The sequence below is a fragment of the Solea senegalensis genome, linkage group LG10 (assembly GCF_019176455.1).
Source record: "Solea senegalensis isolate Sse05_10M linkage group LG10, IFAPA_SoseM_1, whole genome shotgun sequence".
NCBI classification, from domain to species: domain Eukaryota; kingdom Metazoa; phylum Chordata; class Actinopteri; order Pleuronectiformes; family Soleidae; genus Solea; species Solea senegalensis.
In genome coordinates this window covers 23,094,661-23,195,819 of record NC_058030.1, presented here as the reverse complement: position 1 = coordinate 23,195,819, position 101,159 = coordinate 23,094,661, and the positions used below count along the sequence as shown (strand labels likewise).

Below are 101,159 nucleotides of genomic sequence, written 5' to 3'. Positions count from 1 at the left end.
CACCACACCCGCCTTCTAAGCCAAACCATTCTCACCGCTGAAATGTTATGAACAATTTGCAGCACATGCTTATTTTTAGAGGTTACATGAACTCATTGAGGGGGAAAAAAAGAAAAACATGGACCTCATCCGTGCTGTCTGTGTCTGAGTGGCTGATCACATGATGGAGGCACATCTGAAACCTCTGCGCCCCCTTCCATCTCTGTGTCCCACCTCTCTTCTCCTCAGGAGCCCCAGCTTTGGAGTAGCCATGGCATTTGGCCATTTGCCCGTGGTTGCCATGGCGAACTGCTCTTATCCCAACAAAGAGGCAAACCAATTTGGGCTTAACTCATATACTCACAATCTCTCCCTCTCCCTCTCTCTCTCTCTCTCTCTCCCATACACGCAGGAGGAGCGCGTCTCCTCCACATAAGGGTCTGCTTCTACAGGGACGCAGCCACTGAACTGTGAGTGCGCGCTAAATTCAAAGCTCCTCAACTTAAAAATACGATTTATTTATTTATTTTTTGTAAACCATGATTTAGAAGTTATTTAGTTTCAAACTAGTGAAAGTCTTAAAAGAATGTTCAGAAATGTGTTGGCTCTCAGCGCTGCGTCAGCGACCCAAATAGTCTGGGGACTTTCCACAGCAGCTGTTTACGCACAGCTGTCTTTGGTTTACTCGTAATGAGACTCCCGATGGCTGAAGGAGCAGCAAGACTCCGCTGTGTGTCGCCGTGGAAGTGACCGAGTGTATCCAGGTGGATCAGCGGCTGAAGACGTGTGCGTCTCATGACATGGAGTGACACAGCATCCCAATGGGTGGAACAGAGCGTCTGTGGTTATTAGCCAGTTTATGTCAGGTAAGAATGAGGCCTGCTCACATTTAACTCATCAACAGTTTGTGTGTCTGATACTTAATCAGTATGATAAAGTATCAGCCTATCCCTGTTGTACTTATTGATTGTGCATGTGTATGGCATTACAATTTAACACATTAGAATTAGAAAGGCTTGATTGTAATTGTGCAGGATATACAATAACAATGAGTGTGCTGCAGCTGAAACATGCAAGAGTTCAAGACAAAAAAGAGCAATCATAGGCGATAGAACCAGTCACAGGACAGGCAACATAAACAGGGTGCATCAGGAACTGTGGTGCAGTTTGTTTGTTCAGATAATGACATTTAGCAAACACACTCCTCACTTTATTTTCCATTACTCAGGTGGCAGCACTGACCTGTGAACAGCATTCAAATCCCGTTGAGGTTGAAATTGGGTTTCAGTCCTTTCCCTCCAGTCAAGATCCAGACAGCTTCACTGTCACCTGCAGGACTGCGAGTGACCATCTGGTAAGAACACAATGTCTCATAAAGGCAAGAGAATGTTTGGCTGAGCTTCATTTGCTTCATGTTTTTACAGGCTTTGACTGAGTTGTTCCTCTTCCACCTCTGCAGGTGTTTGTGGAGCCCATCGATCACTCGGCGTGCTCTCCTGATTGTAAGATGTCTCTGCAACTGGTTGAGGATCAAAGAGGATACAACGTGACCTTGACGTCCAGCAGGAATGATAGCACACTCGAGGCAAAGACGTTTGTCTTCAGTGAGTCTGTGAACACTGAGCACCAGGGACAGAGGGGCAGAAAACATTATTATGGTTATTGTTATAGTGATTATCATATAATATAAAAAATGTTTCAGAATTAGAATTGAATCCATTTAAGTAGTTTGTTTATCCATTTGCAGACTGGGTACATATTTATTGCATGTTTGTAGAACAAATAACCTGACGTCATCTTGAAAGAGGGTGGGTGAAGAAAAGCAAATCAAGAAAAGCTTGAGTGGGAGAAAAAAGGCCTTTTTTTCAGAAAGAAAGTTAGGCTATTCAAAAACTTTCCTTGATGCTTTATTGACCTTTTTTTGTCAGAAACATGCAAGTAGCATTTCAGTCAGTAGCTGTGTAGCTTTACAAAGCAGGCAGGCAGGATAACTGACAGTTAACATTGCTTCTACTCAGGGCTTCATGTAACAGCAGTCAGTCTGAACAAAAGGCTTTAATGCAACGGAAGTGTTTCCGCCCCAAATCTGACATGATCTGGATGCAAAGCACTGTACAAACAAGGAACAAGGAAACGCATAATGGCTAAAAGCCTTACATTTGAAGAAGCCACAGAACGTCCCAATGTCTTTTTATTTCACTATGTTGAAATAAACCTTCTGAACGTCATCCAGTACCAGAGAAGTGTCTACGCTATGAAACGCTGGTAAAACCTTTACTGCAAGTAACAGCTGATGTTTACGACGTCTTCTTCTCTGTTTTTTGGTGTAACGTAGTGCAACTACAGTCCTACATAGTCATACATATTACACGATAATGTCTCCTCTGTGTCTCCAGTCCCAGTCTCCCTATCTTCCCTTCATGTGCGCAGTACAACCACATCTGCTCTCCTGACATGGAAACTTGACAGACAGCAAATCTTGTCCACCTTGGTTCTACACAACACTCACACACAGTCTGTGACACACACCTTGAACCTGAAGCCCTCAGAGGCAGGAAAGTCCCAGTACACAGTGGGTGGTCTCCAGCCTGGCACGTGGTACAAGGTCAAAGTTGAGGTGACGACGTTGCTCAAAGGGTTTAATGTGATCCTGAAGCAGAGGCTAAGCATCAGAATGGAAACAGGTATTGTACACATGAGCATCATCATGATCATCAGGTAAACTCTGTTTGTCTCTGATGAGGATGTCTGTGTCCAGCTCAGTGTCCCTCGGCTTGGCTGGCAAATGGAAGGAGCTGCTACACAGTGAGAGGACGAGGGATGAGGTGGAGTGATGCTCAACACAGCTGCAAACAGCTGGCAGCTGGGAGTCGTTTGGCCGACCTGACAAACCCTGAGGATGTGCTGTTCGTATCGTCTCACCTGCTGAGCCACAACAACCTGCTGCTCTGGACTGGACTCAGTGACCAGCAGGTAGCTTTATTACATCATCAGACATTATGACACTGTGTATTTGCATGAGCATAAGAAACGATACATTTCTACTCTATATTTTTCTTTTTTTTCCCTTTTTAAAAAATATAATTACTATTATTTACTTTTCAGATTAATACGCATTTAGTCATTTGTAGAGGGATTTGCCAAAAACATGACTATGTATTAGATATTAACATAACAGCACTTTATGTCTTTACTATAGACCCTGTGGAGTCAGTAGATTCAGATTCAGCTCTGTGCAGAATAATGATGGAGGTTACACAGTATATTTCTGGATAACATTAATTCTTTACCAAAAAATATGAGTATGAAATAATATATGTATGTATATATGTATATATATATAAGTGAACTATAGGACAGTTGTGAAAATAAGCGATGTACTTGAAATCATAGTAATAAAACAACCACCATGGGCCATGTGATAAACGACTGCTGTACAGAAGAATAAATATAAGACACAATAAATAAAAATCATAAAAGCTCACACATGAAAATTAAACATTTGGCAATTGGCAATTGGAGACACATAACATCCTATTTCTTTTCAAAGCAGAACTGAGCCACTGAACCAAAACCACTTTTTTCATGTGTAAAATAATGCAACAATAAAAAATACAAAAAGCAAAAATCAAAAGTAATTTTCGCTTGATAAGAAGGATTTACTTACTTATTACTAAAAATTTGTTTTTACCAAAATGCTTGTTGCCACCCGCTGCCCGTCAGCTTTTACTTCATTTTCACCTTTGCCCATTTTGCCGGTCACCTACCCGACCTGGTGCAGGACTCTGCTCACCACGCTCCCTCCCTCCTCCCCTCCCTCACTCAGCCCTCAGCCCACTTCATTTTGCATTTTTTTGGCATTTTTAAAATCAGACATCGGTCAGCGTTAGCCTCAGAGAGGGGGTTTAGTTATCCTTTAATATGAATACAAATATGTTTGATTTTAGTGATTATACAGCAATGCTGCATACAGTATTTTGTAGTAATTTATTAAAAGAGATTTGGAATATTTTTAATGTCATTTATCAAATAAGGCCTAATAACTTTCCCTCATGTGTCACCCTACAGGAGGAGGGCAAACCTCTCTGGTCTGATGCTTCTTCATACAACCTGACAGACAACCAGAGGGGCTGTTTTGCTCTTCAGAGGAATGCGACAGGACCAGAATTCTTTCTCACTCCTTTCTTCTGTAACATTGACTTACCCTTCATCTGTCAATACCAAAGTAAATAATTTCTGCTTTACAGCCTCACAATAGAACCATCTCTAATTAGGGATGAGCTGATACAATACTCAGTATCAATATAAAATGAAGTAAAGTAAAAGTCAAATCTGATACAATCCAAACATCATATACATAATGTAGCATGCCATTTCTTCTCACAATTCTGATTACCAGTTCTTAAAATATCAGATGTTAAGATGATAAATTCAAATAATGACATGCTGTGACCTTTAACCCATGATAATGCTGAGTTTCAGGGTAAACCAATGCAAAATGCTAAATATTCAACTAATTAAAATGTTCTTTTCCCGTCTCTCACCCTCCAGTTGTTATGATGCTACTCTGCTTTTGTCCCCTGTGCACAGTCCCTCAAGTCCCGTCTTCATTCTCCTTTGACCTGGGTCAGGTGACAGAGCAACAGGTTGAGCTTCGCTGGAGTGACTTTTCACCCCTCAACACCCTTGAACACTCATTTGAGATATTCCTCCAGTACCAGATGGAGGCAGATGCAGAGTCAGTGAAGAGTGGAAGCAGGACGTCACCGGGCAACAGAGGAACAAAGAGTCTGGACAGTGGTAAAAGAATCGTCAAAGTCCCTATCTCCCTGTCCTCCAGAGGGGTCACTGTGGCAGGTTTGTCTCCAGGGAGCGTCTATTTCTTCACCCTGCAGGCCTCTCACCCCACAGGCTTCACCTGGAGCCTGGGACAGACACTGACTGCACACTCCAGTGAGTCTGCTCACACAATATTATACACAAAAAGACACACACTTCAAATGCTATCATATCCTCCTTATTTACAGGACCGCTGCCTCCTCGAAACATCACCGTCAGCTCTGTTACAGTCAGTCACATGACTGTTCACTGGACACTGTCACATGCACGACACACAGCTGCATGGACATTCGTCGTCCGCTGTGTGGACGTGTCTGCGAGGCAAGAGACGATCGTTGGAAGGATTAACATCTCCTGCTCATCGAAGACTGGTGGATCTCAGTCATGCAGCGCTGAGATCGGAGGACTGGCGTCTCACAGGAAGTACACAGTTGAAGTTTACACAGTTACTCAACATGGAATAGAGAGCTGTCGACAAACAGCTGTGACTGCACAGACCGGTAAGTTAGGAACAGGGAGTTTTTTATTATTTCATTATTTATTACCGTTGTTACAGCAGGAAAGACATTGACGATGTCTCAGTGTCCACAACACAAGAACCATGGGGTACAAGTGCAAGCAACTCAAATGTTTATTTTAAGGAATTCTCACAGAACGGGAAAACAAATGAGGATGAGGGTAGGACCGAGGGTTTCTCTCAGGCTATCACTAACCATGAAACAAACCAAAGAAAAATCCCTCACTGTCGTCGCTACAAAAAAGACATGATCTACTCCGTATCCTCTTACCACAAATGAACACTTTTAACAGTCATGAATCTCCAGTTACAGGAAGGATCTGAGAGAGAGAGTGGGAGAGTCCAGACGGCTCTTCTCATAATGTGTTCTGGCCGCTGATTGGCCAGAACAGAGGTGGTTTCAACCACAACAATCAACCAATAGGGTGTGCAGGTGAGGGAGAGAAAGAGTTCACACAATACTGGCTGTGTTTCTCAGTACAGTGGTCTTTAGACATCATTTTCTTCACTGTACTTTTTAATTTAATTTATAGCATGTCAAGCATTGTTATAGACTAGTATTGCTAACAGTGGCTCGCCTGAGCTATGATTGCTTTTCCGACTTCTCAACTGGAACACGGTGTACTCGTGTTTGACTCCGGATTTCTGACGTACTGCAGATGGAATGCAGCATTACATTCTCTCACACCCGACTTTTACGATGATTGCATCTACTGAGAACAGACAACAGAAGTGTGTTGATCAACTGAAATACATAAGTTGGAGATGGTTTTGAACATGAGTTAAGAAACTAAAATAACACAAACAGAATTGATAAAGATGCTCTCTGACACACTTGAACTGACTTAATAACATTGTGCTGTTGTTGTTCTTTAGCGGTGAGGCCCCCCAGTGCTGTGATGGTGATGAGCATGAGGGGAAATCTGACCATCTGCTGGACCAGTCCACTTGATGACCCACCGGATGGTTATTACATCACAGCCCCCTCGCTCATCGACCCCAGAGTTTCTTCACTGTGGATAAACCAGTCCAGTCCTAGTGCTGTCTGGATGAATCAGTCCATGTGTGTTGATTTGGGCACATTTACTCCAGGTCAGACTTACGAAGTGGGCCTGGTTGCAGTGATGGGAAAAGACAGGAGCCAGAGAACCAGTGTCTCACACACCACAGGTAAGAGACAAAACTAATTAACTAAGATTGGATTTGTGTCCCTAATGATACTTTGACTTGCGTCGTGTCCTGTCACTGATGCAGAGCCAGTGTTTTCCATGGTAACTGTGGTAACTGGACGCTAATCACTCAGAGTGAGTGTGAAATTGTACATGTGGCAACATGACCTGTTACCATGGCAGCATAGCACTGCCACAGGGGAAGAGAAATACATCTGAGCCATTTCTTGTTATAACAAGAAAATGTCTCGTTATGATGAGAAATCATTAGCTGAAGCCATGAGAAGGTCATCGGTAGCTTTGGTATTAGATCATTAACTAAGAGAGTTCTGGAGGAGAGGAACACGTTTAACTTACCTGGACCCTGAGAAACTTGAGAAAACAGTATGTTGTTTTTATTCAAAGTGTCGTCACATGGAATGAACTGTAACTGCTCACTTAATAATCGTAATATTAGTTATATCTGTCCTTGATGACGTTGTCTGTGTGTGTGTGTGTGTGTGTATGTATGTGTATGTGCGTGCGTGTGTGTGAGAGAGAATAGACCATTAATTTTTTTTGTAAATATTACAAAGGTTATGTTTAGGAATTTTTTTTTTGGGAAATTTTTGTTGTGAAGATAATCAAATAAAATTGTCAGTTAAACGATTTTAACAAACTTTTTTTCCTATTTGAGATGCTGATAATCGATATGGATATATTTATGATTTCCCCTCCGTCCAACTGTGTTTAGGGTTATTATTTTATTATTATTATTATTATTATTATTATTATTATTATTATTTTAATATTTAATATTGTTATTATTATTATCATTATTAGGGTGCATTTGGAAATGTGAAATTCACATAATTTTTCTCAGAAATATAACATGACAGTTTACATGTCGTGTAGCTGTGCAGAGCAACACCGGTTACTGTAGTATGGCAGCATCCAATCACAAAACCACAATCAAGAGATTACGACATGATATACATCCGTTTTTATTACTTATTTTCTTTTTTTATTTGCAGATCCATCACCGGTCAAAGTGGCAGTTCCTCTCTCAGTGGGTCCAAACTCTGTAAAGCTGTACATTCAGCATCCACAGCTGGGTCTGATTGATGGCGTGAAAGTGTGTGTGTGTCCTGGGGTTTGTGACACTGAGTGTGAAGGATCGTGTGGCTATTCATGTGACTGGTTCTCCCTCCCTGCTGGAGTTCACACTGTAACGCTGCAGGACCTCAGTCCAGGATCACAGTACCAGCTCAGGATTCACAGCTCCAGTAAAAATCACACTGGACCGCCTCAATACACAAGCCCCATCAGAACAAGTGAGTTTATAAACTCTAACATGTTACTAACATGTGTTCTCCCCATGTGTATGTTTCCCCCAGTCCAAAACCAGACCAGAGGTGAGAATGGTTGTCTGTCTGTGTATGTTGGCCCCGTGATGGACTGGTGACCTATGCCCTTACGCTGTTACTTTATTCAGTAGCTAATAATGTAACACATTGTTTGTTTGTTTGTTTGTTTTTTAATTCAGTAACCCCGTCTCCATTACCAAACGCTGCGTTACTCCGTTCCTTTTGGTGAGGTTTTACAACGGCACACAGTTATAAAGTTTAATTGAATTGAAAAACAAAGCACTTGTCACCCTCGAGCGTCCCACACGTAATCAAACACGCGCCATGAAGATGACTGGACAGGTCATGCCATGGCATGATGGCGAGCGAGAAGGGGAAGCTAAGTTTCTCCTCGTGGAGGTATTCACATTATTTTCAACTGGAGAGCAGAGGGAAAAACAACATTTGGGTAACTTGTAGACTGTGTCCCGGTTCAAAAATACTTTCTACGGCGAACAACAGCAACAGCAATCCGCTGAAGCACCTGGAGAAGCGGCATGCTTTGACAAAGTTAGCAGCTAAGGTAGCTAACGCAGCATCCGAGACCGAGAGTCACAGCAGCCCAAGCAGCAGCGGTTGGCGTTCGAAAAACGGACCCATAGCCAGGCACAACTTGATAAAACAACAGCACGGTATGTTTAATTGTTTATTTTGATCTCTTTGAGCAATATCAGGCTATTATTTCAAGTCCAAAGGCAACATTTTACAGATAAAAACACGTGTTTTCCCCCCTCAGATATGTAGTGGAAAACATCAGTACAGAACTGAAATGACAGCTAGAGGGGTAATCAATCAATCAACCTTTATTTAAATGGGAGCATTGGAAAAACGTTTTACAGTAACTAAAAATTGACTTCCTTAGTAACATTACTTTTTAGTTTGACTGAGTTACTTTTTTACAAAGTAACTAGTAACTGTAACTAGTTACTATTGTTCAGTAACTAGCACAACACTGGCCCTTACACAACCCGGAGTGGAACCTTAATTACTGTTACTGGTAAAACTTGTGTTTTTTCTACTATTTTATGTCATCACATATCTGCTTTGGAAAAGGTCTGTTACACCAGGTTTATTCACGATGTGCTTGATCCTCACATACTTATTATCATATGAGTTAAACACATTGATAGCTTTTAAGACCAACTTTCAGGTTCTGGAAAAGATTTAGTCAGTCTACCTATGGTAAGTGTGCACAGGTCTCACGTGCCTTCATATGGGCATACAGTATGCGTCCCTCTTTGGTTCGGTTTTGGAAATGTGTATTTCAGGCTATTTCAGAAAGCCTTCACTGTCACATTGAGCCATGTAACACATTTGTTCACACTTACACTTGCTGAAAGCAAGACTGAACATAATAGATTTTCTCCGAATACTGGTACGTCGAGCTGTCTTACTCAGGTGGAAGGATTATTCCCCTCCCTCTCACTCATCATGGACTCTATCAATGTAAAGAACATATGCTATACCACTCCAGTTCAGAAAGTGCACTTTATAATCTCTGCTGCCCATTTGTGACATTTTTAGAAACCCTTCAATAATCACTGAAAAGCTCATTTTCCTTTCTTTTCTTTCCTTATTTTCCTTTTCTTATATTCACATTTGATTGCTCAACTGACTGAGTTCATTTAAAGAAAGAATTGTGTTTTCTTCACTGCATGTGTCAGACAGTCCAGGTAAGACACCAAACACAATGGAATTACCTATAAATAAGAGGTGTCAGCATCATAATATTATATTCATTAAAATTGAATGACTGTATTGTGGCTCCATTAAGAGCAACTGTTACATATAAATCAATCATTTTTATACAGTGTGCATGACAGCAACAGCTGTAGTCAGTAAATGATGATTTATGGTGTTCTTATAGACATCTGTCTGTCTGTCTGCCTGTCTGTCTCTCATGACCTCCGTGTCACTGGGACACCATGAGGGACACATTCACTCCAGATGAACTGAATAGATTGTGTTTGTCAGCTGTGGCAAGTGAAGGTCACTGTGACTTCATGTGGTTTATCAGGGAGACCAGGAGGCTATTTCATTACTTTTCAATACAAGGATGAACCTGATTTGAATTAAAGTGTCACTTTGAACTTAAAACCAAAATCTATAAACCAGATCTGAAAAAGTAAACTCTCGATTTAATTAGGCATCATATCATAATCCTTAGTTGTGCTGGGTTTTTTTTTTATTTTTTTTTTATATCCTCTTCCATAGATCATTATTATTCTGTGAATGTTCAAAGGATAATTACAGTGTTGTGTGTGATTTCAGGTCTGTTGCCTCCCAGCAGAGTGAGGGAGGGTGTGGTGACAAATTCATCCATAGAGCTGCACTGGGATCATGCTCCTGGAACAGCCCACAGCTATGAAGTCATGTGCCTCAACTGTGACCATTCACACATGGTAAAAAAACAAATAATGATTAGAAAAACAAGCAGAGTGCCGCTGCTGTTGGCCCATAGACGCATGCATGTATAAAATTAAACAAACATAGTCCTCCAGTTGAAAACTTGATTCATTGTCATATCATGTCATGCTTTTTGTTGGTTTGTTTGTTTGTTGTTGTTTTTGGCTAACCGGTACTTCCATCCTACGACCATTTCTTATACACTCTATGACTGAGTCATTAAATATCAGTAAAAATGGTGCTCATCAAGGTTATAAGCAATAGGCTACTCAATATTCAGTAATATGTCTTTTTGATCTAAAGAGACAGTCCATCAAGTATAATTATATGTAAATATAAGCAGTCCTTAAAATGTAGCTAAACCCCTAAACCACTTGTGTGTATGTGTATGTAGTAATGTTATCACATTTTAGTGTAAAGTATAGAAATTACACATGCTGTGATAAAAATAGGAGCAAACACCTTCTACTGCATTCAAATGTGTCACTGGTCCACTCTTCTGTCACCCTGTCTCCCTCTTGTCCAATCAGTGCGAGGCTCTTGTTCCACACTGAATGCCTCAGCTATAGCTACATCATTTTTCTCTCCCCACCGCTCCACTGCTCACCGGGTGAGCGATCGAGAGGCTCGTCTCACTAAGCACCCCACACAGCTGAAGCCCAGTGTCAGATCTGACTCCCAGACCACGTCCCCTGCACCTCTCCCCACTCGCCCTCCCTCCTCTTCTCACTCCCACTCGCCTTTGAAGAGGAGTACAGTTACGCTTTAGAGGCTAAGACTTAGTTTTGTAACCTTTAGGATGGTTTTTCTTCATTAGATGCCTTTCTCTCGCTGTTTGGATTGCGTTTTCACTTGCATTTCTATTTTTAAGGAGCAGCTTAGTTGCACAAACTTTGCTGGAGTGTGTATCTAATTTCCCAGTGTACCTTTTAAAAATCTGGCTCACGTTTTTCCCTTGTACACAGCAATAACTAATGAATAGCAAGAGATAGCATTAATCAGCAGTTGCTTTATATTGATTCTCCTGGTGGCCAGTAGTTGAAATGTTTCCAGGTATCGTAATGAATGTTTGTGTGTATATTGTATTTAGTGTATAAGATATACTACTACCTACTTTGTGTGCTGCAGGTGCAGAAGGTGTTCAGCCAACACGCTGTGTTTTCCAGCCTCACTCCAGGCAAACTTTACCACTTTGCAGTGCGAACAGAGAAGGAGACATTCACAGACAGTTCCCCCATCACCATCAGCATCACTGCAGGTAATCATGCAAATGCACAGCACACAGCTCATTGATCTTCTGTAATAATTATAGGCGTGTATTGTTTTCTTCATGTGCCAGCTCCCAGCCCAGTGGAAGTGTCTCTCCTCAATAAATCCACATCATCTTTACATATTGGTTGGAGTATGGTGAGGGGAGTCGTGAGCGCACTCATCCTGTCAATCAAAAATACCACATCCAATCACCAGCTGATCATTGATCATCAGGAGCTCAGGTCAGGCAGCAAACAGAGTATGACGTTCAACTGTACCAAACAAAAAAATCATTGCAACATTGATGTTTTTAAATCTTCTGACTGCTGGAGCTGAATGTGTTCTCAGATCATACAGATTTAATGCTCTCACTCCTGGAAGCCGATATACAATAGATGTGATTTGTACCAGTGGGGAAAGGAAGAGTAAACCAGCTACGCTGATCCTCTATACAAGTGAGTTTAAGGCCCTGTTTAGACCTGGTACCTTACTACAGAATGTAAAGATAATGTATGTTATGAATTGGTGAAATACAAATACAATTGAATTAAATTTAATTACCTGACAAAAGCCCTTGTTGGACAAACCAGTGGATAATAACAATGAGGGTTATAAGACAGTATTCATCAGGATATCACATTATATCCATGTTCCACAGAATTTCAAATTAGAAAGACATTAAATTAAATATATTATCTAAAATGAACCTAAAAATACATTTTTGAGGATGCATTAAGGACCGTCTCAGACCTGGTGCCGTTCATGTCACTTAGGACAGCCGTTAAGATCAGGGCTGAACGAGTTCTGAGACATTTGTAGTGCCAATGCTGCACTAAATTCTGGTCAGTTACACAATATATGTCCACATGAGCAGAAATAATATTTTTAAACTGGGCACAACATAAATATAAACTCACAGTAAACACACACACACGCAAAAAAAAAACTTTTTTGAATTAATTTAAAACCTTTCCTGAGATGCTGCATCTGGGAAAGTGTGACCTCTCTTATTTCTATCCCCCCATGATACCTTGTGTTAATTAGACAGGTTAATTACCTGTCTGAAGCAGAATCAGCATTTTAAAAGACACTGCGAGACTGCTTTACTGCATATAACTATCACATTAGAACACTGCAGTGCAACAGTGGCTATGTTTTCATGGACACAAGTAATCTGAATAAAAGCCTGAACAACAATATGTCATGTAAATATGCCAGTCCAGAAACTGATCCAATACCGCCCATTCAGGAACAAACAAGAGGGCTGGTGTGTATTGAATGCGTTCATATAAACATTCCATCCAATAAAAGAATAACGAGGAGGACAATGAGACTGATAGTAGACACAGCGTATGTTTAGTACACAATCTTTTTCTGCTTCTACTTAGTCTAAATAGTCCATTCTGACTGAACGCTTGATGCATGTGTACGAACACCACAATCACATCATTTCATTTTGTGTCCATGGAAACGATGGAATTCCAAACAGTTTGCACATGCTGAATATACAATACAGTATAGCGAGTGTCTAGAGCCATGCAAAGAAATACATTTACTGTTTAAGTCCTACCTAATCACTGTTTGATTTACTGTGTATTATGGGATGGGGGCATGACCTGAGCTGAGTGGCCTCAGCTAACTTACACTAGTGTATTTAGCCACATTTGCTACGACTCAGACAGACAGTTATGCTGTGAATAATCTGAAAAGAAAAAGTGTTAGCATTTTCACAGCAATAAGATCAGCTGTGTTTCATTGAAGGAGGTGGGACATGGTCTTATTTATTTAAAGGCAGACATAGATCCAAGTCAGAGCACCAACCAAACCAGGGTATTAGTTTCAACATCAGGTGAAATACAAAAAGCAGGAACAGCACGATCCTACAGCCACACAGTGGACTGAACTATGGCTCACTGCTGCTTCCACCTCTGCTCCGGAAGTTCAATCATGTATGCACACCTGCAACCATCCAGTGTTGTTTTTGGCAGCCATTCTAGATTTAGTCTTAGTTTTAGTCTTTTGGACTAAAACACTTTTTGTTTTAGTCACATTTTAGACATTTCTATATGTGATAGTTTTAGTCACATTTTAGTCATTTCTTTATGTGATAGTTTAAGTCACGCTTTAGTAATTTCTATATGTGATAGTTTTAGTCGTAGAAAACTCAAAAACTTTTTAGTCAGTTTTGTTTAAAAAAGAAAAAAGTATAGTCTTTTAACAAATCCATTATTACTGTTGGGCAGAAACCTTTAATCTCCAGATTTCCACTTTCAACAGTTTTTTTCATGCCGACTTCAACATACAACAGTGTCACACATAAGTTTGACATGAAATTTCCTCCGCCGGTGGTGCGCCACAACCATCTCTAGATCGGCTTTGAATGGCTCGGAGCGAAGGTGGTTTACAGCAAACCCCGCCTGGACCTCGCCGCTTCCCGGGGCCGTGGACATGTGCACGCGCTGCGGCTTCTCCCGTCTGCCCCCGGCGCGACTGTCGATTGGAGCAGACTGTCCTCAGTGCACTCCCGACAGCGCCGCGTCACCAGGGCGAGGAGTATAAATCGTCTTAAAACACAGACCGTCATTTTTAGGTTTTGATTGACAGATTACGTCCACAATAAGCAGAAATGTCGTGCACTCGTCATGTTTCCGTCATCAAACATGAGATGTTCGTCTCGTCACCGACTTGTTATCGTCATGAAAATAGGGGCGTCAACAAAATAATATCGTCATCATTGACGAAAACAACACTGCAACCATCTCACACACACACAAACATGTTTTTATAGTTTATAGTTCACAGTTGTCTTAGTGAGGACACCTCATAGACATGATGCATTCCCTAGCCCTTTACCCTAATCTAAACCCAAGTCTAATCCTAAACCAGGTCTTAATAAGCTTGTATGGGAGTCCAACATGCTCAAGCGTCACTCGCGGTCTCCGAGTGCTAGCACTGCAGCACCATGCCAGCTGGAGCGGCGCCTCAGAGTTTCGGCCGCTTCTAAGGCCGACCCCTGCCTCTCCGACAGTGCGGCTAAGCCAAAGCCGGCTAAAGCTAAAGCCAACGCAACCTGGGATACCCTCCTGGAGGAGGATTTCCCGCCGCTGTTCGACCAGCTCCTCGACTCGGAGGACGAGTTTGGGGCAAAGTCTGTGGAGGAGGATGATAATCTGGACCTTCTCAACGACAAGAACGAGGACGATGACAAGGACGCCATCCTCCCGAAAATCCAAATTCAAAATGCTCACACACGATGTTCTGTTCCGGTCCATCTGACCAGGCGACTGGTTCACTTCAGGTTTGCTTTCAAAGGAGCAGCCTATGAGTACCAGACCCTGCCTTTCGGGCTGTCATTAGCTCCGAGGGTCTTCAGCAAATGTGTGGAAGCAGCCCTGAACCTGATGCGAGCATCGGGCCTCAGAGTGTTTGCTTATCTGGACGATTCTCTCCTTTGTGCTCCCAACAGGGAGGAAGTGCATACGCAGAGACTGATAGTCAGGCTGCACTTAGGCAGTATAAACCACGCAAAGAGTGTTTTGGCTCCCACTCAGAATATCGAGTATTTGGGTCTCTAAATAAACTATGTTTCATTTCGGGTCTTTCTGTCTCGGGTTCGGGTGGAGAAATTTCGCCGTCACCTGGCTCTGTTTCAACGAGGAAATTCAGTGTCATTATGGGACTGTCTCCGGCTGTCAGGGCTGATGGCGTCATCAATTTCTGTCGTCCCGCACGGGCTGCTGAAAATGAGGGATTTTCAGCGCTGGGTATCCTCGCTACGTCTGGACGCACAACGTCACCTCAGACGTATGGTGAGGGTTTGCCCGGAATGCCGGCTGGCTCTCCTTTACTGGAGAGACCCGGGGATATTCACTTCCAGCATCCCACTGGGAGCCGTAGTGATGAGGAAAACTGTTACATCGGATTCCTGGTTAGTGGGGTGGGGAGCGGTTTTCGAGGGGAGGTCAGTGAACGGGACCTGGCCCAGGCACATGAGCTGTTGACTGTTTTCCTGGGACTCAAACATTTTTTGCCTCTACTGGGAAGGTGTCATGTGTTGATCAGAGCGGACAACACGACAGCCGTAGCCTACATAAACAGGCAGGGAGGCACGCGCTCTGTGAAGTTACACAGGCTGGCTCAGAATCTGATATTATGGAGCAGCGAACATCTGCTATCGTTTTCGCATCGCACGAAAAATGCACAGTGTCCTCTGTTTTTCTCATTAAGAGACCAAGACGCACCGCTGGGTACGGACGCACTGCCTCATCACTCCGATTCTGATCAGAGTGAGGGACCAGCAGTTATCACTAATCCTGATAGCTCCTTACTGGCCCAGCAGACCGTGGATGCTGGGAGGGTGAATTTACACGGGTCTAGTCTCCCTTCTAGGGTGATTGAGACTATTCAATGCGCAAGGGCACCATCCACGCGTTCATTATATGACGTTAAATGGCGTGTGTTTGAATGGTGGTGTGAGGCTAAATATGTTGTTCCATTTCAGTGCTCTGTCCCGGAGGTGGTATGCTTCCTGCAGGACTTAATGGACGACGAAAAAGCTTTTTCCACCATTAAGGTCTATTAATGGAAGGTCTACATTATGGCCACCTCATGGGCCCTGTTTAGGGGCGTTTCAGTGAGGGATATTTGTGCCGCTGCCAGCTGGGCATCCCCACACACGTTAATTCGGTTTTGCAGGCTGGATGTGACCAAGACTTCTCTGGCTCATTCAGTCCTGAGTGTGGGTTCAGGTTGATTGCGTGCTAGCCCCTGGGGAGGGTTTAGGGTGTCGGGCTTTGGAGCATGCAAATCCGGGAGTGGGCTATATCTTATGTAGGCATATTTCATATGTTCATTTATCAACACCTTAGGTGGCGGTAATGAGGCTGCAGCACTTGGCACCAGCCACCATTCAAACAGCAGAACAATACATACATACTTGCATACTTGAGTACTGAGAAACAACCACATACTTGTGTACTCCCGTACTTGGCAAGTATATACTCACAGCGTGCTTCTCAAGTATATACTTCCCAAGTAAGCAAGTACATACTTGCTTACTTGAGTATTGAGAAACCATGGTGTCATTGGAGCTTCCATGATCGGTCACGTAGAGGGCGTTTCCCATAGTGAGATACCTCACTCGGTTATCAGAGAACCGGGGTTACCTGAGTAACCTAACGATATTGACTCTTGAGATTATGAAAATAGAATATACTATACTGGTTATTCATTAAGTAACCAGAACATATATATATTATATATAATTTAATAATATTTTCAGTGTAAACCAGGATTGCACATGAATAAAATACCATGTCTCATGCTATGGCAAATCTTGTCTCCAGTTCCAGGGGAACCAGAGGATGTAACTCTTTCAGAGCACGCAGTGACGTCGGTGTTTGTCACATGGAGAGCACCGCCTGGACGGGTGGAGGGCTACAGGGTGAGTCATGGACTGCACCTGACCGTCTCTGTCCACAGGCTGCGAGACAAACACTCACCGAGACTTATTGTTTTACATAATAGCGACTTTTAGACAGGTGTGTGTCATGATGTGCCATTTCTTTTACACTTGCATTACATTACTCAAGGATGAAGGAGGCCACTTGCATCAAGTTGTGTGCTCACCTGCTGGTTTCTTAGCAACTGCTGACGGCACATGGCAGATTGAGTTACCAACTCTTAAAAGTTGCATGACTCTCGCAGAGCCATGGCCAGAAGCAGTGACAAAGCACAACACATGCATACACAATAACAACACAAAACAAAAAAATCACATGAATAGGGAAAAACTCAGAGTTGATGGTTTAATGACAAACTAAAAATCAGTTGATTAAACATTGATTTTTTTTTTTTCCTTAAGCTCTAATAAGGACTGCAAATACCCTTTGATTTTTCTCAGCTTGGGTTTGGCCTCCTGTCTGTGGACAAAAAGTCATGGATTGAGGTGATTCTCCAGGGAACGAGCTATGAGGTCAGGGATTTGATCCCTGGCTCAGACTACGGTGTAAGCATTCAGAGCGTGTTGGGTTCAGACACCAGTGAGGCCGTCCACAGAGAGTTCAGCACACGTAAGAGACATTCCCACCACATAAAACTAACACACTGATCTGTGAGGTACCACAAGCTGTGTGCGTGTGCGTATGTGTGTGTTTGTTGTCAGTTAGAACACATAGTGGAATTAATTAATTAATGATATATACAACATGTGGAATTTGTTCTGGTCAGTGCAGCAAAGAAATAAAAATAAAATACAAAAAAGTGCAATTATTTACAAAGAGAAATATGAATATAAATGTAAACAAATATGTGCAGTATGTAGGTTGTGCAATATGTAAGATATGTAGAAAATTAAAGAAAAATATGTTAAACCTATACTGTATTTCCCTATCCCTTCCTCTGTCTATAATAAATCAGTACTGATCCAAAACTTAAGAACAAATGAATTATATATGCAATCATCCAGCATTTATTTACAACCCCTTTGGTTCAGAACAGTACGGTACGGTTACTGACTGGGCAACATAAAAACATCTTCATACATGTACATAATAATGGTCATAATATCTAAAAGTTAGTATTTATTTAACAGGGAAAAAGTAACCTAGGCCCTGTTCATGCCTGATACTCTGACTTCCCCCGCCCTTTATTGAAAAAAACACGGCAATAACTAAATTAGATTTTTAATGAGTTAAATTGCACAGCTCGGTGTTTGTGTGTTCTTGTATTTGTTACCTTTTTAGGATCTTTTCTGTCCTCGTGGAGAACAAAACCTGGTGCTAATGAGTCAGATTCCTTATCTTAGTTGAGTTCAGGGCTGACATTTGAGTTTAGAGTCAGGCATTAACTGGATGCGACAGTGGTGCCATCTTTCTATTTCATGACTCTCCAGTGGGTTTAACCACTAATGAACTTTCCTGTTACCACGCACTAACACAGCGACTTACTGTAGGTGTGAGACAATCACTGTGTGCATATTTTGAAATTGCACTCGTGGTTTTTCTAGGTCCAGCAGGTATTTGCAGCCTCCATCTCGACCATGTGAACTCATCCTCTGCCTCTGTGAGCTGGGACCATGCATCAGGAGACTTTGACTTCTACAGAGTCACAGTGGCCCACGCCTCACTCCAAAACACACTTATCATACCGAAGGAGGAGCAGGTTGCCGTGGTTACAGGTCTGGCGAGTGGCTGCAGGTACAACGTGAGCGCTGAGAGAGTCAGAGGAGTGACAGTGGGGAGTGCTGCCCTTCTGACTGTAACTACAGGTAGATGAAGCTGCAGGTGCTTCACCGGTCGTCATCTTCGCTAAATCCCACTGACTCTGTTTCTCCCTCTCCTGTTTTTCATGAGTGCCAGCCCGTGTGCAAGGAGCGCATGTTTTGAATGTGTCTGCACGTGCGTTCTCGCTGCGCTGGCAGCAGGCAGCAGCAGGGTGTGTGGATCATTACCAAGTGAGCCTGCTCCCTAACCGGGGAAAAGTCACAGTGCTGCCTGGTCGTGATGGATACATTCAGGTACATATGCAAACTCAGGAAGAAAACATAGTGCACTAACAAGGGCATTTCTAACCTCAGCGGACACAACAGGATGTATTTCAGCTCAATGGCATCAATGCAGAGCAGTAAAGGGAGCGGGTGAGTTATGATTCAGTGTGCACACAGAAAAACATGCAGTATTTCTCCTCCCATTGGACCAAGTACCTCCCTATACTGGCTCTCTCCGGCTGCCAGGTGTCAGATACCCCCCCAAAATGTAACCGTACACACAACACACTCCACACATACACAGAGCACAGAGTTGAGTAATAGATCTCATTATTTATTAAGCCGGCTTCATGAGCTCAACCCTGAATCATTCATTTGTTTAAGCAGCTCTCTCCAGAGAGTCAGAGACACCCAATGAAGAGTTGAAGCCTTGTGCTAATGAAAGGACCCACTGCAATTTGTCTTTCTCTTTTTTTTTTTTTGGAATACCTCAAGACCCCTTTATTAATATGATCCAATCTCTGGACTAACTCCATGAATTTTGCTCATGCCGCTATGACCAGCTTCTAGACTTGGAGTGGATTTACACCACTAACGTCTGTGCACTAATACTGGATGCTGCTGCTGCTGCTGCCGAGGCCTTTAACCTGCTGTGACAAAACTAAAGCTAACACTGCTCCACAGCATGACCTTCCTCTCCGTCATCCTGCTGCTCACACACAGCCTGGGACAGGTGCACGCACAGGTAAGATTTCAAATGTTGTCACACGGCTGTGCACCACCGATTCAGGTTGATTTCAAAGAAAGCATACATGTGTATATATATATATATATAGTATTTGTATCTTTTCACATTCACAATAATGACTGTCTAAGTCTGTTTAGTCTTAGTGGGAGTCCAAAAGAAAGGCATCTATGACACTCAGATGGAGAAAAACAGTCATGTATAGCTGTCTTTAAAGTTAAAAACCAACATGTTTCAACTCAAACAGTCCTTATCATATATACTTGGAACCTTCTTATATGTTTTTATATAACACGTCTTTTTATATTACACGCCGCTAATGAACACACATTAATCAGGCACAGCACAGCACAGCAGTTTAAGGGCACCTCAGCCCTTAACCTGCATCGGGATTCAAAACTTCAGTGATCCCAATTCCCCTCCACTTGTACCTGTAAAGGAATGGAAAGAAAAGAAAATGAGAGCAAACACATAATAAGGTAATATATATAATATAGATAATAGCATAAAAGCATATACTGAACAGAAAATAACTATATAAAAGGACAAATGACCACACTGCAAAAATTAAATAATATATATCCTTATTGTTAATTTGATACATGATATAATATTCCAAATATTCATGAACACACTTTATGCATATGACACATCACTTGAATGTCTTACCTTAGAGGAGCTGTTTTTTGTTGTTGTTTCCTGTCCATAAAAAAGTGTAAAAACACAACTCACAGGCTTCTTTACCTTTTGCTCAAGGGCAAAAATATGTATTATTATTATTATTGATATCAACTGACTTGAAAAAGTTAATCGTGACTGCCTTTTCTGGCCATATTGTCCAGCACCAGATTTCACACACACACACACGCATAAAACGCCTCGTCATATTTCTTGGCAGTAACATAACATAGTTGTGTCATAGTTGTGAGTGTAAACTCCCAAAAATACTGATGATCTGTTTCACAGACATACACAGAGATATAAAGATGTAATCCAACAAGCTGTCATCCATTCACAAACATCCACCTTCAGTCTGCTTTGACAGATGGCTCTTCTTTAAATAAAGATGTAGACACTCTTCATTACACCACAAGCTTAAAACAGCAGATGGTTACATGCATGTCTTTTGAGTGTATATATATATTTATATATATATATATATATATATATATATGTACACATACAGTATATATGTCCCCGTAAAGTAGGTAGTTAACTAGGGCTGCCACAATTAATCAATTAATTGATTGATATTAACCCGTAGGACACAACATTTTGGCTGCTTTTTTCCATTACTCTGTTGAAAAGTGCAGTAAATACAGAGGCTGTAAGAATGTGCAATAGAGAAAGAGTCTTATAACCCTTTTTTCAGCACAAATTAGGCAATCTGATGAGCATTTCCTTTTCATTTTCTCCAACTGTATAACACACCTGAGGAAAAAGTACTCCAAATGTTTGAAATTGGATTGAATTTGTGAAATTTGGAAATACGTCACAGTTCAAAGTTCACTTGTCTTGTTTTTATGAACAAAAAAGAAAAGAAAAACAGTCTAATTTTGTGACATCTGCACAATTATTATACATATTATTACATAACTTTGACTCAACAACGAAGACGTAAAAAACCCAAATGTTTTAAAGCCTGAATAGGTGACCTATAAACACACACCGTCATTAACCCTGTGCCACTTGAGCACTAAGGGTTAATCGCATACTAAATTAAACGTAATTTATTTTCATAATCCTTTGAGTCATTTTTAAAAGTTCAAACAAGCTCGTTTTCTGCTGCTTAAATGTGAATATTATCTGTTTTCTTTGCTCCATATAACAAACATATAACATTCAAACTGAATCATTCTGGTTTGTGGACAAAAACATTATATTTGAGAATGGTAACATATATTATGGTAAATGGTCTGTATTTATAGCACTTTTCCAGTCTTGATTACCACTCAAAGCTGCTTTACACTCATTCACCCATTCACTCACACATCTATACAGCGTAGCTCTATGCAGCACATGTTCTGAATGTGGGATTAAATGTCTTGCCCAAAGATTCATCAGCATGTAGACTAGCGGAGCCAGGAATCTAACTCACTACCTTCCAGTTGAAAGATGCGGCGTAGTGTTAGTTTCAGCCCCGTAGTTAACTTTTGATAAGGTCACAAATGACTGCCTATGCATCTGTAGCACATAAAACTCCTGATCCTGTACATTTTATGGGATACAGTACAGATTAGATCCATTTTACAGATGATTGGGAATTATTTCAAAAAGTGATAGTTTATAATGTACTTTTTTGTACTGATTTTGGGAACCCTGACAAAGAAGAAAAAGTATTTCACAGTGTTTTCACAAAATTGTCCTTTAAATGATCCAATATGTTAATTTCCGACCCTGCTATATGAGTGTTGTAATGAGATGTCTTTATTTTGCTGTTTGTTTGTTTTTGAACAGGCCGATGTGGTCAGCGTCAGTCCAGGGACAGAGTACACAGTCACAGTCACAGCAGCCTCCTCGTCCAACATCAGCCCTGGGGTCAGCCGCATGATCGTTACTAATGACACCGGTGAGAGATGAGTGGACGTCCACGTGCATTCATTGTTTAGGTTTTTTTGGGAGTTTTAGTCATTCCAGCGTCTCTTCTGCCCTCTGCTGTTTAATTGTGTCTCTGTGTAGCACATTCAGTGCAGGAGGGGTGTGTGTGTATGTATGTGAGTGTGTACTTGTGTTTATATCCCTGTGAGGTCCAAAACATTTATAAACCTATTTTTGTGAGGATATTTTGACCTTGTTGGGACAATTGGACTATAAAGGTCTTTGAGACTTGGTTTCAGAGTTAGGGTTAGTGTTGGGTTTAAGTTATGGTTTGGGTTAGGGAATAATAATATAAGTGTCCTCACTAAGATACTGTATAAAAACAAGTGTGTGCTTGTGTGTGCTCTCCCTTGCGTGTTTAATTCCTTTTAGGTAACTTAAACCCAAGCTTTTGAACTGCAGGTTGAATGGGTCGGCAGTGAATGTCAGTGAAATGCCACTGCAGTGTGAGGCCTTATTCATCCAAGTTCAATCTGAAACTCACACACTCACTCACTCACTCACTCACACAAATTCACAGCCCATAAACAACAACACTATTCTTCAAATGGCTCGTACTCAGCCCTGTGAGGGTCTGATACACAGACATGGTTATTTATCAAAGATTTAATCCACATTTCTTCTTGTTGATGATATGCTTCTATATATTTCTGTCCAATAACATTTCTCTCCGCAGTTCCTGGTCCACCCACAGGCCTAGAAGGAGAGGCCGTGGGCTCTAACGGCATCCTGCTCTCCTGGGCCATGCCATCTGATGATGATGTCAACATTGATGGATATGTCATCAGGTAACTCTCTGTTGTTGTTGTTGTTGTTGTTGTTGTCGCTGTGATTCAGGAGCTAGTTTTCATGGATTCTTCATTAGAATTAAACACTTGATTTCACATCACAACAATATGTACAACAGCAACTTTCAGCATAACACGATTACAACACCAATATATGGAAATAAGACATTTCATGCTTAGACGATGCGGTCACGCCACACCGTTTAATGCACAGCATGAGTAGACAAGCACTTTATGTTGGCCGGGCACAAATAGCTCCAACAGCATGGTGTGTTTTTCATCATTGAAAATGTTCAACTTTGGCAAAAACTTTGCCTCATACAAACCAGTCAGCACTGAGATTCTCTGACTAACGTCACGTCCATGATGATGTCATGTACAGCAGCCAGCCAAACTTCTCATCTGGGTATTTTTACGAGAAGTCTTATCTACACAGACCGTTTAAAAAAGGAAAAAGCTTGAAATAAAGTCAGGATGGATGTCTGTCTGTGACTGCTCTTGCCACAGACACTAATGCACACAAAAAGAGCACAAAAATCATCCTGCAGCATGAATGATGTTAATTGCACAGCGGAATGCAAACATTATTTATTATATTTGGTTCATTTTGACGAGTCAGCAACAGTTGGAGATTCAGAGTGAAAGTGTGTCAAGAGACAAGTGTAGGAGAGAGAGGCTTCTCATTTTCTACTGCTTTATCCTCCACAAGAGGGCCGTGGGGGAGATGAAACCAATTCCAGCTGACACAGGGCTAAAGGCAGGGTCAGGTCGCTGTTCCACTGCAGGGCAAACACACAGAGATGAACAAGCATTCACTATCACAGTCACACCTACAGTCACAGCACGGAGTTAATGTGGGAGGAAACAGACATGAGAAAGCCTGTGCGAACATGGGGAGAACCTCCACACAGAAAGGCCCTCGATTCAAACTTGTGACCTTTTCACTGTGTGGCCACGACTCTGGTCTAGACAGTTTTGAGAGGGGTGTCAAAGCTTTTTAAGTTTCGTATCATTTCAGCAGCCAGCTGCTCTCTGTGCAATCTACTGACGTCCCGTGTTATTAGGTGGATGGTGTTGGGTGAAGCTGCAGAACAAAACAACAAACAAAACACAAACAAGTGAACATTGTTCATTGAATTATTCTGTGAATGTCCTGGCTGCACCATTGTTATCAAGTATCAGCCAATATTTCAATTTTACTTAAATTTTCCTCAATCTCCACTGACACATCTTGTGTCTTCAATAGCAAAATTGCATTTGCACCTAGGACTAGTCAAACCAAGATGCACGATATTATCTACACAATATCATATCAGTGGATATTGGCTTTAAAAAATATTAGCGTATAATCAACAAATATGCCAAGATCCCCCGATTTGACTAATGACTGAAACAGGCTGAATGCGATGCTTCCCAGACTCTACAATTATACTTATAGGGATGCACGATAACGTTAGGCAGCAGACAAAAAAGAAAGCAGTGCAGCTGGGATCCCAATACAGCAAGTACTCGACCAAGGAAGACATTGGCCAGGGCAATAATGATCAAGTTAATGGAAATGATTGCTCTTGACGACCAGCCATTTTCCGTAGTGAAGGACCGAGGGTTCCGAGGGTTGATAGAGCATATTGAACCCCTCAGCAACCTGCTAAATCGGTTGCAATTTAATAAATGTCTGGTTGCCATGAATACTGGCAAGTTTGATAAAGTAATGTAACATATTTTTTAAGTCACTTAACATGGAAACACTCACATACAAAGTGAACTTTACAGTAAGTGAGTGAATGTAACTTTCTTTGTGGTGGTTCTTTTGCATCTGAAACGGATTAATCTCAATCCATAACTCAGAATTACTCTTTCATTCTACCCTAAATTGTTCAAAAACAAACTCTAAATTGTTAGTTGGGATATGGGAGATAATAATCGACCCCCTCCCCCGAGGTATCTGAGGCTGAGGTCTATCAGGATCAAAACCTCTCCTTACACTCTTAAGTTTGCAGTTTTTCCAACTGCTAATTGCACATTTTATCACATTTTGGACAGTGTCCCATACTTGTATAACAGTTCTCTAGTGTATTTTATTTCTCATATTTATACTGTAATTTAGCACTCTTTTTTGTATTGTGAAAACTAATAAACCTAATCCTGAAAATGCTCCTGATTCTTCTTGTTTCTTTTCTTTTCTTGTAGGTATAAGGAAGTATGTCCCTACCCTGACCCCACCTTCACACAGGTGACGATGAACCTGGATATACCAGAGACTCTACTCACTGACTTCACCTCAGGTTCTACCTACCACATTCAGGTAGGACACACTGTTCATGACTCAGCGTTTTATCGCCTTTTCTCTGGAGCTGAGAGGAACGTGCTTTGTGAGCTCATAATTGGCCAAAACAAAAGCAAATTCAATCAACAAAACCCTTGCAAAATATTAACCATTAAATTTCCATGGGTGTTAATGTTGGATTTGTTTTTTTTTTCACAATAATTTTTAGAAATCGTGTTTTTCATTGAAGACCTGTTATACTGTCACTATGGTTAGCTAAGCCTGATCCCACAGGAGCTGCTATTCTCTGGATCTGGCTGAATAGCAGTAATTGATCCTGATTGCATTATTAATCATGTAAACAGATCTTTGGATAAGCCATGGCTCTTTCCACTGCCTGTTGTCACTCAGCTTGAATGTGATCATGCTTATTAGTTTTCAGAATTCATTAACCCACAGTGACCTTCATACAAATGGACTGGAGAGACTGAAGCACACACAGTGATTGTACCTCCACATACTGTACTTTGTGTATGTGTGTGTGTGTGTGTGTGTGTGTGTGTGTATCATGTTACCTAACCTCACCAGTGTGTGTTGGTCCGTGTAACCTTGCAGAAAGCTCAGCTCATGAGCGACTGCTGTTGACACTATAACTATGGAAGCCCATTTCTGCCAGAAGAAAAAAAAATAGAATAAAACTTAGCCTTAATAACTTAGCCTTAATAATAAAAATATCCTCAAAGTAGAAATTATGAGATAAAAAGTTGAAATCATGAGATAAAAAGTCATAATTATGAGATAAAAAGTCATAATTATGAGATACAGTCATAATTATGAGATACAGTCATAATTATGAGATAAAAAGTCATAATTATGAGATAAAAAGTCTTAATTTTTAATGAGACAGAAATGGAAGAGTCAGTGTTGTGTGTCTGTGAAGGTGTTCATAATGTCAGCAGTTAGCTAAAGTGTTGTTTTTTATTATGCCTTCTGATTCTCTTTCTAATAATAATCATTTGCTGCAGGCTGTACACTGAGAGGCGAATGAGCCTTTATTTAAATCAGGAGCTGACCACCATGTTTTTACAACACTGGTACCAGAGCCATGCTGGAAGCCTCATTTGTTTGACGCACGTGTGCTCAAATATTATCATAGCAGCATGAGGCAGCGCAGTATCTGCACTCTTGGCTGATGCATGATGATTGAAGGAAAGAAAGAACCACTTTTAATCGAGAGCATTATACATATAAAGGGGGCCTGAAATGAGCTTCCCCTCTGTCAAAGACCAGCAAGCGCCACTGTGACACCCACAGTGGACAAACTAAACAAAACGTGACAAAACTTCAGGCATTAGCTGTAGGCAACTGGACTTGCTTGAGTTAGGTTTGAAGATGTTTGTGGCTTCTTCAGTTCTGAGTAACTGGTGGAAAAACCAGGTATTTAGCCTCAGTGGCTGGAAACATGTGGAGAGGGTACAGACCGTTCACATCCTGACCTCCAGTGACATGAGCGGTCAAATGTCCTCAAATCTAACTCCAGTAAGTCTGGTTGCCTACAGCGAACACCTGAAGATTCACCAATGAATGTTACCAAGTTTTTCATACTTTACCTTTATTTGTTAAATAGATATTAATAATTGAATCAGCAGGAGTGGCAAGTCTCAAAGGCTGCCGGTCTAATTTACTATTTTTGATAGTGCTATATTAAATACACTTTATATCCTTAAGTTGTCAAACTCTGAATTTGTGTTTATAGTGGTTAAATGTCCATTTTCAGTTGGTTGCAAAATGCAGACTTCTCCCCTAGATGCCATTAAAGCACCACAGGCTGGTGCTTTAATGATTTGATGGTGTTGTAGTCTATCCCTAATTTTGTCTCTTGACTGCTCTTTAATTTCTAGTCACTTCATTTCACTTGAAGTGATTCCACTTCACAAATCAACTTGTGTCAAGAGCATTTAGCAATCAGGCGGAATTCAAACCTTCAAACATCAGGACCTAAACAATCACACTGAAATGATCTAAGTCATCACAGTAAGAGAAGAATGACTTCAATTGAGTGGACGATGCAAACTTCAGCGCCACTCTGATTGGTGCCAGAGCCACTGCTTTGTGGTGCAGACACATTTTCTTAAAATCTAATACTGCAAATAAAAAAATCCAGCTTCTTGATAACTGGACATTTTCATACCTTTGATGTCATTACTGTTGCACTTTTCCTCACTCAAAGAGTAAACTGTAGTTCAAACACAGTTCACTTCTTTTGCTTTACTTACCTTTTCTAATGCTGTTTATATACTGTATATTGGTATATTGTGTGAACTCAGTGGCTCAGTGGTAGAGTGGAAGTCCTCATTCATTTCTTTTATTGATTCTCTGCAAGTTTACATGCTGATGTGTCCTTGGGCAAGACACTTAACCCCATGTAGCTGCTGATGGCTGTGCTGGCAGCGTGTGAATGGGTATGAAAGATGTGTGATGGAAAACACGCTGCACATAGATGTGCTGTATGAATGTGTGGGTGAATGGGTGAATGTGTGAATGGCATAACTGCAGTGTAACGCAGCTGTGAGTGGTCATCAAGGCTAGAAAAGTGCGAAATACAGTGAATACAGATCATTTACTTATCCAAGTTCAATTCATTTTTCTAATTCTATTCATAAACTGTATATTGGTAGCAATGTATTTAATTGTTGTATATTTGACACAGAGGTAAACATTTGTGCAGTATTTACTTTTAAAAAGCTGTGAATCTGAGAGATTAATAATGATTCTGATACTGAGAAAGTGTTTGGCGTTCATGTGTATGTGTGTATCCATCTTGTCCCAGTATAAAAAAGATGCCATTGTTGTGTGATTTTTCTTATCAAGAGAACTGTAGCTGTAACAGTGTCATTTCAGTTGTAACCATTGTCTGACATTAGTGTATTATTGGGATAATGAATGAACTGAACCAAAACGACTCTTCTCTTTCTGTAGGTAGCAGCCATAGCTCCAGCTGGATTAGGAGCCTTCAGTAAATCTGTGTACATAAAGACAGCAGAATCCCGTGGGTATCCATGCATCTGCACGCTGTTTTTAAAACCAAAACTAGTATGAATAAGGTGACATGTGTCTGTGTGTGTGCTGTACCTCCTGCAGCCCCCGGCCTGGTCACCAATTTAACTGCATTTGCTCAAAACCACACGTTTGTCATGGTCACCTGGTTCCTGCCGCGCCGCATCAACGGCCTCATCACCAAGTTTGCCGTCAAGGCGAAACACGCCCGCACTGGTCAGACCATCCGCATGCTGGAGGTCAACGCAGAGGACATCATGACTGTGGCACTGCCTCACTGCAATGTACAGTATCTCATCTCTGTCTCTCTTGGTTTGGTCTCTTTTAGCTTGTCTAACCTTTTGCTCTTTTGCTCTTGTGTGTTATTGTGTACTAGATATGATATGTTGAATTACTCCCTCTCTTTTATTTATATCCCCCCTTCCAGTGCCTCAAATCTCCTCTGTCCCCTATTTGTTTTTTTTATCTCCGCTGATGTCTGAGTGGTTGCTCATCTGTTTCGCACTTTTACATTACATTACATGTCATTAAGCAGACGCTTTTATCCAAAGCGACTTACAATGGAATTAAGTACAATCAGCCAGGGGTGGAGTCGAACTTGCGACCATTGCAACCATGATGTTTTTCGCATACAGGGTTTATTACACAAGTTTATTATTATATATTATGATTTTCCTTCCTCTCTTGGGAGTATGAGTGCCACCATGTCTTCTATTGTGTTACCATCTGCATATTTATGATTTTCTGTGTGTAGGATGCAGCTGATATCCTGTCTCGTGCCACTCTGAGTCCGTTAGAGATGACGGCATCGTCTCCACCCATCACCCTCTCCGCTGTCCCCTCTGCGGCCTCCTGGAGTGTTCCTATATCAGTGGGAGTGGATCAGCTGCGACCTTACACTGCCTATCTGTTCGAAGTGTCTGCCTTCACCTCTGATGGAGAGGGACAGATAGCCTCCACAATGGTCCGCATGCCAGAGTCAGGTGTGGACAAAGAAGCAGGATTACGGCTGTAGTTTGTGTTTATTGTAGCATCTTCTTCTTCTTGTACTTCTGCCACAGCAGATCATCTGCCTCCATCCTGTCCTCTCCCTTGTGTCCTTTACTTTTACACCAACTGTCCTCATGTCCTCCTTCACAACATCCATGAACCTTCTCTGTGGTCTTCCTCTTTTCCTCCTCCATCTTCAACATCCTTTGTCCAATATAATCACAACCCCTCCTCTGCACGTGATTGATATATTTTACTATTATTAGGGTATTTATTTCACTTATTGTACTAACCTGTGACACAGAAATGTTTCAGAATTCCCCCTCAATGTCTCAAAGAAGGGTATGTAATAATGTTTAACCGAAAATGTAACCTTCAAGGGAAACATGTGTTGTTTGTTGTTGTTCATTGCAGCCCCAGAAGACTCACCCCAAAACTTCTCTGTACTGAATATGACGTCGAGATTGATCTCGGTGTCCTGGAACTCTCCCAGCATCATCACAGGGAAATTCTCCTACATGGTTTATCTTTATGGACCAGGTTAATAAATCAGACACACTTTGCCTCCATGAACACACACACATGATTCAGACTCTGAATTGTTTTTCTTCATCATCCCAGGACTGGTGTCTGAGGAAAGCACAGGGGACATGCGCTTCACGTTTGCCGGTTTGACGCCCTACACCAGGTACTCAGTGGGTGTTCGAGCCAGAGCAGCTGGAGAGCTGGGTCCTGCAGCACAGGAAGATGTAGTTACACTTGCTGAAGGTGAGAATGCTCATTAACGTACTAACACATCTCTTTCTGGATTTATGAAGTGTGGTTAGTTGTGTGTTTATTTGGTGAAGATGAGAAGCGTACCTTGTCTCCTCCGTTTGCCCGAGCAGCTCCCAGTGCAGTGCAGAACCTGTTAGCAGTAGCTGAGGACTCAGTGTCAGTCTGTGTGAGGTGGAAAATCCCTGCTCAGCCCAATGGACCGATCATGCAGTACAGACTGCAGGTGTTGGTAGAAGACACTCTGCTGCAGGACATCACCCTCATTGCAGAAGTGGTATGTCAGATTTTATAGTTATTTATAGGTTATTCAATCATCAATGATATTTGCTGTTAAATATTCTACTGTAAAGACTTTTGACCTGGTGAAGAACATTTTTATTTAAATGAGATGTATATTGATTACGAACCATAGCTAAGAGGAAAAATAATTAGTTAGCTAATTTAAAGCAAAAGCTTAAACAACTTACTTTCACCACATGCCACTCTGTGACATTTTAACAAACAACAAGATTGTGGTACATTTTTCATCTTTTTACTTTTATTCTTCAGAATTCAACAGATTTATACGATGCTGAGACATTTACCCCCAATGTCCCACACAACTCAGGAAGGCGTAAGAGAGCTGCTGACCTCAGTGTGACCACATCTCCATCCCCTTTCACACCCACTGTTTCTGACCACACACTGCCCACTGAAATAACTGCATCCAGCTTCAAGCACTCTACACTTGGCAGCTCTGACAGCATCACCAGCACAGACTTTCAACCTTCCACTGAGAATCCAGACCAGACCAGATTTCCCTCTGCTTCAACCTCCTACAGGGCAGATATTCACTCATCTGACCCTTCTGTCTCTGGAACAAGTGCTTTTTCTTTCACCACTGTGCCACCTGCTACTCTTCCACCCTGGTTGACAAAGCAAACACACACTGGGGATATGAACACAGATTCCTCTTCCTTGACCCTGACTCCAAGCCAGGCCCGCATGTCCACGCGTGATGCATCCATAACGGGACACTTCTCAACACGCGGCGCAACATCTTCTGGAACCACAGGTGGGGCAGCACTAACCCGACACTGCGTCTCTGAACTTCCTGAAAAACTCAATCCCATTTCACCCCTTGTCTCGACCACTTCGTCCTCCATTTTGCACATTCATGTGAAGTAGAGGGGTAAGGTGAAATGTGAGGGCTTTATAATTCCTACCTTGTTCTATTCTTTCTTGCTTGCTTTCGTCAGTGCTGTCGCTAAGTACACCAGACTCCCCTGTTAAATTCTCAGATTTTTGAAATGTCCTTGCTTGCTTGTTGGAGATTAACGCATGTTTTATTTATTTTAAAGTTTTTTTTATCTGACCTACAGTTCAGCATTGTTCAGTTTAATTCTTGTGTCTGACGTCGCGCTCGTAACTCATCCAGGGACGACACTCTCTGACCACCTAGTGGCCGGCAGTCTGTTGACGTCACATTTTTAGTATCGGTTCAGCTTGCGCGGAACCTTGTCAGAGCAACTACTAAAAAAGTAATGGACAGACAAAAGAAACGAGTAGAACCGAGTCGAGTAAGTAGAACTGTATATTAGGGCTGGGTGGTATATTATACCAAGTATATTTTCAATTTTCAAATGCAGTAGAGAATTACAAAGTACCATTTATACCACTTATACTATAAGTTGTGCCTGTGTTTGCATCTCTTTGCACATGTGGTCATGTACTGTATACATTTCAATGTCCTCATGCATGTCACAGGTGTAACAGTCAGAGAGGAGGTGATGGATGTCCTGTTGGAGGAGTTGTCTTACCTGGTGTCAGATCTGCATCCCTTCACTGAGTACACATTCAGGGTCACTGCTTACACCACTGTGGGAGAAGGTCCTGCCACGAACATCACTGAGAAGACCCGGGAGCAGGGTGAGTGCTCACATGACACATGATATTCACATGTGTGTAAGATTTACTGATCTCTAATGGTGAGACAGCAGATTGTAACAAGCGGAGGACTCCTCTGCTCAGGGAACTACGGTGGCCTGCACGTCATTCTCAGTTTGCTTAGAAAGTTTCCACTTTGAAACATAAAAGGCATGCTATCATTGGTTTGTCTATTCAGGTTATTGTAAAAACATGGTGGACTAGTTATTCTTCTAAAATATATACACATTTCTATTTTTTTTATCTGTTGTTATTCTTATAAGACAAATCCACGTTTTGTGTTATCTTGTATTTTATAGTTATTGGTAAATTATCTGTTACATGCACATACACAGTGAGACACAGAGGCGACATGAACCATGTGACCAGACTTGATTTTCTTGACAGTCCCTCTAGCCACTAACTTCAGCTTTTTACTACTTCCTGTGTAAACCTTTGCCATAATGCTTGTCAATAAGAATAGCTTAAAAGATAGAGGTAAAGGTAGGGACGGTGATGTCACCCATAAGAATTTGAACTGACAATTTTGAAGCGAAATTACAATTTGGTCATTTTTAAATCTGAATTTGAGAGGAGTCACTGTTGTGTGAAACCAGCTGTCAATCACACTGCTGTCCTCTCAGTGTCATGCTTTATCATCAAATTTCCTCAAATGGGAACATTTTATACATATTGAGTCCTCAAAATGAAACAGGCTCATTTATGTTACTCACTATAAAGTAAATATGAATGAGAAACAAGTTAAAATGTTTTTCATGGCCTGTCTTCCCCTCTGCTCAGTGTCTTTTTTTCAGTGTCAGAACAACTGCTACAGTGGATCTGTAGCAGTTGTGTAGTGCAGAGATTTATTCCTTCGGCTAATATTAGAGAACTGGGCACATACAATTCATTTAAAGCTCATTTAAAGAAATGGCTCATTAATGCTCAGGTCTGTCAGCACTAAAAACTCATTAGCGTCGTCTGTGCGAACCTCTCCCTGTTGCCTGCTGACCTGTTGCTGTCTCTTGGCATCTGAAGTCCACCCACATGCTTGTCTTTTATTTGTGTCCTCGCTGTATCAGATCGACTCAGATCTGTTTTATATCTTGCCGTGTGCTTTGACTCTGCTTTGCATTTGACTATTTAACAGTTTTCACTAAGGCAGCAATGTTGCCGCTATAGTCTACTATGATTTACATCCTTGTTTTGTTCTTCATGTTATCATTTTAGATCACTTTATGCATTGTCTGTTGTATTTTGATGGTACCTATGAATAAATTGCATGGTGTCTTGAATGTTGGCTTTCATGTTTGAACATTTCTTTCTTCCTGTTAATATTGTCCTGCATGGAAGTGACTCTAAGATTTATTTTCAGTTTTTATTCTGTTTTTAGAATGACTTTTTTAACGTATGTCCAACGACTACAGAATAAAGTGTATTGTTCAATTCTGGCACATTTACAGCAATGTCGATTAATGTGCCCTGTGAACAAAAACAATAAAAAGCAAATAAATTGAAGAAGACCTGACGCTAATGACTGAAACCATGAAGTCCTAAATGTTAACAATGCTAAATAGATGCTAAATTGTAGTTAAGTAATGCTTATTCCCTACCCCCATACACAGTTAAATGGTTGTTATTGTGTTAACTGACCGTTGAATAGTTGACACCTTCATTAATCTGAATAACATTATTAAAAGTTTAGATAGTTAACATGAGTTAACGGAGCCCCTTGTTCTGTCTGTTGTCTCTCAGTTCCGAGCTCGGTGCTTGAAGTGTCCTATGAGAACATAAGCTCCACCTCCATACAAGTCAGCTGGGTCCCGCCTCTCAACCCTAACGGACGGATCACACATTACACTGTGTACGGCCTGAAAGTGCACAATAACGAGGCCCTGAAGTGGATGACTAACACGACCAGCGTGTTGATCACAGGTGCTGGTTCATTCACATCTGTCCTTCGTTACAATCACTGCAGCACAGGTCTAAAGCTCATTATCTTTCTGCTCTGTTTTGATGCATAATAAGATTTGGACAAGCACACTGGATATAAGCTGCGAGTGGCTGCATCTACAGCGGCAGGAGAGAGTGAACTCTCTGAGCAGGACGACATCTTTGTCTACACTTTAGAGGACGGTATGTATCGAGCGTAAATGTGGAAACACACCTGGGCTGCTCTGTCCAAAAATATACCACACACCAACCATAGTGTAATTTGACTTCTTCCTCTTCCTCTTCCTCTTCTGCTTCTTCTTCTTCTTCTTCTTCTTCTTTCAACTTCTCCCTTTAGGGGTCACCCCAGCAGATCATCTGCCTCCATCTTGTCGTCTCCCTTGTGTCCTCTTCTGTTACACCAGCTGTCACAACATCCATGAACCTTCTCTGTGGACTTACTCTTTTCCTCCTGCCCAGCAGCTCCATCTTTAACATCCTATGTGCAGTATAATCACTACTCTTTCCTCTGCATGTGACCAAACCATCTCAACCTTGACTCTCTTTCCGTTCAACCTGAACTGTCCCGAGAATATGTGGTGTTTACATTTGACAATAACCTAAGTACAGGACCAACAGGCTGGGGGACTCGTTTGTCCCCCGGGCCATCAAACTGTACAATTCCTCACTGGGGGGGAGGAGGGCAAACAAAACAAACAAAACAAACAGTACAAACTAAACAAAAAACTGTCCATAATCACAACTCACAGACATGTGCAATAAAACCCTGGACAATATGGGGTATATATATATATATGTATGTATATGTATATATATATGTATGTATATATATATATATATATGTATATATATATATGTATGTATATGTATATATATGTATATTTATATGTAGGTGTATATGTATGTATATAAATTTTATATTATATATATGTTTATTGTACTACAATTATCAGAGTCATTTCTCTGCTCACTCTTTGCTCACCTCTTTGCTCACCCTGACCACAGGTGTAAGGAGAAGTGAAATAAATGGACAAAATAAACACAAAGGAAATAATCCGAGCATCACTTCTGTGGAATAATTAATAACTTACATAAGAGGATCCATTTCTGCGAGCTCATTATCCTCCTTTCACTCCCTTTTAAAAATGTTTTTTGCACTTTTAGTGCACTTTTACAGGACTCAGCGTCTGAGTTTATTTTACTATTCAAAATATTTAAATGCTTTTATGATGTAATGGATCTTGGTTTGTATTTTACAGTTTTTATTCTTTTATTCTAAAGTTGTCTGATTACCACGTCTGCTTTTAATTGCTTTGGTTTTGCTTTTATTTTTTTGTCCTCTAAAGCACTTTTGAACTGTACGAATAAATGATTATCATTACACCCAAAATGGTTCTAAATATCCTCATGTTCCTCCTCCATCTTGATGCTAATGGGTTACATTAACATTTTATTGAATGAATGGATAACTTTTGGATTTCTCTTACCCTTCTCCCCTCTTCAGAGCCTGACTCCCCACCTGTGAACCTCACTGTGGTTGAGACCAGCCCTTCCACTGTCACACTGGCCTGGTCCCCACCAGAGGAAGCCAATGGTGTGATCCAGTTTTACGAGGTCCTGTACGAGAACGGATCCTTCTCCGCTGCGATGAACACCTCCTCAGACAGAGTGACTCTTCTCAACGTGAAGCCGTTCTCGTACTACAACGTGTCTGTGAGGGCGTACACGCGCTACGGCCACGGCAACCAGACGTCGGACATTTTGCACCTCTTGTCTGGAGAAGATGGTGCGTTTATGGATTCATAATAGGAATAACACATGTTTGTGGCTGATACAAAAATTTTGATTTCCTACAGATATGTACAGGACTGTGAAAAGGTCTCGGGGCACCACCAGCTTTGTTGTTTTTCCATCCATTCATTGTTTACTGCTTTATCCTTCACATGAGGGTCACTGGGTCACTGACACAGGGTGAACAGCAGGGTCAAAGCTTGGACAGGTCACCAGTCCATCGCAGGGCAAATACTTATTCACACCTACAGTTTGTAGTGTTTCTGCATGTGTTTGAAGGAAAGATCTGAAGAACATGCTAACTCCATGCAGAAAGGCCCTTGTTCTAACCCCATATCCCCATTTTTACAGAGAGAATATGATAAATTTACTAGATTTATTAAATGAATTTACCAGAGTCTATAGCTCTGTGTCCGTTTGCCAGATATGGAAACTGTATCTTATCAGTTCTAAAAATCAACATCACCAACAGGAAGTATAATGTGTGCTGGACTGCTTCTTTCTGCATAACACACGTATAACATTATGTTACAACAATACACACTCCTGTCACACATGCACCTTAACAGGCGCTTGAAAAGTGGGTGGGCGAAGTCCATCTGTATCCCCCCGCCCACTACAACCCTGCTGCATATGTTTTTCTGTATTTTCTAAGTGTTCTCTTTGATTTCAATTAATGAGCTAATTGTAGTTTAAAAGTTGTAGTGTACAGCCATTATGGGCACACTATAGCCAAGTGGAAAGGAAACTTGGCTTGTGACTGAAGGGTTGCTAATTTGAGTCTGGTACCCAATCCTCATTGTTAACTGAATAGGTCCCTTCCTCACTGTGGCAACCTCCAGAGAGGGAGACGCAGGAAGACCTTGGGTTTCTCAAGACTCTTGCAGAGCACTGTATATTACTTGATTATAGTCTTTTACCTATTCTTAAACAACTTAGTGTGAATATGACATATATTGGCTCATCCCTAATGCATACACACATGTGGAAAAACCTTTAGCAACAATATAAACTATATATGTTTTTTGTTCTCTCCTCAGTCCCGGGCAGCCCTGCATACGACCTCTCCTATGAGTCCGTCAGTCCTAGTGAGGTGAACGTGACCTGGCAGCCTCCTCTGCTTCCTAACGGAGTCATCACCCACTACAGCCTGGAGCTTTGGAACTCCAGCCATTACCTGAACCTCACCTCGCCAGACAACTTCATCCACGTCACGCATCTGCGGAAGTACACGCAGTACCGCATGGTGGTGCAGGCACACACGCGTGCGGGGCCAGGAAACTACAGCGAGCCGCTCAACATCACCACACTGGAGGATGGTGAGAGGGGGCGAGTGGGGCAGAGGGAGCATGAGAGGAGGGCAGGGTTTGTTTTGGCTCGCAGGAGGCTGCATGGTGACATGAGTGGCTGTCAAGTTCAAAGGGCATCTGATAAAAATCTGAGTATCGCTTTATTTTGATAGTCCATTGTTGAGTAATCTACTAGTAATCAACAGGTATTCAGGATCTTGTAATTTTTTCATCTACTGTTCTCAACTGTTTTTCACTTGAATTAGATGGTAGTGTAGTATTCCCTACTAACTGCCTAATAAGCAGCTAATAAGCAGCTAATTCTCAACTAGTCGATGATGATGATGTTTACTTGACAATGAACACATTGTAAACAGAAACTTGACATGATCCTGTTTACTTTCAAGTGACGGACTAATCAGAAGTAGATAGTCAGCTAATAAGAAGCTGACGCAAACAACGCAGAACTAGTTAAATGATGTCAGTCAGTCAGTCATCATCTAACCGCTTTATCCTCCACCAGAGGGTCGCGGGGGGTGCTGTGCCAATCTCAGCTACATCGGGCGATAGGCGGGGTACACCCTGGACAGTTCGCCAGTCCATCGCAGGGCCACACACAACTAGAGACAAACAACCATTCACTCTCACACTCACTCCTATGGTCAATTTAGAGTGTCCAATTTACCTAATCCCCACATTGCATGTTTTTGGACTGTGGGAGGAAGCCGGAGTACCCGGAGAGAACCCACGCACACACGGGGAGAACATGCAAACTCCATGCAGAAAGGCCCTTGTTCCAACCGGGGCTCGAACCCGGGTCTTCTCGCTGCAAGGCGAGAGTGCTAACCACTACATCACCGTGTGGCCCTAGTTAAATGATGATTAAATAAAAACAGTATTTATATCAGTGATTTGTACAAATAGTTACAAACTCTGTGTACAAACAACTAGTTTCCTGCGTGTATGATTTGATGATTGCAACATTTCTATGGTCAAAATCACTGAACTTACTAATGTCCTGTTCAAATACACGCTAAAACAGTGAAGTGAGCTGTGACGCGCTGGTGGTACTGTCCGCATCACCCTGTGCATTTTCACTGCACATTTACGGCCGTTCAGAAAAACTAAGTAGGTTACACACACACATTCATTAAATTAGACAGACTGTGGAGCATGTGTAGCACATGTGTTATCAAACATGTATATTGGTGATATAAAGAGATGTGCCAACTGCCTGTTTCAGTCAGTGTGTGCAGCACAGAGCGGAGGCACATATTGAAATCATACAGAAAACTCATTTATAGAACAGTCAAGTGGACAAATAGATTTTTCTTTTATCATTGTTAGTATTTTACTCGTCGTGATTTATAGTCACTGGGCACTTTTGTATCAGGTTAGGGTAACACACACTTGATACAACTTATAGTCTACTGGCAGTTAGTTCATTGTGTGTCACTTATCAGTGATTATTTGTTGATATGATACTGAATACCTGTTGATGACTAGTAGAGAGTCAACAACAGACTATCCAAATAAAGTGGTACCAGATATTCCATTACTTCTCTCTGTTTCTGCTTAAGCTCATGTTGTTACATCACAGGTTTCTGATCCCACGTCGCTTATCTCTCATCAGGACTGAGAATCACAAGGAGCCATTACGACTAACCAGTTTTCATTTCAGGGCCATGTTCTGTTTCTCTGGGGCAGTTTCCCGATCCGGGTTTCTGATTTGCCAATGTACTTTTTTATAAGTCACCTGTTGAGTTTCTGCTTCTATCGTCTATACTCACTGGAAAGTCCTTCTCAGCTCCAGACACGCCTCCTCAGTTCCTCCGTTCCAGAAAGCTGTCAGACTATGAGGTGGAGTTGTCATGGCAACCACCACTCGAAGCCAATTCAGACATCCTCTACTACATTGTCAGAGTTTGGTGAGTTAGTAAAGCTGCACACCGTCATTGTGTTTTGAACATGGAGCATGGTGCTACAGGTGTGGTTGTTTCCTTTGTTAGGAATGAAACAAGTGAGCTGTGGCAGAATGTGACCGAGACGTCAGTGGTTATTAATGTGGACTCAGAGAGTCCCTACAATGCATCCGTATCCAGCTGGACCAGACTGGGAGATGGAGGAGTGATAATCTACATCAGCTTTACCACCACAGACGCAGGTGCTGCATCACATTATGCACTACATCTTATAAATAGAATGGGTTTTTTTGACATGAAAACTTTCTGTCTGCCTTCAGAGCCTTTTGATCCCCCACAGGATGTGACTGTTTCTAACATGACTACCTCTTCTGTCACTCTGCTGTGGAAGCCACCCACTCAACCCAATGGAATTGTTGTACACTACACTATTTACTACTCTGAAAACAACACTGTGACTGAGCAGGTGAGGCACATATACCCCACGTATACCACATACCAGTGGCGGTTGTGGGTATTTGAACCAAGGGACGCTCAGTTCTGGCCCAGTTATTTATACATAAACTATTACATCAGCAAAAGAACAACTTGAAGAAGGAAACGTGACAATTATGTAAAATAATATATAAATATAATAGTGTTTGTTTATTTAGAGAGTTAATAACGCACAACGACCAGCTGTTTGTCTACAGTTCCCTCGCAGAAATCCACACAGCTCTGAGGCAGGAAAGGCTCTGTATGTTTCTGCAACGCTGTCAGTCAAAAACTGGTTCCACCTCTTGTCATCGGTGTGGGCGAGACACTTGTGACAATTTTGCCTCATTTGTCCAGTTACCGCTGAGCTGAAAAAAACCTACTCTGTGCCATTTCAGAGAACAGTTGAAGCTGAGCTCCGAGTGATTTTAATGCGGCGGCTACAGGGATATGAAAATCAATGTCAATCATTCTCAATTAACTCATTTTTAATATTGAAATGTAAATACAACACACTTGACGATTTCAGAGTAAGCTGACTTATACATAATACATGATTTCCACTGTAAATATTAAGTGCATATAGTTTTTTTTATAAATAAATCATATACATATAATACAGAACAAATTGTCTTCAGATTTAACCTGAACATGTTTCTTTTCTCTCTACAGAGGCTTCCTGTTTCAGATTTACCTGCCCCTGCCTCTCCTGATTTACCCTTCTCCTACACACTGACGGGGCTGATTGGGGGCACTGAGTACATTGTGTGGATGACATCCAGCACTGTGCAGGGAGACGGAGGTGTCCAGAGCCACAATCTGACCCTGCTCTTACCCGAGGACGGTCAGTATAAATACTTTAAACTTCATTCGATAAACATTAGTAGACCTACGTGTAGAAAGGTATGAAGGAGTATTAGGGCAACATTGAGAAGAATAAAGAATAAAGTCGGAAATCTATGAGAATAAAGTTGTAAATTTATGAGAATAAAGTCAATACATTTTAAAAAAGTCATAAATTTACGAGATTAAAGTGAAAATAAAGTCTTAATTTACGGGCCCTTTAGATGGGTTTTGTGGTGTCTGTAATTTATCATATATGTCCATATGGTATAAGGCGCTAGGGTCTCTCCAGGTGTACTGCCGGTGCAGCGATTTCCTCCAATCCGCCTGGTTCTTTCTGCGGAAAAGATGCATTTTCTTGCATATAAGTCCTGATACTTATGACAACATGATGCTGATGTGCCAAAAGATTAAGTATCTCCTTGTTTGTGAAACCTATTCTAAAGTACAATTCCACGGAATGCTCCACAGCCCTCATTTAACTACTCTCCTCTTCCAAAACAACAGGTTAGAATATTACGACTTAATTCTCATAAATTTACAACTTACAATATTTCTCAAAGTCTGTGAATTTTTTTTTCTCAACGTGGCCCTAATACTCTGTCGTAGAAAAGAGTTGAATGAAGCTTAATAAGTAAGTTTAACTGTAAGGTGAGTCTGCACATGTTTTTCCATAACATTTTAACTTTTGAAAAAATCGCATAAAAACGTTTTAAAGCCATAACTTTGAGTCTGCCAGTGAAAGGAGATAACTGTCCGTCTGGCAAACTGGCTCTGTTTTTGTCCACCTGCGACGCTGCATCTTAAAGACAGCCAGTTTGTATTTCCTTTTACTAAGCATGATGAAAAACAAAGAAAAAGTGCAGAAACGAGTAGGAGTCGTGACACAGAGACTGAAAAAAGCCTGACATGCTGTGTGAAAACTCATACTGTTGATATCATCAGTGAGATTTTTTGTAAAATTGACCTTTGTGTTTATGTGATTTTGGAAAAAATTGTGCAGACAGCTGCCTCAGATTGATTGTTATTTTGTGTTTTTTAAGTATTCTCAGTCTTACTGCTCATACTGACTCTGTATCTCTGCCTGTGCTCTAGCTGCTCCGCTCTCAGCCAAGCACCGGACCTCCAGGCCTCCCTGTCTCTCCCGCACAGCCCAGCCCAGCGGGGGGCGTCGCTCCCCTGGGCTCAAACCCACACACACACACGCACACCTGGCCCCTGACATCCACTCATTCACCTCACGGATCCATCAAGTTTAATCTCCCACTTCCTCTTCAGCTCACCTTTATTCCTACCCTTTTTATTCTGCCCTGCTTTGTTTTCAGAGAGGCTGACCCGATGAGCAGGATGAGTATTTTCTGTTCGCTCCTTTTCAGTTCCGAGGTTTTCATTGTGTGACTTTTCCTCCCAAAAGTGTCCGTTAGCCTTTGATTGTGCTGTTGTGCCTTTATCGCATTATGGTTTGTGTGTGTGTTTCTTTACTGTTGTTCCAGTTGACGTGCTGTTGATTGATTTAGTTGATGGCAACAATGCAATAATTATGTTGGTGTCTATAATGACAGCGATGATGATGATGATGACTGGCACGCTTTTTATTTTCCTTTCACTTTTCAGAGTGTGTATGGTTGATGGCTCAGTTTTTGTAATCTCACATTGAAAAGCTCACAGTTTTAAACCTGCATTATCACTGGTAGTAAACAATAGTAATGTGATTTTACTTTGTCTCCTTTTTCAGTACCAAGTGACCCAGTTCAAAACCTGTCGGCTCAGGTCTACAGCTCCACAGCCATCATCGTCAGCTGGGACCCTCCACTGCAGCCAAATGGCCGTCCGTACTACCTGCTCACCTTACAGGAGGCTGGCGTCCCCCCAGATGTGTCCAACCAGGGAACTCCTGCCGTCAACAAGACCATCAAGCACACAACATATGACAATGTCTTTCTGTTTCCAAGACTCAAGAAGTATTTCCCTTACGTGTTTACCGTTACCCCGGCAACAGCTGCTGGCGCTGCCTACAACCACACCAGCACTATGTACCTGAGAACACAAGAAGACAGTGAGTTCATGCACATTCACTTAGGGGATGGATCAAATCAAGGGTGTAGGGTTGCGTATATTTGGAGAAAAGCCAGATTGTCCCTGCAAAATATTAGTGACAGGGCAATGAGAGGAGAGTGAGAGTTGGCGAGCGGATTTTACGATTGTCAGTGAACACATCACAGCCGAGCCACAGAGGAGACGAGAGAGGTGATGTGCTGTGGAGCCATACCAAAAGCACACAAGCAAATCTTTTTGCCTTCCCCTTCCTCTCTGGCCCGCATGACTTAACACACGTGTGTGTGTGTGTTACATCTTTTGTAGACGTCATGCCACCTTTTAACCAAACCTACGCCCTTGACTTAACGGTTATATGTATAATGTGACACTGACGTGCGTGGGTGTGTTTCTCTTTAGTTCCTAGTTCTCCTCCATTGCTGGTGTCAGCCAGAAACCTGTCATCATCCTCCATCGCTGTGGTCTGGCAGCGCCCTCTGGAGGCTAACGGGGAGATATCCGAGTATATCCTCACTCTGTCCGGTCCAGGAGGCTCCAACACGACACATAGCCCCAACAATTCCATGATCCTGACTGACTTACTTCCATACACGGCTTATAATGTCACCATCACAGCAGCGACACGTAAAGGCTCAGGACCACATCTGCTGCTGCAGCTGCACACTGATGAAGGAGGTTAGTTTGGAAGCTGGTTTGAGAATTTCTTGAGGATCAAACCAGATTGTGATTAGTCCGCACACAAGTTCATTCCTGCGGCAGAACTGGTGATTTCTTCCTGCGGGAAGTAGCTAGGTTCATGCCAGAAAGTTGCTAGATTTGTCGTCAGACGCTTTTTTGAGTTGTCAGGGGGTTCCGAGAAGTCACTTAATATAGCAACAAATCTGCTGTCTTATTTTTCTGATGGGTCAAGAGGGCATTCAAAATGGACCCAAGCTCATGCTGTGCTCACAGTGCCCTCTGCTGTACCACACCGTAACTCATTCAGACACTCTTGATGTGCTTCTTTTGCCCCTGCATATTTTTGAATGCTAATGAGATGGTTTTTAGTAATTAGGCTATGTTTGTTCACTATAAAGATATACAAACCATAATAAGAGTTGTGTGTTCCAGGCCCCATGTCCCCTCCCCGTAACCTCACCATATACAACCACACAGCAGTGTCTGTGTGGCTGAGTTGGGAGCCTCCTCTGGAGCCTAATGGTGTAGTGATGCACTACGGCTTCAGGATCCGAAACCTCATTACACACACCGTCACACACCAGGTAACACTCATATTCATTTCACACACTTTAAGCCACTCTGCAGCAACAGCAACACACAAACTGTACACACACACACACACTCTCCAGAGACCAACTCAGTGTGAGAACACACCACAACTGACGCTAGCTCTTATCTCACGCTCCATAATTTCACACTCTAGTTATCAATCAGCAGTAAGATTATTCTCAGAAATGTACACATGTATGCTGATATCATTTTCTACTTCAGTAAATCATGTACTCTGTTGTCGTTCTTTTGTGTTAACGCGTGTGTATTTGTGCATCTTCACGTGTAGAATTCCTCTGGTCCGTCAACCACAGAGTATCTAACTGGCTTCAGGCCTCACAGCTCCTATGAGATCAGTGTTTACAGTTACACCAGAGTGGGCCATGGAAATCACTTCAGCAGCCCTGTGACCTTCACCACTAATGAGTCAGGTAAAGCACACATGATTTAGGTCAGTGCTCACACTTTGATGTTTGTACATTTTCAGTTGTAAATGCTTCGTTTTGTGTCTCGAGAGCTTCAGAGAAAACAGATTTAAGAGATTAAAAAGAGGGGAAGAACACATTTAAAGGTGACATAGAATGCTTGTATCGCACATATATGTTAGTTATGGAGGTCTACTTACATATATTAACTTGTTTTCATGGTTAAAAACCTCCTAATCGCTGCAAACGAGCCGATCAAAATATCTCCTCACTGACGTTCTCGTCAGCCGCGCTGTTTCAGACCAAAATCACACCCCCAGAACGTGGACTGTGTTGTGATTGGCCAGCCAACGAGAGCTTTCCCACTGTCCTGTGATTGGCCAGGTACCTGGAAGTAATTGGTAGGCCAGCTCTCAGATACACAGCTCCCCCTCTGGCACGGTGGATGCTCTGCATCTCAGCAGCTACAATGAGAGTAGTTCTTCTTCTGCGGATGTGCCCGGACTAGTGCCCTAGAGGCCTAGGACTAGAGGCGCTACAGTGGTGAGAGGAGTGGTGAGGTTTACTGATGACAACATCAACATACGGAAGTGCCGATCCGCCTCACAGAGCCCAGGAAAACAATACAACCCTATTTATTCAGCAGTGGCTGAACTTTTTGTTCTGAAACTTTAGGCTTTCATAAACGAGGTAATGACGCAGATACACACACAAATGCAGCATTAATTGGAGCTTCCGGTCTATGTCGCCTTTAATGTCATTGGTTGATTTATAGCTGATAAAAAAACTCTGCTGTTTAAAAATGTAGTGGCCTCTGAGATCAAAGTCGTCACCCTCTTTTCTTTTAAATCAGTGCAACGCACTTTAGTGGCATCAGTGTAACCCAGTTGTAAAATCTGTTCCTGAGATATAACTTTGCTTGTAATTTTAGAGAGAAAGTACAAATTGTGTGGACAACACACTTCTCTGATGCAAAACAATGTGTAAATGTGTTTGAGTTCTTTTGTCTCCCTCTTCAAACAGCTAAGCTAAGCCACTGTCTACTGTATGTAACTCACTGCTTATGCATGAGTATCTCATGCACCCCCCACTTCAAAAACCTGAATTATCCCTTTAACAAGACATTTCTATGGTAAACCAACAAAATACTTAAATCAAAGAGATATAAGGCATTGCCAGGGTTTGCAGTCTTTGTCACTGTAGACTACGAGAAGCTGAGCATGATCAGTGAATTATATTTTAACAATAAACAATAATATTTTAAGGTGATTTGTTTTGTTTACACATAAACATGTAGCAGGTGTCAAACTCCTGTGCTCAATCCATATACAGAATGTAGTAGTTTTTCCTTTATTGTATTGGAAATATGGGGAATTTCAGTATTTACACTACAAAAAAGAGCTGTATGGAGAATCACATAATGGACAAGCAACTGAGTCCCTGTTTGTTAAATTACAAATATTGAAACGTAATGATTAAACTGATTACAAAATGTTTCAAACAATGTCCTCAAAAATATAATATTCTAAATGTTTGTAGTACGATACAGCAGAAATCACCTTATTGAGTTGTGTATGTATGAAAAAATGAGGACAAGAAACAATAAACAAGTATGTTCTGATGTCATCAAAAAAAAAAAATATATATTTTACAGTATTTTAAAAATACAAAAATACACAGCATTGTATTTAGTATTGGAAGTATTTTGACATAATATGTCAAGGCTTTACAAAATAATGTTTTGTGTATTTACCATATTGTAAACACATTTATCAGAAATGACCATTTACATTTTTAAGAGATTGTTGAGTTTTATGAGGATTAGTAACTTGAGAATTGATATTTGCTAAAACGTGAAAACTGATCAAATAGGGTGTAATTATTATAATAGTTAATGGGACTGTGTGTTATTTATGTCTGGAGGAATTGGAGTGATGATTGTAGTAAGAGTATTCGTTATGAGTTTAACCTTTTATGTTATAATATTTCTTTTCCATTTGTTGTGTTAATTGTCGCTCTGTCTTTTGTTGTGAGGTGAGCGAAATCAAATAAACTGTATATTGGGTGATATAATAACTACAGATAAATCAATTTCCTAATATGGGAGACAGTGACAAATGTGAGAAAATCATCCTCACTGAGTTTCCCTCTCTCTCTGTGTGTGTGTGTGTGTGTCTGCAGTTGCTGATGCTGTGGGGAACCTGTCTTGCTCAGGTCTGAGCTGGGATTCAATTTTGCTGTCCTGGGAAGTTCCAGACAACCCTAATGGGCAGATCGTTTTTTATGAGATTACAGTGGAGATGGAGCTGCAGTTTTCCACACACCAGGTTCACTCTACAGAGTACACAGTGACAGGGCTGTCGCCAGAGCAGTGGTACACACTCAGTGTCGCTGCAGTCAACGCTGCAGGACCTGGGGACGCAGTGAACTGCTCTGCTTTCACTCTCTCTGAATCAGGTAGTCAAATTATGTGCTGGTGCTTTTTGTTTTTGTACATTAAGACACAGAAGATTATCTAGGTTACAGGGGTTTGACACTCCAACTGTTCTACGGGGGATGGGCAATGATTTTAAGATTATACAGCACAATCTTACATCATGATATAGCAAGATAGTTATTCATGATGTTTCACAGAATTTCAATGTAAATGTGATGTGGTGTAAATGTCTACTTCACAATAAAACCACATTTATGAGGGGAAAAAAGGAATCTATCAAAAACAGACACATGTGTATATATAAATTGTGGAGTGTAATACATTAGAGAAGCTCACTGGTAGAGCGAGTCATCTCTCAACTGGAAGGTTGCGGGTTCGATTCCCAGCTCCACTAGTCTACATGCCAATGTGCTTAACCCCACTTAACCCCACACTGCTCCTGACTGCATGTGTATGAAAGATGTGTGTGAGAAGAATGTGCTGCACATAGATGTGCTGTATGAATGAGTGAGTGAATGGGTGAGTGGCTGAAAACTGTAGTGTAAAGCAGCTTTGGGTGGTCATCAGGATTAGAAAAGTGCTATACAAATGCAGACCACTTACCACTTAAAGGAATACTTCACTGATTTGCACTATTCTAGTAATACAGAGCTAAATCGGTGAAGTATTCTTTCAATAATGCGATAATTATAACTGAATATCTTATAATTACTGCTGAAAAACCTATTTAGTATTATATTATCTCTATATTTTATTACCACCCTGGCAGCTGTTCTTCAGCCACACACACACTGTGTTTACATGTGTTCATAATAACGTGATATTAAGTGGAGGGTTACATGTAATCGATTGAGGGGCCGCATGGGGCCACGGGCCGCGGGTTTGACACCTGTAATTTAGGAGAAACCAGTGAACTGCTCATGCATTATGTCTCTATGTCTCCTCTGCCAGTCCCAGCTGCCCCTCGCTTCCTCACCATCACTCAGGTGACACCCAACAACGTGACACTTCTCTGGGCTCCGCCGCTCTCCATCCCCGGCGTGCTCAAAGAGTACCACATCATTGCACAGCTGCTTTCCACTGTTTGTGAAACAAACATCAAACCGACTGCACAGCCGGCCTCAGAGGACGAGCTGACCCCGGAATGTGTGGAGTCTGATGTCACAGTGTTGATGAATGCTTCAGATAGCAGTGAGACGACCCTCAACAGCATCACGCTCCAATTCCTCAATAAATACAGATACTACCGTTTCAAAGTGGCAGCTGTGACCAACGCTGGAGTGGGAGAATTCACACTCTGGAGCTATGTGCGCACACTGGCTGGAAGTAAGAAACATCACAGTTATTTTATCTTCTGTCCATGTTGTGGTGGGTTGGCATTTATGCTGCTTTCCCTTTGTGGTTTTTTCTTCAATGGGAAAAAGCCCCTGAACTCGGATTTAGGCCCTGGGTTAAGATTCCAAGATGGCTGCCCCATACAAACACTGCTTCTTTTACCGTTAACAGCACTTCTGTTGTGTTTGTTTCACAGTAAATCGGTCATACACACAATAATGTTCAAGTTTTATCTGTGGACATGTTGCTATTCTGTTTGTTTGTGCAAAATACCACATAGAGCATTGTTATTAACTGGAATAGCTCACAATAGCTAACAGTGGCTAGTGTGGGACACATTTATGTCCAGGGTGACCTCGAATGCAAAGTCATTCCGAGCTCCGAAGAAGTACAGCATCACTTGAGTATCATGAGAAATACATGTTACAGGGTGATTTGATCTATTTGGCAAAATAAAATACACAAAAAATAAACCTATTTGAGGCTTCCAACTAAATATAAAATGTCACCTATTTATACAGAAGATAATATGCCTAGACTAATGATTACAACACCATTATAGCCACAAAACATAATATAATAAGTGATAATATTGAGATGAAGATAGTTTACACTAAGTTCATTAAAACAAACTGTTTAAGAAAAACATGTGCAACATCCTTTCACACACTGTTAAAGATAAAATCGTATATTTTCTTCTTATACTTTCATATAGGATGTGAGATATTAATATACAGTGTTATATACACTGCCTGAGCAGGAGTCATATATCGATCAAGCCTGTGGGGGCAGTGTTATGATATGGGGTTGCTTCGGTTGGTCAGGTTATGAGGTCAGCTGCCTACCTTAATACTGAATGACCAAATTGATCATGCATATTCCAGGATGACAGTGTCAGAATTCATCAGGCTCAAATAGTGACAGAGAGATTCAGGGAGCATGAGTCATCATTTTTACACATGGATTGACCACAGATTCCAGACCTTGTCGAAGCAATGTGTCTGTGCAATAAACAAGCTAAACTCAAGTCAAGCCATGACTCCTGTTTCAATCATACACAGTTATTGAACCATTTCATTTAGTACAATATAATAATAAGTCCTTGTGTTTTCCTTGTTTTTTTTTTTATCCTCAGATCCTGATGCTCCGCCCCGTAACGTAAAAGTGACTGCCACCTCCAGCAGCTTTCGTATTGCATGGGACGCTCCGGCTGTTCTTTCAGGGCCGACTTCATATCTTGTCCAGGTCACACTGAGTTGCATTAGTGCACAAACACTGCACACATTTGATGATGATGATGATATTATGTACAGTATGTTTTTAAAAGAGCAGGAGCAGCTGAAAGCCACTTTTCTGTATTACTGTGAAATGGAAACAGTATGAAACAAATAAGTGTGGGATCTCGTGCTGTTGTGTCAGGTGGAGGGACCCACTTTGAACATGTCAACCGTGCGGGCCCCCGGAGAGCTGATGACCGTCGTCGTGACAAACTTGACGGCATTTTCTCGGTACTCTGTGACTATCATCGCCTTCACTGGACCACTGGCTCTGGCTGCCAGTGACGGGAAAGCTGTTGGACCCACAGAATTTCAAACGCTGGAGGAGGGTATGTGGAAATGTCCATGTTTACCCAACTGTGGAAAACATTTGGGTAAAAGTGTTTTTATTTTGCAGTGTACAATCACCTTATTGTATAAATTGTTGTTTTTCATTACCCCACAATGAGACCTCTTTATATTTATATCAGGACTCAGGTCAGCTCTGTGGATGCCACCATGGAGAAACATCTTTTGAGTTTTGACGCTAACTGAAGGCTACGTAGTTTCTCCAACACACTTGAAAGGGAAGCGTGTGGTGAGGAATATTCAGGTGCAACATTCAACGCCAACAGTTGTTAAGAGAAATGGCTGACCTGGGGCTTCCATGTTTTTCCTTAAAATCAATTTTCAGTGTTGAGAGGAATCTTCTTGCATTTATTCATGCCACTGGTCTACCTGTAAGAATATAAATGACTGAAACTTTCTTAGAAGAAGAAGAAGTCTGAGCTGCGAGGTGACGCTTTGAACGTATGTGCTGAGGAACCACCAAGCGCAGTGATCCAGAAGGTTTAAGGAACAGGAAAAGAATTCTGATGAGGAACTGCAAACTGTGGAGGGCAGCATTACACTTACACTCAGTGTACAGCCTGCCGGAATTTTTTACCTGAAGAAGAATAACAACTTTGTCACACACTACTTTTTAAACAGATGCTGCAAACCTGTAAACGTGTTCAAATGTATTATTTGGCTGTAGAGAGGGACAGGAACCTGGAATGACATTACAGAGCAGTCTCTGCGTTTACATGCACAGCTTAGTCAAGCTGCATGTGTCATAGCTCGACTGAGTCGGGCAACTTCCCGAGTCCGAGTAAATATACGGAGGATAAGTTTGATTTATAGACCGTGTACATCTGACTTCACCTCCGTAGGTGGCGCTGTATCTCTCTATAAGCTGGTGCTATTGAATCAGTGTCCTTTTGACCTTTTATGTCACAAACAAACAGCAAACAGTGAAATGGATCGTGTTGTGATTGTGTATGTTTTGTACCTGCACAGCTTTCACTCTTGGCGATGCCATGCTGTTCTTTTCTGGCAAAAGTACTGCAGCGTGTACGTTGGGTAAAGATGCTGGAGCAATCGGACTTTGAATCAAATTATCTACTAGATATGTTAGTCCAATGAAGAATAGTTGGATTTTACTGGGACGAACATGTTTGCACTGAGTGACATCTAATGATGAGACTGAACATTGAAAACTGACTGAACAGAAACTCCTCCTCTCACCCCTCTCTTCCCCGAGTGTATCAGGGAGCAAATGGTGACCAACACATACTAGAAATGTCATTCTTCTTTGTTTGGGAAGTAAGCTGCTGCTTTTAAACAAGAAACACACACTTCTTCCTGTCTGGGCTGCTGCTGTAGAAACGTGGTGGCACAAAATGGCTGCCACTGTGAATCAAGGACCTTGCCTAAATAAAACTTTATTCTAAGCAAAGACATTATGTTTTTAAAGGATTATACATGTATTATTGGTAGTATAGTCCATTTCTGCCAGTAAACCCTCCCAAATTATGCAAATTGGACCTTTGATCTAAGTCATTTATTCAGAATTTATTCAATGTTTATTGCAGTCATTCTCAGAGACTGGGTCATGATTCACTGAAGGGTTGAGAGTGATTTTATACCAGTTTGGCAGGTACAAAAAAACATCTATCTGCTGAGGTTCCTCCATGCCTCTGTCACTCCACCAGTCTGCCTGTTGTTTATTTTCTTTTTTCCGGTCTCATCCTGTTTTTTGTGCTCTTGCTCCGTTAAATGTCTCCACACAACTGTGTCCGTTTATTTGATGGCTTTGGCCAGAGTCCGAGCCACAACACAAACCAGACAGATTAACACATGAACAGTCAACACAGCACATGCAAACACTAAACTACCCACAAGGAACTCATGTAAATAAGATGTTGGTTAATAATATATGCAACTTTGAGCACAGCAATCCATAATGATATGGCACAAAATTGAATGCAGTCAGTTGCATGTTCTCCCCATGTGTATGTGGGTTTCCTCAGGGTTCTCCGGTGTTCTCCCACAGTCCCACAAAAACATGTAGAGGTTAACTGGACATTCTAAATTGTTGTCGCCTCTGTGTGTTGACCCTGTGATGGACCGGTGAGCTGTCTGAGGTGTACTCTGCACCTTTCGCCCTATGTCAGCTGGGATTGGCTCCAGCTCCCACCACCCTCATGTGGAGGATAAAACAGTAAACACTGAATAAATTGATGATGACAGTAACATCATTTCGGCTCCTTCCCCAGAGCCCAAAGACCCTCCCAAGAACGTGATTGTGTCAGTTATCCCAGAGGAAGTGAACCGTGTGAGGGTGACCTTCACGGCCCCAGAAGAGCCCAATGGAAACATCACTGCCTACTTTGTGTACGTCTATGAAAAAGATCGACTGGTCAAGAACGTCAGCCTGAACGTCGTCCAAAGAGAGAACAACACACTGACTGCAGTCGTAGAAGGCCTGAAGGGAGGACACAGCTACAGCATCCAGGTAAGGCGTCGGTCGCACTGGTCACTCATACACCTGGAGCTGTAACCTCCAGCACCCCAAAACCTCAACAAGCTTCAAATTTAACCTTTTTTTTTTTTGTAGATTTCAGCTAGGAACGGAGCCGGTAGGAGTCCACCCAGCTCACATGTCCAGGTCACCACAGGAATCAAAGGTACAGCTTCTCTTTCTTGTGTCTGCTCTGCAATGTTTCTCTCTAGGTTGTTACAGCAGTGCAGCAACACTGATGATAGGCAGAGGATTACCTCTGCACAGTGTGAAGTCATCCAGGCCTTTAAAGAACCAGGAATTAGGTTTCGACTGCAGCAAAGTACATACTGTCCAAATATAAGTGTTATTCAAACCCAAAAAAAAAAGTTCTTTCAGATATCTTTTCATTAAGCAAGTGTGCAGGAATTTACCATGATCCTAAACTGTACAGACTCCATAACACATGTATGTAGGCCTACAATGATTATTCAGTTAATCAATAATTATTTGATTACTACATTAATTGTAAACTATGTAAACTAGATTTGATTGGGAGCCCCCACCACCTCGCTGGTGCCTGACTATTACTGAATATACAAATATAAATTGCATTCATTATAGTTGGGTTATGTACACCAAGCCTTTATTTCACTTCATGCACTAAAATCACAAAAGTGGCCTGTATTAATTTGCACTTATCGTATTCAAAGTGAAACACTAAGTGTGGTGATACGGCATGTGAAGTCAAGCAGCTTATTTGTTTTTAGAAACAAACAAATGACTGGAGCTCAAAACTATTCAGATATCTAAATATATCTAAAGATATCTAGATTTTAATATGTTAATAAGAAGTTCTCCACATGCTATTGAGGGAACACAAGCAGCCGCTTAATGCATGTATCCACTGGATGTGGATATGTAAAGAAACTAAGGCAAACATGTATGAATAAAACAAGAATATAATTAAAAAGAAAACAGAATAAGTGGAAAAAAGGAAATTCACACAATGATTCTTGTAAAGTGATTGTACCAGTACCTGTCAAACATGTATGTATATACCAATAAATCCTACTAAATGTCACACAATGGACCTTTAACTCAGCATGTAAACATGTGAATATGTGAGCAGTGACGTGTGTGTGTGTCTGTGTGTCTGTGTGTCTGTGTGTGTGTGTGTGTGTGTGTGTGTGTGTGTGTGTGTGTGTGCTCTACTGTCTCCAGCACCAGCCAAGCCAACCCAAAGACCCCAGGCAGAGCTGAGCCATGGAGGTGCTGTCATGGTAACCCACAGGACTATCACCATCCGCATGCCCTCCTGTTTCTATAGTGACAACAACGGACCAATCACAAAAATTCAGGTCATCGTGGCCGAGTCAGGAGGTATGACTCTTCAGAAACATTGACAGCCATCACTTCTCACTTGAACACACTTGGGTATCTGTCTTGTTCACGTCATCCCGAGTCCACAGAAGATGAAATGCAGGTGAAAGGCTCACCGTCGACAGAACTGTGACTCCCTTTTCTCCTCTGACCTCCACCCTGTCACAGTGAAGGACGTCCAGAATGTAACCAACTGGACCAAGGCTTTTTTCAGTCGTCCTGCTCCTTACCTGACAGACGACGGCTTCCCCAACCCGCCGTGCTTCTCGCTGGACGAGGCGTCACGTGCGGTCACACACGTCAGAGGTGATGGCAGCGTGTCTGGAGACGGCCGGGCCCTGGTGCGGCACAATCACACCACAGCGGGAACGTACGTGATCGGAGCAAATAATGACTGCATGCAGGAGAACAGCACTGATCACTTCTGCAACGGACCTCTGAAGCCTAGCACGGTCTATGTGTGAGTGCACTGCACACACACTCACACACTCACGTTTTTAATTACTACTGTTTTTACATGTTATCTAATATGAGACAGCACTGTTATTTTCTGATTTACCAGGTTCAAGTTCAGAGCCACAAACATAAATGGCCAACACACTGACTCCGAATATTCTGACCATGTCAAAACTGCAGGTATCTACTGTGTATTCTTCCAAAACATGAAAACACAATATACAAATCTATGTTGATATTGTACATTTCATCTCCTCTCACTCTCTCTCTCCCTTCCTCCCTTCCTCCCTCAATCTCTCTCTCTCATAGCGGATGGACTGTTGACCAGGGATGAACAGATCATTCTTGGTGTTCTGCTTTCCTTCTTCTTGGCCGTGTTACTCATCACCATCATCTGTGTCTCAGTCAAGTAAGATGAAAAACAGGCTTTGATTCATTTACCAACATTAAAATGTTGCCATTTAGTGTTAAGATGTGTACAACTGCTGCCGTTTTAAATGGTTTTCAATTCAGAATAGGTTGCCTTGCGTAAAGTACACACGGTACTCTTCTAAGTATTATTCTAAACCAAACAATTACATTTTTCTTTTAGATTATTGTGAAGCATGTATGCAGAAATTATACATGAACATAAATAATATCTAAAAATATTAAGAATTATAGCCTCATTTCAAATGTTTCCAATAAACCAGAGCATACAAAATCCATAACACACGTCTGTAAGGCTGCAACTATTATTCAATGAATCGATTATTAATCCATTACTAAATTAATTGTCAAATATTATTTTAATATTAATATTATAATCAATTCATTGGTTTCAGTGGGTTGTTTTTTTTTATAATCAAAGCCATTCTGATTTTTAAGCCTCTTAAATGAGGATATTTTCTGGTTTCATATCACAAAGAAATCATTATGGACAAAATAAGACATTTGAGCACGTCATCATTTTCAGGTTTGCCAAACACTGATCAACATTTTTCAACATTTTCTAACATTTTATGGACCAAACAAGTGCTCGATTAATTCGGGGGAAAATAATCAAATCAGCACGGCTGTGTGAAACCACCGCGGCGTCGTTTTATACACTGAAATCAGTAGTTCCTGCATGACCGGAGCACGGACTCTGTCTTACACACTACTGTCACTAAACAGTACAGTACACAGTACATCGGCTCATCTTGTTTGGAACCTCGTCAGAGCAGGAACCAAAACCAGCACCAGCCACCAGGTACTGTGCTATCACTAATGGAAAAGTCGAGTTGAGTCGTGCTAGAACTGTATAAGCGTCATAACTGCACCTGCTCCTACACTACTGCCTTTGGTTTGCAAGCTCGCTGAGATCTTATGCACTTTAATCTCCTATGAGCCGCATTTCCAAACCAAGACATTTAGCTGAGCCAGACATTTTTCGCAGCCAGTAAGCAGCAAATATTATGTAAGGTATATCAAATAAAAAAATAACTGTACCTGAACAGAAGCTGAGTTACAAGCAACATAAATATTTTGGTCATACCTGTCCTTCACACACCTCAAAGTGCATTAGAAAAAGTACAAGTTTTAATTGTTTTAGATTAAAAATAAATGTGTTATGTGTCATATTTGACTCAGGTGCAACTCATAGTGGTGCACAATATCTGATATTTGATTCTCAAGGTCAAGGTATCTTTATTGTCCCAAGCAGGGAAAATAGGTTTGCAGCCAGGAAGATGCACACACAGAGATAGTTAGATATAGATAGATTCTGTTTGTAATAAAATAAACATATGTCATATATGACCTATGAACATCTCAAAGTGCCTTTAATTTAGAGTAAAGTACTAGTCAGTACTATTGTAGTAGTAATAATTGTGTGTTTTTGTCACTTTTGTCTTTGGTGTTTGTCATCAGAGTCCATCAGCGCAAGAAAGAGGGCGGTACTTATTCACCCAGAGAGGCAGAGATCATAGAGACCAAATATAAACTGGATCAGCTGATCGCTGTGGCAGACATGGAGCTGAAACAGGAGAAACTCAACCGGTGAGTGAGTGTGTGTGTTTTTAGTTTAGGTCCTAAAGCAACATGCTCCACACAATAAAACACGTTTTGGGGCTGTAGTCGCAAATGACATGATTTCAGACTTGAGGAAGCTGCTCCAGAGGACGATTTTAGATCTAAGTCAACGAGACAAAAACATGTCTCTCCTGCAGGCAGCGTGATGCGCTCTCCTGAATCTGAAGAGGCAGCATCACAACAACACATGTTTACCTTTACTTCTGCCAGTCACAATTCTCTCCTACAAAAGTCAAAGGCTTGCTTTTCTTCTGTATTTATCCCACGCAAAAAAGTGCAGAGCCACTAAATGCTGCAAAATACTTCTACTTTTCAAGCTTGGTGAGAAACAAATACACATTTAAGTAGGATGAGGTGAGATATAAGTACTTCAGTTGCAGATATAAATAGAGAATGAATGAACACCTTCCCTTCCCAAACATCTAAACATCATCATCACCCACACAACAACTACAAAAAAACACAGAAAAATAAATAATGAAATGAACATGATCTGTCCTGTAAGAGCCTTCAAAAGCACCACTTGACCGCATGTTGTTCCTGACGACTGTGTGTGAACGTGTGTGAAAGATGTGTGATAGAAATGTGCTGTATGAATGTGTGAGTGGGTGCATCCACACTACAGGATAATTGGACAGATTTCGACATGGGTGCCCTGTGATTTTAGCCTGTTTTTAACAGTCTTCCTGATTTCAAATCAAAGTATCAAACATCTCCTCGTTTCATGTGTTGATGAAACACACAAGTGTGTGGTCCTGCATCTTGACTGGATTGTCTCGTCTGTGCTCACAGAAAAGCTTTGTTGTGTGTGTTGTCTCCCACGTTTTTTAAAATCAAGTCACATTTGAAAAATCCTGAAAGTAACACAAAGTAGGGTTTGCTGTGTTGGTAAACAGTATTGTTAGTTTCAACTCTTGTCAGTGTAACACGTGCAGTTGTTGACAAGACAACGATAGCAATTAATCCTAAAGCTGGACTTCTAATTTATAAATAACCACATCTCAGGCCAGGTAGTGTAGCCTATATTATAGCATTTAATACAAATATGATTACATTGTTTTATTTTTCAAGATATTAAAAAAAGAACACTAGTGAAGGGAAAAGTGAACTCCAGACCAATAACTTCCCTTGTCCAGTCTCTTATTCTATCACGCTCCTTTGCGCTGCCTCTGCCATGACATCCACTCACTGAATAGTTCCACCTGTGTAACTTTAGCTTTGTATGCTTTTGCTATCGATTTTGACAACAGATCAAATTCTCCGATTTTTCATCTTCTTAAATGTGAATATTTTCTGGTTCTGTTTTCTCTATGTTATAAATAAAATCATTAAAATTGAAAGATTTTGGTTTGTGGACAGAAGAAGAAATATGAGAGGTTTGCGATACACAGATGAACATTTTCTGACATTTTATTGATTAACCAACTAATGGATGAATGGAGAACTGTCACTTGCAGAATTCTCATGATTTATTTGTCTCCTCATTGTAATTTCAGTTAAATTTAGTCTCCAGTGTCTCCGTGCTGCTCACTGAGAACTCATACAGCACTTTGAGTTACACTAAAAGACCTTAATAGATAAAGCATGATTGATGGATTAATTAAAGTTAGTCCTGGATCACACGGGATGGTGTTTGGGAACATCTTGTTGTTAACACCCACATTATCAGATCAGAGCTGCCACACAGCCTGCGTGACATGGGCTTATCACGCGAGTCCCACATGTGCATGTTTTACATCACAGAGCAGTGAGTTTATTTAAGCACAGAAGCAAATTTAACGCTCATCCTCTGTGCACACGCACACATGCACTGAGGCCCAGGTGTCACACACTCCCCTGTCATATGAACGGCACAGGTAACTCACCTTGCATGCAGAGTCTCAGACACTTGCACTAACTTGCCCCGGCCTTTACTCTTCTCTCACCAGGTATTCTTCCTTCTGGTTTAGACGGAAAGAGATTTATGTCATCCAGTAAGTCTGGCTTCTGAGCTGCATGTGCTTCATCTTGCTGTGTGTCGTTAGTTTACATGTTGTACCTCACTTTTCATTCATCACTCATCACTGTGTGTGTGTGTGTGTGTCAACATCACGTAACCCATGAAAGCTCATCTTAAATATGCATCCATGTTTGGAGTGTGACACTTTTTCTTTTTTTTATTCTTTTTTTTTCTACCATCTTTGGTGGAGTGTGACACTTCAATGAATCATGAATCAGCGATGTCTGAGTTTGTTTCCAACCTGCTGCTTTTCCCCGTCATCATCCCTGGCAGGAAAATGTGCAGCTGAGCTGACACACTCCTCTGGGTGAAAACATTTTAATTTGTTTACCCACTCACCACTCGCTCTGTCTTGAAATTGCTTTGGAAGACTTGTGCAGCTGTAGAGGGCACAAATGTTAAGTTTTATCGATAAGTCGGGAACGTGGGCAGCGGCGAGTCTTCAGCACTGCAAAGAAACACCGGCCACAGAGGACTCACCTCATACTTTATTCAAGTTTCCTGGTGTTCATACTATATGCTTTTAGAACGAAACATCACAGTCGTTGTCAGCGTTAAATCAGTGTGGATTGGAATAAAATGATTAAGCCTCCCTTTGCTTAAACATTCAATCATCCACAGAAGGGGATCAGTTCAGCTGCAATGGACAGAAATATCACAGTGTGGGCTGCGATTATAGAGATAATTTGTGGATTTATTTTGCTTTTTCTTGTTTATTTCTGTCCAGGCTTCTCAGCTACAGGAAATCACTCAAGTAAGTCAGACTGCATAAATAATGTGGATGTGCAGACAGCAGCTGCAGGACAGATCTGCATATATTAGTGTTGTACCTAGATCCATTTTGTCGTATATTCACTGCAATTCTGTGCTGCCCTCGCTGTTAGACCCGTCAACAAGAAGTCTTTTCTGCAGCATGTGGAGGATCTGTGTGCCAACGACAACGCCAAGTTTCAGGAAGAGTTTGCTGTAAGTGTTTTCCTCAGAACTACACTTGTGCTTCTGCCTGATTACACCACTCGCTGAGTTGAGATATATTACTCTGCAACAACCGCAGGTTCACGGTCCTTTGCTGTGTGTCAATCCCACTCTCACGCTGCAGTCTGCTCTCTCAGTGCAGGCGTACATCCATTTATTTTCTACCACTTTATCCTCCTCATGTGGGTCAGGGGGCTGGAGTCAGAAAGACAGGGTTCACTACACAGGAACTTATTTTCAAAATACTAATGGGCAGCCCACGGCCAAGTGGTGAGGGAACTTGGCTCGTATCCAGAGGGTTTGCTGATTCGAGTCCTCACCAGGTCAAAGGGCTGGGGTAACCCTGAGCAAGGTAGCCGACGCCCACTGCTCAGTGGCTGCCTGCTGCTCCTAATTCTAGGAAGGTTTCTAGTAGGGGATTGGTTAAATGCAGAGAATGACTTAATAAAATACAAAATACAAATATATAAAAGTACTCTCTAAATTTGGATATTGTGTCAATAGCACAACTTTATTTCTAACTAAAAAGTAGCTGAAATAGCCCATCATACGAGTCAGAACTATTGCCGTCTTAGAGTACGGGGTTGCAATCTCTAAGGACAGTAGTGAATGACAGTGAAGTACAAAACTGGTATGCATGAAACAATATTACACCCAGTGATGTCATAGCGATAACAACTTTGAAAAAATAAATCCTATTTAAAGTGATTTTTACACATTTTCAAATATATATGTTTTAGTATTTTCTTGCCTATAGACCAGTATGAAAGGAGAGGGGGACGGAATCAAACCCGAGCTGCTGCAGAGGACCGTAGTTTATGTGTTGCAGGCTGCTCACTGTTTTTTAAATCAAGTCAGTGTTCTCAAACTTATTTGATTCCATGTGGCTGCCACTATCCAGTTATTATATTTATAATATAAGTATTTAGGTTTTTTATTGACAGATTCCCGTGTTTTTACTGCACTATATATTGTCCCATTCCGAAAATGGTCACTTTCAATTCTGTGAAATATTGTCACAATAATCATATTTGTCGTGACGGAATATCGCGATACAAGTTTAAGCTTATATCGCACATCTTTTTTTTTTCCCTAATAAGTTGGACTTTTTTTACTTGAGCGGCCCCTTCCTGACCAGAATAAACGTTCAGTGGCCCCTAGGTGATTTGAGTCACACGCCCCTGCTTTAAGTAATGTTTAACATCTTATCTCCAAAGGAGCTCCCAAAGCTGCTGCAAGACCTGGCCACCACAGATGCTGACCTGCCCTGGAACAAGTCCAAAAACCGCTTCCCTAACATCAAACCTTGTAAGTGGTCAGGCTGAAAATCCATTTCCAGACTTCACTGATTTCTATATCAGACGCAACATCTATATCTCACAGCATGTGCAGTGGATTTCATGTTCTTGCTGTACTGTGTCTAGATAATAACAACAGAGTGAAACTGCTGTCAGAACCAGGCACTGCAGGCTCTGACTTCATCAACGCCAGCTTTGTCTCAGTGAGTATCTGTGAGCGAAAACCTCACGTTTGACACTCGACGGAGAATTGATTCCTTATTATATTGTGATAGTAGATGTTTCTCTGTCTCTTTGAAGTTCAACGTGTTTTTTCTGTGTTTGCAGGGCTACCTGTGTCCCAACGAGTTCATAGCAACGCAGGGACCTCTGCCTGGAACAGTGGCCGAGTTTTGGAGGATGATCTGGGAAACGGGAACCCGCACCATCGCCATGCTCACGCAGTGTTACGAAAAAGGCAGAGTGAGTCATGGAAGATTTCACACTGTTCAGAAAAATTTGTATCAACACACTAGATTCTATCTGATATTAAGATCTGATGATTTGTGTGCTTCTTTGTGTGTATGTGTGACATTTCAGATCCGGTGTCACAAGTACTGGCCTGAGGACAACAAGCCAATGTCAGTGTTTAGTGACATCCTCATCTCAAAAGTGTCAGAGGAAGTCCTTCCTGACTGGACTGTCAGAACCCTGAAAGTAGAAAAGGTAAGTGAAGAAGTAACTTCACACAAACACACACAAAAAAACACAAAACATGATCAACAAGTCTGATCTGTGTTCCCTACAATGAAAGAACATGTGTGGCTCATAACGTCACTTCACACATCTATATTGTCGCCAGTGGGAAATTAACAGTTGACAGACTCAACTGGCTGCATGTGATTGGCAAGATTTTGTCAGCCATAGCCAACAAGGAGAGAAATAGATGTCATTAAAATTAAATATATTAATATATTAAAAGATAAACTTAGTCTAATGGAACGGCATAAAAGTACCGTTCTTTCTTCAAATATATACTCAAAATTACAATTTATTTAACGGAGTAAATGTAGCGCGTTACTACCCCACAGAGCAGCAGGCTGGTTGAGTGTGTGTGTGTGAGGTCCTGTTTTTTTGCCTATTTTTGAAAAATGCCAAGAAATGGGCTGAAAGTTGAGTGAGGGGGAGCAGTGCAGGGGCGTGGTTAGACACCATCCGTGACTGTGGAAAATGACCACAGCAGGTGCTCAGTGAGATGATCTTCTTAACCGCTCACACTACTCACACTCACTGGTACTGGAAGGTTGTGGATTCGATTCCCAACTCCGCTAGTTTCCCTGCCCATGAGTCCTTGGGCAGGACACTTAACCCCCTCGTTGCTCCTGATGATTTTGTCTGTGTTCTGTCACATTTTTGATCAGCACAGAACATGTGTACTGGTTTACACCTAAAAACAAGGATTTAATTTGCTTGCATCTTTAACCACTTGTCTTATTTTGTGCAGCACGGACACTACATCATGGTCCGTCACTTCAACTACACGTCGTGGCCTGAGCACGGCGTCCCAGAGTCCTGCAGCACGTTCATTAAGTTCGTCAAAGCGGTCCGAACTCACAGGCACGACAACACCACCATAGCGGTTCACTGCAGGTACAGTCGCAGCACAGCGACGCCGCATAAATCAAACGCACTGACACCAACACTTACCCTAATGTCACAGTAGTGGTCCTCGCACTGTGCTGAACCCTGCAATAAGTCATAAACAAGCGAGCATCGTAATGATATGTTGTTCTTGCTCTTATCTCAGTGCTGGTGTGGGAAGAACGGGAGTGTTTATTGCCTTGGACCACCTCATTCAGCACGTCAGAGATCACGACTTTGTGGATATTTACGGCCTGGTGGCTGAGCTGCGCAGCGAGAGGATGTGCATGGTGCAGAATCTGGTGAGTCCGTTTTTATTCTTTACAACCTCGAGAGCATAAGGGGACCAAAATATATTGTGTCTTAAGTTGGTACCACTCATGAAAGACTCCAGTGGCGTGACAAATTACAGTGTTGTTGTCCTACTTTTTACTCGTGTCCTGCTGTGATCAAATCCCCATGAGGAAACAAAGAGAGAATTCTCTTTTTGGACAAAATAAATGATCTGGCAGTGGATTAAAGGCATGTGTTGAGCAGGATTTCCCCCTCTTGAAACAGCAGGACGTTGTCCTAAAATATACCTCACTCTGTTATAGCATGTGGGCTTGTAGTATTTCTCAGTGTCTGCAGGGACTTTGCTTCTTCTCAGTAATCATCTGTGTTTTTAGCAGTTGGAATTTTTAGCCTCAGAATAAAAGCCTCTGAATTGTACACGACTTTGTCATATTTGAAAGATAAGCAAATGATTTAAAAACCTTTTTTAATCTGATCTTTACCAGAGCAGGCCAGGTTTAGCCCATGGGCCGTCAGTTGCTGACCACTGCTGTATTGTATTGTATTGTATTGTTTTGTATTGTCTTGTACTGTATTGTATTGTATTGTATTGTATTGTATTGTATTGTATTGTATTGTATTGTGGGTCCACATGGTTGGTGTAGTGGTTAGCGCTCTTGCCTTTGCAGCAAGAAGACCCGGGTGGAACAAGGGTCTTTCTGCATGGAGTTTGCATGTTCTTCCCGTGGATTTTCTGCAGGTTCTCTGGCTTCCTCTCACAGTCCAGAAACATGCAGATTTGGGGATTCGGTAAATTGGACACTCTAAATTGACCATAGGTGTGACAGTGAATGGTTGTTTGTCTCTTTTTGTGGTCCTGTGATGAACTGGTGAACTGTACAGGGTGTGAGATTGACACAGCACCCCATGTCAATCCCCTCCTCCTGTGGATGATAAAGCGGTAGAAGATGGATGTATTGTTTTGTATTGTATTGTATTGTATTGTATTGTGTTGTATTGATAAAAAGGGAACAATATCTGTCATTGTGTGTGTTGCCAGGCTCAGTACATCTTCCTACACCAAAGTACGCTGGAACTTCTAAACAACAAAGGCAACAGTCAGTCAATCTGGTTTGTCAGCTACTCTTCTCTGGAGAAGATGGACTCTCTGGAAGCGATGGAAGGTAAATGACACACACTGTAAATGCACTCTTAAAGAAGCCTGCTCTCTTCACTCCACACTTGTGTCCTGGTCCTCAGGTGATGTTGAGCTGGAGTGGGAGGAGACCACCATGTAAAGACAGACTGAGGGACACCTGAGACCTGTGCACAGACTCTGGACAGCAGAACCTCCACCACTGCAAAGGGAGAGGACACAGGAGGTGAAAGTGTTGCATCACTGCATATTTTCAAAGAGAGTGAAAGAAACAAAAAGGGACAAAGAGTTTCAGAAAATCACAAATGACAGCGACAGTGAGACATCTGTCTCATTTGTAGGCCGACACTTAGACTTTGCACAAATTGATTTCACAGTGTATTGTGAGTGCTGTATTATACTGAGATCATCTGTAATTTTTCTAAGATAAATTATTCAGCCAAAATAGTGTTTTTGTCAGTCTGTGTAACTCTTCCTTTGTTGAGTTTTTTTTTTTCATTCTTTCCAAAGTGTGATTTGCAAAAAATAAAGTGACTTGTATTTTTATGGCCTTGATAATTGATGTTACAGATTTTAACACGTCTGTGAGCAAAACCTTGAGATAAATAAGACTTTTATTTTCCAAATGAAAAACGTGAAAATAACAAATGACGTGCCGTCATGTTACCCAGAAGTGGGCATATATGATGAGTGCAGATCAGTGTAATGTTAAAGAAATTATGATCAAAGATACGACTGCAGGCCGATTGGGTAGCCTGCGTGTTGTTAACTAGTAACAACTATGGATTTACTAGCCAACTTATTGGATTCTCTTAAAATAACAAAAAAAATACTGAATTAATTTGATCAATTTTCTGGCTCTGAATTGACATGATTTTTTTCTTTGCTACCTGAAAACATCCGACAAGACGCTCTCAGAATGCAATCCGCTTCCGTAGCAGCCTGTCTGCATTTTAAGTGCATCAGCTTATATCCATGAAGCGTGCCATATTTATTTAAATGATTTTGGAGAAACAGTGCAATATCCAGCAGATCCAAAGTTTTCTTTCTGTAAGAACAAAAGTCCTGTGGTGCCCGCACCTCAGAATCTTTGCTTTCGATTGAGATGTCACAGAAGCTTCACAGCTTCACTCTCTCATTCAGAAAAACAACATCTCTGTAATCGGACCCTCCACACACTCAGAGACCCGCGTCCTCCTTGCATGCCTTGTATGGACTCATGAGTGAGTTAGTGAGGATGACAAAGAGCCTATAAAGACGATCATGACAGACAGGACTGAGCGAGTATAGAGTAAAAACTACTTTATTCTTTCATTCTCTTCAAACAGAAAAAATTAGAAATATTCCTTTAGTAAACATTTTTCATCTTTAAGAAATCTCCTTGTTAGAAATATTGTGAGGGTGCAAAGATTAATGACAATACTCCACAGTGAAGGATGCAGATTGGTGGGTCTCCATGACAACCTAGGAGAGGCCGGGGGCTGGGGAGTAGTAAGGGCTTGGGTTAGGGAGTAGAGCAAGTGAAGAAAATGACATTAATCAACTCGACATGCCCTGACAATAATGATACAAACATATCATTTAACTGTAAATGAAAAACAAAGCAAAGTAACAGTAAAAATATATCATGCTGTAGAACAAGTCAGTCAGAGATTACAGTAAACAAAGCAGGGATGCTGACTTGAGTAATCGAGCAGTTTCTAATGTGTTCATCTGAGATTTACCTTATCTAAGATTTGTTGATGCTTTGGCAGCTGTGTGTGTGCGTGTGTGTGTGTGCATGTGTGTATCTTTGTGAGGAAGCAAAGACATTTTAGCTGCTCCTCACTTTCTGTCACACATTAAAACCTGGTTTGGGGATTAGAATTAGGTTTATATCAAATTTAGATTAAAGGTTGAGATTAGGGAATGCTTTAAATGGATCAGTGTCCTCACTAAGATAGCTGTGCACAATGTGTGTGTGTATGTTTTCTTGTATGTGTGTCTTTGTGAGGACCAAAAAAAACAAACCAAAATCCTAGAAACCAGGTTAAAATTATGTTTAGGTTAAGGGTTGTGATGGTTAAGGTTAGGGTAAGGGAATGCATTATGACTATGAGTGTCCTCAGTAAGAATGCTGCATGATTGCATGAGTGTGTGTGTGTGCTGTGTGTGCATGTGTGCGTGTATGCATGTGTTGTGTGTGTGTGTTAAATGTTCACCAGTACAGCATAGCCCTTTACACACCCCTAACAGGTGACACAGCCATCTCCTAATAATCCTGTAATAATACAACATGGTAATTTAATGACAAATATAGATCTCTAACGATATCTGTGTGTGTGTGTGTGTGTGTGTGTGTGTGTGTGTGTACCATGGTAACTGGAGTGTGTTCTATAAAAGCTGCCTATTTCCCCATCTCTTGAAGTAGCAGGATTAAGGACAACCCCCCTGATATTAGACGTGAATAATATTAACTATAATCTTTTTAATAATATCATTTTTCTCCTTTTAAACTATATCTTCTCTGTACAAATACGTAGATACACACACTGGGCAAACCCGTCACTTTTTTCAGAATAAATCTATATCAGCTATTTACAATATATCCAACTTATTCGGTGGTGCAAAAGTACAAGAGGTGCGTGGTGTGTGTGTGTGGATGATTTTTAATCTGCGTTACAATCACGCTCCAGCTCAAAAACGTTGATGAAATCAATAATTAATCGATCTTCACATTCACTACATTTATGCGTCTCTGCTTGTGTAACATTTTCAGTGTGCAAGGAAAAATAAAACACACATGAGGCTTCTTTTTTCCTTTTTTTAGGTTATCGATTATTAAACTAAAGATAAATCTCTGTGGGGATAGATACAGCCTAAATCAGCATCAATATTCACACTAGATAAGCCATTAGGAGTAAATTTACAAGGAGAGGAAGTGATCTGCCTTTTTTTAACCTTGTTTTGGATGCATTGCCAGCGTCGCTCCCTGTTGTGCATGAATAAGCAGAATGAGCACACAATCGCTCAGCTCTGGATACGACTCAGAGGTGCAGATATTATGTGTTGATGGTGTTTTACAATGCGGCGCATCTGTTCCTGAACACTGTGGGAGCCAAACGCCACAGAACCAGGGCAAACATGCGTGTCTGTGAAGGTCACACAAGAGCAGAAAAGACACAACTGAAGAAGCCCAGATCATGTGATTGTCATCAGGATGAGTTTAGTGAGTAACATCATCCTTCCTTACGACACTACACTAAAACATAGAAATGTTAGAGCTTTCTTTTCCATCTTCCTCCATCTGTTTCCTCACACACACACACACACACACACATTCTCTGTTCCCTAGAAAATGGAGGAAACAATCAAAGCGGATAGTCTTCACATTATGCAGAGATGAGAGGAAAATAATTACAGCGTGGAGAAGCTATATTAGCAGTGCTGAAATGATTCTTCGCTCTGTGTGTGCGTGTGTGTGTATGTCTGTGTGTGTGTGTGTGGTATCTAAGACTGAAAAGCTGCACCCAACAAGGCGCGAGTGTAACAAATATCTTCAGATTTAAAGCTGTTCTTTGTCCTTTCATGGTTGCCAGAGTCTGCTTCTCTGCCTCAGAGACAGTTGCTGGAGAGGTGACACAAAAAAAGCAAAGTCACGGGATCTCAGGAAGAGTGTGAAATCCAGACAGACGACGGTTTACAAGACAACACTGTGAGTGGATTCCTGTTGGTTTCCTTCTCCGTCGTCCCTTCATGTGACGGTATGACTCCTTGCGATGCTACTTTGACCATTTCACTTCTCCAGCAAGTGTGCGAGAGTTTGGATGAAGGTACCATCGTAACCCAGGACTCAGACGATGCTGCGGGAGCCACTGGAGTTGCGCCTGCGGGTGAGAGGCATGGTGTGGTGCAGGGGCAAGGGGGAGTCGGGGGGACAGAACTGGTGTGGGTGGTTGTAAGGTGGAGGCGGTGGCGGCAGCGGGGGCTGGGGTCCGTCCCCCTCTCTGACGCGCACAGGTGTGGACATGGCCGATTGGATGAGCTGATGCGTGGCTGGGCCCTGGCTGAGAAAGGCCTCCATGCGGCCTCGTCCACTCTGGTCCACGACGATCACCTTGACAATCTGCTGGCACTGGATGAGAGTTTCTGGGCGGAGCTCCCCGGGCTGCACGGAGCTGAGCAGGGCGGGAGGAGCGGTCAAGGCCAGGGGGGTGGAGTCAATGCTGGGCTGGCTCAGTTGATAGGTCTGCAGCCTGTTGTGAATTGACACCTAGTTTAGAAACAGTCAGAGAACGCATGAGGAGTTACCAGCCTGAACACAGCCTCTACGCAGCCCTCTGGTGTGTTACGCACGTGGGCATGCAGGCATGCAGGGAGGCGGTGTGCAGAGCGAGCGCATGCAAAATACACGCCCTCTTTCTTTCTCAGTTGTGTTCCTTTGTTTTTTTTCGTCACATGATTCACAATTTCTCTCAACATCATTTTTCACACATACAAACACAAACCAGCCCAGAGAAAGAAATGGGTTACAGGATAAGACTTTAGAGGATTTAGGTCAGAGAATGTGGAAACGTGTGTGTGTGTGTGTGTGTGTGTTACTCATGTTGTGGGGATTTAAATCTGTTTACACAGTAACATCATGGAGACTTCTCTTACTTATGGGGACAAATCCAAGTCATTGAATGCATTAAGTTGTGATGGTTAGGGTTCTGTCAATAGTAGGTACGGCTTCCATAAGAGTTAGTCTCCAGAGAACATCGTTCTGGATGTGTGTGTGTGTGTGTGTGTGTGTACTTGTACATACATCTTTGTGAGGACCAAAAAACCTATAAACCAGAGAAGGTGAGGACATTTTGACCCCTCCTCACATTCTGTCACACCCTGAAAAATCAAGTTTAAGTGAAGGTGAAGGGCTAAGATTTAGGATTAAGTCGTGATGGTTAAGGGGCTTCACGTGTATGAATGTCCTCACTCAGAATGCTGCGCAAACCTGTGTGTGTGTGTGTGTGCACATATGCTCAATGAGTTGGAGAATGAGAGGCTTAAAGGTTTAGAGGTTGTCAGGAGAGGAGAGAGAGAGGTGACACCGAGGGCTTGGTGTCTCCCTAACACAATCATTTACAACTCTGAGGGACTGAGTGAGAGGCAGGAAAACGAGGAGAGAAACTAGTGAGGGGAAAAAAACAGCTTCTGTCGCTATGTTTAGCTAAAGGAAGGGCTGTTTTTTTTCTGTTTTTTTTTTTTTACAAATACACATCCACCCACGCTCACTCGACAGACTGTTAAACGTATCAAGCTTATCTGGCTTTGTAGATGGTTCTCTAGGAGCCAGCCAGGGCTTACGGTGGCTTGCAAAGGCTTACAATACAATAAGGCTGGCAAACAGCCGCTGATGAAAGAAGGGTTGTTGTGTAGTGAGTCGTGCGACTGCTGATCCACTCACGAGGCTCAGTTTGTGATACCACTATTGTATCTGAGGCTGTATAGTTGGGATGTGCCTCGGGTGCAGCTCTTTTAAAAGCAAAGCAATGAAGCAGACTTTGTTCTCAGGACGAGGCACAGTCCCTGTCTAACTGCTCACACACACACACACACACACACAGAAGCACACTCACAGAGCTGAGGAGACAGATACTCACCTGAGGGAGACATGAGAAGCTTTGGCACTCACCTCTACTGTGTTGTTGCCCGTTTTATCATACATGTCCTGTTGGCCTGTGGAGCGAGGAAAAGAGAATGTTGATTTCAGCCTCATAAACACAAATCACTTTTTATACTGGACTTTCATACTGAATATTTCAAGGAGATAATCGTCCAGGCACTTTTATTTGCATACTCTGTGAAGTTATCGGTCCAGAATCATCATTTCCCCGTGTCATTCACACGTTCAGTGTTTGTTTCTTGTGTTTAGACTTTTTTATTTTTATTGTTAAATAAGAACAATATCTCTTTTCAATAATGTTTAGTTATATCCAACAACTTCTTGCCACATTTGTGTCCTGGAGGAACAGCATCATAACAGGACACTGAATAAAATAAGGTTTAAATCATTAAAATCGCAAAATTGTACTGTACTGATTATTTTATCTCTAACTAATGTAATTACTTATATTAATAGTACATTTATTAGTTACTTTTGCTCACACACCTCTCTCTCCCCTGTAACTTAGTATTATTATATAATATACTATTATAGCTGATGCTGTCAGCAACAGTGAAACGCAGCGGTAACGTAAGTAAATGACTGCATTACAGGAAAAGTAATCCCATTAAAAACACGTCGTGCTGTTGCCCAACACGTTTGGTGTAACAGGGGTCCAGTTTTTAGTTAATTTAATATTATAGACTAAATATTGATATAGTTGATGTGAACATCACTAACATCCTCTGGTATCTTTTATTTACTGAATGATTTAGACAACCACGCCTCATATGTATAACCTCACACAAACAAGTGCATCCAAAATGTGAAGCTCTTTCACTCTAAAAAAGTGGCAATGATAGAAAAATAACGTGTGTAATATATGTGTAGCCCTGTGGAAAATCTAGAAGACAAAAGTTTGTAACGTTCATAAAAAAGGTTAACAAATAATATAGTACATGGTATAAATAGGAGTATATAAAAAAACAGTACTACTTGAGTATTAAAACTACAAATTAATTTCATTTTCAATTTTTATTGTGTTACTGGATTTAAAATGTATATTTTTGTTTCATGTAAATTAAACTTATTATGCTGGAAGTTGAAATAAAGAAATTCACATTTCTATTTGTTTATTTTCTGAGCCAATGAGTAGCGAGTTGTAGGTCATGTGTCAAGAGAAGAGAGGGAGAGAGCGAGCTAGCGAGGAGTTAACCTGGCACGGCTTACAGGTGCTGCGGTGCTCGATAATATAAGTTATCAGTGGAAATACGTAACCCACATATTTCCTGAAGTCGGTTCCTGTATTATTGGAGTACACAAAACGTGAACTCTGTGTTTTCAGTGGAGAGACTGTTGTGAACAATTTCATCCGACGAGGAGTCTATGTTCCGACAGTTAGCCACCTGCGTTAGCCTAGCTCTACGGTGAGCAAGAAGCTACCACTCTGGGATGCTAAGGGATGTACGTTCGCCGACACGCGGAGCGCGACACATTGGAGTAACCTAGATGAAGCTGGAGCACCATCGAGATGTTCTGTGAGGGACACTGCACGGGATTCGGGAGAGAGGAGCTTCGTGGGCACTTTCTGCTCAGGAAACGGTGAGTTGTCTTCGGGTTTTTGCCTTCTTCTAGCTCGGGAGAGTGAAGCAGCTGCTAATACTTACCTGCACATCAGGCCTGCAACAAACTAAAATTGTTTTTTATAACTATCTTGCTGGCTGGTTTTATTTTAATTTAATGAGGTTTAAAGGAACCATTATTTGAGTTGGGAATTTAATGTGCACTTGAAGTGTGTTGTTTTGTTTGCTGTTGGTTTATCCAATAAGAGGTTTGTAACTCAAGTGAACCACACTGTTCTCTTTTAATTTGACCATTTGAAACTGAAGAATATTGATTTAAATGTTTCTTACGGTAGGTTGGTTTTGGGAACATGTGTGAAGGTTTATTGATCATAATCTAAAGTGGTTTTACTGTTCTATTGCTATTGATCACAGTGAAAAGGCTAAACCAGACACGTATTAGTATAGTTAGAGATAACACTTTATTTAAAGAACCCAAGGTAGTCACCTCTACTCGTACCCAAAGTGCTAGGGGGTGCTACATATGCACTGCTATGAGTAATGTATGCTGTGTTATGCATTTCATGCTGCGCAAGCAGAAGCAGCACCTGAGGGAGAGCCGTGTCCTGTGTGTATGTCCACTTGACCACCGTTGGTGTGTATGCTGTGCGGCTGGATGCCCTGTTGCCTCTCCAGTTCCCCTGCAACACCGGAAAGTGAGATTACATACACTGTCAGCCTTATACAGTGCAGTGTGTGTGTGTGTGTCCTCTTTCTTACACTGGATGTGTATCTGCTCCATTTCGTTGACCTCTGCGATGGCCTCTCGGAGCTCCTCTGCGAACTTCCTGAGCTCGTCACCGCTCGGGGAGCAGAAGCTCACCAGCTGCTTCTTCTCTGAGGTAAACGGGCTCAGCATGGTGATGCCATGGGCGTAGTCTTTAGAGAAACAACAAGAAAAAGACGTTCATATGATTATTAGAATGGTGTATTTCCTTGTAGAACTTATCCAGCTTACTTCCTCTTCTACTCTGTAGTTTTCCTTTGTGTTTGTTCCAGGTGTTACTCGTGTTGTGGGGACCAAAACATGGTCACATTATGGGGGATTGTCCTCATTAATGAGACAAAATCAAGCCCTAGGTGAAGGGCATGTAAAATGAGGTTAAGATTAGGATTAGACTAGTAATAGTTATGGTTAAAGAAATATTTTACCATTGGAAAGATGAAGGTCATCTATGTGAAATAACATTTGAAGCAAGTATAGATGAATGACAACAACTCCCAGAATGCACTGCACTCGCTGCCCCACAAGAGTCTCGCTGTCTCAAGCTTTGAAGCAGATAGATAGATACATAGAATACTTTATTCATCCCAGAGGGGAAATTGTATTAGCGTGCAGAACTGGAGTTGTAGATTCAAACCTTGAACTGATGTTTACCCTATGCTGATTCCAAAATTTCCAAAGTTGGAAAGGGTTAGACACAAAAAAAGAAATAAAGTCAGGCATAAAAATAAATTAATTTAGAAAATATCAAAGTACTGTAGTCGATGGCTGCCTCTACAGACGTGTCAATTAAGCGGTACTTCAGAATCGGCTATAATAATAAGGAAATTCTCTCTCTTTTGGCTCATAAACACAGTGTGGTGATAAGTATTAGGACACTGAAGAGACTGTGTCGGAAACTTGGTTTGTTCAGGAGGATAAACCATACAAACCTGGAGGAGGTGGCCACATTCATACAAAATGAAATAGCTGGAACGGGGCAGATGCAGGGGTTACCGATGGTTGCACCTGCGTGCGATCCAGAGAGAGTATGTTGTATCACAAGATACAATAAGGCAACTGATCAAGTTGTTTGATCCTGTCAGTGTGGAGCTCAGACAGACAGTCTGAGACGCAGACACTACCGCACCAGAGGCCCTAACGCGCTATGGCATTTGGATTCCTATGACAAGCTGAAGCCATATGGCATTGCCATAAATGGCTGGCTGCTGTCATGGAGACATCAGTTGCTTGTCGCTTTGTTGTGGTACTGGTCAAGTCTTGTGCCAGATTATTATTTTTTTGCCTGACTTCGTGTGTTTGTTGGGGGGGTCATTAGATCCAATTCTGAACCTTTCAAACTGTATGATTTATGATCAAACACCTGCCACTCTAACAACAGCCCCATCACTCTCAGCTTTTGTTTGGCATTCATAGATTCTTCCAGTGAAAGACGAGATGTCAAAATCTATTTATAGTTCCAGAATTTGCGAGATATTTTATGACAAACTGTCCCGTTAACAGACTGTTTTCTCGCCTGTCGAGTGTCTCCAGTGTATCATCGGTGCTTAGTATGGACACAATGAACTGTTGAAGTGACATCTTTGTATTTTCTTGCAGTATTTGAACCATTTGCAGGTTGATTTTGGACATATAATATTTTTGTCACATTAGACTTTACCACCAATAAGTAAAAAGCACTCTTGTTTTTTATGAATATATGGTGCTGTTTGTACTTTCACTAAAACACTAAATCTGTCCTGACCTTCAAGATAACCGATGGTTTTAGTTAGGGATGCACCGATACGACTATTTCCACCGATACCGATATCCGATATTAATATTGCTGCTATGGTCGATAACCGATATCTACCGATATCGATATATGTTTTAAAAAAAAGTTTCTGAGATGATAAAAGTTTGTACAGAATGAAAATCACGCAAGCTGAATTTTTGAATGTCTTCCTTTATTTTCAAAACATGTTTTACCTCCAAATAACAAGGTCACGTAAGACACAAGTAACCAACTACAAGTAAAGGTTTTTAGAAACCTTTACCACTTGTAGCAAGTGTGTAACTAAATTAAATTACAGTTATACTCCCTCAACTCACTAAACTCCTGTGAGAAAGTTTGGATCATAAATTACAAACATGAACATAAATAAAAATAATACCCTGCCAAAGTTACTGTAACCTAGATAAGGGCGTCTATACTGGGTATGTAAATAAAGTCAACAACCCTTCCTTCCGGCAACAACAAACGCGCCACTTCCCTTCACAATAAAACTACACAACAAATATGAGAAACAATACATGACAAGCTCTACTAAGAGCTGCCATAATAAAAAAACATGTTAAAATACTTTATCAAACTTGCCAGTATTCATGGCAACCAGATATTTATTCAATTGCAAAACATCGGAAAAGTAGCGCCGACTTGGCAGGTTGTTGCGGGGTTCAATATGCGCTATCAACCGTCGGAACCCTCGGCTGGTCGTCAAGAGCAATCATTTCCATTACCTTGATCGTTATTGCCCTGGCCACTGTCTTCCTTTGGTCGAGTCCCAGCTGCGCTGCTTTCTTTTTGTCTGCTGCCTAATGTTACTAGCGTTAGCTTCCTGCCGTTGTTTGTGTACTTCAGGGTGACGGTTTTTCAAATGACATAATCAAATTTGTGGTATTGAATGACTTGACGCGGAACGCTCCGCGCATTACCTCGACTTTGCAAGTGTTGGATAATGCTTTTTGCGTATCTTCTATTGACACCCTGAAAAATAGCCCACACCGCTGACATTCTCTCTCCTCAACACACACACACACACATCTTGTGCTGCGCTTGCGCCACTGACGCTGTCATATGCCCAAACAAATGCCGCATGGTCTCCCCTTCCCGACACACATACACAAACAGCAATTAGACGGGTATAAACATCGGTTGTTAAAATCGGCGTAGTTTTACTCATTGAACCGATACCGATATGTTAAAAAATGACGAACATCGGCCGATAACAATATTAATGCCGATATATCGTGCATCCCTAGTTTTAGTCCCTTAGTAACATTTGTCATGAACCACTCGTAGAACCCACAGAATCATAAATATAAAGAAAAATAGACGTAACTGGAGCAGGAAGCATTAATCAGCATTTACAGCAGACGGATGAGAATCAAAGGAATGCAGATCGCCTCAGACTTCACACACACACACACACACACACACACACAACACGGCTAACACAGTCCATTAGGCTCACTCACATTCAGGACAATGAGAGCTTTGTGCCCACTTCAGTCGCATTCATTCATGGTTGACAAATGAATTGTATTTATTGAATGCTTTTGTGTAATCTAAGCTGTGCGTAACAGCTGTTTGTATGTTGTGTGTTGATGCCATGTCCGGCTCTGTCTCATTTTTACACTCACATATTTAGACTAGGGGTGGGCGATATGACCTAAAATTAATATCACGGTATTTTTCATTTTTTGAACGGTGATGGTATAATATCACGGTATTACTTTTTTTGGTAGGTTTTGGGAGGAGTACATATTTTTTAATAATATTCTAATCTGATATTTGTAGTTTTTTTTCCTTTCTGATCCGGTCCCCAGAGGAATCACGGCTAAACAATACTAACAACGAACAATACAATACTAATGTGGTGGCCTTAAATTTGTTTTTGTTTTCTTTTTTTAATACAAACAGAAAAGGTCTTGACAAATTTTCTGAATATGAAATGTTAGGTTTACATAGTGTAACTTACCAATAGCGTTGTGCAGTCTGTGTCCAAAACATGCGAGTCTCGTATATTTATTCATTTCCAGAGCGCGCACCATGTTTGCACCGCTGTCAGTTGTCATGCACATCAGACGCGCTTCATCCAAGCACCAGTCAGAAAGTGCATCCTTCAGACCTAACGCAATTATTGCTCCGGTGTGGTCTTCGGGGAAGAAGGCGGTCTGGAGGCATCTGCTGCGAAACTTCCAGCGGCCTCGGTCTCTCCCTCTGGTTCCAACACTCCACTCATCTTTTTTCAGATATTATTGGCCCGACCTTTCTTGGCGATGTTTGAGCAGTTGTTTCTTTATTGATTACCCAAGTGCTCGTTACGCTAATTTAATGGCCACTCCCCTTTTACCACCGAATATGTTTTACTTTTTTATTTGCAACAAGATATACTGTATATAAGGACAGATATTCAGACCACTGAACGTTTGAAGAAAATGTAATGCATTATTATTTAGAATTAGGAGATTATTGGCGCTCAATTGATTTATCACGGTATTGACGGTATTGCAAAATCCATATCATGGCGCAATGTCACACCGGTGCTGACTATGACAGCGGTATACCGCCCACCCCTAATTTAGACGACTTTTTGACATTTGAAGCTTCACTTTTGTGTTTTTATTGTATTTTCTTCAAATAACGATCGTCCCTCAGTTGTTCTACACATTCTGTTTTACAGCCTTGTGTATCTTGTTTACTTGCTCTCACACATCATAGATTTCCTTCCCCGTCCCCATGTTTTCCTAATAGTTTTACCTGAGCCTCCTTGTGTCAACTTCTCCCAGTATTTAGTCTCTGTGTTTACCTTTATTTCCAGCTGGGGTTGGAAGCGGGGTGGGAATTATGGGAATTAACTGGAAAGGTTTGATAATTTAATGAGCCATTTTGTTTTGTCATAATGTCCCATGGAAAGTTTCCAATTTTGAAAATTCCCAGGAAAGCTCATACAGGGTACAGGAGCATTGTTGATCTTTCAAACCCTCCTCCCACTCCTGAAGGACATAACTGTTATATTTCATATCCCTTCACTGGACTCCACCAGTGCATTACCTCACACTGCACAGTGACCTTTACACTTCACTAGTGCAGTTCTTACAGTAACATTGTTGCACCTCATTTCAGTTTAGTATGTTTTGCTGGTACGGGGTGAACGTGTGTGATTGTATGTACAGTTTTGTTGTATTATTTATGTATATTGTTCATGCTAGGGGAATGTGTCCGTACAGAAGTGCAAGTAACAATGACAATAGACTAAATAAATATCCTGATATTATCTAAAGTGCCGTCCTCATACACCAACTACGTGGTGGGCAGAGGGTTTATATGATAATGTTTCGCGGGGGCATAAAGATATTATATATTATTACAGATAATATAGTTTTCTTTGGTTGATCACTGCCTTAAAGCAGAAAGTCTAACACTGTATACTTGACTATCTGTTTTATATATCGCCATATTTATCAATGTTATTGCACAGTGCAGTCATGACCCTTTGACAAGTGGTTCAAAACTTGGATCCTGACCCAGACTCAACACACAACTATGCTGCTAATAAGCTCACTCAGCAGTTTTTCCAGCACGAGGTGTGAACTGTACTCAGAGAGAAAGTGCTGCAGAGGGAGAGAGAGAGGGAAAAAAAGCATCTTACATTCATTGCTGAAGAGGTGAAACTGCATTCCCAGAAGACCCATCGCTTTACAGAAGTTGTATGAGGCCGAGCTTTTTTTCTTGGGACACAGTTTGAGGATCTGCAGTCGAGACAGGAAACGCAACAAAGGTGAATGAACACACACGTTTTGTGTTGGTTTATTCTCAGGTGTCTATTTTCAGCACTCGAACGTATACATCTACGGAGTATCTGTACCAGAAGCAGGTCATTGAAGAGGAAGACCTCCCTCTGAAGCTGGGACAGTTTCTGCTTGTGAGGCTTGTTGGCATCAGGGACTTCAAACAAACGACAGCAGCACACCAGACGTCTGTGGGGCACAGCCAGGATCTACAGGGGCGGCGTTAAAAACATGGAGACGACAGTTCAGTGCAAAATAATGTATAACACCAAAGAAGAGAGGACACACAGGAACAGACAGGCTCGTGATACAGTAGGAGTGGGGAAAAAGGAGAATAAATGAAGACATTACTCACAGTTTTCAGGCCCAGGATGGATTGCTCCACACGGCTCACATAGGTGACATGATCCTCGTTTGAGCGGAGCTCTCTCTGCTGAATCCGCTCATAAATGCCTGCCACCATCTCTCTGGGGATGTCGGCTCCATCATCCACACCTGAGGAAACAAGGGCCCACAGGATGTGATCGGTGGACAAACATGAGGTGATAGAGAATCTCACCATCATTGATGAAGACTGATCACGTTTAAAGCTGTAGTGTGTAACTTTTAAACTCAAGGCACGTAAGAAAAATAATATTTATTTAATATTTACAATATTATAGAGAGTAGAGAAACCCAGCAATTCACATAATGAGCAAGCACTAAGCATCAGAGGAGAGAAAAATCTGACAGAACCAGACTCAGATCCCATGCAATGACGTTACATGGGAAGTAATCAAGTAAAGCCAGATGGTTGCAAACATGTTGAAGTGATTAAACATGAAGAATCACCCACAAAAAGGGAATTGTTATCTTCTACATTGTACAGGTCCGTTGACTTTATGTATACCCTTAGGTAGATTTGTTTTGCAGTAAAAAGGAGGGGGGGCATGAGTATTACACATAAAAACAACACAAAACATGGCCAAAGACACGTTATGGTTAATGTATCTATATAGCACTTTTCCTGTCTTGATGACCACTCAAAGCTGCTTCACACTACAGTTATTGCCATTCACCCATTCACACATCTGTCATACCCCTTCACATGCACATCGGCCTATAGACTAGCAGAGTTGAGAATTGGACCCAAAACCTTCCAGTTGAAAGAGAGCTCTCTCTACCACCACTGTCTCCCTAAAAAGTAATCCAATAAATAAATAAAGAGCAATTGCAACAGCTGTTTGTATCACGATTAGCCTCAGACCTCGGGACTTTAAATCTCTGACCAGATAGAAGGTGCTGAGAATCACTGAAAAGCGGATGGGAGTCGTCATCACAAACGGAGCAACTGTGTGAGTATGCAGTGACCCTGGACACAGCTGTGACTCCCTGATCCACTGAACATTCCTGTCATGTATACTGTATGTTTCTATTCTTTGTGATGTGTAATCTGCACATGTGACACCTCTGCACATCTGTCCGTCCATCCTCTGTGGCTCTGATGAGGTTTCACCCGTTTTTTCCTCTGTTAAAAGGGTTTTTGTGAAGACAAACGTCACTGAACAGATTGTTTAGCCCATCTTGGCAAACTGTATTTGTGATGTTATATACAATTTACTGGACTTGAAATCTACTGCTCAGAAAAGCAGTTTTGACAGAATAAATTATTATTCTGTCTTATTGTCTCCACCCACCCCTGTGCTGCTGCTGTATACACACAAACGCTCCCTCAGTCAGCTCTGTTTTCAGATAAAGGACACAGCAAACAAATAATAATCATTCCAAACACAGGAAGAATAACAACATGAACAACAAAATCACCACTGCAGCTTTTAATACTTAGTTATTTTATGACTTGACTTTTATCATCAAATATTCTTAGTTATTTCTGAAGATGTTTTTACTCATAGTTGTTCTAATTATTGTCAGATATTTCTATTTCTGTGACCCTATAACAAGGTAAGCTTGCTGCACAAATGGAATCTTAACATGTAGTCAGCATTATCACCACCCACACGCTCCTTGTGTTTTTATTTTGAAAGGCTAGAGCAAAGTGTGGGCCGCCGCCGGTACTGAAGTGGGTCATAAGAAGTCATTAAAAGTAGCAATTTAAGTTTCTAACTTTCAGTGTTGTAATTGAACTTCACACTAAATAACATAAATAAGATATGCGATTTAAAGAAGTAACTAGAGTTAATAAAAGAATTGTGGGATTTAAATCATTCTTTTTCATCTTTTACACAGCAGCCGTTCACACATGTTTTGACATGAAAAGTTCATGTAACAGTAAAACAACATGGAAGCTAAATGGAACTCAGCCATCATTGATTGGATTATTTATAGTTCTGATTTTCTTACTGTGACCCAGGGTGACGTCTTTGAACGGGGTGTGGGTATGAAAGACGTGTGATAGAAAATGTGCTGCGTATAGATGTACTGTATGAATGTGAGAATGAGTGGCTGTGAATGAGCGAGTAGTGGAAAGCAACTCTTGAGTGGTCATCAAGGTAAGAAAAGAAATACAGACCATTTACCGACTGCTCTGCAATAGAACATCACTGAGGATTCAGTTTTTTGTTGTCTGGTCTTCACTTCACACTTTCTCTCTTTTCCTTTTTGGTCTCTTTGTATTAATTGCCTTTTCATTTCTCCTCGGCCGCCCGTCATCAACGCCTGTCTTTTGTTATTTTTGTTGGGCAATAAAAATAAGTCATAATCCACTGGTTAGGACTTACATTGGGGTCCTCAGCACTAAAAGCTGGCACCACTAAATATCTCCGGTAACTGGAGAGGGATCATATTTTGCGTGATGAAGGATGGCTTTTAGGTGGGGAAAAACGTCTAGCAGCGTTCGTAAACAACATGGCAGTCACCGAAGAAGGCATTTTCATCTATGCTGGTTGCTCGTACTTCCTGTCAGTAATATCACAGACTGGTTGACAGTCGTTGGAAGACAAGCACCAAGAAACGCAGCAATGTGTCTGCACAAGTAGTGACATGGAAAAATTCCAGGGATGTAAAAGAAAATACGTAAAAGGCTAAAAAAATACAGTTGAACGATTGCTTTTTGAACAATGGAAAGCATTCACTGTGTTTGCTTGACTTTAAGGACAAACAAAATACCTTTTAGAGAGTGAAACTGAGTGTAAACCCAACTTTTACATGTACCAACAGGAAAATCCAGAGGACATCAATATGGTCTGTAGACCTAGGAATAAGGTGGATTAGAGATCATCATTAAAACCTTAATTACCACTGAATTTGGGGGCGGCTTATCTAATTTGTGTCTAAGATAATAAAGGCAAATTACTTTTCTCTCACTGTAGCAGCTCTGAATCACAGAACACACTTTTATCCCAGTATGTGTGTAATTTGATTGTGTTCCTGCAGAGCACGATTATCCTCACAAGTCTGACATTGCTTTACATGGTGTTGGTAGAAACCTGCTCAGATGACTAATTATAACTGCCTTGCACCATAAAACTACAAAATATAACACATGTTGTTTAATGGTGGATTTTCTGGGTGTAAAAATGAAAGTCAACCTGCTGTGCTTTGAGCCGTGCATGCGTGAGCTTGGAGGAGCTCGGTGCAGGTGATGAGATGCTTCTGGAAACCGAGTCTCCTGTTATTAAATCTAACACAAAGTGAGCCTCAATTAAACGGGTCGACGCTTCGTTCTCTGGGGCAGGGCTTTCAGTCGAGGATATCTGAAACATCCACCTGCACAGCTGATGCTTTTCTTGATGGTAGTGCGTGGAGGCAGGCAACCGCCGTCTCCTCGAGTAATTTACTACTGTTGAAGAGGCTGTCACTCAAACACTGATAGTGAGATTAAAGTGAGGTTTGTAAGAGTTTTCTTCTCCCTTTTAGGGGTCGGCACAATGGATCATCTGCCGCCATTTTGTCCTCTTCTATTACACCAACTGTCCTCATGTCGTCCTTCTCAACATCCACAAACCTACTCTTTGGTCTTCCTCTTTTCCTCCTGCCTGGCAGCTCCATCTTTAACATCCTTTGTCCAATGTAATCACTCTTCCTCCTCTGCACGAGGCCAAACCATCTCAACCTTGACTCTCTCTCACTACTGCTGGTGCTATCTCCAAACAGACTATGCTGTTCTATGCAGCTCCCTTTCAATTTCCACTTCTAGTAATAATAGTGTAGTGGCCGTTTATACAAGAGTCCAAGTTTCTACAGTTGGCCACTTAATCTGCAGCGGTTTAGATTCTGACTCGTGTCCAATTAGTTATCTTCTCTTCTTGAGAAACCCAGTGTTGTTCACAAGTTTAGTCCAAAATCTGCAGTTATACACATGTCCTACTGCACACATTGCAAACTGCCTTAAAGCTGCAACACAATATAAAGCATATTGTTGTAACTGCTTTTATCCATCCAAACACAAATTAGTCTTAAAATAACCAGAAACTGGCCATATACTATTGTTTAACTGTTGCATGAACATGAGTATATTCAGAACATATTGCACATACTACATATTCTTTAAACACTTCATTTAACACATCCAAATATTACTTTGTGAGTGGCTCTCACAGCTAGCATATATTGGAATATGCAAATACTCTCCTGCACTGGTGTCCACTGAGAGAGACAACTTGAACAAATATGAACTCATTATTTACCTAGAATGTCTGTAACTCCTGTAGAACAGTTAAAAAGACAATCCCCATGATCTCATGATTTAACAGAGGCGGTATGTGGTGGTGTATTTAGCAAGACAGACGGACGGTCATGGAGGAAGTGCTGAACGTTTCAGTCAACAAATCTTTTTAATGAACTGATTCAGTGCACCAAAAAACTGCTTTGCCCGTCACTAACAGGGATTCTGTCTTGCTCCTGCTAACCTCCATTCCTCTTGTCTCCAGTGTGTACCTCCACCTCTCTAGACTTTCTTCTGTCTGTCCCATACTCTCACTACAGATTGCAATATTATCTGCAAACAACATAGTCCACTTGCCTGATCTCATCTGTCACCCTGTCCATCATCAATGCAAACAACAAGAGGCTCAGAGAGGTTGATAAGATAGACTTCCCTGCCCTCTTCTCTCATTTGCCTCCTCCTTATTATTTCCACACAGTCTGCAGCAACACCTCTGAGTTGTGCATGTGTTGTTACTATTTTTAACCCCTATTTCAATCTCATGAACCGCTTTCCATGAATATTTACAATTCATTATAGCAGCTCTGTCCATTGGGAAGACTCGCACTCCCTGAAATGAAACACTCTGCACATGCGGCCTCTATGTTAACACACAGACAGAAACACCAACCTCTCAGGTTGCGTATGAAGTCATCGAGGCCCATTTTGCGCTGGGGTTTGATGTTGGGGGAGTACATGTCCGTGTTGAGGAGGACCACAGCAAAGGCCAGGATGAAGATGGTGTCTGGGTTGTGAAACTGCTGCACGACATCAGGATTGCACATACAGTACCTCTGGCTGTGGACAAAAAAACAGCACAATAGAGTTGTTTAATGATGTCTTTAATGATTTAATCACTGTGCCACATCTGCAGACACAATCTCTCTGTAGTTGCCCCTTTCAAATGTTGCCTGTTCTAAGAAGCTTCAGTTGACCTTATTTGAGTATATGGCTCTTTGTATAAACACACCCTGTTATGTCACAGATGATGTCACCCCGTGTTGGTGGAGGCGTTGCCAAGGACCCGATGAAGTGTGGTGTCAAGTGTGAATTGTTTTGAAAGAGCGCCTCTCTAGAAAATTGAAAAATACAGACCCTAACTCAAAGGAGAGAGAGTTCTGTAGCAGAACAAATATGACCTTGCTATTGTGGCTAATCGTTCTTATTCACATTCGACCTGAGTTGACTTTTAAAACAGCGTCAGAGACTTGTGAGAGAATGTTCTTTTTGTGATAAGGCTTATAGTTAAACCTGAACTATACCGTAGTTGTGCTGAAATAGACCTAGACTGCTGCACTGAATGCTCACTTTCTCACACTTTTGGTATGATATTATTACATGACAATAACCTTCTTCTTCCTCCTTCCTAGTTTGTGCCTTTTCCTAAAGAGTTTATATTATTAGAAACTCTTTAGCTGACTGGAACAGTTCAGTTCAGTACAGTACGTATATATATATTTTTTGTGTTTCCAGGAATAGTACCAAAATAACTGTCCCCTACCGTTCCATTCATTGGTACCATTCCCTTTGTTTGGGGTGCCAGAATAAAACGGGTACAGTATTGTCTGGGTGGAGCAAGACTGACTCCACCCATGACATTTAGCTGATTGGGTGACAGGAAAATGCCACTCCTTTGCGATCAGTGTAAATATCCCATAGAAGTTGAGGCAACAGCCGCAGTCTGTTCTCATACAAAGATTTATGTCTTGTTAGTGAGCAGGAAAAAAAGAGCTGCTGGATGTCCTCCATTGTTGTCTGTTGTGTTGCGTTCAATGTCGTCTTTCATTGTTGCATCGGTACAACGTCACACTTGCATGGTCATTGGGCACAGCCCACACTCCACCAACCAAGTAAAGGTACTGTTCTCAGTTAAAACACAAGCCTGACCCTGGGCTTTTGCATTCCAAACCATACTGTACCGTGATGGACAGGAACCTGTGACTCCAGGGCTGCAGGATCCATAAATGTTGCTATTATTAGTAGTAGTGGTGTATTGTGAAAGTGATATCAGTATCACTTGTATTGCATTTCACGCTTGTATGAATAGCATTATAATACCATAAAGATATTACGACCGTCTTTAGAACGACTCTGACAGAACTTAATACTATTATACAGCTGCTCCTGGTCTCGCTCTTCTGTTATTACGCCCCATTTCTGTCCCCCCACCTGTCCTGTCAGGTCTCCAACTAGTCGTGGGTGCACGTGTTTGGGTCTGGTTCTGTCAGAGATTTATTCTTGTTAAAAGTCTTCTCTCGCTATAATATTGTAAGGTCTCTGCCTTGCAATGTGAAGTTCTGTGAGATAATGTGATTTGGTTTTATCTTATCTGACCTATCTCTCACTTTAAGACAGAGAGGTCTAACGAATATGACTTATACTGTACATATACACATAAGTACAGTAAAAGTGTATTAGTGAAAGGAAAGTCACCTTCAGATGTATGACACTTCTAGTTATGAATTCAAATAGTCACATGGGACCTTTGTTGGATTTGATCACTGTGGATGGTAATCTGACGATACAAGAAAATGTAACTTCACTTCAGATGTGGATGAAGGAAGGAGTCAAGTGAGACTGGCACCAAGCAGGAGACGTGAGATAACGCTGGCCAGTCTGCTTCACGTCTGAACCAGAGATGTTGCATATGGAGTTGCTTTTCTCTGCTGCCCACAGGCTTCACAGACTCTCCTTTCCAGCCCTCCTCCCTCCCTGCAGCTCCCTCCCCGTCTCTCTTTACTGTCACTTACACTTACACAGTGGGCCATTTCAACGAAGGGAGGCTTTTATCTCTGCAGCCAGGCAGAATGCAGACATAGAGAGGGCTTCTCTGCTTCAGAGGACTGTATACTTGTCAAAGCACATGCAAGCAAGAAGCCACATATATGAGCCCTCCGCAACAAGAAAGCCTGTTCCCAGACCCCCACACGAGATCTGAGACCAGGGACCTCACTGGATATTCAACGGCTGCAGCCCAATTCAGAAGACAGCCCTTTGTTTCAGGAAGAACAGATCCTGCTCACCACAAACACCATGGCATTTATAATATGCACATATTCAATACATACACACACACAAGCACGTGGAGGCACATATGAGCATTCTGTCGACTTGATGTACTTCTGCAGCAAATACATCAGAGCCTAAACGCGAGGCAAGGGCTGTGGTATGTATGCAAATGATCACGTATGTGAACGTGTGAGTGCATACGTGCGCACATAGTTGAGTGTTTGTGTGTGTGTGTGTGTGTGTGCCGCCTCTTACAGTCAACAAACATGCAGATTAGGGATTAGGAAATGTGGACACTCTAAATTACAGGTGCGAGTATCAGAGTGAATGGTTGTTTGTGAGTTGGCTCTGTGACTGGTGATTTGTACAGGCTGTAGCCTGCCTTTCACTCTACAGCCCCCCCATGACCCTAAAGTTGTATAAAATGGATGGATGGTTATGTTAGTTAAATTAAGGTCTAAGATGTATAGTTAGGTCAATAACCTATAGTTAGGTTAGGGTTGGGCATTCACTGGTTAGGATTAAGGTTAGGGATAGCGCTTAGTTTAGGCCGACCAAATGAAGTCAGTGCATACATGTGCGTGTTTGTGCTTCATTCAGTCATTTCCATGTGTGACTCTCTGTCTTATGTAACCAGTTTGTTTGAGCACCAGCTCCCAATCTCTCATCTTCATATCTGCATATGAAGGTTGCATGGCAGCCAGCACAAATACCACTGTGGAAGCACTTGCATGCTATGCTACAAACAGATGACATAACAGCTATTACGTAACAGACATCAGAAGTCTGGCTGTCCTAATAAAGCTCACTCCTGTCTGACTTACACACTCACAGCTCCGGCTGGAGTGTGTAATCTCAGAACACTGATGAATTTGTAATGTGCACCCAGAGGCTCTGCGTGTATGATTGTGCGTGATGTGATTAGCTCATGATTAACTGATTGGCGCTCTAATCAGAAGCAGTCAAGGGTGGTGAGGGGGTCATGACTTCTCCCTTTTTTCTGGTTAAAAGTGACAACAGTGTTTCTGAAAGTGTAGTGTGTCCCTGAATGGCTGAGTTTAAAGGATGTTACGTCATTGAACCCTACAGAAGGACTGTTGCTTTGGAGCAAGGGTATTGGAGGAGGAGGAGGGCAACATAGGGCGAAAGGCAGGGTATACCCTGGACAGGTCACCTGGACAACCATTCACTCTCACATTCACACCTATGGCCAATTTTGAGTGTCCAGAAAATCTCTGCATGTTTTTGGACTGTGGAAGTGACTGCAACACACACACACACACAGACCGTTCTATCTGTAAACTACATACAGAAGATCATAACCAGTGACCTCCTTGCTGTGAGGTAATAATGCTAGCCACTTCTCCTCCCAACTGTGACCCAACTACAGTATATTACCTCAAACCTGTAACTGTTACTATATTTGTTAGCTGACCTCAATAACAACAGCTAATGCAAAATACATGAAATAATAAACATAAACAGTCTGCCGTTGATGTTTCAAGTCAAGCCAAGCACATTTAGAACCATGGTTGACCCAAATGCTCTGTATTTATAAAGCACTTTTCACTCAAATCTGCTTTACACTGCAGTCATTCAAACTTAATCACTCATGCTTTCATACAGTGCATCTACAGTATGTGCAGTATGCTGCGGAGGCAGGAATCAAACCCACAACCTTTAGCTTGAAAGATGACTCGCTCTACCACGGAGCTACAGTCACCCCATGTGCGTTAAGAGGTAAAACAACCAGGTGAAAAACACATAAAAGTCAAACTCTATAATAATAATAAAATAAATGAAATGGTAAAAATTGACTTAGTGCGGGTAAAAAACTCATCATTAAGTGAAAGCCAAGGAGACGAGGTGGGTCTTGAAAAGTGATTTAAAAGGTTTGTTAATGGCAGATTAAATTTGAATGGGTAAATTAATCAATCAATGACACTTTAATACCCTCTTGCGAGCCTGTTGCATTTGCTTTTCTAGAATGTTCAAGAAAGAAAAGAAGCAGAAACACAGGTTTCCGTGTGCATGCATCTACAGGTGGATGTAGTCTTCCAGTGTGATGTACTCATTGTACATTTTTACCACAGAGAGAAACTGCACCTTATTACATACATATGTATATTTATATTTATACTTATATTTAGATATATATGTAAATAATTTCCTACTTGTATTACTTACTTGTATATTGTTTGTTTGTTTATTCTCTCCACTGTGAGATAAAAAAAGCTATCTTATCTTATCTTACATGAAGCAGAGCTAGGAATCAAACCTGCATCAGAGACGTCTGAGCCAGCAGATCATTTCAACAGGACAGGCCGAGGTAACGCTGCTCTGTGCTGGACACTGTGAGCACCGAGCGCCCACATACACTGAGCCGTTCCTCCGAAGTGCGTCATATCTAAATAATAATCTTGATACGTTAAACACATTTTAAATGTATTTTAAATTACAATCTTTTTTGCCTCAAATGATCTTTTCTCTTTCAGTGAAATGCATTCTGGGATACATGGCTTTCACAAGTATGCACAAGTCACCACCTGATGATTACTTGGAAAAATGGATGGAGCGAGTATGAGAGCCGTTCTAGCTGCTTGTGAAGTGGAACAGTACTCGGACTGTGGGACGGGATTTTGCAAGTACAGAGAAGTACAGAGAAGTATGTATATTGAGAAACGCCTGTCTGTTCCTGCCCCAGGCTGGGCGTGGCTGACCCTGAAACCTGCTGCTCATCTCACTGATTGCAACCCTGTTATAAATAATCTTCAGCTCCAGCCTTCCCCAGGTTGTTGTTAATCCTCAGCTGGTAATGGCATGTCTGAACTCATCTTTAAGTTTTGTTTAATTAGTCTCTTGTTGGCCTCCAGCCAGCCACACTGCTTGGTCCTCCTCTGCTTCAGACTTAGATAAATATTATACTGTGCCAGCATTTTTTAGCAAATAAAACGTTTCTCTCATGTTTTGGTCCAGTCAGAAACTAAAGCTTAGCAATATTGGCCATTTTGCCCCTTGCTGCAGCACATCAAGGAGTCCACCATATTGGGGACTGCCCTGTAAACACATTATTCCAATCTGCCTACAGGATCCATCATAGTACTGAAACTGCCCCGTCAAGATCACTAATGATTGCCTATAATATTAACATAATGAACTGCAGGTCATTTGGTCTGCGGGGAATACAGACACTAGATTGGCTTTAACTTTTTTCAAAAAGTTATAAAGAGTCTTTCGGTCAATCCTTTTGCAGATGATAGCATGAATCTCTGTAATATTACAGCATTAATCACTGTAAAATTTCTATTGGTTTTTATAGTATTTATGATCTGTGTGGAGTACATTAATAAGGTCGGGTTTCAACATGGACTTTATCAAATTAATTACTGAAGCGGTGGAAGAGGAAGTGCAAAACGTCATGCTGTGTCAATCATGGTTGAAATACCCCATATAATATGAATCTAACATTGGCAGGTTTGATTGTGTAAATGGATTTATGCTTGTGTGCCTGACACAGAGAGGCATTAAGTGCAATGCAAGTCTCTAGTAGCTCATTTCAGACCAACGCAGTTGTCATTCTCCCATTCAGTGACCGTGCTGTTGAAATAGAAAATTCACCATCTGAGTGCCCATGGTTGGTTTTAAAATAAGACGCGGTCATGTTGGAACAACGCTGTGTGAGGACGGATGTGATTGTTTTGACAAACCAAAAGCTGGTCTGAAATAAGTGCTGCTGTATTTCACTCGTTTCTGTTTGTCACACACACAGAGACTCGGCTTTTGCTTAAAGTGAAACAGTTTTCTCTGCAGAGACACATTCTCTATTAAGCTGTGTTTCCACTGGGTGGAATGGTATGGTTTGGTACACCACATTATGTGTTTTACTTTTCCATTAGGAATAGTGCCAAAATAACCCCAACCGTTCCATTCTTATACCCTTACCTCGGGAGTATGGTACGGAATGGTCAGGGTGAACTCCACTTACGCTAGTCCGCTGATTGGGTGACAGAAAAGTGTCGCTCCCTTGCGGTGTAAATATCCCATAGAAGTCGAGGCAAACGGCTGATGTCTATTCTCATACAAAGCTTTGACGTGTTGTTGAGACAAACAGCCACAAACCAAGCAGGGAAAAAAAAGAGATGCTCCACTCCTTCTGTATCAAAAATCTTAATAATCAATCTAAATGTTTCTTGAGAAACTAAAACCTCTTTGAAGAGCAAACAGACGTAAACAGCAGCAGTTTTTTCTCCTCCACAACAGAAAGGATTTCCTCCAAGTGTGATTCTTTCTAAGGAATAAATTTCTTTTAAACTTTTTACAAAATCTTTTTAATACAAGTCCTGATACTGATGTTAATGTGGTGCTTAATGTGGTCTTTCCTTATTTGTGAAGCCAAAATCAAAGTATAACTTCACAAGATGTTCAGTATGGCCCTGAAACTCGGTCATAGGAGATTGCAGTCTGACAAACACATTTTTTCATTCTGCTGTTCAACCAAAACAAAAATTATTCATACGTGCCCTAAAAGCTGCTTTGCGATGCTCTTACATCATGAAAATAGTGTCTTTCCTCTTCAATATTTCAGTGTTTTTCAGAGGGACTGAATGATGATGAGGTTAGGGCTGTGTGCCAAAGAAAGTGCCAAATAATGAACCAAAAATTGTTGGTTTTTGGGCTTTACACATGGGATTTGATGATGATGAAAATGTAGAACAACCAATAATGGCCAGTCTTTCAGACAGAGGTCTCAAACTTGCAGCCTGTGGGCTCCCCAATATATTTCATGTGACCCGCCACTTAATATCAACTTAAAATGTCATTTTGTATATATTTATACATTCATTTTTTTTTATTAGGAACTAACCTAATAACTTCTTTTGAAAAGCTGTGAAATACTGTCACAAATATTGGTATTGCAATCAGTCATGACTGAATATCCATCCATCCGTCCATTTTCTACCGCTTTACAGGAGGTTCGCGGGGGGTGCTGTGCCAATGATTGAATATCGTGATGTCATTTTAATCTCATAACACACACCTGTACTTTTTTTTCACGTGATTTTGAATAATGGAAAAGGACATATTGTTAAAACAGTTCAGAGGAGCAGTCATGACCCTGTTCACATTCTATTTCCTGTGGGAAAGAGCAGCCTCTCGGTGCAGGGAGACACAACAAGCTAACCAATTACTTTGAAACAAAAAACAATGATCACATTTTTATTGCAGTTTTTGTCCTAAGGGTAATCTTTAGATATTAGCAGGTCATTTGAAGGAGAACTTCAGCCAGAGGATACTGTGCCAATTGCAGAAGTTATTTGTCCTCCCTCTACTATCTGTTTTTGCCTCAAAGATGGCAAAATAGCATCATAAAAATAACAGTTTCTCTCCAGCTGATGTTACACTACACATTCCACTCAAAGGCATAAATGGAGTGTGCAAACGGACTTTCAAGGTCCTCTTGGTATTTAACTGAATCATCTTCAACTCTATATTTATACCAAGGGAAATTTGATCTGCACAGGGCAAACAAGACACATCATAACAGGAAATATGACAACAGCAGCAGTAATCCACAACACAGGTACAGGTACAGTGAAGGTAATCTAGCCTCACTGAAACAAAAACTGAATTACACTTAAAAACATTGTCAAGTCAAGAGCTGTACGTATAAAATCCAAAGCTACGAGCAAAGATACACATGAAAGAAAGCAAAGTATCTGAAGCTTCGCAGTGACCACAGAGATAAAGAAGCTAGGGCAGTTAAGTATCTTAACTACGGGTGTGTTTACACCTAAGGCCTTGCTTAGACTGCAGCCCAAAGGGCTTTGTTTTTTTGGTCTGTCTGAACAGCTAAAAAACACAAATCTGATCAGCTTTTTACAGATCTGAAAGTCTCAGTTGCTCACATAGGAAGTCAAAGTGTCCTCTGTGTCACTCACAGCGTGACTCGCATGGAAACAACAGTGACCAGAGAGATGGAAGTTAATTGGAAGCACGACCAAGAAACAGAGGTGAGACAGCAGTTTTGTGGTGCTTTAGGGTGATGATGCTCAGCTAAATGTGCAAGACATGGAGGATGGATGTGCCGGTCTCACTTCCAAATGTGTATATATATGTATGTATATATATATTTTTTTATATGTGTGTATATATATATATATATATATATATATATAAGCTTGCCCTTCTCCTCACTTGTGAATGTAGATGAGAACACTTTAGCTATTGACACCGACCCATAAAAGAACCGCATTAAAAGAGTAAACGCACCAGGGATCAATTTAATCACACTGAACAAGGCTGGTGTGTGAACACGCCCTAGTTTATCTTTCACTTGGATTTGCTACACCTGAATCACTTGACTTGCTCATTTTGACTGGATGTTGAGAGACCACAACGCTGCTAAAAGATAATACCATATTGATATTTATTTATTCTTCTCTCCTCCTTCAAAGTCTGTCAATCTGTTCTTATTCTATGTGAGACCTCATGTTTCTTTCCTCTTGTTTCCAGTCCATCACAGGGCCAACGCACACAGACTCTCACGCTCACCCCTACGGTCAGTTTAGAGTGTCCAATTAACCTCTGCATGTTTTTGGGCTGTGGGAGGAAACCGAAGAACCCGGAGAACCCACCACACTCGACATGCTGAAAGGCTCTTGTTCTGACGAGGGCTGCCAAGATTTGTCACGATTATGTCGACTTTTAAAATCGTCGACAACGAATTTAATAGTCGACGCGTCGTGTTTTCTTTTTTTAAACTTTGTTTTCTCTCTCAAAACTGCTGCGGCACCTTCCACTGCAGCGTCTGCCTTTCTGTCCTTGACGCACATGCGCGGTAGTGGTAATCTGGGTCAGCCGTGATGTCACCGGAAGTTATACCAGACGGGCTGTGGTATCATGGCTGCCCGGCAGCAACGGAGCTCAAAAGTGTGGGAACATTTTAAGAAAACGAAAGGAAAAAAGTGTGCAATGCAATATCTGCAAGACAGAACTTGCCTTTCACGGCAGCACAAGTGCGATGCACGAGCACCTGAAAAGGAAGCATGTTGTGGCTGACAACGACGATGAAGAGGGACCGTTGTCTCGGTAAGCTACCTGGCTAGTTAGCTGCTAACATTTGCGTAAACAGAGCGCTAACTTACTACTTACTCATTGCTACAAGCATATTTCATTAAAGGTTCAATGAACTCATCTTAATAGTTAGCATATATACCTTAAACACTTCAAGCTGAAAGCTAATGATTGTTATATAAGAGCACCTGCATGCTGGTGCGATAAATTGTATGTTACGTATTCAATTTACGTATGATCCAGTTAGTCGACTAACAAAATAATCGTTTGTGGCAGCCCTAGTTCTGACCGGGTCGCAACAGTGCTAACCACTACACCAACTGTGTGGTCCTAAAACAAGTGTAGGAAAAAGGAAATGTGCTCGTAGTGTTTTAGGGACAGGAGAGAAGAACATTACATTTACCATTTAAACATATTCCGTGGATTCTGGATGTAAATGGACACTGTTCACAAACAGAGCATCTATTTTTGTCCTGATGTTGATTACCTGCACCTCAGATCTCCGTTGTGATTGGCTGATAATCAAACGCTGCTGGGTTTAGGAAAAGGTTACATGCAATCAGTGTCATTTGCTAATGACACAGACCGGATTTGGTTCATCAGCGCCTGCGACAGTGAGCAGCAGAACCACAGTCGGTCTGTTACAATGTCATCGTGGATATGTCTGCTGCCCTGAGGCTCAACATGTGAGTGTGGTTATGGCTCATTGTTTTTCTCTTTTGCATAGATGCCCACTGGCGAAAGGTCTATTCATTTAAAAGAGTTCAGAGTGCCCTCCTCACATCCTTGCTCGTTCATGTGATTGTTGTTTTGAATTTGCATTAAAAGATGAAGCCAGAGCCAGTGAGTGAGTGAGTGAGTGAGGCCTGGTAACGTGAGCGAGAGATGACAGACTCACCTGAAGGCTTCGATGAGTCTCTCCACTTTCTGTGCTTCTCCCTGAACACGGACATGAGCCTGGAACTTTCTGAGGGCTTCATCAAGCTCCATACCGGAGAAATCCATCTCATCCACGACACAACTGAGAATAGATGATGAGAGAAGAAGAAAACAGGAATCAGAGAGAAGTACGAGGTTGGCTGTGTGTTTATTCTTCAGGACCGTTTCTGGCATAAACAGTTATCGTTATGGAGACCAAAACCTGGTCCTAATGAAGACCTGGTTTAAGTTTCGAACTAAGATTTTAATTGTAGTTAGATTAAGATTAGGGTTCGGCATTAACTAGTTATAGTTATGGTTAGGGATAAGGCCTGTCTTAAAATGGATAGAAATACGAGAATGTGTGTGTGTGTGTGTGTGTTCCAGGTATTACTCATTATTAAATCAAGTCAAACAGTAAATTTATTACATTTTAAGGCGTTAGGTTAAGGTTAGGGTTTGTCCAGTAGTAGTTAGTAGTTAGTTAGTAGTGTGTGTTTGACTGTGCACAAGAAAAGTGATGGAAAATCTTTTACAGTCTTACTGCCATTACTCAGTCACTGACCTGGAAGATGCACAAAGTGACAGCATGTTTGCACAAACACCTCCTCACACATGCACGCACACACACACACACTTTGTGCAAATATCAATGAAGGAAAAAGGGTCTGATGACAGGGGGACATGAGAGGGAAGGAAAGATGGATAAGAGGCTGAAATAATGAAACACAAAGAGCATGGAAGCGAGAGAACGAGAGAGAGGTACATGAAAGGCCGAGGACGAGTGCACACACGCATGCACACACACAAGATAGTACTGTGTGTGTGTGTGTCTACAGTGACCTATTTCTACAGTTTCTGCAACAACCTCAGCAGAAAAGCCTCCTTATCCTGGATCTCTGTTGACAATGGTTGGATGCATTGAGTCGACGCTTGTTGTCATGGACAGTGATGCATGTTTGTCTGTGTGTTTCTATTAGTCAATCCTGTTTTCAATGTTTGAAAATCCCTCAGTTGATTCTGATTCAGTTGCTCTGTGTAAGAATTGTATTATATTAAGACATGAATGAATGAATGAGGTGCATTTTGGCTCAAGCTAAAAATAACAAACATTTTTGTCACATTCAGCTTTTAAAATGTGTTGTGAATTTTATTTTCACATTTACACCAATATTATTAACTTATACATATATTAAATAGTTACATCTAAATATTTCATTTAAATCTAAATGTTCTGGATGAAACTAAATATTTAGGGTGGAAATAGCCTTTTATTTCTGTATTTTAGAAAAGACCTGGTCATCGTTTAAAATGCAATAACTTGCTGCTGTACATATTTTTCACCTTATATATCACCTTTAAAGTCAGAGTCATAATTAACTTCACTTTGTTGACACCCATGAAATGAAATCTTGCATTGATTGTACTATATATGTATATATATAAATATATAAATGTATATATTTATACATGTAGCCACAAAAGTTTTCTACATAAAAATCCTTGTAGTCTTCAGCTATTTGACTCATCCTGCACTCTTTGTTGTTGTTTTGGTTGTTTATTAATTTTGCCTCCAATGAAAATGCATTGTTGGCTTTGGATCTATCAGCTTGAACACATATGGCCTCACTCCAAAAATTATTTGATTCTAGTTGTTGACGTCATCCTTCATCATAGGTTAGCTCTACACACACTGCACAAACACACTGTCGTGTCCCTCAAAACGAGGAAAAACAGGAAAACATTTTAGAGTTGATTGATTTGCTTTCACAAGCAAATCAATTCTGTCATGTAAGAACAATTTACTTAAAACCAGTCTTCCTTTATTTGGTTAAGCCGACTTTAAGAATTTGCACACACTGACTCATGGTTTTAGCTTGTTACTGATGCTCAAGATTATTTTTCTTTTTAGGCAAAAAAAATAAGAACAACTTCCCAGATATGAAGGTTACAACAACACGAAAGAAAATGTCTCCACAACAGAGTGCAGGACATCCTCATGCTTTAAACACGCTGTTATATCTGGTACATGTGTTTCCATTGGCTACTGTAAAGACAAAGCTGTGTGTCTTTACAGACGAGGAAACACTTACACTTGTTTTTCTGCTGTGGCCTTAAATATGCAGGATCAAACAGAGATCTAATTAAGTCTGCAATTCTCAGATATGAGTCATTGTTGAAGGAAGATAAATGACTTGATTAGATCCACATGCTCAGCAGCATTTGATGAACTGACGGAATCTATTAAAGGTGCACTTTCATTTTCTTTCTTTAGTGTTTTTTTCTCTCTCTTTTGTGCTCTTTTGTGGAGGGTTAATGCACTTGGTTGATTCTTTATATTAATAAGTGTTATTAACAACACCATCAGTTACAATCTCAAAACACCTACACAGAGAGAAAGAGAGCGAGAGAGAGTTGTCTTTCAACTCCCTTGGCAACACACTTGAGTGAATGGGTGAACGGTAAAACACAGCTCAGCGAGGTCATCAAGACTAGCAGAGCACTATATAAATACAGATTCAAAGAGATTCAGAATTCAAAGAAGTGATTCATCACATGAATTAGATGGAAAGAAACATGTATTGTAGAGCCTTGCTACGAGGAACAAACAATATATACGTGTGTACAGTATATAGAACAGGGACTCACTCAAGGACATCTCGGTTGAACTGCAACTTGCTGTTCCCCAAAAACTCTCCGATCATCTGTCGGCTCAGGCCCTTCCTCTGCAGCAGGAAGTGAGCCACACCGATGGCTGTATCTGGGACGAAACCACGCGTGATCAGGAAGTGGATGCCTTTTTCTGGGTTCCTGCCCACAGATGGCCAACAGCAAAAAACATTAATGAACGTTAGAGCTAACACGGAGTGTGCAATGGTTTCTGTGCATTCGAGTGAAAAGTTGTTGGGCCAGAGAGACAGAGTGTGTGTGTGGGTTAAGGTTAATGTCCTCTGAAGTCATGGAAACCAGACTGTGTGTGTGTGTGTGTGTGTGTGTAAGGGGAAAGAGCAGCACAAAGAAAAGAAGGAAAGGAAGAGTGCATCCATGCACAAAAGCTGTTAGCTCTGGACCTCTGGATCAGACCCATAGTCACTGATGCATGTGAGTTAATTTAATTTAATTTGTATTAACTAATAATAAGTGCAGGCCAAGCGTGGAATCTATTTATAGGCACTGAGAGGCTCCAGAATTGTTCCTGACCTCCTTGACTGCTTCTGTATCCCTCGACTGTGTTTTCTGCTCTTTCCTATCTTTTGCTCCTGGCCACTGCCCCACCCCCACCCTCTCCCTCTTTTCACATCTGTTTTCATGGCTGTTACAAAATGGCACTGAAAAGATGTCCTCCCAACAATAATCAACAATGATGAGAGTGTTTTGCCGTAATACATGTACTTTGAACACAGAGCCAGAGGGCTGTGTGTGTGTGTGTGTGTGTGTGTGTGTTTCTCTCATATGATACACATTTCAGACTGTCTGACTACCAGTCGAGTGTCTCCTTCAAATTGGGACAAAATCTGTGTCTCACAACTGAGAAATAAGTTCATTTTTGGGTCAGTGGTTGTAGGATTTATCCAGGAAATGAAGACAGGACGAGAAGAAAGATTATGAGTCAGTGGGCCCCTGGCACTGACTCCCCCCATGTATGAGTGGTTGGGTGTGTGTGAGACAAGCAGACTCACACATTGAAGAGGTTGAGTCCTATACGATAGAGGCGTTTTCGGTGTGTGTCTGTGGACAGGGTTGGCGAGCGGCACGAGGCTGGATCCTGGCATCGATCCCTGGGAAGAGAGACAACCAGGGCCTGCAGGGCTTCAGGGCTTGGCCCACCTGGGATCTGCTGAGGATGAGTGTAGTGGTACTGCTGGTACTGGGTGTAGATCTGAGCAGGCTGCTGGTTGGACTGGGTGGACGTGGAGATGGAGGTGGAAGCAGAGGTAGAAGTGGAGGTGGACCCCAGTCTGTCTGAACCTGTCTCCCCCTCCATCCCTCCTCCTCCTGGAGCTGGCAATGTGGAGCCCCTCCTGGATCCTGGATCTACCATTTCCAGCTCCTCACTGGGAGGAGGGGCCGGAAACTCAGGTTCTTCCATAGACTGGCCATCTCCTCCACCACTGAGAGAGGTCTTTCTGCTGCCCGATCCTCCTCCCCCTGTGTTGCCCAGAGAGGTTGTAGTTGTCGTTGTGGCGGAGGAGATGGTGTAGGAGCTATTGCTGTCAATGTGGACAGTGACATCCCTGAAGGCCATGAGCAGCGAGCTGGCACTCCGAGGCAGACAAGTGCTCTCCGCAGCTGCACGAAGAGCTCCCGGGTCCATCAACAGGCCCTTGCCCTCTCCACCCTCTGATAAGCTCCAACCGCGAAGGGCCTCATCGATCGACTGGGCCAAAGAGTGCAGCTGCAAACAAGATGACAAAAATACTCAGACACTTCAAAACCACTGATTTCTTGTCAACTCCTGCATGATTAATGAGTGGAAAAGTCTCAAACTGCAGCAGGCACGCAGATGGTGGCAGCAGCCACTTCATTTGTTGAGCTATGGCTGCTGAGTAGGGTGCTTATTTTTGCCTTTAAAGCAGAACCATTATGGTTTTTACCATAATTTAAAAGCTTTAGAGTCATTGTGATGGTTAAATGTCTTGTCGTGGGGAGACTGGGGGCTGTCTCCACTCCAGCCTTGCAAGATCGGGGCCACAGACCCGCGGTCGTCAAAATCTGGAGGTCTCGCAAAGTCTCGGGTCTCGCAAGACACACAAAGTACTTCATGGCACTACACACACACACACCTCAGCCAGGTACCAGCTATAAGGGCAAGGCAGCGATTGCGCTATCTTAGACGATCATCATGGCAGAGCCGGTGAAAAAGAAGCAGAGAAAACGGAGGAACTGTCTGACCGAGCAAGGGGCTGAACACGAGTAAACATCAGAGCAGCTGTTTCTGAACGCTGAGAACTGAAAAACACAGAAGCATGCAAAACGGATGCCAACCATCATGGACATGGCTCCACGACTTGCTGTTAATAGGAGGCACAGAACCAAATGAGAAGACTCACTTGTTCAGAGAAGCAGTCCTCCAGCTGTGTGAGTGTGGATCCTGGGGTTGGAGACGGAGCTGTGGATGGGGTAGGAGATGGAGCAGCAGCTGGGGCAGATGCAGGTGACGGTGGCAGAGAGGTGGAACGACATGGAGGAGGAGGTGGAGTTTTGGAGCGCAGAGGTATTTGTCCCCCTCCTGGATGCAGACTGTAACTGTGTCTCTGGGCTGTATTCCGGTTTCGGTCTGAAGGGCTGGGATGGCGCAGGGAGATCCGCCGGGGCAGCTTGCTCTCAGACAGCGAGTTGCGGATCTTCTGGAAGTTTTTGCTGAGCTGATACTGACGGAAGGCCGTCTGGATACGACGGGCTGCCCGCCTTGCTATGAGATGTCCTCCATACTTCTGCTCCAACTCTTCTATCTGCAGAGGAAAAACAAGTGTGTTTAAATATCAAAGTTGTTTACAAGGCTCTGAAATGTACTGACGATACAGCAAGAGTGCTTTTGCAAAGTGCGGCGTTCATCCACCGACAGGAAAACATCATACTGACATTTTGCACCCAGGTCTACTTAAAGTAAAAAGAATTCAAGCATTCGCTGGAAGCTACAGCATCCTGAGTGTGTTGTATAAGCCCTGATATGCCTCGTACACAAAGACGTCAGCTTGACATCTTATTGCTGCAGAGGTAGAGCGTCAGGCCTTCTCCAGCTTCACTGTTGTTTTTATTAGCCACAGCAATGGTTAACTGTGAGCTTAAGGTGGCTTGCAGATTTTGAAATAGCTTTAACATCGACTAGAGATGTGGTGCACTGTTACTGTATTGTGCTTATAATACCTGGAGGTATTGTAAGCACTAACTTCCAGGTATTTTTACCAGACGGCAAAGCTGACGCTAACAAAGAAGAGATTTTTGAAAGGCCACTGACATCATCTCAGACTACATATGACCCAATCCTGTTCTCATATTTACTCATACCATCACTTGGAACTGTTACAAAGCAGACATTCAATTCAATTCAGTTTTATTTGTATAGCGCCAAATCATAACAAACATTATCTCAAGGCACTGTACGTAGACAACATCAAGGAGAGCAGAAACCCAACAGTTCACACAATGAGCAAACACTAGGCATCAGTGGAGAGAAAAAACTCCCTCTTAACAGGAAGAAATCTCTGACAGAACCAGACTCAGAGATGTGCGGTCATCTGCCTCGACCGGTTGGGGTGAAAGGAAAAATGGGGGACAGAGGAGAGGACAAGAGGGAGATGAGGTAGAGACAGAAGAGAGAGAGAGACCAGGAGCAGATACACGACAACTGTATCAAGTTTATACAGTCAATAATGACATGTTTGTATCAATACAATGTAATTCTTATAAGTAGCAGCAGAGAGTGTTGATAAAAATTACACTGATATCAACTTTTAATTATAGCATAATAATAATAGTGATGATATGTATGATAGTAATAGTCTCAAAAACTGGATCTGGATCCTGCAACCTGCATGCGACATGACTTGCTTTTGCCAGATATTCAACATGCTGTCCTCATTCTCAGCCCAACCCTCATATTTGTTTTACAAAATCAGGCATTGGGAGGAGTTAGCCTCAGAAAACAGGGTTAAAACAGGGTTAAAACAGGCTTTAGCCTTTAAACACTTCACAGGAGAAGCAGAGACATGTCAGAAAACATCTTCATCACCTGGAAATACTGGTGGATGAATTTATGATGTGCACAAAATGACAGCAAGCTATTTTTGTATTTTTGTAGTGCAGCTACACAGTATGCTTTCCAATGTTTGCTTTATGAGGGCAACAGCATTTTCCTCGGGTATGGTTCATCTGGGAAAAATGTCACTTTCAAAGGCTCATACAATTGAACCTACCCCTCTACCTCAACAAGAATTGTGACACGCTACGCCTTCTCAAGTGGTTGGGGCACTTGAGAAGGGGTGAAACAGGATTGAGAGTATTGGAGGAAGGTCCCGCCCCCTTTTGACATATAGCATATATACACACATATACAGTATGTATCTGCCAATACTGGCGAAGAACAGAAGGTTGTGATAAAGGTGTTACTAAAAATAAATGCATCTATTGTTTGTTAGCAGATCTACTCATACTTAGACTCAAGTCTAAGTATCCTTCTGAATTTTACCAACCCATTTTCAGCAAGAGGGAGAAAAGAAGGAGGGTGGGAGTGGGAGTCAAGGGAAGATGAGACAGAGAGGGATGAAAAAGGAGGACAGCCATGCAAGTGCCTGCGCAAAAACACACTCACACAAAGTGTGCGGACACACACACACACACACACACACGCGCACGCACGCGCGCGCTCATGTGCACACACACACACACACTGCAGCAGCAGAAGCTGTGACAACAGCAGACCCTTCAGCAGTTTGCTCTGAGAAATGAAGACATCTCCAGTCGCCAGGAGCAGTTATTAGCTGTTACCATGACAACCTAGCATCTTTTGTGCTCATTTTGCTGTGGCGGTGGAGTTACTGGTGCTCTTTGTCATGTCAGTAGAGACGGAAATGGATCCGAGAGGAATTTCTTTTTTGTCAGACAAGACACAAAGTCAAGTGATCATCCATCACACACTTCGACAACAGGATAGGTGGAGGAGTCCACATCTGCCCCCTCACACCATGACGGTGAGTGTGGGCCCACACACACGCACACAAAATTTAAAAAAGACATTACCTGTTTATTCTTATTCTCCAGGGTAATTTCATACTCGCTGGGTCCCTCCCTCTTGGGTCCCTCCACTTCCTGTCCACTGCCAGAGGAGGTTCCATCCTCCAGGCTCAGCATCTGTCCACTGTCACGGAAATAAAACAGAAAGCTATCAGTCATCCCCTCTGACCTTCAAAAATCTGCCATTATCACAGTGGCAGCTCATCAGCTCTGCAGAGTGTGAAGAGGTTCATGAGGGAAGCAGCAGGTTGGAGCGGGATGTGTGGATGTGGTGAGACGACGATTGCAAGACTGGAACTGAGACTCTGCAACCGACATGTGGCTTCAGTGTTTCTGCCCTCTACAGTATGTGACACTGTTTGTTCACTTGTCTATTTCTGAAAGGTCAAGCAGATGAAAAGATAGATTATCTTTGGTTGTGGAAATGCCAGCGCATTTAGATGCTCAGAGCAGAGCGGAGTGTGAGCCAACACTCGATGGGAGAAGGTTAAGGACTGAGGTTAGGGTTAGGATAAAGATCCAGGTTAGGCTTAGTGGACTCATTCACTGTTGGCTCACACTCAGTATCATTAATATTTCCATGACCCATAAAAATCCATCCATCCATCCACTGTCTACCACTTTATCCTTCACATGATGGTGGGATAAATTATTATAAATAATATGGAGGTCTGTGTAGAGGTGAAGGTAAACACGTACAAATGAATATTCAACCAATAAACAGAAAAGGGCCATCAGATTAATAAATAACAATAAGGATATAGAGAGCACACAAATGAACTCTCCAGTGCAAATAATATTCAAAGCAAGAAATAACTGATCAAGAAATAGTTTTCAGAGACAAGGGGGATATAATTTGAGAGGGAAGATAAATTTAAAAATACACTGTGCCAGGACAACTTTAAAAAGTATGTGTGTTTTAATCTCTGGGGTTAAATTATGAAACAGTCAAATCAGAGTAAAAAAAACACATTTTAAATAAATAAAAGGGTGAAGAACAGCAGTTTAATCCCAGACGGT

General features: G+C 41.7%; 2 protein-coding genes across 4 annotated transcripts; one reads left to right on the top strand and one right to left on the bottom strand.

The window, feature by feature from the left end:
• The first annotated feature begins 428 nt into the window (after positions 1 to 428).
• Positions 429 to 63,685, top strand: ptprq (protein tyrosine phosphatase receptor type Q). 3 transcript variants are annotated; one of them, XM_044036544.1, is made up of 63 exons: positions 429 to 845; positions 1,208 to 1,333; positions 1,439 to 1,583; positions 2,376 to 2,663; positions 2,738 to 2,952; positions 4,048 to 4,204; positions 4,570 to 4,932; positions 5,007 to 5,318; positions 6,212 to 6,505; positions 7,518 to 7,817; positions 10,161 to 10,291; positions 11,424 to 11,553; positions 11,635 to 11,788; positions 11,895 to 12,001; positions 16,892 to 16,989; positions 17,449 to 17,617; positions 18,553 to 18,813; positions 18,899 to 19,062; positions 22,235 to 22,346; positions 23,052 to 23,163; positions 25,354 to 25,468; positions 28,409 to 28,478; positions 28,571 to 28,770; positions 29,241 to 29,469; positions 29,891 to 30,016; positions 30,098 to 30,244; positions 30,364 to 30,527; positions 30,803 to 31,307; positions 32,000 to 32,161; positions 33,914 to 34,093; positions 34,187 to 34,294; positions 35,616 to 35,897; positions 36,943 to 37,221; positions 38,999 to 39,119; positions 39,201 to 39,355; positions 39,434 to 39,579; positions 40,260 to 40,431; positions 42,166 to 42,486; positions 42,885 to 43,160; positions 43,596 to 43,747; positions 44,044 to 44,185; positions 46,361 to 46,636; positions 47,568 to 47,942; positions 49,087 to 49,196; positions 49,371 to 49,557; positions 51,805 to 52,043; positions 52,146 to 52,215; positions 53,253 to 53,411; positions 53,580 to 53,871; positions 53,974 to 54,047; positions 54,177 to 54,276; positions 55,758 to 55,886; positions 57,848 to 57,892; positions 58,646 to 58,672; positions 58,803 to 58,884; positions 60,111 to 60,201; positions 60,318 to 60,394; positions 60,519 to 60,653; positions 60,771 to 60,896; positions 61,675 to 61,820; positions 61,978 to 62,113; positions 63,145 to 63,268; positions 63,345 to 63,685. In XM_044036544.1, the coding sequence occupies exons 1-63, from the start codon at positions 801 to 803 to the stop codon at positions 63,380 to 63,382; spliced, it is 10,773 nt and encodes a 3,590-aa protein (XP_043892479.1). In that variant the 5' UTR covers positions 429 to 800; the 3' UTR covers positions 63,383 to 63,685. The 3 variants fall into 3 exon arrangements, with proteins under 3 accessions (XP_043892479.1, XP_043892481.1, XP_043892480.1); XM_044036546.1 differs by lacking the exons at positions 38,999 to 39,119; positions 39,201 to 39,355; positions 39,434 to 39,579; positions 40,260 to 40,431; XM_044036545.1 differs by lacking the exons at positions 38,999 to 39,119; positions 39,201 to 39,355; positions 39,434 to 39,579; positions 40,260 to 40,431 and having other exon boundaries at positions 11,608 to 11,788.
• Positions 63,686 to 65,386: 1,701 nt separating this feature from the next.
• Positions 65,387 to 100,298, bottom strand: LOC122775891 (IQ motif and SEC7 domain-containing protein 3-like). The gene is made up of 13 exons (XM_044036100.1): positions 100,146 to 100,298; positions 97,457 to 97,858; positions 96,086 to 96,801; positions 95,055 to 95,216; positions 92,386 to 92,508; positions 82,036 to 82,202; positions 77,118 to 77,257; positions 76,840 to 76,971; positions 76,624 to 76,723; positions 71,206 to 71,364; positions 71,034 to 71,126; positions 68,894 to 68,937; positions 65,387 to 67,492 (listed from the first exon to the last, which is right to left on the bottom strand). Exons 1-13 carry the CDS (start codon positions 100,296 to 100,298, stop codon positions 67,073 to 67,075), a joined length of 2,811 nt encoding a protein of 936 aa, XP_043892035.1. The 3' UTR covers positions 65,387 to 67,072.
• Between the last annotated feature and the right edge of the window lie 861 nt (positions 100,299 to 101,159).

Coding starts and splice junctions, on each gene's coding strand:
- ptprq (XM_044036544.1), top strand. CDS start 801: ATGGGTGGAACAGAGCGTCTGTGGTTATTAGCCAGTTTATGTCAG. Junction 4,933..5,006: donor GACACTGACTGCACACTCCA/GTGAGTCTGCTC, acceptor CCTTATTTACAG/GACCGCTGCCTCCTCGAAAC. Junction 42,487..42,884: donor CCTGAGAACACAAGAAGACA/GTGAGTTCATGC, acceptor GTTTCTCTTTAG/TTCCTAGTTCTCCTCCATTG.
- LOC122775891 (XM_044036100.1), bottom strand. CDS start 100,298: ATGACTGATAGCTTTCTGTTTTATTTCCGTGACAGTGGACAGATGCTG. Junction 96,802..97,456: donor AGGACTGCTTCTCTGAACAA/GTGAGTCTTCTC, acceptor TCTTGTTTGCAG/CTGCACTCTTTGGCCCAGTC. Junction 71,365..76,623: donor TCACCTCTTCAGCAATGAAT/GTAAGATGCTTT, acceptor GTTTCTCTAAAG/ACTACGCCCATGGCATCACC.